The sequence below is a fragment of the Rhinopithecus roxellana genome, chromosome 1 (assembly GCF_007565055.1).
Source record: "Rhinopithecus roxellana isolate Shanxi Qingling chromosome 1, ASM756505v1, whole genome shotgun sequence".
NCBI classification, from domain to species: domain Eukaryota; kingdom Metazoa; phylum Chordata; class Mammalia; order Primates; family Cercopithecidae; genus Rhinopithecus; species Rhinopithecus roxellana.
This window is the reverse complement of record NC_044549.1, coordinates 22,334,825-22,479,003: the sequence shown is the minus strand read 5'-3', so window position 1 is coordinate 22,479,003 and position 144,179 is coordinate 22,334,825. Positions and strand designations below refer to the sequence as shown.

The following is a 144,179-nucleotide window of genomic DNA, read 5'->3' as shown; positions in this document are numbered from 1 at the left end:
GAGATCAGAGTTGAAGACAGGAAGCAGTATGAACCTGTTGAGCCAGGCACCAAAAAGAAAGGTATTTTGGGGGTGGTGAGAAGGTGGGTCCCAGAAGTTGTATGGAAGATTCTCTATGAATTTTTGACTCAGAGCTAAGGTGCATGTGCCCATGTCAAGACTACCTGGATTCTACAGTAAGTATAGAGAATTGTTAGTGCAGAGACAAGTACAGAACAGAAATTGTAGACATTAAACAGTGCTGAAGAACATTGAAGTTTTGGCCAATCCAGAGTGACAAGACCTTGTTATTAATTTATTAACACACCAACCATCTAACTGAGATACCAGAAGAGATTAGAACCATGCTTTAGAGTAAGGTCTACTCCAGGCCCACATTAACAAAAATAAAAACCAAGCCTCATTTTTTTTTTTTTTTTTTTTTTTTTTTTTGTGATGGAGTCTCACTCTTTTGCCCAGGTTGGAATGCAATGGCGCTATCTTGGCTCACTGCAACCTCCGCCACCTGGGTTCAAGCAATTCTCCTGCCTCAGCCTCCCGAGTAGCTGGGATTACAGGCACCCACCACCACACCTGGCTAATTTTTGTATTTTTAGTAGAGAGGGGGTTTCACCATGTTGACCAGGCTAATCATGAACTCCTGACCTCAGGTGATCCACCCACCTCAGCCTCCCAAAGTGCTGGGATTACAGGCATGAGCTACTGTGCCCAGCCAAAACCAAACCTTTAAAATATCTGCAGAATTGGAGGTTGAAATGTGCCAAGATAGAAGAACTTGGGAAATATATTGAGTTTTCTGGAGATGTACCCTAGCAAAGCATGAAAACTAGCCCACAGAAGTGCAAGGTAATCTGCAGGTAATGAAACTGCCTAATAGAAGACAGGGTAACACTTCTCACAAGAAAAAAAAAACAAAATCCAGAGCCTAAAGTCTACACAATGTATCACCAACAATGTCCAGTGTACAACTTAAAAATTGGTAGACATTTAAAAAAAAAAAAAAAAAGGCAAACATGATCCACATTACCCACAGTCAAAGAGAAAATACCAGTCTCAACATTACTGAGATCTTGGGTTTAGAAGAAAAAAAAGGACTTTAATTTTTTATTTTTTTTATTTTATTTTATTTATTTATTTTTGAGACGGAGTTTCACTCTTGTTGCCTAGGCTGGAGTACAATGGCGCAAACTCTGCTCACCACAACCTCCGCCTCCAGGGTTCAAGAGATTCTCCTGCCTCAGCTTCCCGAGTAGCTGGAATTACAGGCATGTGCCACCACACCAGGCTAATTTTGTATTTTTAGTAGAGTCGGGGTTTCTCCATGTTGCTTAGGCTGGTCTCGAACTCCTGACCTCAGGTGATCCGCCTGCCCCGGCCTCCCAAAGTGCTGGGATTATAGGCCTGAGACACAAGGAAAGACTTTAAAAGCAGCACCTATAAATGTGGCTCAAAGAATTAAATGATACATGTTCAAAGAATCAAAGTATTGGTTTAATGAGTGAAAAGACAGAAAATCTCAGCACAGAAATGAAACCTATAAAAAAGAACTACATAGAAATACTGAAACTGAAAAGTTTAATGACAAAAAGACATCACAGTACATCAGAGATGGTAGAAGAAACACAGTGAAGTTGAACACAGGAAAACAGGCCAATAGAAAATATTCAGGCTAATAGATGGAGAGAAAATAGATTCAAGAAAAATAAACAGATCCTCAGAGACCTTCAGGACAATAGAAAATGGTATAAATAAGTATAATTAGAGACCCAGAAGAAGAAAATGAAAATGGGGCAAAACAATTTTTTAGGAAGTGATAAAAAGGCAAGCCACGGACTGGGAAAAATTCTTACAATACATATATCTGAAATACATTTATATCTAGAATATATATTTTAAAAAACAGTTACAACTCAATAATAATACAATCTAATTCTTTTAATGGATGAAAACTTGAACAGATGCTTCACTAACAAGATATGTGAATGGTAAGTAAGCACAAGAAGAGATGCTTAACGTCATTAGTCACCCTGGAAATTAAATCTATAAGATAATACTATGCATCATAAAAAGATTGGCAATACCAAGTTTGAGGGAAGATTGAAAAATCTCTTCTGCATTACCATTTGAAGAGAAAAATGACACAACCACTTTAAAAAAGAGTTTGACCATTTCTTTTAAGGCTAAACATACACTTATATGAACCAGGTTCTTCACTCCTAGGAATTTAAAATGAAATGAGAACATATGTCCACACAAATACTATTCATATCAACTTTATTCAATAATAGTCCCAAACTGCAAAGAACCCAAATAGGTGAATGGCTAACAAACTGTGTTATGAGTGCAATGGAATTCTAGTCAGCAATAGAAATATACTTTAGTGATCAACGCACCAATCCGGATGAATCTCAAAAATATCATGCTGAATGAAAGAAACCCAGAAAGTAGTACAGACTGTATGATTCTATTTCAATGAGGTTCTTGAAGAGGCAAAAACTAATCTACAATGATACAATAGAAATCAGATCAATAGCTGTGTAGAAGGAGAGATTGACAGCAAAGGGGCATGAAGGAAATTTCTGGGATGTCAAAAATGTTCTGTATCTTGATTGGGTGGTGGTTACATTGGTGTTTACATTTGTTAAACTGTACACTTAAAATTTATGCATTAATTACACCTCGCAAAGTTGATTTTTAAAAGAACACTTGCATAACCCTTTAAATTAGGAGCCTTATTATTTTCATCATCATTCTTTAATGAGTCATTCAGCAATAAATTTTATAAGGAACGAGTTATTTACGAATCACACAAAGGCACCCCAAATGAATGTCTAATCATTCGTTCATTTCTGTGTGCACGGCTGGAGAAATAGATGCTGGTTAAACCAAGAAAGCCCCTGCTCGTCATCTGTGATCCCAGGCTGCAGAAAAAACTGTAATGTAAGTTCTCATCTTAGTTCCAAGAGCTCTTGACAACTGTTTGTTGACCAGTCTCTGAAGTGAGTGTGTCTATTTATTTTAAACAAGTTGTACCATCTGAAATCTTGGCTGCTACAGAGCTAAGGGGTTCTTTCCCTACAACAGGGTTCCCCAACTCCCGGGCCATGAACTGGTACTAGAGATGGGTGAGCCAGCATTACCACCTGAGCTCCGCCTCTTGTCAGATCAGCCTCCGGCATTAGATTCTCACAGAAGCGTGAACCCTATTGTGAACTGTGCATGTAAGGAATCTAGGTTGCGTCCTCCTTATGTGAATCTAATGCCTGATGATCTGAGGTGGAACGGTTTCATTCCAAAATCATCTGCTCACCCACATCCCATCAATGGAAAAATTGTCTTCCATGAAACTGGTCCCTGGTGCCAAAAAGGTTGGAGACCGCTGCCCTACAAAACATGCCCCACTCTTACAGTAGAGGTAAATGGCTAGAGTATGGCAACACAGTAAGCTGATGCTACTACTGGTCAGATATGCTGTCCTAATCACCTTCCCCTGCTCCAGGACCGTTTTATTGATTCTTTTGAAAACACTGGCAATTGGGAAGCTAAACTTTCCTTGAAATTTTCCAGGCTGGGCACGGTGGCTCATGCCTGTAATCCCAGCACTTTGGGAGGCCAAGGCAGGTGGATCATGAGGTCAGGAGTTCAAGATCAGCCTGGCCAACATGGTGAAACCCCATCTCTACTAAAAACCACAAAAATTAGCCGGGCATGGTGGCACGCACCTGTGGTTCCAGCTACTTGGGAGGCTGAGGCAGAAGACTCGCTTGAATCCGGGGGTGGAGGTTGCAGCGAGCCATGATCACGTCACTGCACTCCAGGCTGGGCAATAGGGCGAGACTCCATCTCAAAAAAAAAAAAAAAGAAAAGAAAAGAAAGAAATTTTCCTATCTGGAATGGGGAAGTGATGGACAAAAGTGAGGTATCATAAACTAAAGACACTGCTAGCCTGTGTAATGACCACACATCCTAAGACAAGTGCCCCCATTTATTGGAAAACTTCTCTTGCTGATTTGCAGCCTTAATTAAAATAGCAGGAAATGTATAAAATTGCACTATAAGCTCAAACCCTATGTTATATATTGTATTCACTTTCTATTGCTGTGTAACAAATTACCCCTAAATTTAGCAGCTCAGAACTCCACCCATGTGTTATCTCACAGTTCGGCAGGTCAGAGTCTGGGCGGGGTTGGCTTGACTCTCTGCATGGAGTAACACAATGCCAAACTCAAACACCTGTCACCAGGGCTGGGCTCTTATCTGGAGGCTCTGAGCAAGAATCTGCTTCTAAGCTTAATCAGGTTGTTGGCAGAAGTCAATTCCTTGTGGATGTAGGACTGATATTCCATTTTCTGTTTTCATATTTAAAAACTACCTGCATTCCTTGGTTCATTGCTCCCTTGCTCCATCCTCAAAGCCAGTAATTGTGGGTTGAGTCCTTCTCAGGCTTGGAATCTCTAGGATTTCCTCTTCCGCCTCCAGCCAAAGAAAACGCTCCGCTTTTAAAGGGCCCGTGTGATTAGATGAGTAGTTTCCCTATCTTAAGCTCAGCTGGTTAATAATTACTTTATTTACATTTGCAAAATCACTTTTGCAATGTAACCTAACAGAATCACAGGAGTAACACCTGGGGCAAAGGACCATCTTAGAATTCTGCCTACGATTCCAACGCTAGAGTCTATCCAGCACCACTCACCTTCTTTGTGTCCTCAAAAATACCACTGACTCAGGCATTTTAAAGTTGTATTTAAAAAGTAAATGCTGCAGTAGCACACACCTGTAATCTCAGCACTTTGGAAGGCTGAGAAGGGAGCATTACTTGAGGCCAGGAGTCTGGCCTGGGAAATATAGTGAGACCCCCATCTTTACAACAAAAATAAATTAGCCGGGCATGGTAGTATGAATCTGTAGTCCCAGCTACTCAGGAAGCTGAGGAGGGAGAATCACTTGACCCCGGTAGGTCAAAGCTGCAGTGAGCTATGATCATGCACTGCACTCCAGCCTGGATGAGAGTGTGAAAAAGAGAGGGGAGAGGAGAGGGAGCGGGGAGCGGGGAGCGGGGAGGGGGCAGAACAAAAGGAAAGAAAGAAAGAGAGAAGGAAGGAAGGAGGAGGGAGAGAGGAAAGGAATGAAGGAAGGAAGGAGGAGGGGGAAAGGAAAGGAAAGGGAAGGGAAGGGAGGGGAGGGGAGGGGAGGGGAAGGGAGGGGAAGGGAGGGGAAGGGAGAGGAAGGGAAGGGGGAGGGAGGGAGGGGGAGGGAGGAAGGGAGGGAGGGAGGGAGAGAGAGAAGGGTAGGAAGGAAGGATAAAGGGAAAATGCTGCTAGTCAGTGATTCATAGCTCACTTTCCTGATTGCAATAATTAAGTCTGGAATATGACAGAAAATACCAGATAATGAAAGTTAGAGGAATTGTGTTTTAATCCCAGGAGTTCAGGGAAGAGAGCAGTCAGTATGAGGTGGAAAAAGTTTAATAGAGAAAGTGGCACCCAAGCAGGGCTCTCTAGGATGCACAGAATTTGGGGAGGTGAGGACATGACAAGAGACAGGAATAAACGGAGCACCAGCTGATACAGTGAAGAGACCCACCTGATAGCCCACTGGGGAAAAATGAGATAAGATTAGACAGGCAGGGTCAAGCTAAAGTCAACATACCTTTGTAAACCAGGACAAAAGTTTGCATCTGATTCAACAGGCAGCACTGAGCCTTTGTAAAACTTTCTATGTTTCTTTAACAGTATGCCAAGTGGTGGAAATTTTTTGATTGGTAAGAAAAGCAGGAAGATTAGAGGAAAAATAATTAGAAAGCTATTTATTGGGGACACAAGTTACTCATCTATTAGCGATTTTTACTGACAATTTATAATGCTTGGAGTGGGCTTTAACTTATTCTAGAAAAAAATGTGGGGGGAAAGAAGAAACAAAAATGGCAAAATGTTTATAATTGATGAAGCTTCATGATAGATATATGTGTTCAATATACTATTCTGCCTACTTGTGTGTTTGAATGTTTCCATAATAAAAAGTCAGGTTTCTAAGTCTATTGTGGTAATCCAAGAATAAAGTCTTGAAAACTTATATGTGGGTGGTGGCAGAGAAGATAGAAAAAAATATTTTAACAGACTTTTTTTAGCTACCCTATTAACTGATTAACAGACATTTTGACCTTGATAACAGATTTGGTATAACTTTAGCTGAGGAAAGAAACAAAATTGATTGATTTATATAGACAGGGAAATAGAATAATGTCATAAAAGAGAAACTTGTCAGCTGTCTATAAATCCTGCACTTTAAATGATGTACCTCATTAGCCTGTATGATTAGAATGTGTATAGAAATTAATAACCTGTGTAAATTAAACTTCTGTCTATACATCTTATTACACCACACTGGCATGATCATGGATGGCTCACTGCAGCCCGGAACTCCTGGGCCCAAAGAGTCCTCCCGCTTCAGCCTCCAAGTGGCAGACACTACAGGCATGTGCCACCACACCTGGCTAAAAATGTATCTTTTAAAAAAATTTTCCAGGAATATTTTGGGTAGAGGCACCATCCAAATGCTTACTTGTTTTCCCAAATCATATATTTTGAATTTTCCTTATGTATGTGTAAGAAGTTACACCAGACAAAATTGCTATCCTGAAGACGACCAATTCTTCCATATCTGTGAGAGCCTAAAAAGGAGAACTTTTTGAAATTTTGAAAGTATTCTGGAAGGAATACTTCTTGGGAGCAAAAGAAAAGGATACCTTTTTTAAAGACAAAAGAAAAGTGACATCTAATGTGAAAAAAAATAAATAAATAAAACAACTCTGGCACCAATTCAGAAAAGCAGACTCGCAGTGGACACACTCCCACTGAGGCAAACACCAAAACTAACCCTGGAGTGCTGGAATAAAAGAGCAGTTCGCCTCCAGAGCAGTCCACACCTGGGGCTTCCACAAAGGCCAGTCAGGAAGTACCCTACAGTCTTATGCAATCACTCGAAATTAAAGTCCTACCTGAGAGATGTTCGGCTGCAAATAGGGAGAGCAGGCCATGTGAATTAAGATACCATGAATTGATAAAAATAAATAGTAATTTGAAACGTAAGCCCCAGATCAATTAAGCTAAGGAATCTAGCGTTGTTTCACAATCTGAAATGTGTCCCGATTGTCAAGCCTACAGGAACTACGCTGATCCAACAGGTAAACACACGCTGGATCCAGCTACCAAGTTCCCAGAGCTGCTGAAATCTTTATTTCTGGAGCAAGAGCCAGAATCCTATCATTTAAAAAGATAATATCTAGACTTAAAACAGTCTATTTCAATTGAGTTTTAGCAAAGTGGAATCAACTGTTATTGTATGAAACTGGATTTGACCCTTGATTTTTAAACATTTGCAGTTTTCAGTGACTAACTACTCTACTGTTACCATTATGAGATCAGATGCTGTAAAGCATAGGACTTTAATTTGACTTGGGATCGTGTTGCTTCTCACACGGGCAGCTCTAGGTAGTGTGATCCAAGGTGAAGAGCAGCAGATTCATTCACATGTGTACCAGAGAGCAAAATGACAAGCAATAATCATAAAAGCTTTGCTGGAAGTTTAAGATACTTAAAGCTCTTTTAATCATTATCATAATTTTTGAGTTACAGCTCAATAAATATTTTTGTTTCCCTTAAAGTTTATCAATAGTAAATGAGTTGCCTGGTCAGTGTTTAGTATTATAGCTAATAAATGAAATGGAGATATTTCACCATACATTAGATGAATAATAATATGTAAAAGGTACTCACAGATTCTGAAGACAGGCTATAGGATTGCTCAAAAAGAAATATTCATCTTATAAGTTCTAGAGATCTGTTGTACAACGTTGTCCCTATTATTGTACACTTTACAATTTCTTAGGAAAATAGAATGAATGTTCTTACCATGATAAAATAATTTTTTAAAAAAGGAAATATTAATCTTACTCTTTTTTAAGAGAAATAATGGTAACAGAAATTATTATAAATCCTCTTTCCTGGCGTAGTAAGTTTTTTGTTTTTTTTTTTTTTTTTTGAGGCGGAGTCTCGCTCTGTCGCCCGGACTGGAGTGCAGTGGCCGGATCTCAGCTCACTGCAAGCTCCGCCTCCCGGGTTTACGCCATTCTCCTGCCTCAGCCTCCCGAGTAGCTGGGACTACAGGCGCCCGCCACCTAGCCCGGCTAGTTTTTGTATTTTTAGTAGAGACGGGGTTTCACCGTGTTAGCCAGGATGGTCTCGATCTCCTGACCTCGTGATCCGCCCGTCTCGGCCTCCCAAAGTGCTGGGATTACAGGCTTGAGCCACCGCGCCCGGCCAGTAAGTTTTAAGTTAAGGCCGCCCAAAAGATATATCCACATCCTAATCCTCAGAACCTGTGAATGTGACCTCATTTGGAAAAAGGGTCTTTGTACAATTAAGAATATTGAGGCTGGGCATGGTGGCTCATGCCTATAATCCCAGCACTTTGGGAGGCCAAGGCGGGCAGATCACTTGAGGTCAGGAGTTCAAGAGCGCCGTGGCCAAAATGGTGAAACCTTGTCTTTACTAAAAATACAAAAATTAGCTGAACATGGTGGAGCACGCTTGTAATCCTAGCAACTTGGGAGGCTGAGGCTAGAGGATTGCTTGAACCCGGGAGGCAGAGGTTGCAGTGAATTGAGATTGTGCCACTGCACTCCAGCCTGGGTGACAGAGAGAGACTCTGTCTCAAAAAAAAAAAAAAAAAAAAGGCCGAGCGCTGTGGCTCACGCCTGTAATCCCAATACTTTGGGAGGCCGAGGCGGGCGGATCATCTGAGGCCAGGAGTTCAAGACCAGCCTGACCAACATGGTGAAACCCCATCTCTACTAAAATAGAAAATTAGCCAGGTGTGGTGGTGCATGCCCATAATCCCAGCTACTCAGGAGGCTGAGGAAGGAGAATCGCTTGAATCCAGGAGGTGGAGGTTGTAGTGAGTTAAGATGGCACCATTGCACTCCAGCCTGGGCAAGAAGAGTGAAACTATTCCTCAAAAAAATAAAATAAAATAAAATTAAGATGAGGTCATCCTGGATTACTCAGGTGGCCCCTAAATTCAGTGGTAAGAGTCCTTGTAAGAGATATACAGAGAGGAGGCACAGGGAGAAGAGGAGAAGGCCATGTGGAGATGGAGCAGACACTGGAGTTACATTACCACAAGGCAAGGAACACCTGGAGTCACTAGAAGCTGGACTAGAAGGCATGAATTCCACCTAGAGCCTTTGGAAGGCACATGTTTCTGCCAACACCTTGGTTTCAGAATTCTGGCATCCAGAACTGTGACAAAATGAATTTCTCTTAGTTAAGCCACCAAGTCTGTGGTTGTTATAGAGTCCTGGGAAACTAACATACTTGAGAAACTTACACTAGAATCACCTTAGAAAAGTGATTTCTGAAATCAGGAAAAAAAAAATAAGGCGACTCATGATTGTATCTTCAAAGCTAGTTTCTATACCATAGGATCCAACGTGCCTGGCACACAGCACACCATCAATTGCTACTTCATCCCCATATGCATTCCAGCAACCCATTCTGTTACCGCCATATGGCTACTGCCCAACCCCAGCTACTCTCCAAAGTCTGCATTTCCTAATTAATTTAGACTAAAACTGCACTAGAATCACCACATATAACCTGCCAGAAACCTGAAAACCCTAGAGGTTCTGATTCAGGAAGTCTGGGGTGGGGCCTAGGTATCTGCATGTTTAACAAGCTTCACATAAGATACTAATGTCCACCAAAGACTGAAACCTCGAACCCAGGGCACTCAGCAGCTGTACTATCTCATCCCCAAACCCTCTTGGGCTGATAAGCAAGGGGAATGGTGTGATGGAGAGAGCAGGGACCACAGGCCAGAGGACAAGGAGTACAAAGAAGAAAGCAAGACACATTTTGAGAGGAATCTACAATCAGTCAGGCATGATGGCTCATGCCTGTAATCCCAGCAGTTTGGGAGGCTGAGGTGGGCAGATCACTTGAGGCCAGGAGTTCGAGATCAGCCTGGCCAACATGGTGAAACCCCATCTCTATTAAAAATACAAAGACATTAGCCAGGTGTGGTGGTGCGTGCCTGTAATTTCAGCTACTCAGGAGGCTGAGGCACAAGAATTGCTTGAACCTGGGAGGTGGAGACTGAGTGAGCCAAGATCTTGCCACTGACTCCAGCCTAGGCAACAGAGCAAGACTCCATCTCAAAAAAGCAAACACACAAACGAACAAAAACAACCAATCTTACTCCTCCTAGAAATGTGCCACCCATGCAATGTTTCTGGGTCTGCACAGACTCCAAAGGCTTGAAGCATAAAAGTACTGGATTAAGTCATAAACTGTATGTGAAAAATAAAAATATTTGTAGACTGAAGAATAAATATGCCAAGAAAAAAAATTTTTACGAAGTCTTGAAATTCAATTTAGGAACTATTTATTGAATGTCTACAATGTGTCAGATACTGGGCTAGGTGCAGGGCCTCTGATGACTAATAAGGCAGTGTCTCCCCTTCTCTCAAGGATTAATCCAGGGCACCAGCAGGTATAGCCAAAACCTAGTAGCATGGTTACAAGTAACCTCAAACCTTGTACCCAGGCCTGATCTCAGAGGAACCATCACAAACTTAGCCAGTGACTGAAGCTGATTTCTCTCTGAGGTCATATTCAATACAGAATAACTGAGGTTATCAGAAAATGGAAGTTAGTGGCCGTACGTTTAAGTTGACATTTGTTAAAAGTCACAGACATTTGAGGAAATTTTCCTGTCCTGATTAAGCAAAAATATAGAAAGGATATTAAATGTTACTGATTTGACTAACAAATCGAGCTAGAAGATTTGATCTCTGACTCTTGTAGGGTGTTCTTAGTCAATATCAAACTATATTAGTCCTAACATTAGTCCTTTGTGTTTTTGTTTGTTTGTTTGTTTTTGAGATGGAGTCTCGCTTTGTCGCCCAGGCTGGAGTGCAGTGGCGCGATCTCGGCTCACTGCAAGCTCTGCCTCCTGGGTTCACGCCATTCTCCTGCCTCAGCCTCCGAGTAGCTGGGACTACAGGCACCTGCCACCACGCCCGGCTAATTTTTTGTATTTTTAGTAGAGGCAGGGTTTCACCGTGTTAGCCAGGATGGTCTCGATCTCCTGACCTCATGATCCGCCCGCCTCAGCCTCCCAAAGTGCTGGGATTAAAGGCGTGAGCCACCACACCCGGCATTAGCCTTTTGTAAAGACAGACTGCCTGATTTATTTTCTTTAATGAGTCCAACTATGCCCATGCCCATTTTCATTAACATATCATCCATGTCACTGTGAAATCATGTGGCAGAATTAAATTCAGAACCATGATAGTCAATAATTCATTAGTAATTAATAGTATAACTCTGGCTCAAAACATCACCTCCCCCAACACAATCAGTGACTCTAAGTAGGACTGGCATACATTGGTTCACTCATTTAACCAATATTTTATGAACCATTTCCATGTGCCAGGCACTGAAGTTGCAGCAATGAGCACACAGACTTGGCTTCTGTGAGGCTTTAAGATATATTCAATCAAGAGCCATTTCCCATATTCCTGTGGCAGATATCACGAATCAATCACAGTGACCTCTCCTGACAAGCCCCTACGAGCCCAAGGATCTTTCTCAACTTGATACTCGAGAATATTACCAGAGGTGGAACACAAGATGAGTTTTATTGACCACTCCAGAGTCTAACTAACTGTATCAAAATCACCTGCTATTCCCACAGACGACTATGCTTTGGTTCATACTGTTTGTTTCTTTTACCTGCCTCTCCTCCCTTTATATGAACATCCAAATCAACTATTCGGAAGATACAGTTCAAATGCTCTACCTTGAATCCTCCCCAGTCAGAAAGAAATATCCCTCCTAAATCTCTGTACTTCCTTTTTTAATGCTATTTAACATAGTCTGCATAGTAAAATAAATGCCATGTCTCTCACGTAAATATCTTAAGGCTAAGAAATGTCGTCTTAGCCTCAAATTATTTACATCTTTGCGTGCGTGCGCGCGCGCACACACACACATACTTGCTAGATACTGGTTCAACTATGAGAGAATTTGAGATTAAGAGAGAACATAGAAGCTCACTTGGGTAAAGCTCACTGGAGAGCTATATTCAGTGGGAGTACATCATTTCTGCTATTCTGGTTAACAGGTTGCATTTGCAAAGCAAATTATTCTTAAGATTTTGTTATATGAAAGAAAAATATTTGATGTGCAGAAATGAAACTAGAGTGGATTCTTGCGAGTCATGGTCTTCTGAAGGTTGTAAAGCCCCAAATATTGTACATAGCATTTGTGTGTATACATATATTTGCATTTTTCCAGGGAAAGGATTCATAGCTTTCACCAGATTCTCAAAACAGGCTATAAGAACTAGAATATATGTGCAGTAATTGTAATGACATACTGACAGACATTGATGTGTTTGTTCTCACACATGTCAAAATGGCTTGCTGGCAAAGGGAAGAACCTTTCCCAGGTTTACATTTCTCTAAGGATAACCCTGGTAATCTCCAAACTGTTTTTCCTATGATTCACTGCTCCCACTTAGCTTTTTTTTTTTTTTTTTAGCATCTAAACATCTGAATGATTGGCAGCATCTATTAAACGTCCATGATAATTTCAAAACCTAACACACTTCTACTAGTAAACTTAGCAAATAGATTTCGATGTTAAATCTTGTATACTTCCAGGAAACATGTTATCCAAAAAACCCAAATTAACACATACTAACTAACTCAAAGGTATTTAAAATCATCAATAGTACTTTTTCCTATCTAGGGAAATATAAGTAAGACACTAGGAAAAGAAAATGCATGTAAGACAAATAATATTAGTGAATTAGTTTATTTAAAACCATCAGTTTTTCCAACGTGAATGGACTGGTTCATATCACACCATATTTAGAGATACAAGGTGATTATAACTAATGTGTCTACAAGACATACTGGGTCAAACAATGTGATCAATCCAAAGGGTATCTTTTAAAAAGAATTTAAGTACTCAGCTGCAAACATAAGTTAGTCACAAATGAGATTTTAAAAACAAAAAAGTTTTTAATGAGTCAAATTTATTATAAAAACTTAGCGTGTAATCACAGCCAAATGCATTCCTCAGGCATGCCAGTGGCAAGCAAAATAATGTTAATAGAATGTTATTAAAAAATAAAACTTTTTCTGAATGATATATGTAAAACATCATGGCACATTATCATCATTTGACAACAGAAAACAGGACAGGAAGACATGTTTCAATATTGACTTTTTGTTTCTATAAAGGTAAAAAAAACAAAAATTTCAACAGAACACGTAAATCAGAAATTCTAAAGAGTAAGCCATAAAGAGGTGTTCTCTTCCATGCAATTGCCAGCCGGGCATGGTGGCTCACTCCTGTAATCCCAGCATTTTGGGAGGCTAAGGCAGGCAGATGGCATAAGCTCAGGAGTTCAAGACCAACCTGGGCAAGGTGGCAAGATCCTGCCTCTACAAAAAATAAAATTAGCCAGGTGTGGTGGTGCACACCTGTAGTCACAGCTACTCAGGAGGCTGAGGTGGGAGGATCACTTGAGTCCAGGTCAAGCCTGAAGTGAGTCAAGATCATGCCACTGCACTCCAACCTGGGTGCCAGAGCAAGACCCTGTCTCAGGAAGGTAAAAAAGCATGCAATTCCCTACAAATAATGTCTAATTTCAATGCATGAGAAAAAGCATCTTTACAATTCAAATATATCTTTCAGCCAATAGAGGAACAACTCCATAACTCCCCATCTGCTTTATCTACAAAGACTTAGTGATTACACAATAAAAACTCCTTGGAATTGTAAAAAAATTTTAAATAGCAACAATTCACTTGTTCTTTTCTATTTTATTGACTTATACATTTTCAAATATGACCATGTTAATGACCAAGTATGTACAATATTTTTAAGGACAAAATAACAATTATATACAGTTTGCAAAGATCAAATTCTAACCATGGACACCTTTCTTCTAGTCCAATGACTGAAGCCTGTCCAGTGCCAGTAACTCCCAGGGACTGCATAAGGCCAAATGAAGCCTCAATGCTGTATTTACCTTTTTCCTTTCACACGCTTTCATTTTTCTTAAAGAAACATTTACAATGTACCTGCTTTGAAAATATTAACAATGTTTTGTGCCACAGATCAAAGTCCTTGCCTACTCACAAGCTACTGTTAATTGAAGGCAATGTTACCACTCAGATCAAATTCATATGTCTAGATCCCAGATACCTGGGTATGAAATATGCAAATCTGCCAAGAGAAATTAGATATTTTTCTTTTCTTTTAATATAACCCACTATATAATAGTGAACTAAATATGTTTGTTTCATAGAAACAACTTACATTTGCCAATATGAGGCAAATGGTCTATGTACAGATATATCAGGACTGCCTAACTGACAGTGAGTGTTGCTAGCCAGGCTCCAAGCAAATGGAGCTAATACGGTGGAGCTCTCTGCTGAATGGACTTCCCCTTCAGGATACGTCGGATCTGGAAGAGAAACAAATAAAATTTGTGAGGTTTATTTCTTATGGCCAATGCAGTGTATTTCCTTCTGAGTTTCATTCCTTTCTTATACAATCTACACTACTCCTATTAACTTGTAAGTATGTGAAGAAATACATACAATACTTCTCAAGATTTTGAGGTGACTCTTAAAAATACTAAACTCCTTTTAAAGCTTATTTCAGATCTCCTATAATAATCTTTGGGTCCAAGAAAGTAAAACATCTCCATTGAAAATTATCTGAAGTTGAAAATCTCCATAAACTTAAGTAACACCTATATTCTTTTCCTAATTTTTACTCTTGCTATTCGTGAGAACATTTAATATAAGGCAGTAATTAAGGCAAATTATAATATCTCACTTATCTTGAAGTCAGCCTCAACTAACAAGAACACAAAACCCACATTTTATGATACACACACACAAGTAAATCCTTAATACCATTCGAGTCAAAACAGCTATCATGATATCCATTAAAGCATCTACACATAACTTCATGGATCACAGAAAAGACCCCGGCTCATTCAGAGTAATTCATTTTATACCCCAGTCTGACAAATTTTATTTTCTATCTCTCAGCCTCCAGCAGATAAGAAGCAACAATTTAGAAGAAAGGAGATTGAGGTAGGAGATACAACCGATAGCTGCTAGAAGGAAACACACGATCACAGTATCACGATAAAAGCCAGGAAAAAGACCCTCTACCTGCCCAACACACACAAAATACCAAAGCAAAAAGGAGATAATCTGAGAACATCTAATGAAGAGCTAAATGGCTTAGTACGTCAATAATCCCTGAGAGCATAGTTATATGACTGCATACCACAAACAGTGAAGCAGAGGCAAATACTGGGCTTAGGACTCTGCCTTTTTAAAAGTTAATGATGGTTCTGGTCCTTGGAACCTCTCTGAATATCAATTTTCTCAGCTGAAACTTGGAAGTTGCAAAGTTCTTCTAACTATTAAATGATATACATGAAAACTCTTTACAAACTATCGAAAGATTCTTTCTAAATTACACAGAGCTCTCTACATAAAGGCTACTATCACACTATGGTCATAGTGACAGCTCAGAATCAAAGAAAAAGCTAAACTGCATTCCACATATTTTATTTTGTGATTAGTAAAGTATGTAATGACCTACCCACAGCCACAATCCCCCTCATTCCCCCCAGGAAAAGAGTTCTATCAAAAACATTTTAAGTTCTTAAAAGAATAAGTTCTTATTATCTAAAAAGTTTACTCATGAACCTATTCAATCCTCAATGATAACATATAACCATATTTGATGAATAAAGCATTAATTCTGTTTAAAGTATAAAGTATTATTTCTAGGCTGGAAATTATGTAATTTTTCCATTTTTGGTTCAGTATCACTTTGTAGATAGAAATAATTCTAACTATTGATGTTCACTGAGCTCTTCTTACTCTGTACCTGGGACTATTGTCAGCACTCCACATATAACAACTCATTTAATATCTACAATATTTGAAGGCTCATACCTTACAAGACTAAGATTCTCTTTCCTTGGTATCTGCAGGAACCTTGGTACCTTCTCTTTCCGCACCTTAAACCATTCTGACTTACTCTAACCCTAAGTCTGTGTCACAGAATACTACCTGACCTCTAACCATTTTGAGTCTATGGATAAACCCTCAGATTTCTTAACTGCTCTGTTTCCAAAGGAAGAGGAACACCAAAATGCTATGATGGCTACTGTGAGACACAGACACTGATAGAGCCCACCTAAAAGAGCAACAGCTGGCCTCTGCCCTGCACAGCCTCATCTCCCTCTATGTTTCAGACTGGAGTGCCAAAAAGTACTTCCTCTCCCGCCTGTGCCTCTCACCTGTTCTCCCACAGGGCCATCGGGAACCAAATGCACTGGCTGTTCGTTCTCCAAGTTCCGAGTACTTGGGTCGGCTCCCTTCCTCATCAACAGGCGGACAGCATCTAATTGTGTCAGCCGGTACTGCAGGCTGGCAGCAACATGGAGGGCAGTGTTGCCGTTGTAAGCCTGAAGATAAAACGAAAGACCAGACATCAGGAAGGGGGAAATTTCATGAAAGGAGCTCAAAAACTTTGAAAAGGTGTACAGAAGGCCATTCCCACTCTGGTGTGGTTATTAAAGCTTTCTAAAAGTACCTTTGCATTCACAAAAGACAGGCAACTGGGCAGCTCCAAAAAGAGGCGAATGAGTTCCAGATTTGCTTCTTCAGCTGCTAAATGCAGGGCTGTGCGGCCACTTTTGCGATCCTTGTCAAAGGCAAGAGGGAGAAAAAAAAAGAAAAGAAAATCCAGATACCATGCCTTGGAATACACTTTTCACCCAGTCTCTTGAATATCTGATTCGGCTTCAGAGACTCACTTTGAATGCTCCCTTCTCCACAATGCCTTGCTTAATCCCAAGCTAAAGGGAATCTTATTTCTCTTAAATTTCCTATTCATTTGCCTATATGCCTCTTGTCACAATGTACCTTTTTATACAGAGTGGCTATAAAATGTAGAAAAATAAATGATATTTTTAAATCCTATGTCGTAACATATCAGTAAACTATGTATTATGTATTCACCTGCATTTCCAGACTTGGTAGCCTCCCTGTAGAGCCATATTTAGCTATATCTCTCACCTCTTTTACTAGACAGTAAGCCTCAAGGGTCCAAACGGTTTATGACTTAGGCAATTTTCCCCCACATATTCAGTGAATAAAACCAAATTTTAAAAGAATATTTTCCAGCTTAAAAAACAGAAGATGAATTTCACATCCCACAACAATGAAGAAACCCTTACAAAAAGCACTACCTTTATTCTCAGTGTATGAAAATGGAAGCCAAAACGACAATCTCAATTTTAGGTATTTTCTTTTCCTTTCAAAGACTAATTTATTTTACACCTAAATGACCTTTTGGATAATAATCCACAGATTCAAAGCAAATCAAAAAAACACATGAAACCATCTGTTAAAATCTGAGCTTCTTAACCACCCCATACATTGCTACTCACACCATTAATTTCAAAAAAAAAAAAGGGGGGAAGTTTGAATCTATACTTGAAAGCAAGGTCTTTTGCTCTTCTGCTATAACCAGCTTCTCCCCTACCCCATCTTAAACCTTTTCTTTAAATTTACCTTCGCTTCCACCGCTGCTCCCATTTGAATTAGGCACTTAATGGTATCAACCAGACTCTTATTCTTCAGTAAAAGCTCCTGAACTTCAGGTGAATGAGGCTGTTGATTTCTCTGGAGTTCATGGACCACAGCATTGTGGGCTATGACTGCACAATGAAGGGGAGTCAGGCCTAGAAGAAAAGTATAATCAAGCAGTGGTCGAGCATCCCATCAGGTCTTTTGGTCCTTCTATAACGACAAAAGTTGAGGATGGCCTCTAACTTAACCTACAAATGGGCTTCGCAAGAACTAGTAAAGCAATCTGAATATAGTCCCTTTGTTGGGTCTCAGTGCTAATTTTATCTACAGAGTATTTTAGCTTTAATTACCTTCCTTCTTAGTATGATACTTAGTACCCTTAGACCTTATGGGTCCCCCCCTCTAAGTGGCTCTCAATCTAATAAAGTTTCAGTTGCTTACCATCATAGTTAGTTGCCTCAAGATCCACAAACTGATTACTTCCCACTGCTCCCTTCTGAATCGCCTGCAGGTTTTAAAAACAGACATCTGTTAGCAACACAAGCTGTGCATATACGTAACTATTAGAATCCCCAAGAAATGAGTAAGTTAACTCAAAATAAATTATTGCAATAGGCAACCTATATCCAACTTCTAATATCCAACTGTATCTCTCTGGCCTTGCAATGATGGAAGCCTGGTCTGCTGCCTCTTACCTGAAGCACCTGGGAGTGGCCCTTCTCAGCACAGACATGCAGAGGTGTTCTCCCCCAGCAGTCTGTGGTGTTCACCTGCGCCCCCAGGTTCACCAGATCCTGCACAATGAGATGCTGATTGGCAGCCACTGCCACCTGAAAGGCACTCTGTGGATATCCAGAGGAAAAAAGATATTTTAAACATACAATGTTATCATAACAAGGAATATGAAACTAAACTATGACTGAGGGAAAAACCCACATAGAGAAAATAAATCCTTTGAATAAGCAATCAAATACTGTAAGACAAGGAAACTAAAGTAAGCCGAGGGTGTGGCTTTATTACACTCAGTGTTTGGTCAAATAGCTACAAAGTTAATGTTAATAACTTCAAGGTTAATGATAGCAAAAAGTCAACATCTCAAAGTTAATATTAACTAAACTCTCTTGACGTTGAGCTCTAAGATGATCTACACATAAGGCTGGTCATCATTCACTTCACCATGACCCCCTCTTTGCCATTTCAGACTCTGTCAAGGTCCTCACCTGTCCATTGTGCTCTTTAATATCCAGCATGTGAAGTGCATTCATCTTTCTTGCTAGAACATAGGAAAGTGCCCTTCTCCCTTGGGCAACAGCAATATGAAGGAACCTGGGGAACATAGAAAGGAAAAGGGGTGAATTATTTCTGATTTCACTAAGTTGTTCTTTTGAAAAAAAAAAATCTTCCTTTAGCCCCCTTTTTATATATTGGTACACTCAAATGCAACATTACAAAGCAAATAATTTGTCTTTTCTGCTACATTGATAATACACCCCAGTTGAAACAGGATGGGTTAGGCTATCAGAAATAAGAAAAAGAAGAATGTCAAGCACCATGCTGATCACCTTACGTCTATTAATACTCATAAAATCCCTATACAAGAAGTATTATCATTTTACATCTCCAGGAACTGAGACATAAAGAGGTTAAATAACTTGCCCAAGACCACAAAGGCATCAGGACAGATTAAGATCAATCTGCAAACCAACTCACAGTTTATCCCTACTCGTGATCTAATTGTTTCTGTTCTACAGTCTACGCTGGTCTTCCAAACCCAATTATTCAAGATGACACAGATATTTTTACGATTTAGAACAGGTTATTTGTTCAGCCAAAAAATTTCTTTGAAGGAAAACCCTTTCTTGACATATTAGCTATCACTGCGTGGCGGTTTCTATCTATACTAGTCATCTTGGTAAGCCAACCACTAAGGTATACCTTGGTATACCCTAGAAAAATTCTATGCTTACTAGTCCAACAAGTGTGGCTTACCTAACTAAGAACACGAGATAAAAGGATACTCACGTGTCACCATCTGCATCCTTTGAAAGAAACTGGTCTTGGGAAACATTTGCCAATTTGCTTTCTTCCTGCTCCACTTGCCACTGAAAAAATGATTTCCCTAACTGTATGGTATTCATTGGATTTCCAGGGATGTTTGGGAATGGCAGTGAAGTGTTTGAAGCATCAGAGGCCATCTCGTGCCCCGCCATGGCCTCACAGGGGCTGTTGGACATCATGCTGAAGCTGTGCAAGTGAGCATCATTTTGCTGCTGAACACTGGAGGAAGTCAGAACGGGATGAGCAATATTCTCAGATTCGCTGTCATTATTAAGAAAGGAAACTAAGCTTTGGTTCGGGCAAAACTGTGATTCTTGACCATCAAAGAGGTTTGGTTCGTAAGTGGGGGACTGGGAAGGTCTGGAGAAAGGACTGTATTCCAGAGTTGGTTTGTGGGTGTAGTGCGGCTGCTGCTCTACATGCTGGCTCTGTGGAGAATACTGGTACAGGGAAGCCTGGTCTATCACTTGTGGGGAGCTGCTGACTTGGAATGGTTGGTATTTCTGAGGTGGAGAAAAGACCTGCCCTCCATGGAAGTCTTGACACTGCTCTGCAGAGGAGCTCTGAGGGACCACCACGGGGTTCAACCAGCTAACTTGAACTGTGTTCAGGGAAACGGGGCTGCATTCATTCTTAATGTTGATAATGTTCTGAAGCAGATCAGCACTGCTGTCCTGTTTGGCTTCATTGTGATGAACATCTTCCATGCTCTCCCCAGGCGTTGGTGTTTGAGGTGGTGTCTGGAAAGAAGTAAAATGCAATTTGCACACTCACTTCCTTCTAAAATTATCCCAGGAATAATTTCCAAAGGATAGTCACAGGACAATGGTAAGATACTTACCAAAAATTGGGAATGCAACAGAGTTGGCCTTTTGCAAGCTGGTCCATCAGACAACGAATCGGGCCCTTTCCTTTTCCCACCATGTGATACTGTGTTCTTCCATTCTGTACCCAAAGGAAGACAGCCTCTGTGATCATCTTACTTGATAAATGTTACCCATAATTACACTCTATGATTTTACTCTAAAGCCCCGAAAAAATTATGAATACAAGTAACTCTTACCTCTGAACTGTTCTATGTTCACACCTTGTGTCTATAAAGAAAAAAGTTTCCAATTTAGTGTATACAAAATGACTTCCTCTTAATATAACATCAATAAGTAAGCTTATCTCTAACACCCTTTATAGCTTACCATAAATCTCTGATACGGTTTTTCTATCAATATTTATTTTCTATGTCAATTTTTATTCTATCTTGCAACTTCCTCATTTTCACTTTCACCTTAGCTCAACGCAGGTCAAGATGAAATTAATAAGAGCATTTGATTTTTCCTCTTCTAGTTAAAATGTTCCATTTCGGTTGAGTCCCTGAACTTGCCTTCCTTTATTCATTCATTAAGTTTCTCTTGCCCGCCTACCAGGTGTCTGGCACTGGACTCAGTAGGATACAACAGACCAAATATGGTCTCTGTCCTATGGACTCTGTCATCTATGAAAAATTTCAAGTAACTTACTTGATGACTGGACCTAGGCCATCATAACAACCCTGGCAGACTAACCCCTCCCCACCACTCTACACTCAAAACAGAAAAACAGATGTCACCTTAAAATCATCCACAGCTTGGCCAGAGCCCTTCTGTTTATGACTTCGGATGTGCAACAGGAGTTCCTTCACCGAGTTCTTCACCCGAACACCTTGAAAAGGGCCTCTCTGCTGCCTGCCAACCCCCATATGGGGCTCAACTGTTCAAAAGAAAACAAAACATATTCCTGGTTAAATATCTTCACAGACATAAACGTTACTAATCCCAAAAGTATAGGTGTTGCCTAATGTATAAAGTCCCCAAGCAACAGATTGCAAAACATTTCCAACTTGCTCTGGTCAATCAATGGCCTTGTGAGTCCCGAGCTCTGCTCAAGGGTCCTAAGTTGCCTGATACCTTTCTCTACTGGGTACCCTAAGAAATTAAAGCTCATACAAATGTGGTCAAGGATCCTCAGAACCAAGAGGTAAACCCAAATTAAGCCTATCTTTCAGCTCTAACCACCCATAGGAATGGATCACAGATTTTACCATCCTGACTCTCATAGATCTATAATTATTCTTGACTTTGGAAAAACCTTGGGGAGCAAGTGATAAATTATGCACTTTTCGCTTTTTAAACCAATGGTTTTATGTTCACATAGAAATTTTAAAGTCTATCAATTCCGCTTACCCAAGAAGGCACAAAACAACTTCTTTCAAAGATCTCAATGTACCAAAACCTGACAATTAACAATGTCTTAGATTTATGTCTTATTATTTCCTTCAATTCAACCATGCCAAAAAAAAAGCTGCTTAAATTAACTGAGCTTAAACACATTTCTACATATGCAAACAGGATTTCCCCTCACTGACTGTTTTTGGAATTACTTACACAGGTCTCCTGAGTAAAAAGGAAATATGCTTGTTTCACTTTTAAATTCTGAAATACACTTTAGCATTTAGTATAGAAGTACAGTACACCACTTTTGATCACTATTATGTCACAACCTCTTAATATGTGTGTTGAACATAAATTCACAAAAAGTCAGGAAATGAATAATTCAGCCACTCCATCAAGTGTAGAAAAAATAAGGTGGGGCAAGAAACAACGCATAATTTGAACATATGTATCTATCATAAATATATGAGATAAATAGTTCAATGATAGGGTAAGTGAAACATTAGTTGGCTTTAAGTTTAGCGATTTCAAAAGATACCAGAATTGCCAGAATCTAACACAGCATTTTTCTGGAATGAGAGCAGTTAATAATCCAACGTCACAGAGATTAAAAAAAAAAAAAAATGCAGTTTCAGAAATCCCCTGTGGCTGTGTGGTAAACCAAGGGACTAGCAAAAGTTTCAACCAGATGAAGGCCAAATGGGGAAGAAAAGGTCCTAAACACACATTCTTTCTGGATCTGCTACACAGTGGTTTAAATCACTTTTCACATGATTTTAAATGACTTAAAATGAAAATGAGAAGTCACTTTTTAAAATAAATGACAACCAAAACAGGAGTGGCTAAGAGCGGGAAACACCGGAAAGAGATGTTCTTTAAAATCATGCTGATTAGACTCTCAACGGTTCAATTATGGAGGCGTTTTTCTAGCCTACCCACAGGGGCATCCTGTTTTCCCCCAAATTATGCAACTCGGTTCACTAAGAAAGGAAACCAATTCGCAGCCAACGAAAGATAACATTACGTCTTTCTCTGCTAGATATGGCTTATCCGTTGTTTTTTTTTAAGGCATACAGAACAAAAATAAGATCTTAGAAATTCTGGACAGACTTCCGAAACTCGCCAAACTAAAGGCATAACTTGAGTTGGTTTTCAGCCCTGCTTCACCTTAATAACCGCAGTTTTCTTTTCTTTGACGGTCAAGTATTTTTACTTAAAACTTCCACAAATACTGACGAAGAAATAAGTCATGACCTTTAACGCAATCCCCAAACCCTTATCCTCTGCTACAGCTTTTCACTAAAATAGTCACAAGAAGAAAATTACACCTACATCAGACCCCAAATCTCATCATAGTATATTAATTATAACTCAACAAAGCTGCTTCTTAGAGAGTGAGAGATCTGGTCACTCGCCCGGCAGTCAGAGCTGGGCTGAGAGCGGTTTCCGAAGCCCCGAGGCCCGCAAAAGGGCGCCGGTACAGCGGGCCGCCGAAGGGCGTGTAGATCTGGCAGGCGTCCGGCCCGGGCAAGGCGGGGAGGGGTAATTGATGGCTAACGTGCGTACGTCCTAGCTCTAAGGAGGGCGCAGGAGCCACCCTCCATCTGGGGAGTCTTCCAACCTCCCAGGGCGTGCGCGCCCCGAGAACGCAGCGGTGCGGGGCCGGCTGGTACCTGGCTGGCGCTCGGCGCGGGCGCCGCCTCTCGGCCGGGACTCCACGGCGCCGCAGGAGGACACAGACGAGGCGGAGGAGAAGTCCGAGGAGTCGGAGCCGGGAGATCCGGGCGCCGAGGGGCCCGAGGCCGAGCAGCTGGCGTCGCAGGCGCCCGGGGCGGCGGCGGGCGGCGACGCGCCGTAGAAGTAGCCCAGGTTGAGTGGGCTGGTCATGAGGCCGCAGCCGCCCGCCGCGTCCCGCAGCCCCTCTCCGCCGCGGCTGTCGTCCAGCAGCTTGTCCACAATCATGCTCCCAGGCAGCGCGCTCGGGACCCCGACACCTGCGCCACCGGCTCGCTGCGCGCGGCTGCCTCCCGGGCGGGCTCAGAGAGCTGTCGGCTGGCGGATGGCGCGGGCGGGTACGGGCGCGGCGCGGGGCTGCCAGGGTATTTAACCGGCCGCTGGGCTCGCCGACCTTCCCGGCGCCCGGCCCGGCCATTGGCGGTGCCCGGGCCGCCTCCCAGCCCCTCCTCCGGATGCGTCCGATTTCCAGTAAAATGTACAGGATGAGGCAATGCGCCCTCCGCCCTCCGCCCTCGCCCCGCCCGCCCGGCTCCGCCCAGACCGACCGGTTGTTTTCCTGCCCTTCACCTGGAAACCCCGACAACGCGCGGCCTCCCGCCTCCTGCCTCTCGCCTCCCGCCTCCCGCCTTCCACCTTCCACCTCCCGCCTGCGGGACCCCGACCCTCGCCCGGGCCAGTCCTGCCCTCTAGGCTCCCGCCGGGCCTGGGAGCCCGGGGAGAGGGCGCGCGGCGCAGGGCTGGGCCTGCAGAGGGAGGCGGGAGTCAGCGGTGGGAACCGGTCGGCCTGGTTCTTGGGGACTGGCAAGTCCGGAAGGAGCGCGGCCCTCACCCCTCTGCCTGCCCTGGCGCGGCGAGCTGTTAGCCCAGTTAACGCATCTCTGGAAGGTTCTTAAGGGCCTGTCTCCTTGGGCGCCCCAGCGTAGCCTCCCTTCTCAAACAGCTTTTGTCGACGTTTTTAGGCAACATCCCGAATTGAAAGAGATGTTGGAGCATTTTTATGTTCTCAAATTATCTTCTGGGACGCAAATAATTTTTTAGGTGCAGCCATGAATAAAAAGTAATGCCACACTTCTGTATCCTTCAGTACTAGAACAAAGGCATCTTAGCAAAATAATTAATACACAAACATAGATGTCTGTATTATACATAGATGTAATTTTTTTAAATTCTGCATAGCTTTACATTGCATCTGATAAACTAACACAGTAATTTTGACCTTTCCTATCTTGAATACTTTTTTCCAATGGATTTATACAACTATTTGTTCAAGTCCAACTAGCAAAAAATGCAGGAATGATAAGGTTAAGTACACACATGCTATGTTAAAAGAAACCGATTATGATTAAATAACACGAGGGATACAAAGTTCAGTGAGCCACCTAAAAAGAGAAACAACGGGTCTGGTAGAGGAAAAAGGAGGTCAGAAGGAAAATCTTTGCAGGGGTGGTGGCATTTAAGATAGTTCTTAAAGGATGGGGGGGGGGGGGGGCATGGGGCCCACAGCATTTACAGAAAGAACAAGAGCAAAGAATTAAGGAGAGGGTTCATATTAGAGTGTACAGTCCCTTTTTACGATTGTCAAGAGAAGACGATGACATTAAACATAAAAGGTAACTTGGTGCCTTTGGGTGGAGCACCTCCAGCAGCTGAGACAGTGGAATTTTATTTAATAAACATTGAGGAAACATGAATTTTAGGTAGGCAAAATTAATCTGCAAGCAGTTGAGAGAAGATGAGCCCAGAGGCCATTAGGATCCACTGCAGCAGCCCAGGAAATGACTGGGCACTGGGGCAGATACAGTGGGAAAGGAGAAAGTAAATGGAAAGAAAGCAGAGCTGGGCAGCATTGCTAGGGCAGAACCCACAGGTCTGGCTCTTTTGGAGGTGGGGAGCAATGAAAGGGTCCCCGGTCAGGCCATAGCTTGCAGCCATGACCAGGTGAACAGGGCCACCAGCTCCAGATCACAAGGAAAACACCAGAGCAGAATGTTAGGGTTTTAGGAGGAAGGGAGGGACACCATGAGTTTGGATTGTTACTCAGTATTGGTAGGTGGTATAAGACCCTGGTGGGGACAGGTCCAAAGTAAATACAGCCATGCCCCACAAAATGATGTTTAAGTCAACAATGAACTCCATGTACAATGCTGGTCCTGTAAGATTGTAATACCATATTTTTTACTGTGTCTATGTTTAGATATGTTTAGATAGATAAATACCTCTGTTATAGTTGCCTACAGTGTTCAGTACAGTAACATGCTGTGCACGTTTATAGCCCAGGAGCAACAGACTACACCATAGAGCCTAGGTGACTAGTAGGCTAGACTATCTAGGTTTGTGCAAGTACATTCCATAATGTTCAAACAACGACAAAATCACTTAACGACACATTTCTCAGAATGTATCTCCATCGTTAAGCAATGCATGACTGTATTTCCTTGTTTCTCACAAGTGTATTTCCCTAAAACTTCTTGCTGTCTCTCCCTCTTTTTGATAACTTTAAAAAATAAATAAATAAATAACAAAACAAATTCCTTGGTGTATCTGTGGAAAATACAAGACTTCAGTAACTGCAATTCCTTGGAAACCAAAATCATTTAAAAGATGCTCCAAATAAGATGTTGAGTGTGATGGTTAATTCGATGTGTCAATTTGACTGGATTAAGGCATGCCCAGGCAGCTAGTAAAACATCATTTTGGGGTATGTCTGTGAGAGTGTTTCTGGAAGATATTTGCATTTGAATCAGTAGACAGAGTGAAGAAGATCCCCCCTCGCCAATGTGGGCAGGCATCCTGCAATCCACTGAGGGCCAGAACAGAACAAAAAGGCTGAAGCTCTCTTCTTGAGCTGGGGCATCCATCTTTTCCTACCCTTAGACATCAGCACTCCTGGTTCTTGGGCCTTCAGACTCTGACTAGGACTTACACCACCAGCTCGCCTGGTTCTCAGGCCTTCAGGCTTGACCTAGAACTGCATCACCAGCTCTTCTGGTTCTTCAGCTTACGGATGGCAGATGGTGGGACTTCTTGGCCTCCATAATTGTGTGAGCCAATCCTTCAAAATAAATCTGTTTCTACATATGTATATGTACCCTATTGGTTCTGTTTCTCTGGAGAACCCTAATACGTTAGAGTTTCTCAATAAAATCTATCTGAATTTTGTTTTCTACCTACTAATATTTTATGTATAATAAAGGATTTAAATGCCCATTCAAATAAATCCATAGAAAGTAATTTTTTACAAAATTAATTATCCTCCTGTTTTAATTATCTTCCCATTTTGCATGAGATACGAAAATTCAAGCCACAAATTCGTGACCTCTGGAGAACTTAATATAGACCAAGATGATCAACAAAAGACTAATGTTTCAACATGAAGTTTTCTGGCAATGCCAAAGCAATAGTACTGTTTGACAAGACCACAACCCCCAATGCCCAGAAGCCCTCCCACACACATCAAAAACAGTTGTTAATATCGCTACCAAAAAAAATTTAAATGTACTTTGCTTTATGTAAATGTCGAAATACAAATTCAGTTTGATCCGTCAGGTCAGATGATAGGATGCTGCCATTGTTCTAATCAAATATGGTTGAACACTCATGCTGTGGGAGACAGCCACCATGTTACGAGGACACTCCCTGGAAAAGTCAACTGAGGCCAACAGCCAGCACCAATATGCCCGCCATGGGAGTGAGCTACTTTGAAAGTAGATTCTGCCGCCGCACATCAGGACTTCAGATGACTGCAGCTCTGGCCGACATCTTGACTGTAGTCTTATGAGAGATTTTGAGCCAGAACTCTCAAAAACACTCAGAGATTCCTAATGCACAAAAACTGTATATGAAATATGGGGCCTTGAGAATTTGTCCAGTTACACTGCTCCATCAAAAGCAAAAAAGAGATTAAAATCCTCATCAAACTGACTCTGGAGCCTCATCTTTTGCTTTAAAAAAAGAGATTAGAGGATTCACTTCCTCCAGACTCAGATGTACCGTCTACACCTAAAGATACAGAAAAAGATGAAATGATCTATCAGAGAGTTCTGTGACAACTCATAGAGGGGAGAAATCTAGTCCAAAGCTACTGGAAGAAACATGTATGAGAATGCTATCTTTCCCCAGGCTTTATAAATGTTAATAATTTACCTTATTGTATCTTATGCAGTAGAACATTTTTGCATAGTTTTATGGTGTCAATTAACATTGTAACACTATCTTGAGACCAATAATTCAGAGTTTCAAAAAAGGAATTGAGGGCTGGGCTGGGTGCAGTGGCTCACTCCTGTAATCCCAGCAATTTGGGAGGTCACGGCAGGAGGTATTGCTTGAGCCCAGTATTGCTTCAAGACCAGCCTGGGCAATATAATGAGACCCCATCTCTACATAAAATAAAAAATTAAAAAATTAGCTGGGCATGGTGGCACATGCTGTGATCCCAGCTCCTTGGGAGGCTGAAGTGGGAGGATAACTTGAGCCCAAGAAGTCAAGGCTGCAAGCAGTAGGCTATGATCATACAACTGCACTCCAGCCTGAGTGACAGAGCAAGACCTTGTCTCAAAAAAAAAAAAAAAAAGGAATTGGATTTTTTTCTTTTCTTTTTTTTTTTTGAGACGGAGTCTTTCTCTGTCACCCAGGCTAGAGTGCAGTGGCATGATGTCAGCTCACTGCAAGCTCCGCCTCCCAGGTTCATGCCATTCTCCTGCCTCAGCCTCCCAAGTAGCTGGGACTACACGTTCCCGCCACCATGCTCAGCTAATTTTTTGTATTTTTAATAGAGATGGCGTTTCACCGTGTTAGCCAGGATGGTCTCAATCTTCTGACCTCATGATCCCCTGCTCCTCGGCCTCCCAAAGTGCTGAGATTATAGGCATGAGCCACTGCACCCGGCCGGAATGGGATTTTTAAGTGTAGATGTAATGAACTTTTGAAAAGCTAAGGACAATTTGGAACAGCTTTTCAAACTTGAGATGAAAAAGCCAGTATCTTACAGGATAAGTTATTATATTACTTTGGCTGAAGAAATGAACACCACAGGTGAGAGACCAGTAAAGCCTGGTAGAGTTTATTTTGCTGAATGCTTTCTAGATGAAAAGTCAGCAAAAGAAATCACAGCACTGCCACTTTGCAATGATACAGTAGCTCACTGAATTAAAGACTTAACTGCAAACTGGTTTTGTCTGCAGAATTGCACTCTTGCCTTAGAAATGGATAGGTTTATGGACCGTCTGGACTTGCTATTTCAGTTATATTCACTTACAGCACCAGCCAGTCATCAGAGGTCTTTTATTTGAATGCATGACAACAAACACAAGGAATGCGGAAACATTCAAAATGTACAATAACTTTTCAAACCTCATCATTTATCCTGAAACAGTTGTGTTTACATTTGAAATGATGGTACAAATGCAATGGGTAAAACGACTGGTGCCTTAAAACAAATCAAGGCAGTGGCAACAAAATGAACTAGTAATCACTGTATTCTTCACCACTGTCTACTTGCAGAAAGAAAAAGAAAAAAAGCCAGTTTCACCTAAAAAGTCCTGGACGAAACAGTAACAGTCTTAATTGACTCTTGTATACATCATTTTAATATTTTATGTGGCAAAATGGGAAATATGCATAGAAGTTTGTGCTGCATCCTGAAATATGGCAATTGTCTCAAGGAAATGCACTTGTCTATTAGCTTGAACAATATGACATTGCCATTTGTTCTAATCAAATACTGTTTTGAGTTGTGAGTTGAACTGCCCTCTGTTTTTCATGGAATACCAATTATACTTGACTGACAAACTGTGTTTCAGATTCAGGTATTTGTCAGTTTTTGGTTTTGTTTTGTTTTTTAATGAACAAAGTGAGCCTGTCATGTCAAGGAAAATAACTAACAGTATTTACTGCCAATAATAAAATTCAAGTTTTTGAATAAAAATTACAATTTTGGGAAACTTCTGTTGGACACCTTGAGCTTGATAACTTCCTAGTTCTAGAAGACTTTTTTGATAAGCCCAATGGTGATGTGCTATTAACAAATGTGATTTTTTTAATATTATATAATGAAATGTGGCAACATTTAGAAAATTTGCAAAACTTAATAATTTCCAAATGAACAATGCAAGACATTGTAAAATCATACATGAGTGGAAGAGCCACTCAAAGTGTGAGAGTGGCCAATGGATTTTAATGTATCAGAATATAAAAAGTTCATTGACATGGTTTCAGGTTCCATCTTGTATCTCTCCTTTAAGGAACTACCACTTGTTTTGGTATAATATTAAATTAGAATATCCAAATTACCTGAAAAGACTATTAAGCTGTTTCTTCCTTTTCCAACTACATATGTGTATGAGACCAAATTTTCTTTATATTTTCACCAACATAACATATTGTGACACGTTTCTTTTTTAAGAGACAGGGTTTCACTCTGTCACTCAGGCTGGAGTGCAATGGCATGATTATTGCTCATTGTAACCTCTAACTCCTAGGCTCAAGCTCTCCTCCCACCTCAGTCTCCCCAGTAGCTAGGACTACAGGCATGCTCCACCAGGCCTGGCTAATTTTTTTTATTTTTCATGTTTTGTAGAGACGGGGTCTGGCTGTGTTGCCTAGGCTTGTCTGGAACTCCTGGCTTCAAGAGATCCTCCCACCTCAGCCTCCCAAGTCACTAGGATTACAGACATAAACCCCTGCACCTGGCCAACTGCAACAAAAGAAATGCAGAAGCAAATATGAAAATCTGTCTTCTGTAAAACCGGACGTTAAGAAATTTGCAAAGATGTGAAACAATACTGTTTGCATGAAGTTTTTTTTTTTTAGAAAATACAGTTTTTAAAAATAAATTAGTAAGTAAAGATTTAAATAAATTTTAGGGATCGAATGTAGGCAATGTCCTATCAGTCAACTCAATAGTTCCAGATTGGACTCATCATTGTTGAACACCTGGTTCTGAAACTCTCCTCTCTTCTCCATCTCTAATTTCCACTATCCAAGACAGGCCTTGATCTCTTACCTGATGCAAATGATCACCCATCCAGCCCTGCCCACTTAAAACCCATCCTCCAGACTGCCATCAGCATGCCAATGGGATGCTGGAATGCCAGGAATTCTTCGGCCAGGTCTAAGAATTCCTCCACACCAGTGGTGTTCAATCTTTGGGCTTCCCTGAGCCACAGTGGAAGAAGAATTGTCTTGGGTCACACATAAAATACACTAACACTAATGGCAGCTGATGAGCTAAAACAAAAAAGAAAAAAGAGAAAAAAATCACGAAAGAATCTCATAACGTTTTAAGAGAGTTTATGAATTTGTGTTGGGCCACATTCAAAACCATCCTGGGCCACATGCAGTCCATGGGCCACAGGTTGGACAAGCTTGCTCTATGCTGTTAAAAAATCCTTCAGTTACAAATCTGCACGTTGTGCACATGTACCTTAGAACTTAAAGTATAATAAAAAATAAAAAAATCCTTCTGTGGCTCTCTACTGCTTTTAGCATGGAGTCCAATCTTCTTAGAATGACAGATGTCCAAGCCCTGCCTTCCTCACAAGCTTCATCTTCCTCGTTACCTTCAGTAATACGAAACTGAATATAGTTTCCCACAGCTCTGAGACTTTGCTCTTGCTGTTCTTCTCTCCTCTTCCTCACCCAAAAACTCATGCTCACTTAATACCCAACACTCAAGACTCACTTAATAGCCAACACTTCTGGAGCCTTCCCTGACCCTCCCTTCCTCCCCTGACCCCAACTGTCACCCCTACTTCTGGGCTAAGGGTCTTCCTCTCAGTCTCCACATAGACTTCTATCATAGCTCTTAGGATGTGCTAAAATTAACCATTTATGAGTCTGTGTCCTCTATTCCACTATAAGCTCCCGAGACATGTATCCCTTGTCAATAGCCAAGTACCTGTTACTTAGTAGGTAGTTACTTGGTACATATTTAACTGGATGGTAGAAACAAGTGGAAATGCTTCCAAAATTATTTTATGTCACTACTGTACAGACATCAAAACAAATACTTTGGCCCCTTGAATTAGAATCTCCTCATTCTCTGCACTTGGATTATCATAAAACTATTTTCATCTATCTTGTAAATATAAAAACCCAGCTGTCTTTTGCCCAGAATTCTTTGTAAAGAACATAAAATCTTTCAGGAGCTTTCAAAACAGGTATCATCTCATGTGTTGACTTGTTGAATGCTTTCCCTTAAAAATAATAATTTGTTATTATCCCCATAGCAATGCAATGTAAAACATCTCAAGAAACATTTAAACTTCAGGGTATTCTAACAGACTTTTCTAACTCAGATGAGTAAATCAGACCACATATTTTCAAATTCTAGTTATTCTTCAATATGGTAGTGCTTTATAAATGTCAGGTACTCTTCTAAGTACTGGGACACAGTGGTACATCAGACAAACACTCATCTCTGTCTTTATGGAGCTTATACCTGGCTGTGTGAACATTCTGGTCCATATAGTATCCATATAATAGAAACAATTACTATTGCTGAGATATATGAACTCAGTTCTACTGGTACTCATATACTTCCCAATAGGCCACCTGACCAACCAGGCTATGGCACAGACAGCTGTAGTTAGTAAGTTCTATAAGCTGTTTCCTTACAATGGTGTAACCTATTATTTTGTATGTTTTAATCTGGAAAGATCAAAAGGTTGTCTTTAAAAGTAATTCTCTAGGTCCCGTTTGCAGTAAATTATTAGCACCTGATGTCAAAGCATAGTACACCATATTGAGGAAATTTCTCCAACCAGTAACCTGATCATCATACAGATGAATCAGCAAAAGGTTTGCACATCTCAGAACATCCTGCTCAGTGCTAAGAGAATAAACTTGATATGCCGTTAAGTACTGTATGTATAGTATGTACAATGTTGCATATTATGGACTGATTGTGTGAAGACAAAATTAATAGTGTCCCTGGAGTCATCTCTCTGCAACTTCCTTTTATATGAAAGTATCAGAGGAGATGCCATATACCACTTTGTCCTCCTCACAAATATTTTCCGAGCACCCACAATGTGTGAGTGAGTCATCCACCATGTAAAGTAACTCCACTGCTTCCCAGCAGGTACAAAAGTTCTGTCTTCTGATGGGCGGCCAGAGAGGCACCTTGCACAAAGTCAGGTCACACAGCTGAACATCCCAATAAACAGATGCCTTATAAACAGACCCTGAATCACAGCAATGCTACAATACCCTGAAATACTTTTTCAGCATCCCATCCTTCTAGCCCAGCAGGAATCCAAGTGTATAAACTGAAAACAAAACAAATTTTTCTTCCCCTTTAACGTTTCATTTCTAAAGAAATGAAAATTATTCTTCCATTTGATTTCAGAACGTATCTACATGCTATAAAATGCATATGTTTCATGCAAAATCATATATATGATGGAGTGGTGTTTGGTGTTAGTCTGAAGGGCTATCTGTGTACCACACTCTCTCTCTAATAGTAATAACCAAAACTCACACAGAACATCCATATGAAACAAGTACACTTTCTTAACTTTCACCCTGTAAGCGGTTCTTAGCTCATGAGGGTGTTTTCTGGTTTCTATTTATAATGATGAACTTTATCCACTATAGACACTTACAGATAAAAATGAGGTAGGTGAGCTTTGTCCAAAAAGGCAGAGAGCATTACAAGTTCCACGGCTGCTTCTGCTTTCTCTGACTTGTTGACAACTCCAGAAGTTTCATTTCCACACATATGAATGAAAGCATCCTCCTAAACGCTGAATGTGGGAATACTGTCAACTCTTGCCTGCTTTTTTAAGGACACTAAAATCTGAACTGCCTTAAAACAGAATGGTGAAGGACCAAAAAGTATCTTCTAATCCCAACTCCCCTTTCTCCCTCCTTTTTTCCTCTCCATTCTTCTTTGTGACACTCTTTCCTACATAAATCCACAGATTCTAGACAGTAATACATAGTGCAAAATTACCCAACCCTGTACCCTTCTACTGTAAAAAATGTACATGCTCTGGGAAAGGATCTCAGTTTTCAGGAAGAGAACTAATGAGCTAATTTACATTGTACTATAAATACATAACATTGTTACTTTTCCTAATAATATTTACTTTTTAAGGAGAAAAATCTGAAGGCAATTAACCCCAAAGAACTGAATATTTTAGAGTCGAATTTTAGGATCTACAGAAATTAAGTAAAGAAAATTTCTGACCGAAAGACGCTTCACCATTCCTTTGTATGAGGCTTTGGCCTACATGGACCTGCAAAGGCCTAAAGCTAAGAAACTTCTAACCATTATACTTTTCCTTTATATTTTGACTTAAACCTTCTGTTTTCCCCTAAAGAAAAGGCTAAATTTGGAAGGTTAAATTGAGCTTAAACTGAGCTCATTAATATAGGAAAGGAGTACAGTACTTATAAATGTTCAGTACATAGTTGCTTCATAAACATGTTGATTAGAATTTATGTTTTTCAAAACTTTCATATCCAAAATCTTCTTCCCCCTTCCCTTTGTAACACAGATAACACACATTTGTCAAACTAAACGAGGGATAAGAATATAATGTTATGTCTTATTTAAAGGCATGAATGCCTTATATGCCACATTTTTTCAAGAAGAATTTCAATTCTGGAACTTTTAATTCAGAATTTAAAACTTGAAGTTTTTTGTTTTGGGGGATTTTAGGAAATTTTGTTTGTTTTTATAAGTCTCTAGGGATTTATACTGAATTTCTGTAAACAAGGACAATAGTGTGTGCCAGACAGAAAGACTAATTATAAAAATGTTTAAGATCTGAGAAGGAGAAATCAGCTTACATCACGTGTAACATATATTAATACCAACAAAATAGTAATAAATCATAGATCCATAATATAATAATACTTTGGAACACTGATAATGTTTATAATAACTACCACTATTTAATATCTACCATATGCGGAATACTATGTACTTTATATACATACATTATCTCTAATGTATATAACAACTGGGAGAATGGTGAAAGATGTAAAATACGCAGTTATGAAATCTTGCCAAACACAATGAATACGAACAGACAAAATACATCAAACATGCATAGCTATCAACAGGAATAATTTTATGAAGGAATAATTTAATACTGGAATTAGTGAGGAAATCTGAATTCTCAGTTACTAAAAGACTACGCAAATGTAATACAAAGTTGATGACAATTATTTATTCAAACAATCACCTTACCTCCCCCAAATTGCTTTTGCTTACATTTTCTGGATACTTTAGGCCAGGAGTTGGCAACTACGGCCTGCAGGCCAAATCCAACCTATTGCACAGCTGTCACCTAAAAATGGTTTTTACATTTTAAAATGATAATATTTTAAATGTTTGTGTAAGTGCCTGCATAATATCCTCCATCTTGTCTCTTGGCCCACAAAACCTAAATTTTTACTATATGGCCCATTACAGAAAAAGCCTGCCAACCCTTGTTTAAGCAAAGTGCTTAGAGGCACTGCAGTGTCATGGCTTTGAAGCCTGCATACCCATCTGTGCCTTTTACCAGCTACGTGACCTTGGGCAAATCTCTTAATCTCTGAGCCTCAGTTTACTTGCCTATACATTGATCTACAAGTATCTAAATCAAATTTCTAATATGGCATGAGATAATGTGCAATGTATGTCAAGTACTTGACACATCCTAGACACTTAATAAGTGTTAGTTCCCTTCCTGTTCCCATAAATTATTATGACCATTGAGTAAATCTCCCTCTTATTTGTGTACATATGGCTACAGGGAGTGGAAAATGATTGATTACAGATTGGACAAAACCTGTTAGTCATACCTCGCATCTGCATTGAATTTTTCTCCCAGAGCACTTTCACACGTATGCAATCAAACTGATTACAAAGGAGTATAATCATAAAAATATCATAATTGTAGAATTTGTAAGTCAGACAACTATTAGAGTGAACAGTTCCTAAAGATGCACTAAACTGGCCATAGGTTCAGTAAACAGGTTCGACGTCCTTCTCTTTTTCTCTCTTTCCAACAAGCGTGCTCAGAATTTCATCTCCTAATCTGATTCTGGATTTTATAGACTTGTCCTGTTGCCCTGCAGAGTGTCCTCTTCCCATCAGCCTACCGTGTTAAAGTTCCATAAAATTCTAGCAAACAAGGGTCTGGGGGAGCAAAAGTTAATTCGGCAGTAAAGAGGAGAGGATGGAAACCAACAAAGTCCCCCTTTAGTTTTACATGTTCTGTTCAGCTTAACTCTCAGATCTTCGATCTGTGATTCTCACCCCTGTGTTTTCCACCTGACAGGTATGGCGTGCCCCATCAGAAAGGTGCTCTGTGGCCTGTACGATTTTTCTTTTCTTTTTTTTTTTTTTTTTTTTTTTTGAGACAGGATCTCACTCTATTGTTCAAGCTAAGTGCTGTGGCTCAATCACCCACTATGATTTTCAAAAAGGGGATGTGTGGCCCTTGAAAACATTTCCTCAGTGACTTTTTAATAGTCCTTCAAGGAAGAATTCCCCATCTGCTGAAGAACCGCTTTAAATGACTTAACACAATAATTCTAGTGCCAGGTATACCACTCAGACTAGTGAAAAAGAAAAGCTAGATTTACTGAGAGTCTTCACCTGTATGAAATACACGTAGATTCACATTTAACTTTGATTATGATCCCTTAGAAAAAGGAAAGAGTAGACTTGGTTTAAATCCCTATCCTACCTAAGGTTATATCTTATGACTTCATGACACCTTCCCATAATTGGCAGTACTCCTCGAGAAAAGAATGGAGAATGGTGTAAACAAATTTCTTATGTTCGTATCATCTGGCACCCATATAGGTACAATGAGATGGGAATCTTTAAATACAGGTATGGTGAGCAAAGGGAAAAGAGACCTCACAGAAACCAAGGACTCCACAAATAACCTATGAAAGTTACAAAAAATATAAAAGTAGATACGAATAGATAATCTGATCAAAGTAACCAGAGTGCTGAAATGCCTGGCTTTTTAAAGGCAGTCATAACTACTTTCTCATAAAGAAATGATGGTAGCAGAGAAGGAACCAGGTGATCTTAGTTTGGGGAAAGTACAAATTAAGGGAAAACACAGAAACAAACCCAAGTTTTTAGGCTGGATATTTAGAGATTCTCAAATACATGTGTCTATACGTTCATTTATTAAAAGACATTTGTTAAAGAACAAATTTTTCCTTTAATAAAAGATAAAAGGGAAATATCGAGCAATCTAATTATCAAATTAAATGATACTGATTGTAGAAATTCACCTATTCATGGATTCACTCAGTAAATATTTATTGAGTACCTACAATGTTCCGGACACACTTCTAGATACTATGAATACAGTATTGAACAGAAAGGCCATCGATGCCCTTACAGAGCTTGTGTTCTACTGGGAAAGACAGACAATAATCAAAAAGCTATATAATATAATGCAGGCAGCCATGATGTGCTATAAAGAAAAGCAAAGCAAGGTCAAGGAAGAAAGCCAGAAGTGCTATTTTACCTAGAGAGTTCCTGGAGTGCCTCCCTACTATCCTCCAAACCAATGTGACAACAAAGCAGTTTCATATCTGAGCATTCTTGTCTCTTGTCCTTTTTGAAGTCTGAGCAATCTTATCCACTTCCACAGGTTCAATTCTGACCTGTGTAGAGGTGATTCCTATTACTAGCTCTGACCTTTTCTCTGAGTTCTAATTCCATGTTGCCAAGAGTATAATCAAGTCTAAAATGAAACTTGCCATATCCCCCACTCTGTCCCTCTACCCTCACCAAAAGATTATCTTCATTTTTCCAGAAACCTCTAGAGGAATTAAAGATTTGACTATTTCAGGCTGGGTACGGTGGCTCAAGCCTGTAATCCCAGCACTTTGGGAGGCCGAGACGGGCAGATCACGAGGTCAGGAAATCGAGACCATCCTGGTGAATACGGTGAAACCCCATCTCTACTAAAAAATACAAAAAACTAGCCGGGCGAGGTGGCGGGCACCTGTAGTCCCAGCTACTCAGGAGGCTGAGCCAGGAGAATGGTGTGAACCTGGGAGGCGCAGCTTGCAGTGAGCTGAGATCGGGCCACTGCACTCCAGCCTGGGCGACAGAGCCAGACTCCGTCTCAAAAAAAAAAAAAAGATTTGACTATTTCAATTCCTTTATTCCACTATAGAAAAGTGTTAATAGTTCCCTCTCTAAAATGGTTCCCATTCACCCCTCAGTACTCTACTCAGTCTAACTACCTTTATGTTTAAGAGTAGCTGGAAGTCTGCTTGAGAAAGCAATGACATTCATGTCTTCCCCTGCTGAACCACAACTCTACCCTGTGAACTTCCATATCAGAACTAAATGTCTGTGCCTGGTTTTCACATCCTCTAAAATCAAGCTACATCAAACCTATCTGTTATGGACTGAATGGTGTCCCCCCAAAATTCACATGTTGAAGTCCTAACCCCCAGTACCGCAGAATGTGGCTATGTTTGGAGACGGCGCCTTTAAAGAGTGTAAGTTAAAATGGGCTGTTGGGGTGAGTCCTCATCTAATCTGACTGGCATCCTTACAAGAGGGAAGAAACACCAGGGATGTCCATGCACAGAGAAAATGCCATATGTGAGGACGTAGTGAGAAGGCAGCCATGTACAAGTCAGGAGAGAGGCCTCAGGAGAAACCAAAACTGCCAAGACCTTATCTTGAACTTCCAATCTCCCAGAACAGTGAGAAACAGATTTCTGTTGTTTAAGCCACCCAGCCTGTGGTATTGCATTACGGCAGCCCTAGCCAACTAAAACATTATCCCATCATACTTCTATCTCTATTCTTCAACATGCAGTCCTTATGAGTATCTTCTAAAATAGCACACTAATTCTTGCCCCCAAATTTTTACCCAAGCTAGAATTCTTGCCTGTAATATTCTTCTCCCCTTGATTAAAAGCATGGGGTTCTGAAGTCAAACAAACCTGGGTTCAAATCCAAGCTCCATTCACTTAATAACCATCCAGCTTTCATTAACTTCTCTAAGACTGTTTTCTCATCCATAAAATGGGTATATTAACTGAATTCAGCCAGTAAGTAGGTTAGATGTGGTAGTGTCACAATATGCCTAGCACAACTCCTCGTATATAATATACACTCAATGATGGTAGTTATAATTATTATTCAGTTTTCAAAGTTCTAATTAATACTTTATTGTTAAGCATTTTGGCCTCTTTGGACTATCGGCCCAACTTGAAGAGAACATAGGAGAAGAGGAGGACTACAGGGTCAAGTCTGGAACCCTTCAGGGCCTTGATGTTGCCTGCAAACAGTGGACAGCTGATGTGATGGGGAGCCATTCAGGGGTTTCGAACAAGGTAAAAGCACGATCACAGTGGCAGCTGTGTGCAAGTGATCAGGAAAGACTCTGCAACAGTCAATGTGACAGGTACTGGAGGTCTGAACTGAAGTGGTGCTCCTGGGCATGGAAAGAGGGGAACTGTTTAGAGATTTCACACATTTAATCTATAGGACCGGCAAGAGACTGAACACAGAAAGAGAGGGGAGGGGCCGGGTGTGGTGGCTCACGCCTGTAATCCCAGCACTTTGGGAGGCTGAGGCGGGTGAATCACCTGAGGTCAGGAGTTCGAGGCCAGCCTGGCCAACATGGTGAAACCCCATCTCTTCTAAAAATACAAAAATTAGCCAGGCGTGGTGGTGGGTGCCTGTAGTCCCAGCTACTCCAGAGGCTGAGGCAGGAGAATTGCTTGAACCCCGGAGGCAGAGACTGTAGGGAGCCAAGATAGCACCACTGCACTCCAGCCTCGGCAACAGAGTGAGACTCTGTCTCAAAAAGAAGAGAGAGGAGAGGAGAGGAGAGGAGAGGGGAGGGGAGGGGAGGGGAGGGGAGGGGAGGGGAGGAAGAGAGATGAGGGTCAGAGGTTACTCCAAGGCCTTGAGGATTATAGTGGTGGCACCAAGAACAGAAACAGGAAAGCCAACTGAAGGAGAGTGGGGGAGGCACCAAGTCTGATTTTAACCTTCACATTCGGTTCACTGCACTGCTCCTGCCACTCTACTTCACCCCTTATCTGCACTCTGATTGGGGAAGTCTCTGTGCCCTTCTCATCCAGTAAAATTTCAAGAAAGAATCTAAAAATTAATTCACACAAAGGCATCAACAGTAACCCTTCTTAAAGGTTATTTGCATTTTAAGAGAGGCTCCCAAAAATGAACAACCATGAAGTCTGGAGAGCCGACAAACCTAAGTGAGGTGTGGGGTGGAGAAAGCATGTCCTTTAACATTATTATCACTACCCAGCCCACCTCCTGCCTGCTACAATTTGGCTGCAATCTGTCACTCTGCCCTAGATTTTGACATTAGTGTTGGGTTTAACAATCCCTTTCTTATCTAAATGCTGGATACTGTTCAATACTAGAGGTAAACATACACAACTGTTTTCATTGGCTGTTTACAAGATATGAAACCTTACCACAGAAAAGCAGGGTTGGGAAGGTCCATGATATATCAGCCTCTGCCATCTTTCAGACTGTTCGTCTCTCATGATACTAGAAATTCCAAGGGTAAATTTGGCAGTCTTGCCCAGTGATCACTTTCAGTTTCTTCAAACTCTTACCTTCCACCTCAAATTAAATGCACCTCCTTTCCCCATAGCAGAGATACAACATAGAAAGTTCTTATGGCCTTCAGAACAACTTTTCACAACTGTTATGATTAAAAAATAAATCATCCTTTCATTTTTTTTCCATCCTGGGTTATTTGTTCAACCAAAATTTAGGAAGTCACCCTGTGCTATGCTGCAGAGGTAAGGGAATGGGTGTGGAAGGGGAGGAGAAGGGCAACAATCAGAACTGACACAATTCCTATCTTCAAAGTGTCCTCAGTTCATCTTCATTCACAAGACCTAATCCCCACATCTGTGGATCATCTTTGTAGCTCTGGCCCTTTTAAACCTCCAGCAAGCCTCCCTAGGTTTAAGATGTGGAACTCTACTGCCAGTGGTCCAAATTTCCAAAAAGATCTGACCCACATGGAATCTAAGTGCATTGCCTCAATGATTCTCATAGGAGTTATTCCCAACCACGCACATCTTCGTAAGTGTGTGCACTGTAGTATGTGGCCATGCAAGGGTGAATAAATAGGAGACGTTGTTTTAATAGTGGTGCTGAATCATTCAGCAGATTTACTCAGAACTTCGTGTCATTTTCTGTCACATATTCATGGTGTACACACTTATTCACTGCACTCTGCCAAATACTGCACAAAATGAATTAAAAAGAAATTCATCATGGTGCAGCCACTGTGTAAAACAGTATGGCAGTTCCTGAAACAATTAAACATAGAATGACTTGATATATCCCCAAAAGTAATGAAAGCAAGGATTCCAACAGATACTTGTACACCCACGTTCACAGCAGCATTGTTCACGACAGTCAAAAGATAGAAACAATCCAAGCGTCCATGGACAGATGAATGGGTAAACCAAGTGTGGCAGGCACACTTACACACACGCCGGAATAGTATTCAGCCTTAAAAAGGAAGGACATTCTGACATTTATACAACATGAATGAACCTTGAAAATATTACGCTACATGAAATAAACCAGTCATAAAAAGATAGGTATTATATGATTCTACTTATATAAGGTATGTAGAGTCATCAAATTCATAGAGACAAAAAGTAGAATGGTGGTTGCCAGGGACTTGGGGGAGGGAGGAATGCAGAACTATTGTTTAATGGATATGAAGTTTCAGTTTGGGATGATGAATAAGTTCTGGAAATGGCTGGCGGCAAAAGTTGTAATATGAAAAGTACTTAGTGGCACTGAACTGTATGGATAAGATGGCAACTTATGTATCTTTTATCACAATTTTAAAAAATATATTTAAAGCATTTAAGGATATAATAGAATAAAACTTTCCTGAAATAAAGAAATATAAAGTCAGGCATGGGGGCTCACACCTGTATCCCAGCACTTCGGGAGTCCAAGGTGGGAAGATCCCTTGAGACCAGGAGTTTGAGACCAGTCTGGGTAACATAGCAAGACCCCATTTCTACAATAAAAAAGAACAAAGAAGCTTGGCATGGTGGCATGCACCTGTAGTAGTCCCAGCTACTGATGAGGCTGAGGCAGGAGGATCACTTGAGCCCAGAAGGCAGAGGACACAGTGAGCTATGATCATGCCACTGCACTCTAGCCTGGGTGACAGAGGCTCAAAAACTCTGTCTCACAAAAAAAAGCAAATCTTTGTGTGACTGAGGCAGGTGGCTCACTTGAGGTCAGGAGTTCAAGACCAGCCTGGCAAACATGGTGAAACCCCATCTCTACTAAAAATACAAAAATTAGTCGGGCGTGGTGGCATGTGCCTATAGTCCCAGCTACTCAGGAGGTTGAGGCATGAGAATCCCTTGAACCCGGGAGGCGGAGTTTGCAGTGAGCTGAGATGAGGCTACTGCACTCCAACCATGGGTGACAGAGGGAGATTCTGTATCAAAAAAAAAAAAAAAGAAAGAAAGAAAGGAGAGAGAGAGAGGAAAAAGAAGAGGAGGAGAAGGAGAAGAAGGAGAAGGAGAAAAAGGAGGAGGAGAAGAAAAGAGAAAAGAAAAGAAACTAAAAATGTTGTTCCTCCTCTGGAAACCAGTACTTTTAAAATTCATGAAAAATGAGGATGTAGACACAAAGCAAGACACAAAAAGACAACAAACCACAGAAAAATATTTTAACCTCAGTTGAATAAGTACATGCAGAGCATTTATAACGGAATGTCTCAACCTTTCTTTCAGTATTAGACCCACTACGGAGTCTTTTTAGACATCTTTTTCCTAATCATCCCCCGATGAAAGTTTAATACCACAGATATACTGTATATCTGTTATGTACTATGCTCCCTTTCGGGGTCACAAACCATTGTAATAGCTAAGATTTTTCCCTGAAGAACCAATTTTTGCCCTCTTGTAGATCATATCAGCCTCTCTGAGAATGCATGATTTACAGTATCAGACCCTCCACAGATTCACAGTAGTAGGCTGTCTAGCAAACTTGACTGAAACAGTCAGAGGACTGGGGATGCACATAAACTACTCAACGCTAAAATGTATCCAAAAGTCTTCTACCAATATTCAAAGTGCCTGCATGTTGCTAAATAGCTGAACAAACAGTGAAAAAATCATTTTTAATGTCTTCAAATATCTGGAGGTTGGCATTTTATAGATATAACATCTAGGTAATTAACAGTATTTTGATGTTTAATTCAGATATTTGGTATCATGTATACAGAACGTAGCATTGTGATTATTGTTTAATATAACCATGACAGAATTCACCATTTGTCGTGGTGAAGTCTATCAAAAAGACATATGCACCTGTGTGTACATTGCAGCACTTATTCACAATAGCAAAGACATGGAATCAACCTAGACGCCCATCAAGAGTGGACTAGATAAAGGAAATGTGGTACATATACACTGTGGAAATCTACACAGCCATAAAAAAGAATAGAATCTTGTCCTTCGCAGCAACATGGATGCAGCTGGAGGCCATTATCCCAAGTGAATTAACACAGGAACAGAAAACCAAATACCACATGTTCTCATTTGTAAGTGGGAGCTAAACATTGGATACTCAAGGACATAAAGACGGCAGCAAAGACACTGAGGACTGCTAGAGGCGGGAGGGAGGGAGGGAGGCAAGCAAGGGCTGAAAAATCACTATGATCAGGGCCTGGGTGATGGGATCAGTTGTACCCCAAACCTCAACATCACGCAATATACCCAGGTAACAAACCTACACATGCACCTCCTGAATCTAAAATAAAAGCTGAAGTTATGAAAATAAATAAATAAAATAAAACTAATTACAGCTACCTAAAATGCTGTAGGGCTAAATGAGATCTTGCTGGTAAGCTCCCAAAACAAGTGTTTAATACGTGTTCATTCCCAATCCACTAACTCCATCAGTGGCAGTAAATATTTTCATTCACTACGTTCGAAAGGAAGGTATTTTACTTCACAGACAATCCCAAATTAAAGGAACAGAAAGTGCTTTAATCAGAAACCACATATGCTAGCTTTAAGGAGCCTCTTCACCAAAACTATGAGGGGGCATGATGCTCTCCAAGCCTGTTAAAGATTACTTAACCCTGAAACTGTCAGTAATCAGAGAGCTGACTTCCCCTCTTAGATGTATTCATATGTCCTCCTGCTATGGAAAATAGCGGAAATTCAACAAATTGGTTTAAAAAAATACTAAGACACACACACACACACAAACTTAGTTCTCATGAAATCACAGTAAAATGCCTATAAGTAAAATTCATAGCAATTTTACAGCAACTTCAAAAAAACAGCTAATTTAAGAAAAGAATCTTAGAAAAATCCCATCACCCTCTTTGACATCAGCCAGGGGCTAGGTAACACCTGGATGCTACTCCTTTAGAAATATCAGCCCTTCTCACCCTCGGGAGTTCAGCATCAGGCCAAGAAAGCCAAAAGGTGAAGTTCAGCCAGGGCCCTCGAGATCTTCCTGTTAACCTGGGAGAAAAAATTAAGAGGCCTCCAGTTCAGTGTCAGCTATGAGTCAAAAGAAAATGGCGTTCTCAGAAGCAATTCATTGTTGGTCTCAGAACAATTAGAAATTCTTTCCCCTCAGTAATGCTTCCCATGGCTTTGTAGCTTCTGAAAGGGTTTCTTTTGCCCTCTGAGAGTAGGGTCTGTTTCAAGGCAAGAAAAGAGAAGGGTTTGCTTCCTTTTCCTCAGTGAGGAAAAGTCTGTATCTGAACAGCTGGATTATGCTGACCTTGGTCATCACCTCCACACTGGAAAGGATGCTGCCAAACGTTTCCCGTCATCTGCGCTGTGCACTGATGTCATGTGCTAACTCCTCTCAGACTGACTCCTCTGCCACCGCAGTGCTCCACGCCTGTACCCTCCCCAACTGTGTCTTTGACCTCAGCAGGATGATGTTAGAAAGATGGTGGGGAGGGGTGGTGGACTATACATTGTATTTTGAAGCCAAATAAAAAGACTGCAGGGTTATCTGCATGTTTAGATTATCTGTGTGGCTGATGCCCTGCTCCATCTGGGATTATGTGGGGTGGTGAATGAGACTTGGAAACTTTTCTCTCCTTTTATTGTTTAAACAACCCACTGTCTAACAGAAGCAAAAAAATATTCCACCCAGCCAAATATTTATTTAGATGTCAGATTTAAATAGAGGGAATATATATTACCAAATGCTTAAAATTTATATAACTGTCATCCTCTTTGGACAGCACCTTCAGCCACTACAGCAAATTCACTAATCCCAATGAAAAGAATCTCTAATCCATTCTATTTAGAAACATGCTTTTATTCAAACAAACCCCTTAACATATACAGATTATCATGTATCTGGGGGTCCAGTCAAATCATCAAATTTCAGGTTTTCCTCATTCATAAAATTGCTATTCATACATTTTAATTTTACAGAAGTAATGTAAGAATGAATGAGGGCATGCTATAAAGTACTTCAATTTACTCTGATATATTTTCCCATATAGTTTCATGTCTATGCTTGGTGGGAAAGTACACCTCTAAATCCACACATCACATCTCCTGGAAGGCTTCTGCCTCGGGATATCATAGTTCTAGGTCACTGACAGAAGATACAGTGTTACATTAGATTTATGATACTTCATCACGCATTCTATCGATCTCCTCCATTAGTATCTTAGTCCTTCCCGGGCCTTTAAAGCAAACAGACATGATTCTTGCTATTACTAAACTACAAAAACGTCCGAGATGTTCTTTCTCCAAAAAACTATCCCCCAATATTTTGCCCCAAAGCAAGTATGGCTACTCAAACACAAGAGAGTGACTCCAAAGTTAAGAATCTGACTATGGGAATAGGAAAGAAAAAGAAAAAAAAAAATCTTAGCATTTATTTTAATAAAACATCAAATAATAAAAATATACCTTTGTGTTTGAAGAGTCAAGTCAAACAAATACGTAAGAGGAAATCAATTGTTTCCAGCTCTAATCAGCGATAATAACCCAAGTACGTGACAGCATGAGAAAGACGATCAGTTTCCTTTTGAGGTTACATGATAAGCAGCAGCTAACAGCCTTTTTCTCTAAGAACTCGCCATCTGACCTCGTGGCAAGAGGAAGCTCGCCCCTCGCACTGGCGCCCTTTATAGCATTCGCTTTCAGTTCACCACTCGAGTGAGGAAGGGGGCGGGGGAAGCTAAGAGCCTGTTTTCTAAAATACAGAATACGGTCATCCTCTCGTTCGAACTGGGTTGCGTGGGCACTGAGAACGGCCAGAGGAGGCAGGGAGGGGGTAGCGAGGACTAGGTTTGTGGATTTTTTTCTGCACACTGGAAATTCCCAGGCCAAAAAGGTACCGACCCAAGTCCCGGACATTCCCCTCGAGGGCCGGCTCCAAGACCTGGACTGGAGCCGCAGGAAGGAATCAGACGCAACATCTCCAGACAAAACTTTTTCCTTAAAGATGTCCTTTTAAAATGTCCTAGTGAATCTCCTGATGGGCGTTAGAGTTGCCTCTCATCAGATGCACTTCATCTTATTTCACTTTTTCTGTGTGGCCCCTAACCGTGGGGGTGCAGTGGGCGGGTGGAGGGAGTTACAATACAGCTTTTACAATATGGCAATCAAAAAGTAGTATCGCTATCATGTGCCTTCATTGACTAATTAAAGGACAAGGAATCTGTGGCATAAATAAAGCAATGGTCCTGTAACATGAAGATCACTTTATTTTCAAGGGGTAAGGGGAATGGTAATGGGGTAGATTATTTAACAGTAAATGAACCACTGCAGAACACCGAAAGGGTTTCTCCTATGACATTTAGTTTCACTTCTTTTCCATTTAGGACACCAGCTGCTGTAATCTCAGTACTACTTTTTTTTAAGTTATCTTCCCCAAGCAGTGTTACAATCCAGTTGGAATGGGCATTAGATGTACACATTATTAGACTCTTAAAACTAAAAGAGGACCAATAGCCCCTCAGTTAACCAGAAGATTAAAAAAGAAAATATATGTACACACATATAAATATATTTAAATTCACACTTTTTTATTTTTTGTTTATTTATGTATTTATTTATTTATTGAGACAGTTTCACTCTTGTTGCCCAGGCTAGAGTGCAATGGCATGATCTCGGCTCACTGCAACCTCCACCTCCCAGGTTCAAGCAATTATCCTGCCTCAGCCTCCTGAGTAGCTGGGATGACAGGCATGTGCCACCATGCCCAGCTAATTTTGTATTTTTAGTAGAGACGGGGTTTCACCATATTGGTCAGGCTGATCTTGAACTCTTGACCTCAGGTGATCCACCCACCTCGGCCTCCCAAAGTGCTGGGATTACAGGCATGAGCCACCGTGCCTGGACCACACTTTTTAAAAAAGTTAAAATATAAAAGCACTTTTAAGAGACAAGTTAGACTGAAGTTGGTGGAGTACAGTGCTCTCCTAGCTTCTGTGTCCTTTAAACTCCTGCCCTCAATCATCCTCTTATCTTCCACCACCTCCACTCCCCTAGGATTCCCAGGTCCCCTTAGCACTCAAGGGGCTATGGTCTCACCTTCAAATGAAAAACAACTTCAAAATTTTATTTATTTGCACACTGAGGTGTCAAGAATCCTAAGTACACTAATACTACATTGTAGACATAAACCAGGTTGAATAATGCTTAACACAAGAAAATAAATACACTTAAAGTGGAATTTCTGGCATTAGTGACTAGCTGAGGTTAAAAAGCTGAATTTACCCAGAACCCACAGAGATAATGCTGAGCAGTTTTTTAGAAAGTTGGGGAGGCTTATTTCTGTCATTTCCCTTGGGTGTTTATTTCCCTGTACCTCTCTCGGTGATCACTATTTCCCTGAACAGGGTCCAGAAACAGACTCATTTCTGGCATGTAACACATGAATATGTAAAGACTTACCATATTTATTCTTGTCAAGCACCCTGATTTACCAATCTGCAAACTAAGTTTTCAGATTGATAAATGTGACACTGGATTCAGTTATTAAACTGGATCAACTTTCAATCTGAAACTTAATAATTGAATCCAGGAAGTGTCAGTTAAGTGGTCTTAATTAAAATGATAGTTATTCAGAATGGCAAAATGAATCATACTGGAACACCAAAGGTCAGTTTTACATTCACTAAAGAAAGGTGACTTTTGGTAGAATAATTCTATAAAATGTAGTTTGCATAGAAAGGCTTTATCATGAGTTCTATCACAAATAGCATCAAATCAATCATCTCAGTTCTGAAACATGAGATTCACTACAATTAAATTCTGTCATTCCAAAATAGAAATTCATATTTTAACCCACTGAAATTGATATAAACCACTGCTTTTTATTTTATTTTATTTTATTTGAGACAGAGTCTCGCTCTGTCGCCCAGGCTGGAGTGCAGTGGTGCGATCTCGGCTCACTGCAACCTCCGCCCCTCCAGGTTTAAGCAATTCTCTGCCTCAGCCTCCAGAGTAGCTGGGATTACAGGTGCCTGCCACCACGCCTGGCTAATTTTTTTGTATTTTTTGTAGAGACAGGGTTTCACCATCTTGGCCAGACTGGTCTTGAACTCCTGACCTCATGATCCACCCGCCTCGGCCTCCCAAAGTGCTGGGATTACAGGCGTGAGCCACCATGCCCGGCCCACTGCTTTAATATTGTAAACCTAAATGTCCAACCATAATGATCAACTTATCTAATAATGAAAACTACAGTAGCAGTACTATTAAGTAGATCTTTATAATTAACTTATGAAGACTATTTAACATAGAAAAATATTTATATGTAAAAAACAGACTCAAATTACATATTCTCTATAACTATATGGTTAAAAAACCTGCAAGAAAATATACCTAAATGCTAATGTTCATTGCATTCAGATGATAGAATTATGGATTTTATCCATATATTTTTCTTCTAGATTTTATAGTTTTTAAAAATTATGATGTCTCTTATATTTATACTGGGAAATATATATTTAAAACAAACTATTATTTGGCTACCATGCTAATATTCACAACCATATGGCACTAGCCTGAAATAAACTTTTCAGAAGAAACTATTCTATCTAAATATTCTGGGAAATGTTTAAGTGGTATAGGAATCTCTATCAAAATTTCCACACCAGAGTGAAGAAAGACAAATCAGATGTGGGATGAAAGTTGTTCTCACTGATAAGTGAGAGCTAAATGATGAGAACACATGGTCACATAAAGGGGAACAACACAAACTGGAGTCTATTGGAGAGTGGAGGGTAGGAGGAGGGAGAAGATCAGGAAAAATTACTAATGGGTACTAGGCTTAACACCTGGGTGATGAAATCATCTGTACAACAAACCCCCATGACATAAGTTTACCTTGAAACAAACTGGCACATGTACCCCTGAACTTAAAAGTTGTTTAAAAAAAATTTTTTTTTAAAGAGAGATGAAAGTGACTGAGAATACCTCAAGAAGCTGTGTCACCAAATCTTTTTTTTTTTTTTTTTTTTAACTATCACTGTAAAGCTGCTGTAAACCAGAATCCAAATCTTTAAGAGCTATGTCACCAAATCAAAAAATAACAGAAACTAGACAAGATCATAAGAAAGCATTTGCACAATCAAGTGGCAGCGTTCCAAACCACTGGAGAAGCAATGCTCTCTTTCTTTTTAAAATTCTCCTGGGAAAATTACCGCTCAGCCTCCTTTACAAATCCTTGAGGAAATGTCTAGAAGTTCTTTCATGAAAATAAAAACTCTCAGCTGGGCACAGTGGCTCACATCTGTAATCCCAGCACTTTGGGAAGCCGAGGTGGGCAGATGGCTTAAGCTCAGGAGTTTAAGACCAACCTGGACAACATGGCAAAACCTAGTCTCTACAAAAAGATACAAAAATTAGCTGGGCATGGTGGTACATCTCTGTAGTCCCAGCTACTCAGGAGGCTGAGGTAGAAGGATCGCTTGACCCCAGGAAGTCAAGGCTGCAGTGAGCCCTATCATGCCACTGCACTCCAACCTGGGCAAAAGAGCAAGACTCCGTCTCAAAAACAAATAAATAAATACAAACCCTTCTTTATGAAAGTCTCACAATTTTAGCTGAAAAGGGATATGGACTTTTTTCAAGTACCTTATTTCAAATCTAAACTTGAGTTCCTCATCTATAAAATGGAGCTAATATCACCTATACTACTGGATCATGAACAGAATTAAACCAGTTATTGGTAAATCCCCTGAAATAATAAACAAGCCATGTTTATTCCCTCATTCTAGCTTACCTCTTCTCTTAGTGTTTCTTCAAGTGTGGAATACCACCATTGCATCAGAATCACTAAGCAGTTGCCACAAAGGTTGGTTCCATAAATCCCAGAGGCATCATGGTCCCTCTTTTTTTTTTTTTTTTTTTTTTTCTTTTTTTCTAGAGACAGGGTCTTGCCCTGTTGCCCAGACTGGAGTACAGTGGCATAATCAAGGCTCACTGCAATCTCTGCAACCTTCTGCCTCCTGGGCTCAGGTGATCCTCCCACCTCAGCCTCCTAAGTAGCTGGGACTACAGGTGAGTGCCATCACACCTGGCTAGTTTTTATATTTTTTGGTAGAGATGGGGTTTCACCATGGCACCCAGGCTCAAGCCCCTTCCGGGCTCAAGCAACCTGCCCACTTCAGCCGCCCAAGACTGTAATCCCTGCTGGGATTACAGGTGGGAGCCACCACGCCTGGCCTTAATTCTTTTTTTAACAAAATTTGTTAGAGATAAGATCTCTTGTCCATTGCCCAGGCGGGAGTGTAGTGGCACAATCATAACACACTGCAGCCTTGAACCACTGGGCTCAATCAATCACCCTGCCTCAGCCTCCCTAGTAGCTGGGACTGTCGGCCCATGCCTGGATCATTTTTTATTTTTTGTAGAGACGAGATCTTACCATGTTGCCCAGGCTGGTCTCAAACTCCAGGCCTCAAGCAATCCTCCTGCCTGGCCTCCCAAAGTGCTGGGATTACAGGCTTGAGCTACCACACCCTGCCATGACTCTTAATTCTTCATTTTTGTCAGATATTACAAGTGATCCTTAGGTACTGTAAAGCGTAAGGACCATTAAAATTAAACTATTTTAATATATTTTATTGCCTCATTAGACTCAGAAACAATTAAAAATCTTCTTTCCCCATAAAATACTTTAAAAACTTGAAGGTGTTCCTCAAGGATAGGAAAGTAAGATCTGGGGCCCTCCTATTTTAAATTAAAAATGCAAATTATTTGACCCATTCTTCTAAAGGTATGTATCGTTCATACTTCAAGCATCTGTCTTCCTCTCTAAGGCCTCCCTAGCTTCTTCATCTGTCTACTTAGGAGCAACTTAAACTAGACTATAATCTATCATAGCTCAAAAAGAAAAGAGTACTTACTAAATGATCCCAAATTAACTAAACTCATTTAAAATTAATAAGTCAAATAAAATTAATAATTCCATTCTTCTTAGATAGCCAGTAGGAAGAGCAGCTTCTTCCAAGCATGAGAGAATGGGTGTGCCTTTTATGCCCAAATCAAGAAATACCAGAAAAAAAAAAAAAACCTGTCATGAATTTTAATAGCTTATTAATTTCTAATTAGATTTTAACTTCTAATTGTGGTAAGTAGTTCAAAATAACAACAACAACAACAACAAAAAAAAAAAAAAAAAAAAAAAAAACACCTGAAACTGGTGGGAAAAACTTCCACAGCTTTATAATACAATAGCATTCTTTACACAAAAGTCAATTCTTAAAACCCTCAAATTTCAGAACATAAAAATAAATTTCCATTTACAGATTTCCCCCTTCCAGTTCCAAAAGTAGTTATTCTAGAGTAAGTATTCCACACATAAAATTTAGCTGAATCAAATAAAAAATCACCAAATGCAAATATCGATTCCAAAGCACAGATTTTATATATACTGCTTTCATAGTTCCCTTCTGCTCTTTTCTAGATAAAAGCAAGAAATTGTAAATATTCCCACTAAAAAACTCGAATCAAGCACATTGGCCTTTTCAAGTAATCCAGAAAAGGTAGATCATCAAGAGAAACTCCTGAGACACAGCAGTCTTCAGTGCACTCACAAGAGCCTCTGACTGTAAGCTTTCTCTAGTTAACTGCCAGAAGAGCGACTACTTGTGCTATGCATGCAGATGCACTCAATTTCCTTTACCAGATAAGCTACAAACACCAACCAAACTTGTCCCTTCCATCAGAATATTTTTCACACTCTTTAGCAAAGTAATCAACCCTCCCAGGAGAAGCTAATTCAAATACACTCAGCATCTTTGGTTATAAGAGCAATACAGTGTGTAGATGCTGTTAAGAGTTCTACCATGGCTAAGCCAAGATTGGATAAAATCCTATAGGTAGATATAAATGTAACCTGCATTTTCTAAGCTCCTTGTAAGTCATCATATAAAGTTCAGATCTTTTTGAAATTTTATGCTTATTAATGGCAGTCATCTCTCACTGGGGCCACTTTCTGTAACTCAGGTCAATTGAGAAGGTCATTGAATATGATTCCTCCAGTCCCTTCCAAGACAGGCTAGGTCTCCAAGGGGCACACAAAGGACAAGAACATGTCCAGCTGGTTCTTCACAATAACTTCATCTGGATGCAGCTTGTGCGGTAGATAATGGGCCAGGGTCATCTCCCAGGCATCGACGAGATATACTCCAACCCCTGAGAACATCCTCCGAAGGATGGTGTCCAGCTGAAAGTTGTACCAGTCGCTGTTGAAAAGGCTCACCTCGGGTCCCAGCTCCTGGGCATTGGCCGTCCGGATGACCACCACGGTCTTTGGGCTTCGATCGAGGAGCCGAACCACTGCTCGACGGATGTTCCTGAGCCGCCGGATGTACACTTCCAAAGGGAAGGTGCTGAAGTGAGACCATACAGCTATGGCAACCACTGTGTTCTTCCCTCCCACAATGCCATTCAGCTCATTCGCCACATAATGGAGCTCACTGCTAAAGACGGTTGTGAAGCGGATGGGTGGACCATGGCAGCGGTATTTGAGCAGGATGCTGTGCTTCTGGTCCACTGCAAGGAAAGGACCCACATTCTTGGGACTACCCAAGTTAAACTCCACTAAATCTGAAACAAGGAAAACTCAAGTTCATAAAAGCCTTCAAACCAAGCACATATATTTTGATTATACCTTATTAAGTGGCTTCAAATAACAAGTTTTTTTTAAGTACAACAAAAAGGTACAATATAAATGTAAAGGGAATACCTATTTCACTGAACCCTGCCCCCTTTTGTGTCAATGGGCCTTTATTCTAACATGTTTATTATTTAAATTATTACATAAACATAACATTCATTATAAATAACACCATCAATGATAGACTCTACACTAAGCCTGTCTATGCCTGAAAAACAAAATAACCCATTTTTCTCTAATTATTAGGCCAAGAAATGTTGCTATTTCCACTGATCATTACAATTTTTTTAATCTATGTCTAAAAAGTTTCTGTTAACTTTTATTTTAGGTTTGGGGGTGTATGTAAAGGTTTGTTACATAGGAAAATCTGTCATATATTATTTCATCACCCAGATTTTAAGCCCAGTACCCAATAGTTATCTTTTCTGCTCCTCTCCTTCCTCCCAACTCCCTGACTCAAGTAGACCCCAGTGTCTGTTGTTTCCTTCTGTGTGTTCATAAGTTCTTATCATTTAGCTCCCACTTATAAGTGAGAACATGCAGTATTTGGTTTTCTGTTCCTGTGTTAGTTTGATAAAGATAATAGTCTCCAGCTCCATCCATGTTCCCACAAAAGACATGATCTTGTTTTTATTGCTGCATAGTATTCCACAGTATATATGTACCACATTTTCTTTATCCAGTCTGTCATTGATGGGCATTTAGGTTGATTCCATGTCTTTGTTACTGCGAACAGTGCTGCAATGAACATTTGCTTGCATGTGTCTTTATGGCAGAATGATTTATATTCCTCTGGGTATATACCTGGTAATGGGATTGCTGGGTCGAATGGTAGTTGTGCTTTTAGCTCTTTAAGGAATCGCCATACTGCTTTCCACAATGGTCGAACTAATTTACACTTCCACCAACAGTGTGAAAGTGTTACTTTTGCTCTGCAACCTCGCCAGGATCTGTTATTTTTTGGCTTTTTAATAATAGCCATTCTGATTGGTGTGAGAACCACAATTTCATTGTGGTTTTGATTTGCATTTCTCTCATGATGAGTGATACTGAGCTTTTTCTTCACACATTTGTTGGCTGTACGTATGTCTTCTTTTGAGAAGTGACTATTTATGATCATTTAATTTATAAAAATCGACTTGGCGTTTACATTTTATTCTCCTAACAGATAAATATTATATCTTTCAAGACAAGAGCTTTAACTTCTGTTTTATGAGCACATATTAGTAACCAAAGACTTCTTTTGGGAAATTCTGTCATTTGTAACAACATGGATGAAACTAGAGGACATTATGCTAAGTGAAATAAGCCACATACAGATGTCTTTGATGTAGAACTTCATGCAGTATTTGCCTTATACTGACTTATATGTGGACTTAAAAAAGTTGAAGTAGAGAGTAGAATAGTGGTTACTAGGGGCTGTTAGTGGGGTAGGTGCAATGGGGAAATGTTAATCAAGGTCTCAGAAGGAAAATGTTTTAGAGATCTATTGCACAACATGGTAACCATAATAAATAATAATGTACCATATATTTCAAAACTGCTAAGAGATTTTAAATGTTCTCACTATAAAAAAGTAAGTATGTGAGGTGATGGATATGTTAATTTACTTGATATAATAATTCCAGTATATATATATATCACATTGTACCCCATAAATATACCTATTTGCTGATTAAAAATGAATGTTTTAAAAAATAAAATTAAAGCAAGTTCAAATAATTCTGAAAAGTGAAAACAAACACCTCTTTATGCAATAAGCAAAAGAAAGAAGCAACCCTGTTTCTTTTGACTTTCAATTTTACCCTGTAGATGAAAAATCATGTTAATGTCCTATTGAAAAACTTCCATCTCTATCATGAGAATAACACAGATAGCATCGCTTTTCTCCCTCTAAGTTGTATTTCAAGGTCCAGTTGCCTGGAGACATTCTGAAGGTCCCAGGAATCAGTGGGACTCCTTGTTATTCCTAAAAAACTCTGTATAATTCATCACTTAGTGTGTGTACCCATGAGGAAAGAAGATGTGTCTCATATCACTAAATATTCCCTTAAGTGCCTTAAGTAAATGTTGACAATCCAATTCAACTGATATTTTCTAAGCACCTACTTAGTGCCCACTGCTATAGGTGCTACAAGCCAGCAATGCTCAGATGGATAAGCTATAGTCCTTGCCCTCAGGAAGTTCACAGTCAATTTTGAAGAAGTAACATCAGAACAGAATTGTCCTACAGGATGGACAAGGTGGCTCATGCTTGTAATCCCAGTACTTTGGGAGGTCAAGGCAGGCAGATCACTTGAGGTCAGGAGTTTGAGACCAGCCTGGCCAACATGGTGAAACCCCGTCTCCATTAAAAATACAAAAATTAGCCAGCCGTGGTGGCGGGTGCCTGTAATCTCAGCTACTTGGGAGGCTGAGGCAGGAGAATCACATGAACCTGGGAGGCAGAGGTTTAGTGAGTAGAGATCACACCACTGCACTCCAGCCTGGGCGAGAGTGAGACTCCGTCTCAAAAAAAAAAAAAAAAAAAAAAAAAAAAAAAATATATATATATATATATATATAGAGAGAGAGAGAGAGAGAGAGAGAGAGAGAGAGAGAGAGAGATTAGATACATACATACATATATATATATATATATATATATATATATATATATATATATATATATATAATTGTCATATATTCTTCTTAACGGTTAAAGTAGGTTTCACTTTTTTCTCCTTGCATTTCCAGGCTTCTCTTCTAGATTTTCCTACCTAACTACTACTTAGCATTCAGCCCCATTTTAACTGAACAAAAAGCTCAAGCTACCACTTTCTTTTGATGAAAATCAAGCATTGACATAAGGCTTTATTTTTATCAGGTGAAGATATGTCTGTAAAGTATATGGTGGGAAGTGATCAAAATAGTCAGTGTGATCCTTACTATCAAAGGAAATACCAAGCTACATCATTAGAATTTAAGAAGCAAGCAACTACAGACACATAGAAAGGCCCCCACTGGTCAGCATCACATCAAACCTTGTCTAGCATCATGCCATACAAAGTATTTCCCTTCTCCTAATGTATAACTTATACTTTATCAAACAAAGCTTAGTTATATCTGTTTCAATTTAAAAAACAAGCAAAACAAAAAGTGGAATTGACTTTACACTGTTGGGGACAATATCTACTTCCTCCTTTCCTTCTAAAAATTAAATTTAAAACTAAGTTGAGGCCAGGTGTGAGCCATCAGCACTTCAGGAGGTGGAGGTGGGCGGACTGCTTGAGTATGAGAATTCGAGACTAGCCTGAGCAACTCAGTGAGACCTCGTCTCTACAAAAAATACAAAAAATTAGTCGAGTGCAGTGGCTTATGCCTGTGGTCCCAAACGCCTGGGAGGCTGAGCTGGGAGGATCACTTGAGCCCAGGAGGTCGAGGCTGCAGTGAGCCACGATCACACCATTGCACTCCAGTCTGAGTGAGAGAGTGAGACCTCGATCAATCAATCAATCAATAAAACTAAGTTGACCTAATAAATAAAAGCTGATAAAAAGAAACACAAACAACTCACAACAAACCATCAGGCTTTACTTTATTAAAAGCCTTGCCCACACGGCCGGGCGCGGTGGCTCAAGCCTGTAATCCCAGCACTTTGGGAGGCCGAGATGGGCGGATCACGAGGTCAGGAGATCAAGACCATCCTGGCTAACACGGTGAAACCTCGTCTCTACTAAAAATACAAAAACCTAGCCGGGCGTGGTGGCGGGCACCTGTAGTCCCAGCTACTCCGGAGGCTGAGGCAGGAGAATGGCATAAACCCGGGAGGCGGAGCTTGCAGTGAGCTGAGATCCGGCCACTGCACTCCAGCCCGGGCGACAGAGCAAGACTCCGTCTCAAAAAAAAAAAAAAAAAAAAAGCCTTGCCCACACATAGCCATTAAAAACAGTTCCCACAAAACCATTCATCAGCTCTCTAAATTGTAAGCAGGGTTTTTATTTCTGCTCCTTCAGGATCCCTCCTTCCTTACCTCATCCACAACCCTTCCAGAAGGAGAAGAATGCCATTGTGAAGAAGGGGTGGGCCTCCAACCACTGGGGTTTGTTCTGAGTGTGGAGAATAGCCCCAGAGTCAAGCAGAGAAATCAAGAAGTTAAGAACGCTGGAACTTACCCAGACTCCCTCAGTAGGAGCCAACTCCATTTTAGAGTCACACCAATGGTAGGCCCAATGGATGACACAAGGATGGCTTTGCTGCAAGGATGCAATATGGACCACTATAGGTCTGGCTGCTTCCTTCTACTTAAAGCTACTATAAACTTGGAGCTGGATGAGACAGAACTAGGGGAGAAACAACTGGAAATGCCCACCTCTATTTACAACCCAGAATATTAGAAGTGAAAGACACCTGTGAAGTGACATGGTCCAGCTGTCTCATCTCACACATGGAGAAATGAAGCCCTAAAAAGTAAATGACTTGTCCAAAGTCATACAGCTCATCAGTGCCATAAACCTCCATGAGAACCCAGTGCCTCCATGAGTACAACAGAACACAGCTATTGATCAGAAGCTGTCACACATCTCTCCAGGGTATGAGTACCTCTTTAGTCCTACAGAGAAATAAATGTTTCCTCACCTGATAACCTTTCTTCAGGCACCTGAGTGAGCCTGCTGATTTCAAAGCCGATGTGGGAAAGGGTTATGAAACAAAAGGCAAAGTACCAACCTGGAACAAATGTTGTAAGGTATTCAAACCATTGCCTGATTGTTGAGTCACCAAACAAATGCACCACTTTTCTTTGTAAGCACTCTGTAATGTTGTCAGGGTCATTAAACTGACGCATCTTAAACTTTCTGGGCCTCCACTGGTCTTTATAGTAATACCCAGAAGGAAAAGTTCCTGAGCCTTGAGATAGTTCTAGATTGTTAGTTTCTGTAAAGAAAAACGAAAAACAAATATTTTAATATTCTCGTCCAACAATAGATGAAAAATGTCCCAAGAAACAATTATGCCCACGTATTTGTTAGCCTGATGGCACGTGGGAAACATTTCCTGCTGTCAGATCTCAAATCCCAGACTTCTCTCCTCATTAAAAAAAAGGTTTTCTACAGCCATAAAAAAGAATGAGTTCATGTCCTTTGCAGGGACATGGATGAAGCTGGAAGTCATCATTCTCAGCAAACTAACACAGGAACAGAAAACCAAACAACGCATGTTCTCACTCATAAGCAGGAGTTGAACACCAAGAACACATGGACACAAGGAGGGGAACATCACATACTGGGGCCTGTTCGGGGGGTGGGGGGCAAGGGGAGGGAGAGCATTAGGACAAATACAAGGCTTAAAACCTAGATGATGGGTTGACAGGTGCAGCAAACCACATGTATACCTATGTAACAAATCTGCACATTCTGCACATGTATCCCAGAACTTAAAGTAGAATTTAAAAAAAAAAAAAAGTTTTTCCTTTGTACAAAAATGGGAAGATCTGAAATGGGCATGAGCGTGTTGGTGGACAGAAAGGAAAGGAGGGACTTTCAGCATTGCCTCTACTTACATTTTTTTTGAGATGGAGTCTCACTCTTTTTGCCCAGGCTGGAGTGCAGTGGCACAATCTTGGCTCACTGCAACCTCCACCTCCTGGGTTCAAGCGATTCTCCTGCCTCAGCCTCCCAAGTAGCTGGGATTACAGGCATGCACTACTATGCCTGGCTAACTTTTGCTTTTTTTTTTTTTTTTTTTAGACAGAGTCTCACTCTGTCGCCAGGCTGGAGTGCAGTGGCGCAATCTCAGCTCACTGCAACCTCCACCTCCCGGGTTCAAGCAATTCTCCTGCCTCACCCTTCCAAGTAGCTGGGACTACAGGCGCGCACCCAGCTAATTTTTGTATTTTTAGTAGAGACAAACCAAAGCATCAAGACATCATTGGCCATATCTCCTAAACATGGTTAAGGGGCAGTAGGGAAAATGCTAGATGAAGAGTCACAGGACCTAGTCTAAGTCTGACTCCACATCTCCAACTCTGAGACTTCAGAAATCATTTAAACTTTCATCTTATTCCCTAACTATACCCTCAACGTCTAGCCTAACAGAGAAGGAATCAAAATGATGACACAATAAGTGAAATCTCTGGACTCTGGTTACATCATCCATAAAATGGGTCAACTACTAGTTATTTTGAAGGGTTACTGTGAAAATTCAATACTGTAATAGTGTGAATAGTAAAGCGCATGCTAGAGTCCTGGAAACATCCTGTATGTTCTAAACGTTCAATAACTTGGTCTAGATGGTAGTTATTTTATTAGTTTTCTATTGCTGTGTAACACATCACCACAAACTTAGTGGCTTAAAAACAAGGGACACTTACTAACCTGCAGATCTGCAGGTCAGGAGTTTGAGACACAGCATAACTATATTCCCTCCTCAGTCTCACGGGCTGAAATCAGGATGTTATCAGGGCTGTGTTCTCTGGAGAAGAGCCTTCAAAAAGGTCATTCAAGGCCAGACACGTGGCTCACGCCTGTAATCCCAGCACTTTGGGAGGCCGAGGCGGGCAGATTGCTTAAGCTCAGGAGATCGAGACCAGCCTGGCCAACATAGTGAAACCCCATCTCTACTCAAAATAGAAATATTAGCTGGGTGTGGTGACACACACCTGTAATCCCAGGTACTTGGGAGGCTGAGGCACAAGAATCGCTTGAACACAGGAGGCGGAGATGTTCAGTGAGCCAGGATTGCACCACTGCACTCCAGCCTAGGCGACAGAGCGAGACTCTGTCTCAAAAACAAACAAAAAATAAACAAACAAACAAACAAAGTTCATTGAAGTTACTGGCAGAACTCAGTTACTTGTGGTTGTAAGACCCATTTCCTTGATGGTTATCAGCCAGGAGATGCCCTCCAGCTCCTAGAAGTTGCCTATATTCCTAGCCATGTGGCCCCCTTCATCTTTAAAATCAGCAACAAATAATCTCCCTCACATGGAATCCTTCTTTCTTAAGCAAGAACATGGTCCCTGTTAAGGGCTTATCTGATCTAAGGTCAGGTCTACCTAGGATAATGTCACTCTCTTAAAGTCAACTTTGTCATGTAACATAATCAAATCACAGGAATGATATACCATCATATTTACACGTCCCTCCCACACTTAAGGGGAAGGAGATTATGTAAGAGCATAGATCACTGGAAGTCATCTTAGTATTCAACCTACCACAGCTACAAAGATAAACACAAATGTAAAATTTCATTGTTCTTATCTATACTGTTGCTATTAGATCGAGTCTTATCCTAAACTCTCAGTAAGTTCCCCCCAAAAATATAACCTCAAGTTGTTGATGAGGTTAGAATCTGTCAAGGTTCCTGAGCCACTTAGCTGTGATAATCTGGGGACCACATTACAGGTACTAATGAAAACTCAGCAGTAATTCTGGCACTAGGAAAACCTGACATAAACCAGATGCTTGCCCTTAATAAGGTAGTCAACTAGAATTACAAACTGTTTTCCCTTGCTTTTGACTGGAATTATGACCACGAGTAGCAGTAGCACTGGCAATCTCAAGCAATCTAAATATGAACCTTAACAATAATTTTACCTTGTAAGAATATTAATTAGCTAATACATAAATACAATTTCATAGGGGAAAAAACTTCAAAATATAGAATTCATAAGTGAAATGAAAGTACAAATACTATAAACTCCTTCTAAGGCTAAAGCAAAGAAAATACAACGCAAACATCAAATACCTTGTGGTGCCAGAAAGTAAGGAAGCGCCCAAAACAAACAAAAGGGTGAGAGCGCACAGGGTGACAAAAGGGCATAAGGAAGCCAAACTGAAAGCGTTCCCAACTGCCAAAACTGGAACAATTTGAGCAAAAACAAAAGAAAATAAAATAATGATGGAATTGGATTGGATTATAACCCAAAGAATGAAATTATCATGAGTCTACACTGATATAAACACTTAAAATGAAGAAGGGACAACTCTTCTTTGCAGAATTCCAACTAATAAATGTTGAAAGAATGAGAGACATTAAAAGTCACAATTAGAATGCCACCAAAATCACTGCCACAGGCGACATCTGATGAACCTTGATGAATGCTACAATTAGTTGGTAAAAGTTTAAGCAGAAACAGAACGTTTGCATAGAATGAAGCAACAGAAGGAAAAATACCAGCCCTTTATTTAGGGTCTTTGAGTGCCCCCTGCTGGTCAATAGAGTGAAATTCAATGAAGTTCTACCAAGCTGGGTTCCTTCTACATTCCATAAAGCAATTGCCCTTTTTCTTTCCAATTATATACCTGTTACAAGAAGATGGCTTTCCTATTAAAAACCAGGATATTCTGCTCCTACTAATTCATACTTTCTTCCTCTAAAAGTATATCAAAAGGCTCACTAATTACCAAATCTATCTTCCCTCTAACCAGAAGAGTAAATCATAAAACCACAGCCACTTCCTGGTTGATCCTCAAGACTTGTCAGGTACAGGTAAACTTTCCAAAGTTCCTTCCACTGACCATCCCTGGGACACCTAGGGACATCACAATAAGGGCAAGCCAGTCGAAGACTGTGAGAAAGAAGGACAGATCCAGTAGTGGGAGAGAGGGCCTCCTGAGGATGTCAGACATGGAGAGTGTTTAGAGCGCAGTACTACTGAAGGACACCATGTCTACTGACATCTTGACAATCTAAGCAATCTAAGGCCCAAACAGATAAAAGATAAATATTTCCATTACTGATGTCTCATATACAGAGCCTCTAAAATTAGTAATTCATTTGGTTCAAGTAAATCAAAAACAGCTCTTCGTCAGGAAAAGACTGGGAATTCTTGTGGCATACGATAGTAGAGACAAGAGATATAAACTGGCAGTACCCTGGCTGCATATGGGCCAAACAGATTTCATTTAGCCCATACAATATTTTCAAAGTCTTGAATTAGATGTCAATGTTCTAAAATCTGGAGATATCACATTTAAAAAATCAAAGTTTCTGGTTTCTCTTGGAAAAAACAAATCTATGGATCTGGCCATATAGGGTTTGTTTCTACATGGTAACAAAGCAGCCGAAACTGAAAAGAGGCTGCGCCTTGAGATGGTCCTTGCTTTTCAGTTCCTTCCCACCACTCAAACAAGGCATGTGGCTAATATCCACTCTGCCTGTCCACATGTATTAAATATTGAGCCCCTGAAGCAAAAGGGTTTGCAACATCTACAGAGTGGAGTACTATCAGTTAATCCACTTTTAAAAGCTAGAAGGACCTTGCCCGCCATCTGTATAAGCTTCATTAGTGACATTCATCCCTTCTTTCTAACAATCACGATAGCTAATTATATCTGTTCTGCAAGAACATAACATAAACATTTGCTGCTCTGAATTTTGTTCTTTTACTATTAATATTCTACAGCAATAAATCAGAGTCACCCAAAACGTTTGTTAAAACATGAACTGCTGGGCCCCACCAGCTAGGGTTTCTGTTTCAGTCGTCTGAGATGGGACTTGAGAATCTGCAATTCTATCAGGTCTCCTGGTAATGCTGATGCCATTGATCCACAGATCACACTTTGAGAACAGCTGCTATTCTCCAACCCAATGTTTTTTATTTTAAACATTTCCATTATAATTTTACCCATATTTCTCAAGTATCTCTAGAAAAGCAATGTCCTACACAACTTTTTGTGATGATGGATAAATTCTACATAAAACGCTGTCTACATATAGTTATTCGGCATGTGTGATTAAATAACTAGATTTTGAATTTTATTTAATCTTAGTTAATTTAAATTTGAATCACTACATGTGACTAGTTGCTATCATATTGGACAACATTGTTCAAAGACTCAAGGAACCAAACAGAAGAGGGCTGGCAAGAGAAGAAGATTTTTACATGAGCATAAATAGCAAAACTCGGCCATGCACATGTCTGTAATCCCAGCACTTTGGGAGGCCAAGGTGGGAGGACTGCTTGAGCTCAGGAGCTTAAGATCATCCTGGGCAACACGGCAAAAATTTGTCTCTGCAAAAAAAATACAAAAATCAGCCAGGTGTGGTGGTGTATGCCTGTAGTCCCAGCTACTTGGGAGGCTGAGGTGGGAGGATCACTTGAGCCCAGGAGGGCAAGGCTGCAGTGAGTCAAGATTGTGCCACTGCACTCCAGCCTAGGTAACAGAGCAAGATCCTGTCTCAAAAAAATAAAATAAAATAAAATAAAATAACAATAAATATCAAAACTCAGAATTACGCACATAAGATCTGATTTTTTAAATCAAACAGTACTTTTAATATTTTCAATTGTGCCCAGAAGTAACTATGGCATATAAGTTTTTGCAGCATAAATGAAATAACAGAGCCTCAACCCACTTAGTAAGAAAAACAGTAAATCATCAAGCTTATTCTTTTTTTGTTTTTTTTTTTTTTGTTTTGTTTTGTTTTTTTACCTTTTATTCTCCTGGGAATCACAGTTACCCAATCAGGTCCACTGGAGTTGATTGGCATTTTGATATTGACACCACTTTAAGAGGAATAAAAAAGCACAAGCTCAGGTTCAGGAACATTTATTTTCAGATATATGTCTTTACTTACAAATGATAAAATGACTAATTTCACAGAGCCTTATTATGATGAAACATACTTATGAATGTTAACCAACATAAATAATAAACTGGGTCTCTTGTAATAAGCAGGTTATATGTATATAAAAACTGAAAAAAAATAAATTGATTCTTAAAATTTCACTCCACTGTATACTGCTAAGAGTACAAACTCCAAAATGACCAATTCTGGTTTGAATGATGTATTCCCCTTGGACTCAGAGAATGGCTCACACTGACAAGAATGTCTACTTTGTCATTATCTAGTTTTCAGGCTGCAAGTTCATGCTGCATTAAGTCATGTATCTGATTCCTTAGGCCTTTTCCAGATCTCAGAGGAGTCCTACGTGGGACACTTAACCCCCAGATATTTACTTATGCAGTACTTTGCTCATCATTACCAGGACTCTTTAGTGTCTGTTCCCCTTACTAAAACATGTACTACTCGAGGGAGGCAGCAGGGGAAAAAAGTAAAATAAAATAAAACATATACTACTCGAAGACAAGGGTGATGCCTCATTCATCTTTGTATCCTAGCACAGGCCCTGGTCTAGAGTCCACACTCAGTAAATATTTTTGGAGGGCTGCATTAAAACGTGGCGGAGGGTGGAGGTAAGGAGAAAAGCACTGAAAATTCAAGGCAACTATTCCAAAAACTGAGTCACAATAAAACTAGGCCTCACGTACTTAGACCAAAAACAAAAAAATAAAATGTTAACTCCCCAAACTCTTGATATGGGAATGTGCAGTCATTTTTTATTATTTCATCAATTTCAGAAAAAACTGTTTATTCAACAAATAATTCTTAAGCTTCTGAAGCCAGGTACTGTCCTAGAATCCAGGGCTACTAAAGTAAGCAAAACACAGCATCTCCTTCTTCATGGAGCTGACACAGAGGAGACAGACAAAAAACAAGTAATGAAGGAAGTATACAGGCCTGGCCACATTAGAGCATAATCGAATTTCATAGCTTAAATAAAGTGATTTTTAAGACAGCACATATAAACTACTTTCATGAGTTTAGAGTTTTATGGTAAGAAAAATATATACAATTTACTTGTCTATAGTTATAAGAATTATATAATTATTATTGTACAATAATTTTCTTGCAAAAACATAATTTCCTCTGTAATTTTCCTGCCAAAATATTTAGCCTCAGTCTAATCACATGGAAAGTGAAAACTATAAAGCAAATCCAAAGTAGACTGGGCATGGTGGCTCACGCCTGTAATCCCAGCACTTTGGAAGGCCAAGACGGGCGGATCTCCTTAAGGCCAGGAGTTTGAGACCAGCCCGGCCAACACGGCAAAACTCCATCTCTACTAAAAATACAAAAGTTAGCCAGGTGTGGTGGTGCACGCCTAGTAGTCCCAGCTACTCGGGAGGGCGAGGCACAAGAATCACTTGATCCCAGGAAGTAAAGTGAGCCAAAGGTTACAGTGAGCTGAGATCACTGCATTGCACCCCAGCCTGGGTGACAGAGCGACACTGTCTCGAGAAGAAAAAAAAAAAAAGAAGTAAAGGACATTCTACAAAACAGCAACATCAAAATTGCCAATGTCATACAAAACAAAATAGGCTAAAGAATTCTTTTGGATTAAAGAGATAACCAAACATACTGTGTAAGCATAGATTAAATTAGTTAAAATTAAAAAGATAGCTATAGAAGTCATTATTTGAACAACTGAAGAAACTTGAATATCTAACATGAACTGCATATTAAATAATAGTACTATAACAATGATAAATGTCCCAAATGTGATCATTATGGTTACATGTTAGAGAAAGTCCACTTTCTTAGAAGAGGCATATTTATGGAGTGCAGAGCCATGATGTCTGCACCATACTCTTAGATGGTTCAGAGGAAAAAATTATACACAGATACATATAAACACAGAGAAAGAAAAGCAGAATGTGGCAAAACATTAATAATAGTGAATCTAAGTTAAAGGTATATGAGTTCATTGTTATTATTCCTGCAATGTTTCTAAAGATTCAATATTTTTAATACAAAGTTAGAAAGAAAAAAGCAGCAATCATGCTAAAATAAAAGGGAAATGTTGTAGGTGATAAGCCCATTCTTTCAAAAGGCCTTCCCTTATATTAATAGGATCTTTAAGGAAACCCCTGTTGCCCTTTCCAAAACTAACACTTTTGTTCCCTTATAGATAAAGAACAAAGATGACATTCCTCTAATTGTTCAACTGTCATTTAGGGAACCAAATACCAAGGCTAAGATTCTTAATTCTTTCTGGTTTAAGTAAGGTTATGAGTTACCAAGAAAGAGAAGTAAAAAAGGTTACCAGCTCAACATATTTGGGCCATGAGCTCAAAACAGTACACCCAAAGATCCCCCCAAAAATCAATTTAAATCTTTTTCTTTTTCTTTTCAGATGGTCTTATGCAATATTTCAGAACCTAAAGAGAATAAATGGAAAATGAAAACCAATTATAAGGACTCTGTCAAATGTTTGCTTTCCAAAAACTTACACCACCTCAAACATTGTTTTCTCAGCAAACTTCCAGGTAAATAGAATTCTGCAATTATTCTACAACACTGTACCATCAACCAGCCTCACCCAGGATATGCAAGTAAGGGCAGGGACAAACACATTATTTTATCTTTGTGGGTTCACGGGTGTTTTTTGTTTTTAATGGTAGAATTTACAGTCAGAAATACTTTTAAGTTTTACACTAAGTCAGCTCTCTAAACTTTCTCTGTTTTCCACATGGAATTTGAGTAAATTACTATGCTTCTTCCTCTTTGCTAGACCACTAACTAGACTGACAACATAACTCTATAGGGCAATTATAGTTAGCAATCATTTACTATAGATTTCAAAACAATTATGACACTGGAATTGGAATGTTCCCAACACAAAGATGATAAATGCTTCAAGCAATGGATACTCCAATTACCCTGATTTGATCATTACATATTATATGCTTGTATCAAAATATCATATCTACCTCAAAAATATGTACAACTAGTATGTATCCATAATAATTTAAAAATCTAAAAACACAACTCTAACGGAGCATGGTGGCTCACATCTGTAATTCCAGCCCTTTGGGAGGCCAAGGCAGGAGGACTACTTAAGCCCAAAGGTTCAAGACCAGCCTGGGCAACATAGTGAAACCACATTTCTACAAAACATACAAAAATTAGCTGGGTGTGGTGGTGCACACCTGTAGTCTGACACGGGAGGTGGCGCACACTCGGGAGGCTGAGGTGGGAGAATCGCTCGAACCCGGGATGTCAAGGCTGCAGTGAGCTGCAATCATGGCACCGCACTCCAGCCTGGATGACAAAGTGAGACCCTGTTGCAAAACAAACCAACCAACCAATCCTCTAAAATAGGGTAACTGAGTAGTCTTCATACATAGGCAAAAAAGTACACAGAAATAAAATAATCTGCTCAGTCACTAATAAACAGCATGTCTGAAACCTGAACCCAGGAATAAAATGAAAAAACTTGTTTTGGTTTTGTTTGGAGGAGTTGTGAAATTTAATTTTGTTTTCATTTTGTACTGAACCATAGAAAATACCAGTCTTCTCAGCAGTACAGTAAACACTGTACATTGAGTAGCGCTCCCTCTGCTGGCCTTCCAAAGGTATGGCATGAATCCACTAGACCTGTACATAATCCGGTATGACCAAAAGCTGACTTCAGGGTGGAAAACTGAAGGGTTTTATTTTAGGAGCTCCTACAAACCACATACTTTATGGTAGCACCTTTTCTCCCATCCGGTAATGAGTGAACATAAACTATGAAATTTTTTAGGGTGCCCAGATGTACTTAACAAAAATACCTCCCTTTCATCCAAGAAAAAAATTCTCTCTACCAAGGACTGTTTAAAAACAATATACTCCATTAAAAAGTAAAAAACATGTATACATTCTTTCAAACAACTGTACTTTTTTGTTGAGGCAGGGTCTCAATCTGTTGCCCAGGCTGTAGTGCAACTGTGATTACAGCTCACTGCAACCTCAAACTCCTGGGCTCCAGCCTTCTTCCCACCTCAGCCTCCCAAAGTGCTGGGACTACAGTCATGAGCCACCACACTTGGCCAAAATGGTACTTTTTAACCATGTAGCTTTTTATAATTTTTTATTTCTTAGTAATGTTATGAAATGTTGAAGAAAACACAAATTGTAATTCATATTGGTTCCATATTCCTTTCTGCACATTATTCTATGTATTTATCATCATGCTGAAAATATTTTATGCTTATATTTGAAATAGAAATTTGAACACAATACTGTAATAATTTCAACAACTATATAGCTTTAAAAATATAGTTTTCTGTGGCATTCCTGACTTCCTATGCTTATTAAGTAAACCCAGCAATGTTGCCATATTCATAGTTTTTTAATCAGTATGTTCAAATGATTTTAAAAACCGTTATTATGTTACTTTTTAAAGTTTCAGTTCATTAGATACAAAGATAAAACACCAGCCTGACTACTAGGCCTACCAGCCTGTTCTTGGATTATATTTTTTCTTCACATAAAATAGATGAGGTCTTGCTATGTTGCCCAGGCTGGTCTCAAACTCCTGGGCTCAAGCGATCCTCCCATTTCATCCTCCCAAAGTGCTGGGATTACAAGCATGAGTCACGACCACACCTGGCCCTTGGATAACTTTTATCTGTTCTGTGAATAAGGGATTTTACTTACACAGCTACTGTGCAAACACGCTTTGTGGTTCTAAAGTAACAGATATGAGGGTAAAGAAAAAAATTCAAGGGTAAAAGGTCTTTAATTTGGACTTAGATAAGCACTAAGCTTCACTTGTAAAACACTAACGAAAAATACAAATCTCTGTTTAATTTTTTATTCACTACCTCTTCTGAATTGGGCCACGTTGAGAGAGAGATAAGAAACACATACCCAATACCAGAAAGTCTCCTCAACGGGACAAGGACAGTGGAAAAGAACTCTTCAAATTATCCCCAAGAAAAAGCAGCACGTACCTCTGGAAGAAAGCACTCTCTGCAGCAGTTAGGAGACCCTTCAGGTATCCACCTTTGAAATGGGTAATTCTGCTGCTGCAAGGGAGCTTCTTTGGTTTGAAGCAGAACCAGGGCTCCCCAGTGTAGAGGTCTGTAAAGTTACACAGGGGCAGATTCCCAGGAAGACACACGTTGCACTCAGTAGTTTCAGAAATTCTTCCCGAACGGAAGAGACTCTTGAAATAGACCCTGTCTGGTTTATCTTCCTGTAAGCGCTGAAGAACTCTGATCCCTTCACTGGGGTGGACCAGAAATATGGACACTTTAACTTTGCCTGGCCATAACAAAGTAAAGAAAACCTTGTAAAACCCATTCTGGTAGTCCACCACCCTGCCCACAGCCCCAGCCTGCAGCTTGGGGGAGTGAATTCTGGCCTGCAGGTAGTCTCCACCATACTTCTTGGGCTTTCTTTGAAAATCCTGTACATGAACCAGCACCTCCAGCTGGCTTCCCACCTGAAAGAAGGCAGCAGAGTTCAAGATGACAAAGTAGCTGGAAGAAGGGTCAGTGCTTTTCACAAAGGGAACTGGGCCCACATCAGGAACCTGTCGGTGCAAGGCAGCCAGCAAGGAGTCCTCCTCCATACGTTCCTGGCTGGACAGGGTCTGCTGATCATAGCCGCAGTATGGATTTCGGCTAATTCCTATCACCTGGGAGGAAATAAACTGTCCACTGCTGTCGATGAATGTGGCTGAAACAGTCTCATGGTCCAAGTACTAAAGAAGAAGACACAAACAACAGAAATTACCACTATAATAGGTCTCTGTATTTTCGGCATAAATTCAGAGGGCTCCCCACACTTCTGCGAGTTTTAGCTCCAGGAGCTCACACAGTGAGTTTGAGCTCCAGGATTCTCACAGTGAATATCAAAGAAAAAATCCCCTTGGGCTTCCAGGAAGGGAAAGGGAAAAGGACCCATTTTGAAGTAGGCAGAGCACTGTGTTGTTCTGAACAAAGCTGCCCCTCAAGAGAAACCACTTTATCAGAACCTAGCCTACTGGAGTTTTGTCAGAGTCTAACCAACCTGAGAGAAGGGAAATACCCAACTCCAGCCCACTTTAGCCACCCAGTCCAACCTAAGATGGTGAAACACCAAGAAAAAAGGAAAGGAAAGGAATAGAGAAAGATATACTATGCTAACACTAACCCAAAGAAACCAGTAGCAGCTGTATTAATTTCAGAGCAGATTTCAAAGCAAGGAAAGTTATCAAAGATAAAGGGGGTCATTACATAATAATAAAGGAGTCAATTCTCAAAAAATAAATAAATAAATAACAACCCTTAACATGTAAGTACCTAACCAATGAGTATCAAAACATGTGAAGCAAAAACTAACGGAGAAATAGATGAATCTACATTATAGTCTAAGACTTCAACACTCCTCTATCAGAAATACACAGATCCAGTAGGCAGAAAATCGGTAAGGACATAGTTGAATTCAACAGCACCATCAATAAACTGGATATAGTTGACATCTGTAAACTACTTCATATCAAGCTCTCATGGAACATTCACCAAAACGGACCACATTCTGGGCCATAAAATGCACCTTAAAAATTTTTTAAAAATAAAAATCATACAATGTCTTCTCTTAAATTAAACTAGAAATCAGTATAGAAAGATAGCTGGAAAAATCCCAAAATGGTATACAAATGGGTAACATACAAAATCTCACGAGCAATTTTTAAATATTTTAACTAGGTGAAGGTGAAAATATAATTTATTAAACACTATAGGATGAAGCAAGAGAAGTGCTTAGAGGGAAATTCATAGTACTATACATATTTTAGGAAAGAAAAATGACCTAAAAGGAATAATTTAACCTTACATCTTAGCAAACTAGAAAAAGAAGAGCAAACAATATCCAAAATAAGCAGAAGAAAAATAATAAATATGATAGCAGAAATCAATGAAGTTGAAAACAGGAAATTAATAAAGAAAAATCAATGAAACCCAAAGCTGGTTTTTTAAAAGATTGATAAAACTGATAAGCCTCTAGCTAGGCTAAGAAAAAAAAGGGAGGACACAAATTATTAATATCAGAAATGAAAAGGAGACCATCACTACAGATCCCATGGACATTAAAGGAATAAAGGACTATTATGAACAATTCTATGACCACAAATTTGATAACCCAGATGAAATGGACCAATTCCTTGAAGGACACAGTCAATAAAGAATCCACCTAATGATGCAAAAGTAATATTATAACTAGTGGAAATCAAATATAAAAGAATGAAGTAGGCCGGGTGCAGTGGCTCACATCTGTAATGCCAGCACTTTGGGAGGCTAAGGCAGGTGGATCACGAGATCAGAAGTTCAAGACCAGCCTGGCCAACATGCTGAACCCCACGTCTCTACTAAAAACAGAAAAATTAGCCAAGCATGATGGAGGTTGCCTGCAATCCCAGCTACTCAGAAGGCTGAGGCAGAGAACTGTTTGAACCTGGGAGGCGGAGGTTGCAGTGAACCAACATTGCACCACTGCACTCCAGGCTGGGCGATAGAGTGAGACTCCATCTCAAAAAAATAGTAATAAATAAGTAAATAAGTAAGAATGAGTAGTGCTTTCTTCATCACTTAGAGTAGGAAGTTAAGATATATTATCTTAGGCTGTTGGGGAAATAAAAGGTCTAAATACATTATTTAATGTTATATATAGAAATAAAATTAATTTTACAAATTGTGGAAGGAGAATGAAGTAAGCAGAGGCCTTATTTTTCTTTTTTTTTTTAGACGGAGTCTCGCTCTGTCCCCTGGGCTGGAGTGCAGTGGCCGGATCTCAGCTCACTGCAAGCTCCGCCTCCCAGGTTTACACCATTCTCCTGCCTCAGCCTCCCCGAGTAGCTGGGACTACAGGCGCCTGCCACCTCGCCCGGCTAGTTTTTTGTATTTTTTTTAGTAGAGACAGGGTTTCACTGTGTTAGCCAGGATGGTCTCGATCTCCTGACCTCGTGATCTGCCCGTCTCGGCCTCCCAAAGTGCTGGGATTACAGGCTTGAGCCACCGCGCCCGGCCCTTATTTTTCATTAACAGTAGTAGGTCGGGTGCAGTGGCTCATGCCTGTAATTCCAACACTTTGGGAGGCTGAGGCAGAAGAACTGCTTAAGGCCAGGAGTTCAAGACCAGCCTGGGCAACATAGCAAGACCCGATCTCTACAAGAAATTTTTTTTAAAAGTTAGCCAAGCGTGGTGGCACATGCCTGTAGTCCTAAGCTACATGAAAGGCTGAGCTGGGAGGATCACTGAACCCAGGAGCTCCAGGTAGTAGTGAGCTATAATCACACCATAGAACTCCAGCCTGAGCAACAGAGCAAGACCTTGTCTCTAACAAATACATAAATAAATATAAATTAAAACTAGGCTGGGCACAGTGGCTCACACCTGTAATCCCAGCACTTTGGGAAGCAGAGGTGGGCAGACCGGGATCGCTTGAGCTCAAGAGTTCAAGACTAGCCTGGGCAACATAGTGAAACTCCATCTCTACTAAAAATACAAAAATTAAGCTGGGTGTGGTGGTGCACACCTGTAATTTCAGCTATTCAGGAGGCTGAAGCACAAGAGTTGCTTGAACGCAGGAGGCAGAGGTTGTAGTGTGCTGAGATCGTGCCACTGCGCTCCAGCCTGGACAACAGAACAAGACCCAGTCTCAAAAACTTTAAAAGAAAAAAAAATAGATATATAGATATAGATATACACACATACATATATATGTGCATATATATGTGTGTGTATATGTGTGTGTGTACATATATGTGTGTATACATATTATGGGGATTGCTTGAGCCCAGGAGTTAGAGGTTACAGTGAACAACGACTGTGCCACTGCACTCTAGCCTGGGCAACAGAGTGAGACCCTGTGCTTAAAAAAAAGAAAAAGAAAAAGAAAAAAACAGCAGTAGCAGAAACACCCAGCATTTATTGTGAGCACTTATGTGCTGGATACTCTTGTAAACAGTTTACATGAATCTTTAAATTCAATGTTGAAATTATCACATGTGGTAAGTCCTGTTATCATGTCCATTTTGTAGAAGAGGAAACTGAGGCAAAGAATAGCTTAATAATTTGCTCAAGGCCATGTAGGTTAGAAGCAGCACAGGGTTAGAAGCCAAGCTGTCTGAATTGACACCTGTGTTCTTAACCACCATGCTCCACTGCCTCATATGAGCAAGTCAGGAGATAATTCGTAAAGTTCACAAATCAAGACATAAGTATGTAATGTATAATTAGTGCTAACTACCCAAATAATTAAAAATAAGCAATTATATTCACTCAGAGTAAAGAATGGGGAGGGAATCCAATTGTGTACTTAATACCATCTCCATTCTTGGAAATTTCCATGCATTCCATGAACTACTTTATTAGTAAACAGGATACAGGAACAAATGGGCAGGAAAAAAGTTATATACCTAACCTGAGGCATATAACTAACCTACCTAAGATGTAGAAAACTACACCTTACGTTATGCAATTAGTTAAACTGCAGGGGAATAAACACAACAAAGTAAAACCAAAAATTTCTCTCCTCAATAGCTATAGCGTTTCCTTGTTTCTAGCAAAACACTTAAACAAGGCCTCAGGCTCCCCACCTACGGCAAACCACTGCAAAATCCTACATAAGGTAAAAATAATCTCAGGATACAAGAATGTTTAACGCTCTTCTTAGATTCTGCATTTTTCCCCTCTCATTTTATACTAACATACACACATTTTCATTTTAAAGAATCCCATCTAGGAGACTTCATTTTGAAGGGTACATGGCAGTATTTGTTTATTTCAAAAATGGCATGGCGAAAACAAAACTGACTTTGAAAAATTCCCTTTATCACCTTACTGATTACCTTTCAGGAAATGTTCCAGCCACCCTCTCCTTTTTAGTTGTTGTAAGTCTGTGACACACCATTAAGGACCAAATCATGCACCATGTGATTACAGCATAGCTCTTCTTCCTAACCTTTTCCTCTCTTCCTCACCCAACTGACTGACACATGCAACCCAATCCAGAAATCACCATACATTTGGTGGTAACTCCCCTGAATTTTACTTGCAAATGACAGAAATGCAAAAATGTCAATCTGCTTAACTTTCCTAAAGACAACGGTAACTTCACGCCTGCCATCTTTTTAGGTTCAGAGCTAACAGGAAACACCAAACAGATGGCTCACTCCTCGAGTCATCATAACCTATGGGCTGGAGTGAACATGGTGACTGCCTGTCCCACATCCATTTCACTCCTGGCCTACTGAACCACAGCAATGCTGTTTGCTGACCTGTCAGCTCAGGGGTGGGCCTAACTGATGGAGGGGTAATCCCAGGTAAATGGCTGGTTCAGGAATGGGTATGTGACCCAATTCTGGACTATGAGAACCAGAAGAGGTTGCTGGAGGCTTATGCTTGCATGCAGCCAAATTCAGGCACCACTAATTCCCCCTGCTAACAGCTATTTGAATTTTACTTGCGAATTAAAAAACACAGTATTTTGAGATCGTTTCAAGAGAATAACTGCTTCTTTAGGTGGACATGTACACGAAAGCAAAAACGCCATTACTCCGGCAGCCATCCTACAATCAACCGTGAAGGAGGATGCCATAGATAAAAGGCAACACACAAAAGAAGGCACAGTTAAGAGGCTTTCAGACAGAGGCTGATTCCCAAAAGAACTATGCCCAACCTATCCACTGACTTCTATTCAAATGAGTAATATGTATTACCATTAGCTTGAAACAGGTGTCTTTACTTGAAGCCCAAAGTCCTAATACACAGGTGTTATAAAACATATCTAAAATATCAATGAATAAGGCAAAAGAAAAAAAATGCAGAACTTTCTCAATGAGAGCTTATCAGAGAAATAAAACGCTGCAATTCTCCCTCCAACCTTTTGTTAGATATTCCTACAAATACCCCCTTCTCATATTATGGGCTGTTTTTTGAATTTTTCTGTTTGTTTGTTTGTTTTAGACGAGTCTCACTTTGTTGCCCAGGGTGAAGTGCAGTGTTGCAATCTCGGCTCAGTGCAACCTCTGACACCTGGATTCAAGTAATTCTCATGTCTCAGCCTCCCGAATAGCTAGGATTATAGGCACCCGCTACTAGGCCCAGCTTTTTTGTATTTTTAGTAGAGATGGGGGTTTCACCATGTTGGCCAGGCTGGTCTCAAACTCCTGACCTCGGATGATCCACCCACCTGGGCCTCCCAATGTGCTAGGAATCCAGGTATGAGCCATTGCGCCATCTTATGTAATATTTTTAATTAAAATTGAGTCTGCTTTTTAGAAACTGATAAGATACTCCAATCACAAGAGTACAGTAAGTGTCAGAAGCATAGTATATTCTATATCTAGAAAGAAGATTCTATATCTAGAAAAACCCACAATCTCAGCCCAAAAGCTTGTCCAATTAACAACTTCAGCAAAGTTTCAGAATACAAAAACAACATACAAAAATCACTAGCATTCCTATACATCAACAACAGCCAAACTGAGAGCCAAATCAGAAAGGCAATCCCATTCACAGTTGTCACAAAAAGAATAAAATACTCATGAATACAGCTAACAAAGGAGGTGAAAGAGTTCTAAAATGAGGATTACAAAACACTATTCAAAGAAATCAGAGAAGACACAAACAAACGGAAGAACATTCCATGCTCATGAATAAGAAGAATCAATATAATTAAAATGGCCATACTGCCCAAAGCAATTTACAGATTCAATGCTATTCCTATCAAACTACCAACAACATTCTTCATAAAACCAGAAAAAACTATTTTAAAATTCATATGGAACCAAAAAGAGCCCGAATAGCCAAGGATTAGGGAGTGAGAGACTGCCAAATTTCAGAGCCATTGCTTTTTCCCCATTTACTCCAAGCTTCTTTATCAATTATCATCACAGTAATAAGCAGCTTAAAATTCATGACAACAGTATCATGCTGGACAAGATGACCTCTTCAGACAGGTGAAAATGCTTATAGCTCCCTCCACTAAAAGATGCATCTGATTTGCAATATCACAACTGTTTATTCAACATTGATACCTCCCTTCTCCATTCGGTAGAAAAAGAGTTGGTTCGTTCAAATAATTAGAGCTTTTAGCCGGCATTAAGTACGGAAGTTTCCAAGAACTAAAGTGGAACAAAAGAATAATTTTCTAACATTTCCTCTTGACTGTTATAACATTACTGATGTGGGACTGTGGCCTACCTCTCAAGTCTCTCTGTCTCTCCCTTTGCCTTCCTCCTTCTCTACCCAAGAACTACACAACTATCTTTTTTCTCTATTATAATATTTAGTGTGTTGCATATGATAAAATTAGCACACACATTCACAGAACTAATGCAGGTAAGTGCCATGCACACTTAAGGTCTTGAAATTTATTGTCCCTCTGCCATCCTACTCCATCTAGAAATCCATCATTTCAAACTCCATCTAGAAAACTGTGGGGAAAAGAGAGGTCAGCTTGTTACTGTGTTTATATAGAAATATAGAAATAAGTAAATTTAAGAGACTCCATTTGGCTGTGTTTATATAGAAAGAAGTAAATTTAAGAGACTCCATATTTGAGATGCTGTTAATCTGTGACTCTACCCCCAATCTTGTCCTTGCTGGAGACATCGCTGTGGTAATTAAAGTTGAAATGATTTTGGGCTGTTTAAGGAATGTGCTTTGTTAGACAAATGCTTAAAGCCTGCTTGTGGTTGAAGGTCAGTACCATTCTCTTAAATCTCAGTAAAATAAAAACATCTGTCTCCTGCCCGTCCCTGGGTAAATGGAACATCTCCGTGTATCTGTATGTCTTACTGCTGATTTACTCCCTTATCTTTTGAGCAATAAATACTGAGGGAACTCAGGGGCTGGTGCCAGAGTGGGTCCTCTGTAAGCACAGCACCGGTCCCCTAGGCCCCGCTTTTCTTTCTCTATACTTTGTCTCTGTGTATTATTCTTTTTCTCAAGTCTCTCGTTCCACCTAACGAGAAGCACCCACAGGTGTGGAGGGGCAGTCCACCCCTTCAGAAAACCATTATTTCAAACCCCTGGACACAAACCTCCTGGGCTCTACCCTCCTCCTACCTTCCATCTCCTTCACAGCCAGAAACTCCCTGAATGTCCTACTCTCTGGCAGCAAATGTATCTGCATTACCAACCATCATGATATATTTCCCTCTTAGGTCAGAGAAAGGAACGTGGCTCCTCCTATAAAATTAATAAAATAAGAATACTCACAATACACTGATGTTCCTTGTCCTATAAAAGGTTATGTGCTCCGTCTGTGCTCTAGATCTCATCCTCTCCTCCCCCTTTTCAGCTTCTCTATAATCTCTTTCCCCACAAATTCAAGTCCCTCAAACTTCCACTTCCGGCCAAGATAGAGAAATAGTAATGCACTTTAGCCTCCCACATGAAACAACCGAAAACAAAAGCCAAAATATATGAAACAATGGTTTTCCAGACACTAGGCATCAGACAATAAAACACAGTGATGCCTAACAGACAGTAAACAAATGAGGTGAGCCCTAGGACTGTCCTTTGCTTAGCGTCTTGAGAGAGTTTCCAGGTCGCAGCACAGGAAGAGGAGCCCAGGTAAAGCATGGCAAACAACCCAAGGCAAGGAGATGAGGCTGAGAGTCTTAAAGACCATGGTGATTTTAATTCACAGGAAAGCAGACCAACTGTGAAGAAAAATAACTCAGGAGATCTACAGAGAGTCCCACTCAAGTATTCAACAGAGCAATTATGAGCATACGTGTGTAAGGCAACTATATGGAACTATTGGAGGCTGGGGAAAGAACTACCTGAAAGCAAAAATTAAAAAAATAAAAAAAAAAAACAGTAACCTGAGTTTATACAGGAATAGTACTTCCTACCAGGCAGACTGGAAAAGCACAGATTAAAAAACAAAAACAAAAACAAAAAAACATATACACACAAAAATACCTTGTCAATTAATACCCAAAAAAAGGCAGAATAAAAGGAAGAAGGGAATAAAGAAGAGGTGGGACAAATATAAAACAAACAGCAAAATGGTAGATGTAACCATAATGCTTTCAAAAAATATATTAAAGGTAAATAGGCTAAGCACCCCAACTAAAAGGCAGAGATTATCAGACTATATTAAAAAACAAGATCCAATTACATGCTAGCTAGAAGAAACTTGCTTTAAATATAAAAACACCACAGACAACATCAATATGAATGGGCAAAAACTGGAAGCATTCCCCGTGAAAACCAGCACAAGAAAAGGATGTCACCTCTCACCACTTATATCCAACATTGGAAATCCTAGCCAAAGGATCAGGCAAGAGAAAGAAATAAAGGGCATCCAAATAAGAAGAGAGGAAATCAAACTATCTCTGCTTGCAGACAATAAGATTCTATATCTAGAAAAACCCACAATCTCAGCCCAAAAGCTTGTCCAATTAACAACTTCAGCAAAGTTTCAGAATACAAAAACAACGTACAAAAATCACTAGCATTCCTATACATCAACAACAGCCAAACTGAGAGCCAAATCAGAAAGGCAATCCCATTCACAGTTGTCACAAAAAGAATAAAATACTCATGAATACAGCTAACAAAGGAGGTGAAAGAGTTCTAAAATGAGGATTACAAAACACTATTCAAAGAAATCAGAGAAGACACAAACAAATGGAAGAACATTCCATGCTCATGAATAAGAAGAACCAATATAATTAAAATGGCTATACCGCCCAAAGCAATTTACAGATTCAATGCTATTCCTATCAAACTACCAACAACATTCTTCATAAAACCAGAAAAAACTATTTTAAAATTCATATGGAACCAAAAAGAGCCCGAATAGCCAAGGCAATCCTAAGCAAAAAGAACAAAGCTGGAGTCATCATGTTACCTGACTTCAAACTATACTACAAGGGTACAGTAACCAAAACAGCATAGTACTGGTACAAAAACACGCACAGAGACCAACAAAACAGAATAGAGAATACAGAAACAAGGCCACACATTTACGATCAATCTGACCTTCAACAAAGCTGACAAAAACAAGCAATGAGGAAGACTCCCTATTCAATAAACGGTGCTGGAATAACTGGCTAGCCATATGCAAAAAATTGAAACTGGACCCATTCCTTACACTATATACAAAAATCAACTCAAGATAGATTAAAGATTTAAATGTAAAATCCAAAACTGTAAAAACCCTAGAAGACAACCTAGGCAATACCATCCCAGACACAGGAATGGGCAAAGATTTCATGACAAAAACACCAAAAGCAATTCCAACAAAAGCAGAAATTGACAACTGGGATCTAATTAAACTTAAGAGCTTCTGCACAGCAAAAGAAACTACCAACAGAGTAAACAGACAACCTGCAGAACAGGAGAAAATATTTGCAAACTATGCATCTGACAAAGGTCTAATAGCCAGCATCTATAAGGAACTTAAACAAATTTACAAGAGAGAAACAACCCCATTAAAAAGTGGGGAAAGGACATGAACAGAAACTTCTTAAAAGAAGACACACATGTGGCCAAAGAGCATATTTAAAAAAATCTCAATATCACTGATCATTAGAGAAATGCAAATCAAAACCACAGTGAGATCTCACACCAGTCAGAATAGCTATTATTAAAAAATTAAAAAAAAAAAAACAGATGCTGGCAAGGTTGAAGAGGAAAGGGAACAGTGTTGGTATTTCAACAGAGTTGAAAATTAGTTCAACGATTGTGGAAAGCATTATGGCAATTCCTCAAAGGCCTAAAAGCAGAACTACCATTCCACCCAGCAATCTTATTGTGGGGTATATACCCAGAGGAATAGAAATCATTCTACCATAAAGACACATGCATGCAAATGTTCACTGCAGCACTATTCACAATGGCAAAGACATGGAATCAACCTAAATGCCCATCAATAACAGATTGGATAAGGCCGGGCGCGGTGGCTCACGCCTGTAATCTCAGCCAACATAGTGAAACCTCGTCTCTACTAAAAACACAAAAATTAGCCGGGCATGGTGGCGGGCGCCTGTAATCCCAGTTACTCGGGAGGCTGAGGCAGCAGAATCACTTGAACTCGGGAGGCGGAGGATGCAGTGAGCAGAGATCACACCATTGCACTCCAGCCCAGGTGACAGTGCAAGACTCTGACTCAAAAATAAATAAATAACAGATTGGGTAAAGAAAATCTATGTTCCATAAGAAATATAAGAAAATGTAAGAAAATCTTGTATTACATATACAGCATGGAATACTATGCAGCCATAAGAACGGACAAGATCATGTCTTCTGTGGGAACATGGATGGAGCTGGAGGTTATTGTCCTTAGCAAACTAACACAGGAACAGAAACCCAAATACAGCATGTATTCACTTATAAGTGGGAACTAAATAATAAGAACTTATGAACACAAAGAAGGAAACAATATACACTGGGGTTTACTTGAGTGGGGAGAGTGGGAGGAGGGAGAGAAGCAGAGAGGGTACTGGGCTTAATAACTGGGTGATGAAATAATATGTACACAAACCCCCATGACATATGCTTTCCTATGTAACAAACCTTCACATGTACCCCCAAACCTAAAATAATAGTTTAAAAAGAAATATAATTCAATAAATAAATAAATAAACACAAATAGGTTTAAAAAATAACAACTGGCTGGGTGTGGTGATGACTCACACCTGTAATCTCAGCACTTTGGAAGGCCAAGGCAGCAGTATCACTTGAGCCCAGGAGTTCAAGACCAACCTGGGCAACATGGCAAAACCCTGTATCTAAAAGAAAATACAAAAAATTAGCCAGACGTGGTGACGTACACCCATTGTCCCAGCTACTCAGGGGGCTGAGAGGGAAGGATTGCTTGAGCCCAGGAGACAGAGGTTGTGGTGAGCTGCGGTCGTGCCACTGCACTCCAGCCTCGGCAACAGGGCATGACCCTGTCTCAAAAAAAAAAATAAAAAATAATAAAATTATGGGAAAAGATATACTTGCTAACTGTAAACAAAGGAAAGCTAGAGTGGTTATATAACACCATATAGAGTACATTTCGGAGCAAAGAATTTTACCAAGCATGAAGAAAGTCAACTCATGATGATAAAGCAACTAAATTCATCAAGAGGACACAATTCTAAACATTTATGTACCTAAGAACAGAACTTTACAACACATGAAGTGAAAACTGACAGAAATGCAAGGTGAAATAGACAAATTCACAATTATAATGAAAGATTTCAATAGTCTCCTTTCAATAACTGATAGAGCATGTAGACAGAAAATAGTAAGGATATACAGAAGATGACCAACACCATGAACCACGTTGATCTAACTGACATTTAAAGAATACTCCACGCAATAAAAGCAGAATGCATTCCTTTCCAGTACACATAGAATATATACCAAAATAGACCACATTCTGTGCCATAAACAAATCTCAATAATGTTTTAAAAGAATTCAAGTCATACAAAGTATGTTCACAGGGGAATTAAATTAGGACTCAATAACAGAAAAGTATTTGCAAAATATCCAAATGTTTGAAAATTAAATAACACTTCTAAATAACATACGAGGCTGGATGCAGTGGCTCACACCTGTAATCGCAGCACTTTGGGAGGCTTAGGCAGGAGGATTGCTTGAGCCCAGAAGTTTGAGAAAAGCCTGGACAACATGGTGAGACCCCATCTCTGCAAAAAGGTAAAAAATTAGCTGGGCATGGTGGCAGACACCTGTAGTCCGAGTTACTTGGGAGGGGGAGGTGGGAGGATCACTTGAGCCCAAAGGTTGTGGCTGCAGTGAGCCATGAGCATGCCACTGCACTCCAGCCTAGGTGACAGAGTGAAAACCTGTCATAAAAAAAAAAAAAACCTAAATAACACATGGGTTAAAGAAAAGAAAAACAGAAATTAGAATGTAGTTCAGCTTCATGAAAATGAAAATGAGAACAATATCTAAATGTGTGGTATACACTAGAGCAGTATATAGAAATACATTTTTTATTATTTTTATTTTTATTTTTTTTAGAGACAGGGTCTCACTTTGTTGCCCAAGCTGAAGTGCAGTGACATGATCATAGCTCACCATAACATCAAACTCTTGGGCTCAAGGGATTCTTTCGTCTCAGCTTCCCAAGTAGCTAGGACTACAGGTGCACACCACTACACTCAGCTAATTTTTCAAAAATTTTTGTAAAGATGAGGTCTCACTATGTTGCCCAGGCTGGTCTCAAACTTCTGGCCTCAAGTAATTCTCCTGTCTCACCCTCCCAAAGTGCTGGGATTACAGGCCTAAGCCACCACACCTAGTCTTGTAGAAGAAAATTTATAGAATTAAACATTTAATTAGAAAAGAAAAATCTCAAAACAATGACTTTAGCTACCACTTTAAGAAACTAGGAAGAGACAATTAAATCCAAAGTAAACAGAAAACTGGAAATAATAAAGATCAGAATGGAAACTGACCAAACAAAAACAACAGAAAAAATACAGAAAATGAAATCCAAAGCTGGTTCTTCAAAAAGATCAATAAAACACAAACCTCTGGTCAGAGTGATCAGGAGCAATAAGATAAACACAATTCTACAGATATTAAAAGGATAAAAGGGGTTTGAGAGATCTATTTCAAGACAATGTAAATAAGACTTAATGCTACTGAGACCAGGCATGGTGGCTCACGCCTGTAATCCCAGCACTTTGGGAGGCTGAGGTGGGTGGATCGCCTGAGGTCAGGAGTTCAAGACCAGCCTGGCCAACATGGCAAAACCCCAACTTTACTGAAAATACAAAAATTAGCTGGGCACGGTGTCAGACGCCTGTAATCCCAGCTACTCGGGAGGCTGAAGAAAGAGAATCACTTGAACCTGCGAGGGGGAGGTTGCAGTGAGCCAAGATCGCACCCCTGCACTCCAACCCCGGCAAAAGGTCAAGACTCCATCTCAAAAAAAAAGACTTAATGCTACTGAGCTGTACACCTAAAAATAACTAAGATTAGCAAATTTTATGTTTTTATCACAATTTTTTTAAAGGATAACAAAGTAGATCAAAGACCTAAACATAAGAGCTAAAACTATAAAACTCTTAGAAGAAAACACAGAGGAAAGGTCTCACAACATTGAATTTGGCGATGATTTCTTGGATATGACACCAAATACACAGGCAACAGAAGTCAAAATAGATAAACTGGACTACATCCCAAGTAAAACTTTTTGTGTATCAGAGGACAAAATCAGAGTGAAAAAGCAACCTACGGAAAGGGAGAAAATATTTGCAAATCATATGTCTGATAAGGAGTGAATATCCAGAATATATTAAAAACTCCTACAACTCAACAACAGCAAAAAACAAACAAACAACTCCATTAAACAATGAGTACAGGAATTGGGTATTTCTCCAAAAGCACATGATAGAAAGATGCTCAACATCATTAATAATTACGGCAATGCAAATTAAAACTACTGTTATACATTACCTCACACCCACAAAGAAGGCTACTATCAAAAACAAAACAAAATAACAAGTACTGGCGAGGATGCAAAGAAATTGGAACCATTGTGTACTACTGATGTGGATAAAAAATGATGCAGCTATAATGGAAAACAATATGGTGGTTCCTCAAAAAATTAAAATTGCCATATGATCCAGTAATTCCATTTGTGGGTACATATTCCAAAGAATGAAAAGCAGAGTCTTGAAGAAATACTTGTTATCCACTATAGCCAAAAGGTAGAAACAACCCAAATGTCAGATGAATGGATAAAATGTGGTATGTATGTACATGCTGTAGCATGTTATCAGAATTTCCTTCCTTTTTAAGGTTGAATAATATTCCTCCATCTATGTGTAGACAGAGAAGTATTACTCAGCCTTAAAAAGAAAAGGAATTCTGATAACATGCTACATGAGTGAACCTTATGCACATTATGCTAACAGAAATAAGCCAATCACAAAAAGACAAATACCAGGCCAGGCTTGATGGATCACACCTATGATCCTAGCACTTCGGAAGGCCAAGGTGGGAGGATCGCTTGAGGTCAGGAGTTCAAGACCAGCCTGGTCAAATGGCATAACCCCATCTCTACTAAAAATACAAAAATTAGCTAAGCGTGGTGGCACACTCCTGTAATCCCAGCTACCTGGAAGGCTGAGGCATGAGAATCACTTGAACCCAGGAGGCAGAGGTTGCAGTGAGCCAAGATCATGCCATTGCACTCCAGCCTGGGCAACAGAGTAAGACTCTGTCTCAAACAAGAAAAAAAAAAAAAAGGACAAATATCATGATTCCACTTGTATAAGGTACTTACAGTTGTCAAGTTCATAGAGACACAAAGTAGAACTGAGTGAATGCCAGGGGAAGCGGGTAGACAAGAATGGGTAATCATTGTTTTTTGGGTTTTTTTTTTTTTTTTGAGACAGTCTCCCCCTGTAGCCCAAGCTGGGGGGCAGTGGCACGATCTCGGCTCACAGCAACCTCTGCCTCCCAGGTCCAAGTGATTATCATGCTTCAGCCTCCGGAATAGCTGGCATTACAGGCGTGCACTGCCATGCTCACCTAATTTTTGTATTTTCAGTAGAGACGGGGTTTCACCACATTGACCAGGTTGGTCTCGAACTCCTGACCTCAAGGGATCCTCCCACCTCAGCCTCCCAAAGTGCTGGGATTACAGGCGTGAGCCACTGCGCCTGACCTAGGTAATCACTGTTTAATGGGTAAAGAGCTGCAGTTTGGGAAGATGAAAAAGTTCTAGACATAGATGGTGGTGGTGATTGCACAACAATGTGAATGTACTTAATGTTACTCAATTGTACACTTAAAAATAGTTAAAATGACAAATTCTATGTTATGTTTATTTACCACAAAAAAAATACTTTAAAAAAAGAGGAGTTTCTAAAATATCTAGACACATCATCAACAGCTTCCAGGTAAAGGAACTATCGGTGTAGGATTGGTAGTGTCTTATATAGTAAAACATGCAAGAACAGTTTAAGCAAAGAAAAAGAAGAAGAAATACCTAGCTTTTATGCCTTAAGCCTATTTCTAACAGGAAATCTTTAACAGACTCTTTGACAGAACTACTTCACATTCTCCAAAGTACCTAACAAATTTTACTCATAGCGCACAGAAAAAGATCTGTAGGACTTTAGTGTGCCCATTTCACAGTGAGATTAGGTGTTCTGCTAAAAACCACAAAGTTGATTCCAGCAGGAGAAATTTTTTTAAAAGCCTATGGCTTGACTTTTAGAGCATCTTATGCTAATAAAACCCAATAAGAAAAGAAATGCCATAATTAAGTTGGATATGTAATCTGAGAAGTACCACAAGCCAACAAAACAAAAGGACAGCATCCTTTATACAGAAACTCCTCCATAAATTTTGGTTATATAAGTTCATATCGGGGCTGGGGCCAGGGAAGAAGGAGCACTACTAAGTACCTTCTTAGTAACAGGCCCTTGTGAGGGGTTCATTAAGACATGGTCGCCGCCCCTTAGTATCATCTAGTAATCTCCACAACAGACTCGTCTGCTCCCTCCCTTGAAATATTCCTTCAGCTTTTTCCCATGGGTCGACTAGAAGTTCCCCTCCTTGAAGAGGTTTTTCCTTTATCACTCTAAAGCTATCCTAGAATAGCTCCCTTTCCTTATTGCACTTTTCACCATCTCCAATTATCATTACTATTATTATGTGATTATGATTACTACTGTTCTTCCATGTACACTTATAATGTGAGCTCTAGAATGAAAGGCCCATAAGCGAAGAAATGTCTTCACTGTACCCTCGGTGACTAGCACAGTATATAACCACTGTGAGCACGCAAATACTTACCAAATAATTGAAAACAAGAACTGTGACTACGATAAGCTTCCAATAACCAACTTTTCCCAGGCTAGCTAGCCCCAAATCCCCAGATTTGGCTCCCTTAGTTATGAGGGATTATACTGGGTACTCACCTCTACCTGAGTAACATTGATGACCAGCACCACCACCATCAACACTGCAAGCAGACAGCAGAAAAGCCGTAGTTTGAAGAAATTGGTCCACATTGTCTGGCTGTGTCTTGTTCACCCATGGCCAACACCATGCTACCTTCACTCTTTAAAATTCCATGTCTTTGTTTTTCTGAGCTGCAGATGAGCTTTCAGGTTCATTTGCTTCTATACTGCTAGTACCCTTAAGAGCTCTTATGTAGAGGAGAGACTGCGGTTGATTCAAGAAGCACATTTTTCTTCAAAGAGGAGAGATGAGAGAACATCACCAATTGCAATGGCCTAGGGTGGGGTGAGAGGAAAAACATCACACTTCCTCTTCCTTAACCTTATCTAAGGCCCAAAGTCACAAGGAGAAAGCAAAGAGACAGAGCACAGTAACGTCTTTTCATTTCCAGACAATCTGAAAGTTTCCTTTTCCAGTGTCAGGCTTCTGTGTAAATACATTATTTCCCCTATTGCCTATTTAGGTTTTAACTTTTAAGATAGCAAGGAAGTATGCCTTCAAACTCAGAAATTGTGAAATAAAAGCAGCTGTTAAATTTCTACAGAGACCTCAGTCAATAAAATCACTTCCCTTCCCCTTCCCTTTAAATTATGTAACACTGCTACATTAACCACACTTAAAGAACATGAAGAGGAAACTGTTTTCATGAAGAGCTCTGGGATACTGTGCAAAGCATCCTGACATTCTCTGGAAAACAGTAAGTGCCACCCCTCTCATACAGACGTATGGTAGGAGATGCGACACACTCTTTACACTCTTTAGGTTTCCAGCTCTCCCCACCGCATATGTGGTCCTGATGCTCCCTCAGCTAAGTAGTAAGGCACAGGAGGACACACACCTGCCTGGAAGATGTGGGAGAGGAAAGTCAAGCTTGAAAAATGGGTAACAGGATCCCAAAATCCTTCATCACACCTGCTAGAGGCAGGGGACTTCAGAGTCAGCCATGCCTAACTGTTCTCCCACGTAACAAATTCAAATGCTCTTTCCACTTGCCATTTCAATACAGGTAAACAGAAAATGTCCTAGTATTCTATCCCCAGGGAGATGTTCCATGAAGGGCAGGACACAGAAATAAAGACAGAAAGGGTACAAAATCGTGGTGCAGAGTATCTTAGAACAGCTCAGCTGCATCAACTCTCCCCTCCACTTTGTGTTGGACCTGGCAAGCCCCCATTCTCTCACTCCTCTGCCTCACCTGTCTGAACCAGTCCCAACCACAGTGACAATGCCCATCAGCTTCACAAAGGAGACAAGGATGAGCCATTCCAACAAGCTCTCCATCCTCAGAGTTCCCATAGTACTTATTATTTTCACTTCTCAGCTGATCTCTATTTGTATTTTTTTCTCCCTCATGCTCCATTTGTATTTCTTATCTCTCAAACTAGACTACACCAATTATGACTATATTTTTTTTAAAAAACCATATATCAGAGAAAACCAACTTAATGATACTGCATCACACTTTTCTGATTTGCTCAAAGTACTTAGTTCTTTACATGGTACACAATGATTCAACAATCTATGCAACAAATAATTATGGAGGCCTACTCTGTACCACACACTGTACTAAGTGCCAGAAATTCCCCTTGAAAAACTTATCCTCATATTAGACAAGATGTCAGTACCTTTTTAAAGAGAAATAAATCCACCAGTCCTGGCCACCTCCACAGGGATGCCAGGAACTGTGAAAGACTGTGCTTCTCCATTTCCTGACCCCTAACCCCTCCTCTCTCCAATATCCAGGCACTCATTCACCTCAAACTGTCTATAACTTCTTGGAAGAAGCTGGCTGTAAAATAGAGGATAACTCTGTCATCAGGGTCCCAACTGTTCTGCTATCGAAATCCTTCTCAAAAAGTTGTCCATAAAAAAAAAAAAAAAATCAGTTTTTCATGATGGCCAGAGAGAGAAAAGACCAAAGATGGTAGTCCACAGGAATTTAGTTGCACCATATGCAGGTGTGGTCATGGGTTGTGTTGACACAAGCCATTTAAAGGACATCAGAGTGGTTCAGCCAGGCAGCAGCAGCACACAGCTGTCAGTGATGCAGAAGGAAGACAAGGGCAGGAGACTCTAAAGCAAAAGAACTACAGGACTAGAGGCAGGAATGCAAGAAGCCCCTCCCAGCTAAAGGCTTCTACTGACAATAATTTAGGAGGATCGTGCCAGGAAAAGACCTGACTTTGTGCTGTAAGTAGGGCACTGACATTTGAGAGACCACATTTGTACACCTAAATAGATGTTGCGTGAGGCACACTAGACGGACCTCTCTTTGAGAAGATATACACTAGGCCGGGTACAGTGGCTCACATCTGTAATCCCAGCACTTTGGGAGGCCGAGGCAGGTGGATCACAAGGTCAGGAGATCGAGACTATCCTAACATGGTGAAACTCTTTCTCTACTAAAAATACAAAAAATTAGCCGGGTGTGGCAGTGTGCACCTGTAGTCCCAGCTACTTGGGAGGCTGAGGCAGGAGAACGGCGTGAACCCGGGAGGCAGAGCTTGCAGTGAGCCAAGATCGCACCATTGCACTCCAGCCTGGGCAACAGAGCGAGACTCCGTCTCAAAAAAAAAAAAAAGAAAAAGAAAAAAGAAAAGATATGCACTAAAATTTTAATAGTTGTCACCTCTAGGCAGTTTTTGTTTTCTCCTTTATCTGTATGTCCTAATTTTTCACTGGGAAATGAAAATCACAAATACAAAGAATAAAGCTGGGCCAGGCATGGTGGCTCACGCCAGTAATCCCAACACTTTGGAAGGCCAAGACAGGAGGATTGCAGAGACCAGGACTTCGAGACTAGCCAAGGCAAGACAGTGAGATCCCAACTCTACAAAAAAAAAATTTTTTTTTAATTAGCTGGGCACGGTAGTACGCACCTATAGTCTCAGTTACTCAGGAGGCTGAGGTAAGAGAATTGTTTCAGCCTGGGAGGTCAAGGCTGCAGTGAACCATGATTACACCAATGTACTCCAGCCTGGGCAATAGAGCAGGACTCTGTCTCAAAAAATAAATAAATAAAATAAAGAATAAAACCAATTTCTAAAAGTAAAAATTAAAGATGAGACATAGGAGAAACAAAGCATTAAATCATATCTGTGAAATCAATTCAACTTAAACTGAAAGATTTCTAAGTAAAAGAAGAAACCTAATTCACGGCATGAGGTGACTGTAGTGTAAACAACAAACTATAACAAGTTTCTGGTATTTTCCTATAAACATAAAACCTACGCATTATAACAAGAAAGCTATTTGCAAGGAGCCTTAAAATCAAGTAAGAACAACAGTGTTGGCAGGGAATGATTCTAGAAAAAAGTTCCTCAGATTAACCAAAAAAATGAAAATATACAATTCCATGTAATTTACCTCTTTTGGAAATTTTCCAAGAAGAGATGTTTACTGGAACTAGAAATTAGAAGTTACATCTAACATTCCTTCCAGCATGAAATTCTGAACTCAGCCAATTTTGATCAGAGGTCCTTATTTTTTTCATGCCACATTTGAAGCACACATCAATATTTTTTTCATTTTTATACAATTCTTCTTGCTGCAACAAAAATATGCATATGATATAAAGGTTAAAGATACTGAAAATGAAGTAAAGAAAAACATTAGAAATTAAGAGTTCAATTTTACAGGCAGAGATAACTATACATGATATAGTGGGAGGAGTGGGGATAGGAACGTTTCCTTTTCCTTACTAATAAAAAATAGTAATTGTCTATTTAAATACATTAACTTCAACCTGGTAAATCACTCTCAGACCTTGGCAGAATGTCAAAACTTTATAAATAGCAATATAAGTGAAAAAACATAAACCAAAGATAAAAGCTCCAAATGTTATTTTTCTTAAAAACTATTATAATTTTGTAGTTCAATGATCCAATGATTTTGTTTTCCCTACAGAAAAAAAGGGGTATCTGTACAGATCTAAAAGTTATTATTCAAGGAATCTAAACTTGAGTGATCCTGTTTTCAAATGTCAGACCACTACTTATTCATGCTTTATTTTTATTAATATGTGCAAAGGACAAGCAAAAAGTTAAACGCATGCTCTGCCTTACATGTGGAACCCAGTATTTGTTGGAAGTGTTCTGCCAAGTTTTTGTTAAGCCTACTTCCATATCCAGGACTCATAGTGGCCCATCTAACTTTTTTATGGCCTGTAACAACAACTCCAGACTGCCATTAGGATTCCTACCCCCATCTCACAAGATAATTACAAAGTAGTCGCTTACATTATTTGGAATTACAATTGTCAGTAACACAAATGAAATTCCTGAGTTCAATACTAAACAAAGAAAATCAGACAGCAACCCTATCCTCTGGGGAGTTAATGTTCTCAGGCAACCATTTCACAAAGATAATATATTAAAGGACAACTGCGGCCGGGCGCGGTGGCTCAAGCCTGTAATCCCAGCACTTTGGGAGGCCGAGACGGGCGGATCACGAGGTCAGGAGATCGAGACCATCCTGGCTAACACGGTGAAACCCCGTCTCTACTAAAGAAATACAAAAACTTAGCCGGGCGATGTGGCGGGCGCCTGTAGTCCCAGCTACTTGGGAGGCTGAGGCGAGAGAATGGCGTAAACCCGGGAGGAGGAACTTGCAGTGAGCTGAGATCCGGCCACTGCACTCCAGCCTGGGAGACAGAGCAAGACTCCGTCTCAAAAAAAAAAAAATAAAAATAAAAAAATAAAGGACAACTGCATAGAAAGTGTCCAGTTTCTGAGGCAGTCCCTATCCTAAATACTCTGACCTGTTAGCCACATAAATGTAATTGTACTAGTCACAGCAAGTCTCTGGAACTTTATTTCAGAATATATAGTTCAGAAGAATAGTAAGAGACAAAAGCAAAGATTTACATGGAAAGTATCTACACTTAAATGCTTATATTTCAAACTTTGCAAAGAGTCGCTGTATTTCATAGGATGCTGAGTAAGACCATGAAACAGGGCAGGATCTAAAGAATGAAGAACTGGAGACCCATCCAGGATCCCAACAATGACGGGTTAACCAAATAGGGTCAATACTTGAAAAAAGATGAAGCAGGGGCACTAGTCTGCAGGACTTGTTTCCACAGATTCCATTCCTCCTCCATGTCCCCCAGCCTCACATGCCCAAAGTGCTGACTCATCTGGACTTTCCCTTGCCCTTCTTCCAAAGCAGGGCCCCATGTATTCATGGAGGTTACATGGCAGGTGGAGAAGTAATAAAATCAGTTATGTAAGTCACATCGTACTAAGTGCTATTTTTAAAATATTGAACACATTGATAGGTTGTGGCCCTCAACCCTGCATGAACATTAATCATCATCGTGGAAGCTTTTTAAAATACAAATAACTGGGCCCCACTCAACCAATTAAATCAGAATCTGTGGGAATAGGCCCAAGAAGCAGCTTTTTTAAAAAAGGTCCCTAGATGATTACAACGTATAGCCAAGGGGGAGAACCACTAGCATAGAGTGGCCAGGGGCTGTTATTCGTTTCAGTTGGTAAAAGGATGGCCTTTTCAAAATGATGTTTGAATTGTAACTTAAATTGTCGGGTCAGGACAACCCAATTCCTGGGCAATGGGGACGGCTAACCCCACTTCAGTGATTTATCCCTTCGTTTCCTTTCTCAGTAACAAATAACAGCACTCTACCAGCCCCAAAGAGATTGTGAGGATAACAGACATGGGGAAAAAAAAAAAAAAAAAACTAAACAAAGTCAAAGAAAAGCTGAACCCAAACACTACAGAGAAATAGTATGCTGCTGCCTCCACTCAGACAATTATCAGGGTCTGGGAGTCCTGCCAGTTTCAAATATACCCTGATGTTCCAAATGATAATTAACCACAGTGAGGAGGGGGGAGGCCCACCAGAGCAGTGCGATTCTTTATCTTTGGGAAATGTGGCAACAATCCCCCTTTAACGTAAATCATGAAAAGCAAATAAAATTTACTATTTTGCACAAATGTTGCATAAATCCTGCCTCGGAACCCCTCTTATCACCACCCTAGTGGCCTTCGATCAGGCAGAAATGGGCAACAGGCCAGGGTCTTCATATCACACCTTGTAAAGTTACACTCGTTTCTCCCCATACGACCTGAATCTGATGTCCCCAAACCGCAGCTCAGTAAGGCCAGAACAGTCCACCGTGTGACAGCAGCGCCAGCCAAGAGCTCAGAGCAGCCAAGGTGCTCAGAGCAGCGATGAGCCGAGAGACATGAAATGGGCAGGGAGGCGTCGCCAAGTGCTCCGCACCGGGTTAGTGAAGGTGCCTGGGGGACAGAAGTCCTTCGCTGAGGCGTGGAGGTCCGAACTGCACCCAGTTGTGCCGTTGCCGCAAGTCGAGGAAACTGAGGATGAAGATGCTCGCTCTCGGCCCCGCCCCGCCCCGCCGGTACTAGCCTCGGCTCCTGCTTCTCAGCTGCGACGCTTTGGCAACCCAGGGCTCCAACTCTGCCTACGCCATCGACCCGGACCTCCCCTCCCTGGCCCCTGCGCCCCTAGCCACGACCCGGGGACTGCACCCCTCAGCACGGGGCTGGGGACTCGGGAGCAGATGCGCGCGGAGGGAGGGGCTTCGCAGTCAAGGAGAGAGCTAGATGAGCCGGGCAATGGGTCGCTCCACCCGCAGCGGCCCCTCCCGACGTCCGCACACAGACCACATCCCGCACTCACCTCCGGGACCCGCCCGCCCTTCGCTCTCCGGGGGCCAGAGATCCTGACGCCCCGGCCGGTCGCCGCTGATCCAGGCCGCTAGCCCCCCTCTTCCTCACCCGGCGACGTCTCCTCACCTCCGACCCCCGGCTACGATTGGTGGAGCTTCGGCGGGGGCGGGCCGAGGGCGTTGACTGACAGCAGCACGCGCCGGGCGGAACCCACCGGCCTGGAAGCGAAGTTGGCACCCTGGCGCTCCACGCCGCCGAGCTCCCGCTTGCGACGCGACACTGCAGCTGTCTCCCCGCGACCCGAGGTCTCGCCCCTCTCGCGACCCAACTCTTCGTGACCTTCGGACATCAGAGTTTCCCGGGAGCATCCACCTACCTCAAGGCTTTTCGCTTGTCAGCGAAAGTGCCCACAACCGCAGTTGACTCTAGTGGGGCAGTCTTTCCTGTGCAGTGATGGAATTTATTGTGCCCTGAACCGGAGAAATGCGATTTGCCAAGTATGATCACGGATATAGCGGATCCTTGAATCTTTTCCTTGCTTTGAAATTAGTCAGCAGCTTCTATTCGCCGGTAAAACAGCCCGTTCCTTTTACTCTCACTGTATATGATGTCGGTCTCTTGGCAAAGCATACTTTCCCCACCCCCCACCATCCCAAATTCTGGGTTATCCTATTTTGGACATTTTTCTAACTGGTGAAACGTCGGTGGCAGTTATGTGAACTTCAGGAACTGAGAGGAGTCCTGAGAAGACACTTGTTCAAGAAACCAGAAGGGATTGCGGTCTGCACCGTGTTTCTCTGTGCTCGGAGCACAGTGGGGTTAACACAGGTCCCAAAAGCAGGCCTGCCCCTGGACTATTATCCCAAGGTTTAAGAAAAATAATTAATATACATGACAACTAAGTATTTTTCCCTTTCTTGACCATAATGGACTCTGCATGCTCATTCAGGTGTTTTCATGGCAGGCCTGCATCGTGGGCAACCAGATCCGTGAATAGGATAAAAGGCAGTTCTGCTCCAGGGTGGAAGATCTCTTCTGTAGTAATGATCTGATACTCCTTCTTCCTCGAGGAAATACAGCACTCTGGTACTTTTTGAGAACATAAAAGGTAGCTTCCTTCCGCTATCGAAGAAGAGCCCCATATACTAGACCTCTGCTCTGATTATGCTTTATCTCCCAGTAGGATCCCCCACCTCATGTACAGTTTGGCTGTCTTACAAGTGGTAAAATACTTAGGACAAGATGACTTCTAGGTCATGGTTTTGGACCTCATTGACCCCATTCTCCCCCAAGCACTCATAACCCTGAGGCATTTGAGTGATCTTACCTATATTTACCTATATTTTACAGTCATAACCACAAATAAGAGCAGCCCTGACCAGAAAAGCCCATCCATCACTACCCGTTTCTTAAAAGATTTCTCACTGCAAAGTTCCCACACTCCCACCTCAGCACATTCAGTGAAGAATACTGTCACGCACGGAGTATGCACTTTGGATCCTAGCCTACCGGGATCTGGACCACAGCTTTGTTTCTTACTAGTAGTGCCATCCTAGGCAAATTACTTAACTTCTCTGCATTCATTTCCTCTACTGTAAATTGGGGGCAACACCACTGAATGTTCATTTATGATCATCTCACAGCCCGTCATGGTGGTTCACACCTGTAATCCCAGCACTTTGGGAGGCCGAGGTGAAACAGGAATTAAAAGAAATTAAAGAATGTGTAAGCGAAAACTCAGTTGTATGTAAGAAAACCCAATTCCCCCTGAGAAAGAGAAAGAGATGGAGTCCTTTAAAAATTAACTGCCTGTTTTTCTGTGGCTAGTGGGCCTTATCTCTCCCTTTACCAGGCATTGTGAAGACTCTGCATCTCTAGCTGTGCAGCTGCAAGGTCTCTAGGCAGATAAACTCAAGTCGTAAAACATGTTGTTCCTTGAAAAGTAAGAAATGATGTAATGCATTGAATAACTGTCTTTGTGTCTTGCTTCTGTAATAAATCTCCCGCCACCCCACAAAATGCTTAAAAGGTAACCGAACTCTTTGTTTGGGGCTCAGTCTTTTCGGCTGTTAATCTGACTGGGCCGGTGCACTTAAATAATAAATAATAAGTTTCCTCCTCAACCCCTCAGTCTCTCTGATTCCTAAATTGTCCCGCTGCAGAGGCAGGCAGATGGCATGAGCTTAGGAGTTTGAGACCAGCCTGGGCAACATAGTGAGACCCCATCTCTACAAAAAATGTAAAAATTAACCAGGGCCAGGCACAGTGGCTCATGCCTGTTATCCCAGCACTTTGGGAGGCCGAGGTGGGAGGATTACCTAAGGTCAGGAGTTTAAGACCAGCCTGGCCAACATGATGAAACCCCATCTCTAATAAAAATACAAAAATTGGCTGGGTGTGGTGGCACACACCTGCAATCCCAGCTATTCAGGAGGCTGAGGCAGGAAAATCACTGGAACCCAGGAGCCAAGATCACGCCACTGCACTCCAGCCTGGGCAAGACTCCATCTCAAAAAGAAAAAAAATTTACCAGGTGTGGTGGTGTATATTTGTAGTCCCAGCGACTCAGGAGGCTGAGGTGGAAGGATAGCTTGAGCCTGGGAGGTTGAGGCTGTAGTAAGCTGTGATCGTGCCACTGTACCAGCCTGGGTGACAGAGCGAGGCCCCGTCTCAAAAAAAAAAAAAAAAAAAAAAGTTTATATGATTATATGAAACCAAAGGAACTGGTCATTTCTGCCCCATCTGCAAAAGTGGTTTAGACACTAGTGTTTATTAATGCTAAACTTGATTATCTAAGCAAAACAAAGCATAGATCTAAGCAAAACAAACAATAGATCTTAAGAGTAGACAAAAGCAAATAAACCTGTCTCTGATGGCAGAAGCTTGAGGCACAAGCACATTAAGTATTTTTATATTTCTTGACCACAGTGGACTCTGCATTCATTCAGATATTTTCACGAAGGCCTACATGCATACTCCTGAGCCCAAGTCAGTTCCTCATTCAGTTCCTTTGCTTCCCCACTTTGAACAAGTCACTGAAATTTGAGCCCCAAGGCCATCTACCTACTGAAAATTAAGTGATCACTGTCACATTAGGTACCAACCACTCTGTTCCAAAACACCATGAACAGTTGGAGGAGGCTGCCAAGGGTAAGAGACTAAAAGGGAGAGAGGCAGTTGATGTCACTATTGCGTTGGTCCATGCTCTCAAATTAATGGACATATTTTCCTTTTAAAAGTCATAATTGGCTGGGCGCGGTGCTCACACCTGTAATCCCAACACTTTGGGAGGCTGAGGCAGGTGGATCTCCAGAGGTCAGGAGTTTGAGACCAGCCTGGCCAACATGGTGAAACCCTGTCTCTACTAAAAATAAAAATAAAAAAAAGCCAGACACCTGTAATCCCAGCTACTCGGGAGGCTGAGGCAGGAGAATTGCTTGAACTCAGGTGGTGGAGGTTGCAGTGAGCCGAGATCATGCCATTGCACTCCAGCCTGGGCAACAAGAGCAAAACTCTGTCTCAAAAAAAAAAGAAAGAAAAAAAAAGTTGTAATTAATGATGGCTAATCTCACATGCAGTTTAGGGAAAAATGAGATCGATTTGTTTCCTCCACTCTTGATTTCTCCAGTTCAGTAGTCCCCAAATCAAATTTCACTGATAATCGAAATAACATCAGTAGCTTTTTTTTTTTTTTTTTTTTTTTGAGATAGAGTCTCGCTCTGTTGCTCAGGCTGGAGTGTGGTGGCACAATCTCGGCTCACTACAACCTCTGCCTCCCGGGTTCAAGCGATTCTTCTGCCTCAGCCTTGACAGTAGCTAAGATTACAGGCGTGTGCCACTACGCCCAGCTAATTTTTTTAATTTTTAGTAGAGATGGGGTTTTTTACCATGTTGACCAGGTTGGTCTTGAACTCCTGGCCTCAAGTGATCCACCTGCCTTGGCCTCTCAAAGTGCTGAGATTACAGGTGTGAGCACTTTGGGAGGCTGAGGCAGGTGGATCATGAGGTCAGGAGTTTGAGAGCAGCCTGGCCAATATGGTAAAAACCCATATCTACTAAAAATACAAAAATTAGTAAGGCGTAGTGGCACACACCTGTAGTCCCAGATACTTGGGAGGCTGAGGCAGGAGAATCGCTTGAACCTGGGAGGTGGAGGTTGCAGTGAGCCCAGATTGCGCCACCGCACTCCAGCCTGGGAGAAAGAGTGAGATTCCGTCTCAAAAAAAAAGAATATTGATCAGGCATTTTGTAGACTATCCTTCAACTTGGATTTGCCTGGTGTTTGTTTACTCATGGTTAGACTTGGGGGAAGAATACCAGAATGAAATGTCTTCACTGCATCAGATTAAGGAACATGCAATGTGATTTATCACTGGTGATGTTAACCTTGATCATTTGATTGAGATGTTATATGCTATGTTTCTCCACAATAGAGTGGCTAATTTTCTTTTTCCATACTCCATCTGTTAGTAACAAGTCACTAGGTCCAGCTCACACTCAGGAGAGGGAAATTAAGTTTTATCTTATGAAGGAAGGAGTATCAAAGAACTTTTGGGTACATGTTTAAACCACCATAATAATCAATATATATTTAAGGGAAGATACTTTGAAGCTACACAAATATTCTATCTCTTCTTATAGTTTTGCCCACTAATTTTGACATTCATCAGTGGATTTCTGTTGTAGCAATTATTATAGTGGTTTTCTAATGGTGATTTTCTTATTTCCTTCATTCTTTCTGGGTTTGTTATTTGGAAGTCTTCTGTAAGAGTTGTCCTTCTGTACCCTCTCTGAAAAGACTAAAAAACTAGAAAAAAAAATGAAAGAGTTGCCCCTTCTTCTCCAGCTATTCATTTATTTAATAGTTTATTTACATCAGGGTGCACTCATGGATATTTATTTTATTCCTTGATTTATAATCTGTTGTTATTTTGCTGCTCAAATTGTTCCAGCTTTTGCCATTGGGACCTCTTTCAGGTTGGTTCACGTGTCTTTTTTACATGCTTGATCATTTGTTTGCTTATCACTTCCTTACTTTCTGGCACTTAAGATGTTCTGGGATCATTTTTTTTCTTTGCCTCACCCCTGGAATCAACCATTTCTCCAAAGAGCCTTGTTCCCTTTTATTGAAGAATGGTAGAGACCAAGACATGGGTGCTAGACGTGCTTGTTGCCACTGAAGGATCATTCTTTCTGGGCCTGTACGGAGCTAAAAATGTACATGTGTATACTAACCCATGTGTAAACATATACACTGTATCTTTATACTTATATAAACACATATATACACAATTATATTTATATAGATATATACGTCTATATTTACTTCCATAACTACCTGTGTAGACATGAGTTCATACTAATATCTCCAACTGCAATCCAGCACCACAGGGTTCATTCCTGCATTTCTCCTTTGCATATTTGTAATTTCTTTTTCTAACAGTGAGATACCTGGCCATCATTATCTATATTTACTTATTTGTTCAAGCCTAGTATAGATGCAGTTACAGAATAGACAACCTGTACCCCTGTAAGAAACATTTACCAACCAGAGTACAGTGTTCCTATACAGTTCTTTTTGTCTCTAGCTCAGTGAGGTTATGTCATAAATTTGTAATACAGTTGGTGTCATTTGTCATAGTCCACATTCCATTCTGAGATCCCCTTGACATCCTCGGTAGAGATTTATTTTTTGGAAAAACTTGAAAAAAGTTCAGACTTTGTAACGTATTGTTCTATGGATTTTGACAAGTCTGTAGACATACGTATCCATCATCACAGTACCATACAAAAAAGTTTCACCCTAAAAATTCCCACATGCAAGCCCTTTATAGTCAATCTCTTCCTCAATCTCTAACAACCACTTATCTATTTTCTCTCCCTATAGTGTTGCTTTTTCCAGAATTTCATATAAATAGGATCATACAATATGTACTCCCCAGATTATGATTACCAGAAAGTTTGGGAACCAATACTCTTGCTAATTCAGATACTATCTGATGAAGTACCAACATCCACTTCATCACCAAACTGGGAATCAGCTTCAATTGTTTGAGGGGCAAAGAGGTTTTTTTCCTTCAAAGATAGATGAAACAATACAAGAAAAGCTTTGCTGTCCTACTCCCTCTCCAGAATATGGACTTCCACTCCCACCAATTTGAGTTGTATTTGTTTGTAAACCAGTTTATTCCAGTTATAATGTGATTATAATCATATAATCTAAGTACTTATTATGTGAACCTTTGAAATCTAGTGTAAAAAGAAAAAATATTCAAGGAAAACAAAGTTGAGTGTTTCGGAAAGACTCAAAAGTGAATTGCTTTAAAAGGTAAAAAAACTGCAATTGAGTTAGGTACGGGCAAGAAATGTGTCAAAAATCAGATGGAGAAATTATGAAAACCTAGAAATATTCTGCATTCCGATGGCTTTATACATGTTTTTAAATTCTTACTCTATTTTAAAGAAACTAAAAATGGAAATTGTGCATTATAGGTAAAAGTTAGACACAGAACTACAGAGCATCTATACTCAAAGAAAACAACAGTAGAAAAAAAAAGGACTCAAACACTACCTGATTTCAAGACTTAGTATAAAGCTATAGTAATGAAGACAATATAGTATTGAAACATAAACAAATAAATCACTGGAACAGAAGACAATCCAGAAATGGATTCATACATATATGACCAGTTGATTTTTTGCAAAGGTGACAAGGCAGTTAAATGGGGGAAAGGACAATCTTTTTCAACAAATGGTGCTGGATACCTGGATAATAATATGTAAAAAATAAAGAAACCATAAACTTTATCTCGTGCTGTATAAAAATTTAACATGAAACAGATCATAGGTTTCAATGTAAGAGCTAGAACTACAAAACCTCTAGAAAAAAACTTAGAATATATTTTTGGCCTTGGGTATGGCAAAGATTTCTTTTTCTTTTTTTTTTTTTTTTCTTTTTTGAGGCGGAGTCTCGCTCTGTCGCCCAGACTGGAGTGCAGTGGCCGGATCTCAGCTCACTGCAAGCTCCGCCTCCCGGGGTTACGCCATTCTCCTGCCTCAGCCTCCCAAGTAGCTGGGACTGCAGGCGCCCGCCACCGCGCCCGGCTAGTTTTTTGTATTTTTTAGTAGAGACGGGGTTTCACCATGTTAGCCAGGATGGTCTCGATCTCCTGACCTCGTGATCCGCCCGTCTTGGCCTTCCAAAGTGCTGGGATTACAGGCTTGAGCCACCGCGCCCGGCCCAAAGATTTGTTAAACACAACACCAAAAGCACAAACTATCTTTAAAAATCAACATATTAGACTTCATCAAAATCTTCACCCTTTCCTCTTCAAAAACCATGACCATGAACATGAAAAGGCAACCCACAGACTGAGACAAAATGTTTTATATTTGTTCAAGGACTTGTGCCTAGACTATATAAAATTTTTTTTTTCATGAGACCAAGTCTCACTCTGTCCTCTGTCGCCCAGGCTGGAATGCAATGGCGTGATCTTGGCTCATTGCAACCTCCACCTTCTGGGTTCAAGCAATTCTCCTGCCTCAGCCTCCCAAGTAGCTGGGACTACAGGCACATGACACCACACCCAGCTCATTTTTTTGTATTTTTAGTAGAGACGGGGTTTCACAGTGTTAAGCAAGGATGGTCTCGATCTCCTGACCTCGTGATCTGCCCACCTTGGCCTCCCAAAGTGCTGGGATTATAAGCATGAGCCACCGTGCCCAGCCTAAATAATTCTTACAACTCAAAATAAGGAGACAGACAACCCAATTTATCTTTTTTTATATTTTTTTTATTTTTATTTATTTTTTATTTATTTATTTTTTTAGATGGAGTCTCACTCTGTTGCCCAGGCTGGAGTACAGTGCTGTGATCTCGGCTCCTTGTAACCTCCACCTCACAGGTTCAGATGATTCTCCTGTCTCTGCCTCTAGAATAGCTGGGATTACAGGTGTGCACCACCACACCCAGCTAATTTTTGTATTTTTAGGAGAGACGGGGTTTCACCATGTTGGCCAAGGTAATCTCAAACTCCTGACCTCAAGTGATCCGCCTGCCTCAGCCTCCCAAAGTGCTGGGATTACAGGTGTGACCCACTGTGCCTGGCCCCCATTTTTTTTAAAATGGGTGAATTTTTTGAATACTTCAAATTTAGGGACACTTAACCAAAGATATACACACAGCAAATAAAAGATGCTGCACATCATTAGTCATTACGGAAATGTAAATTAAGCCACACTAAAATACTACATGTGTCCACTAGAATAGACAAAATTAAAGACTGACCATACCAAATGTTAGTGAGGATGTAGAAAAACTGGAACCATCCTATACTGCTAGTGGGAATGCAAAATGCTACAACCACTTTGGAAAACAAAACTGGTTTGGCAGTTTCTTCAAAAGTTAAGACATATACCTACTGTAAGATTCAATCATTCCACTCTTAGGTATTTACCCAAGATAAATGAAAACACATGTTCATACAACGACTTAGTCACAAATGCTCACACCAGCTTCAGTTCAAATAACCAAAATGTACAAATAACCCAAATATCCATCAGCAGATTAATGGATAAACAAATTTTGGCAAATGCATACAATGAAATACTACTCAGAAAGCAATCAGATGAATCTCAAATAATCATGCTGAGTAAAAGAAACCGGGTAAAATAGGACATGTCATGAAGGAAATAAGGAATCTCTTGGAGATAATAGATATGTTTGTCATATTGATCGTTGTGATGGTATTATGGGCACAATGTGGCAAAATTTATCAAACTGTCCACTTTATTTTTTTTTTTTTTTGAGATGGAGTCTCTTTCTGTCACCCAGGCTGGAGTACAGTGGTGCAATCTTGGTTCACTGCAACTTCTGCCTCCTGGGTTCAAGCGATTCTCCCACCTCAGCCTCCCAAGTAGCTGGGATTACAGGCACCCACCACCAATGCCTGGCTGATTTTTCTGTATTTTTAGTGAAGATGGGGTTTCACCATGTTGGCAAGGCTGGTCTCGAACTCTTGACCTCAAGTAATCCACCCGCTTCAGCTTCCCAAAGTGCTGGGATTACAGGCATGAGCCACCAAGCCCAGCCAAATTGTCTACTTTAAATATGCCTTAAGAATTTGAAAAAGGAAATAAAAATTAAAAATCATTATGTCTTTAAATGTCCACTTTAAATATGCCAATTATATTTCAATAAAAATATTTTAAAGTTTATGGTGTATAGATACATATATATCATATAATCTTTTATGATTCCCTGCTGTAATTTTTTTATTCACCAACCAACTACAGGTTCCAATAGTGTCAAATGAGAGGGCTTCTACTCAACTTAGCCCCCAACACTCACTATCTTCACTAGCCCCGGAAAATGTCATCTATGCTTGTTGAAGGATGTCTGCTCTTCTCTGTCTAGAGAATTCTAGTGAGTAGTATCTAGAGGTAATGAAATCTATACTGAATAAAACTAAATTAGCATTCCTTCCACTTCATATCCATTTTCATAAGGCAAGAGCTGTTTTATTGTAAATTCACTTGTATAATGAGAATCCTCTGGACATTGCTTAGTTGGGTTCTATTTGCAATTTATTCTGAACTTTATCCATTAATTACAAGCACAATGCATAACAATCATTACTACTAATCATCAAAATAAACAGATGAAGCACTCAAATGTATAAACGTTTTATTTAAAATTAGAGACTCAAATACAAATTAAATAAGTACAATATAAAATAGCAAGTCTTCATAAAACAGATCATAACCACTTTAAATCATTTACTATTTCTACAACAAAATTAAAGAGAAATCTAAATACAGTCCAAAATCAAATTATTTTTAAACTCTTATTGTCAACATTAAAATTATTACAAAACATTCAAAGAGATTTAATTAGAAGATGAACAAGGCCAGGTGCAGTGGCTCACGCCTGTAATCCCAGCACTTTGGGAGGCCAAGGTGGGTGGATCACGAGGTCAAGAGATTGAGACCATCTTGGCCAACATGCTGAAACCCCAACTCTACTAAAATATAAAAATTAGCTGGGCATGGTGGTGTGTGCCTGCAGTCTTAGCTACTCGGGAGGATGAGGCAGGAGAATCACTTGAACCAGGAGGTGGAGGTTGCAGTGAGCCGAGATCACGCCACTGCACTCCAGCCTGGCGACAGAGCAAGACTCTGTCTCAAAAAAAAAAAAAGAAAAAGAAAAAGAACAAAACTACAACAGAGTGATTCCTGCTATCCACTAAAATAAATAAGAATTAAAATTCAATGTGATTTCCATTCATCCACAGATAAAAACACCTCATTTTAAGAAGACAATTATCTATTTCTTTCCAAGGTTGTGAGGACTGCTTTGTTTATTTGACTTTTAATTTTAATATGGCACAACAAGCTTGATCAGTAAAAGCAGTATCATTAACAATGTTTAGAATGTTCCTTACAGACCCTTTCTGCTTCACTTCATGAATGAGGGTATCATATATGTAACATTTCAAACATTATGACACAATAAATACCTTTTAAAGGTATGTGGCAAAATAAAAATATACTCTGGTTCAAACTGGTGTTTGGAAAAAATAAAAATATACATCAAAAAAAAAAATGAAGCCTTGGCCAGGCACAGTGGCTCACACCTGTCATCTCAGCACTTTGGGAGGCCGAAGCAGGCGGATCACTTGACATCAGGAGTTCAACACCAGCTTGGCCAACATGGTGAAACCCCATCTCTACTAAAAATACAAAAAAGTTAGCCGAGCCTTGTGGTTGCACACCTGTAATCCCAGCTATGCAGGAAGCTCAGGCAGGAGAATCGCTTGTACCCAAGAAGTGGAGGTTGCAGTAAGCTGAGACCAGCCTGGGTGACAAGAGTGAAACTGCCTCAAAAACAAACAAACAAACAACAACAACAAAAAAAAAAACAATGAAGTCTCTTCTTTCCTTTATGATGGGGAAATGATCTTATTCATTCTATTTTTTCTTTTACTGTCTTAATTCTTGAGAAAAAATGTTTTATATTTTTATTATCAATGTTATAAATCCAATTCTAAGACTTTGCACACACAAAAAAATACCAAGGGAGATAGTACAATATCTTAAGCTTGTATTTTCCTGAAATTATTGGTAAAAAGTAGAACTAGACTTAAGTAGATCACAGGAAAATACAGTATTATGGTGTTTGTATACAAAAAATAATCCAAATAAAAACACATGCTCAAGATGGCACCCACATTATTCCAGAATAAAGTTATTTACATATATACAATTATATGACTAAATAAATGAACATTTTCCTAAAACATGCATATTGTGAAGCCTTTTATAATTAAACTTTTAAAATCAAACTAAATTTCATATTATCAACTATCATGATTAGAGTTTTCTGCACACCAGGAGAGTTGAAATTTTAACATCTGTTCTACAAAACTGAAGATAAAATGTCATCAAACTCAGCATTTCTCTAGAAAATTTTATATACCTCAGCAACCTGTCATACTGCCTGTCATCAAATAAATGGACTCTAAAATGTAGTTATTCTTTTCAGAAAATATTTTTTTTTGTAGAGAGGTGGGTCTTGCTATGTTGTCCAGGCTGGTCTTGAACTCCTGGTCTCAAGTGATCCTTCGGCCTCGGCCTCCCAAAGCGCTGGGATTACAGTCGTCAACCACCACACCTGGTCTCTTTTCTAAAACTTTAATTTCCTCTATTGCTCTTTTGAAACCATTTTAATCAAGTCACATTTCTTGGAGAAAATTCACTCAGGGTTCTGAAGGAATTAATTATTTTCTACAAGCAACTCTGTCATGAGTGATAGAGTTGTAGCTCTCTTAGAAGTTTTTTTCCCTCTTTCAAAGAGAATGAGAAATATGCAGAGATTTCCATACTGACTCACTAAATGTAAAGATTAAAAGGCTGTGCTTTAGTTTCATCTTTGAAACAAAGAGATTCGAACAGAAATTCTTAAGCTTCCTTCCAACTCTTACATAGTATGATTCTGTGCTTCTGCAGGAATTCTTAATTGATAAACTGAGTCTTCCATAAATCAAGAGAACTGATGTGTACTGAAATAGCACAGCTGAACTAAACCTCTCCTTGTTAGGAAAAAAACACAAAGACCATGTTCAAAGCTCAACTTTCCAAACCTTACTAGACCCAGTTCCTCTTCAGCCAGACCAAAGAATAGCCCATAGGGTTAAAACCAAATATCTTAATTATATAAATTACTTTTAAAGTATAACGTAAACCCATTAAAATATATTAAGTCTATGCCAGTTTTCCTACATTCTAATTTACAATATTTTCATTTTATCTACATTCAAGATAATATCTACAGTTAAGGAAGGGGGACTATTTAATATTCTTGCACTTCTAAACACGAGTAAAAGTTAAATAAAACACAGATGAAGAATAGAATATTAATAATTATCATATTCTGCCAAATTGTTAATGAAAGTATGCTGAGTACTATTTATGGGCTAGAGAAACAACGCAAAGGTAAAAAAGGAAATCCTGCTAACAAGTGCTGACGATCAAATGAATTTAGTTATGTTATGCCATTACTTAAAAAAGGAGGGAGAGGATTTTAGCAGAAACCTATTTAGGTAATACTGAATCATGACATTCCAGCAGCTTTTATGAAAAACTAATGTATAAAGTAGTGTTTTGGTACTAGTGCAGTGCAGATTGGTTTTTCTTTATCTAACTATGGACAGCAAGTGAGGCACTTAACTGTAAAATAGAAAAATATATTTTAAAAGACATTCAAAATCATTCAGAAAAGATAATTAGCACTGTTGAAAAAAAGTTAGAAATTCCATTTTTATTTAACATGCATTCAATGTTACACATGTTTCACTAAGGAAAATCCTTCTGAAAGTAAGATTATTGTTTTATTTATAAGAAACAGAAAATATTTCCTTTTCAAGGGATTCTGGATTTCTAAGAATAAAATCCAAGTCGTCTCAACCTGAGTGCTACATATTTATAAACTGAGAAAAATACATCTTACCACACAGGAAAAATGTTATGACTATCAACAAATACCATGAGCTGGGAGCAGCGGCTCCTGCTTATAATCCCAGATACTCAGGAGGCTGAAGTGGGAGGATCACTTGAGCCAGGAGTTCGAGGTTATAGTGAACTATGATCATGGCACTGCACCAACAGAGCCAGACTCCATCTCTTTAAAAAACAACAACAAATACCACGTACCATGTGATCCTCAACTTTATCCTTGAAGGATCAGATGCTTTTATTTTATATAACTTCAAAGAAGGGCACCTAACGACTACAACAGAATAATTAATAGATATTTAGCACCTAAATTTAGAGAACACTTAAGTATTGCCATAGTTTTAAATAGCTGTATATCTGTACGTTGAGGGAAACCAAATACATATTGTTCAATGATATTATCCTTAATTACAAATGCATCTACCTACAATATTCAAACACAATCTTATTTCTCCCTTAAGTTGCAGACATATATATCCCTTTTAACAAGTAAAGGGAGGTTTATTATTTCTTCACCATCATTAAATTGTCTTCCAAATGTGGCACTTTTTCAGGTTAGACAAAAAGCAGTTCCTAAAAAGTCATTCATATTCGACCATTAGTATTACTTTAAATGTTCTTCTCTATGGGACAGAAGTCAAAATTGAAGTGAATGGCTGTAGACCTTCTGTTGAAATACATAATATAAGCAGGAACAGAGGAGATGAACATACATTAATTTCTGACAACATATTGGCACATAAATGCTTATCTATAGGGTGAAAAAGCACTTAACGAAAGGATAAATATTTGCCATGACAGTATTTCAAGTGAATGGAGACTAGTGTTTCCTTTCTTCATATCTAAGTGAAATATTCTTGTGTTGCGTAAGTAAACTTGACTTTAATTCTGGATAGAACACTTTACTTCATATGTTAAAACTGATGCATGACATTAACTGAAGTTTTCCACGAGGCAATTTAATCATTCCCATTGAGAAATCTTATAATCCTACCTTTTCTTAATTTACTTATAGAAAGGCTTTCCTTGACTCTGAAAGGAGGGAAAAAGGCTTTAAAAAAACATTTTACACCAGGGTGACTGGCAAATTTCAATAGTTCACAATCCTCATATTTCTCATTTATATTTGCTTTATCAAATTTCATTCCTTACTATATAATTACTTTTCTCAGACACAGAAGAGCCAAAATTCTCTTATTTATATATTTAAGGTATTTTTTTTATTTTCTTTAATATATGCTAGCTTATTTATGAAAGTAAATGAGTACATGAAAGGAACAGGAACATTGTTGATGCAATTCAGTTAAGAAATAAAGTGCATATATGCTGTCAATATAAATAGTTTGGTACCTTACAGCTAAGTAAAAAGCTAACAAAATCAAAATGAAAACTCAGCTCAATATCTAGAATCTGAAAAACATGAGACATGAATAAAAATTCTATATAAATAGTAACAAAATTAGGGGTATGGAGTACTCCCCTCCAAAAAAAAAAAGGCAACTGAAAGTATTTTTAAGAAAAGTGGGTATCTGCTTCCCAAAAGACCAGAACATGCTACACAGTAACACCAACATGCAATAGCTGAAACGCAGAATCACATTCTGGCTGCTGCCCTTGAACTTCTGCATTTAATTTAGAATTCTCTTGTGTCTGGCTAATTTCACCTTGCAAAGGAGGAGATATGCCATGACTCTCATCTACAGAAGCACCGTCAGACAAGGTATCTAACTGTACTGGGAAACAAGCAATGTGAAGTTTACTATCTCTTGTCTCTCTATCAAAACTGGTCCTCTCATCAGCATCTTCCAGCTGTTGAACTGAAGTTAAATACTGTTCAAGCAGACTATTGTCCTGCTCATTATTTGAGCTTTCCTTATTCCACTCACCATGTTCCTCACTAACATCCCCTAAATCTGATTCTTTGCCATATCTCACTGTGTCAATGGAATTCCCCATTATGGAGCTTTCACTGCCTTCTGTGGAACTTTTCTCAAAATCCAACGAATCCCGCAAAGGATGAACTTGTTCTGTTAGAGAGGAATGAAAACCAGAGTCTGGAAATTCTGGTAATGATTTATCTTGAGGAGCTACATCAGAAGCAATGAACCAATCAGCATTTTGATCAGAAGAGGACTCCTGGCTTTGGGTAAATAATGGAGGTTTCGATGGCACAAGGGTACTTGATATAGGAGGAACATCAGTATGCCAGGAACTTAGACGCTGGTCCACTGTCTGTTGCCAAACCTGTAGAGACCTTACCTATAAACCAGAGAATACAGTTGTATTATAAAATAAAAAGTGTCTTTTTTGTTTGTTTTTGAGACAGAGTCTCACTCTGTCACCCAGGCTGGAGTGCAGTGGCACAATCACAGCTCACTGCAGCATCAACCTCCTGGGCTCAAGTGATCCTCCCACCCCACCTCTGCCTCCTAAGCAGCTAGGACTCCAGGTGCCCACCACCATGTCTGGCTCTTTTTTTTCCTTTCTTTTTTCAGATGGAGTTTCGCTCTTGTTACCCAGGCTGGAGTGCAATGGCGCAATATCGGCTCACTGCAACCTCCGCCTCTCAGGTTCGAGCAATTCTCCTGCCTCAGCTTCCCAAGTAGCTGGGATTACAGGCACCCACCACCACACGTGGCTAATTTTCTATTTTTAGTAGAGACAGGGTTTCCCCATGTTGGTCAGGCTGGTCTCAAACTCCTGACCTCAGGTGGTCCGCCCACCTTGGCCTCCCAAAGTGCTGGGATTATAGGCGTGAGCCACTGTGTCCATTCATCTGGCTAATTTAAAAAAATTTTTTTGTAGAGATGGGGTCTCACTTTGTTGCCCAGGATAGTCTTGAACTCCTGAGCTCAAGCAATCCTCCTGCCTTGGCCTCCCAAGTGCTGGGATTACGGGCACAAGCCACTACACCCCACCTGTCTATTTTACAATTTTCCTTTGAGCTCTTTTCTCCAGCAGTCATGAAGTTGGCAAATGGTAGAATTGGAGCTAGAAACTGCTGACTCCCTTTATCTTTTCCACAGCATCCCAAGCCTAAAACCAGACTGGCACAAATGGTACATGTCCCTGGTAACAAAAGGCCTTCACCAGGAGTGGGGATGGGCCAAAGCAATTCCCTTGCTTCTATTAGAAAAACAGCCAGAAGCACAACAGTATATGTCTAGCTGACTAAGGGGTCAATAATGTATTCAAGATATAATGAGATCTAGTCAATAAGACAGGTTAGAGCCCTTGATATAAGTAGATCCCTGTAAAATAAGCCTCATTTTAGATACCCAGGTAGAGATTAGAGTTTTTAAGTATTATCTAACAATACAGTATATGCAACTTTCTAAAATACCTAAAAATATACCAAATTCTTGATAATATGACCTCTACATTTCTAAAGTATAACAAAAATTCCAAAATTTTACTGCAAATACTGCAAACAAGAACGCAATATGTACAGTTTTTAGTTTTCCTTTGATCCCCCTCCAAGGTAATTACTGACAGCAACTTGATGCATATCCTTCCATACTTTTTTCTAGGTAGTATTTTCAAATACACAGGGAAGCTGAGCACACTGGTCTGTGCCTGTAGTCCCAGCTGCTTGGGAGGCTGCAGCAGAAGGATCACTTGGGGAGTTCAAGGCTGTAATGCACTAATGCTGTTTTTTTTACTAAACAGTATTATTTTGGAGATCTTTCCATATCGGTCAATACTATTACCTTATTCTTTTTAACTGTTCCATGGTATTCCACAGTATTATTGCTCTATAATTTAACCATTCCTCTATTGTTGGTAACTACAAAACCTTACAAATCAATAATTATTTTTTCATTTTATAGGTCAAATCTTATTATAACAAATTTGGCCAGGTGATGTGGCTCACTTTAGGAGGCTGAGGAGGAACATTGCTTGAGCCCAGAAGTCTGAGACCAGCCTGGGCAATATAGCAAGACCCGATTTCTATAAAAGAGAAGAAATGAAAATTGTATTAAAATATTTTCAAGAAATTATCATCAAGAAGTATTTGATGTGATACAATGCTAGTAAAACCAACTGCCTAAATTATCCCTAAAATATGCTATTATAGGATTCAAATACTCTCCTATACAGTTATGAATACTTTTTAGGATGTGCATATTGTAGCCATATACTATCTTAATCACCATGCATTCAAATATTCCCAAAAGACAGATCAACAGCTACATGAAACTTCAAATTGGGGATGTTGTATCTATTGGAAAGCTCTAACAGCCTTCAATTAAGCCACTTTCCTCCTGCTTTATACTATTTTGTTTTTCTTGTCAAAATTGTCAGAGTATTTTTCTTCAGATTAAATAAAATGCAATAAAGTTCACTGTCTTAGTTCAGAGTTAGTGGCAAAGAACACAAGCCATACCCTTAACCTTGAACAAGAGTGCTTAATACACCTGAGTACTCTACAATTATCTCAATGAATATACAAGTTTTATTTGATCACATACGAGCTAAGTCAGAAGGAGGGAGTTTACCTGGTTCCAAAGGAATCTGAAAGCTTCTTCTTGTACAAATTTTTTAATACGTTCTTCATCTCTTTCTTTTCGTAATCTACAATAATTCAAAACACATTATTGACATAAGGAAGGGTGCTTCGACTCATACTTCCTGTTACAACTAATAAACACACGCATTGCAAAGAGATTAATAATCTAATAGTTGTCTTTCCCACTTTCAGAATATCTAAATTAAAACTTTATTTTATTTTTATTTCTTTAAACTCAGAATCAAAATGGAACAGTTTTATAAGTGACATCATAAACCTTAATTTTGAACTGTGACTCAAAGTAGAAGCCAAATGAGATATGACTGAAATACAGGTATTAGTTCTACAAACTATTTCCAATAATAAAATGTTAAATGGCTCTTTGTCTGGCTTCAGTTTCTCAGCCAAACAAACCGAAGCAACAGAAAGTGCAAAAAAGGAGTGATCCAAAGCCTCCAAAACAATTAAGGGTCACACTTAAGTATTCATGATAGCAGCTTGAAACACCCTCTCCTAAAGACTAATCCCATCAAACTTCACTATTCTGTTTGCCCAGGTCTCTGACCTACTCCCTGCTAATAAGAGACCTCCCATCCCTTATTACTCATTCATTAAAGTCTTAGCTCTGGGCTCACTGCTGTTGTCTCCATACTTAGGCCTATCACAAACCTAAGGCTCCTCTTTAGTGATCCATTATCACCCAAACTGTCAACACCATTTTGTTCCACACCTCTGACCCAATTCTCCGCTTTCTCTAGCCCCCCAAGCCTTTCTCCTGTGCCATCTAGAACTTCTGAATTATAATCAGCAAAATCCCTTATATACTCCATCTCTCTCTGAACTTTTCCTTGTCCAAAGCAGACCCACTTCTGAGAGCACTATAGCCCTCTGAAGTAGAAGCTATTTTTCCCTCTCACATATCAGGGTTGAAAGATTGCTTCTCACTGTTGTTTTCAAATGATTCTTCATCTCCCTCCTTTAACTCCTGCCATCCTGCTAAATTTCCCTCTTTGTCAAGTACTGACCTCCTACCATCTGCTCCCGTTCACTGAAGTCTCAGCACCAGGCTTTCTCTTTGCCCCATACCTGTCATAATTTTTGGAGAACTCAACATTCACATGGATGCTCTAACAATAATCCACCCCATGTCAGTCACCCATTCTCATAGGTGACCCTAGACCAAATCATTTTGACTACACCACTTTCAGAAATGGTTCTAAGCACCCAACACCAACCACTACTTCCTATCCTCCCAGTTCACTTGCTATTGTACCTTACTGCAACAATCCAGACCTCCAGTCCACTGATCCTTCCCTCCTGCCTTCAGTTCCCTTTTACTTCATTTAAAATTCCAGCCAGGTTGGGCACAGTGGATCACGCCTGTAATCCCAGCACTTTGGGAGGCCAAGGCACACAGATCACCTGAGGTCAGGAATTTGAGACCAGCCTGGCCTACATAGTGAAACCCTGTCCGCACTAAAAATGAAAAAAAACAAATTAGCTGGGCATGTGGTGGGTTCCTGTAATCCCAGCTACTCGGGAGGCTGAGGCAGGAGGATTACTTGAACCCGGGAGGCAGAGGTTGCAATGAGCCGATATCGCGCCACTGCACTCCAGCCTAGGTGACAAGAGCAAGACTCCATCTAAAAAAAATTTTTTTTAATAAAAATAAAATTCCAGCCAGCAAGGTGACTCACACCTGTAATCCCAGAACTTTAGGAGGCTGAAGCAGGAGGATTGCTTGAGGCCGGGAGTTCAAGACCAGCCTGGGCAACACAGACTTCATTTCTTTAAAAAAAAAATACTTTTAATTAGCTGGGCATGGTGGTGCACGCCTATAGTCCCAGCTACTTGGAAGCCTGAAGTGGGAGAATCCCTTGAACCCGGGAGTTCAAGGTTATAGTGAGCTATGATCATGCCTCTACACTCCAGCCTCAGCGACAGGGTAAGACCCTGTCTCAAAAAAATATAAAATCTAAGATCTACCATTATTACTCCCTCTCAAATATCTTCAGCTCTCTTGCCCTTCCCCCGCTCTCTCTACACTATCACCTAGGAAAAAAATCATTCCTGGCTGAACAAAATTAACCACGCCTGAATCAGAACAGAACAGCTAAGAATTGCCGACGAAAATCATACAACCTGACCTATTATTTTACACTTTTAAGTATTTTCTCACATCGTCCAGCAACCCTCCTCCATTTTCCTCATAAGGTCATCCTTAAGATGACTACCTCACACCTCATACTTCTTTCCTTACACTTCCTTCACCCCCTCCTCATTTTCAGGCGCTGACCACATCTTATACGTTATTGAAAAAGCAGCAGCATCAGACAGGACTTTTTCCCATCTCCCACCATCAAACCTACCACCTTACCTGCTCCCGCTCCCATCTGAGGCCACTTCCTCTACTTCAACACTGCATTTCTTCCTCTCTTACCTTCTTAAGAACTGCAATCCTGGCCGGGTGCAGTGGCTCATGCCTGTAATCCCAGCAGTTTGGGAGGCCGAGGCGGGCGGATCACAAGGTCAGGAGATCAAAACCACCCTGGCTAACACGGTGAAACCCCGTCTCTACTAAAAATACAAAAAATTAGCTGGGCGTGGTAGCAGGCGCCTGTAGTCCCAGCTACTCTGAAGGCTGAGGCAGGAGAATGGCCTGAACCTGGGAGGTGGTGCTTGCAGTGAGCCGAAATGGCGCCACTGCACTCCAGCCTGGGCAACAGAGCAGACTCCCTCTCAAAAAAAAAAAAAAGAACTACAATCCTGCTCTTACTCTTTTTTTTTTTTTCTGCACCATCAGTTTTTCCCTCCTTATTTATTCATTCCATCAACACATGAACACACTCTGTATCTCTCATCTCCAAAAGAGAATGTTCCTTTAGTCTAGATTTCTCCTCCAGATACCACTTAACTCTCTTTTTTTCATGTTTTCCTCAACTCTTTCTGAGAATTGGCTACACTCATCCTTCAAACTTTTTACCTCTTATTCACTATTCAACCCATTCCAAAATGGCCTTCATCCCCCTACACCACTGAAGCTGCTCTTGGGAAGGTCATTGTGCAGTAAAGAGTTAACTCAGCAGGACTGGGATGTTCAAACACTGTACATTGCAAAGATAAGATGACTGGTCCTTGACTGACTCCTGGGAGATAATCTCCAAGCCCTTGGAATATCCTGACTGAAATAGAATATCTTTATACACCTGGGGTCTTGGTCCACATTAGGTAGTTTAGGCAATCAATAATTTCTAGTCAACATCTGTTGTGTTCACCTGGGGTCCTGAGCCATGGAGTATCAGTGTGACCTCTATGTGGCCTGAGGTCTAAATAGTTAAGATCAGTTACATGGGTACTCAATACCTATGTGACTGGCCCACAATAAAAACCCTGGACACCAAAGATGAGGTAACTTTTGCCAGTTGGCAATACTTCATATGTGTTATCATACATCATTGCTGAGAGAATTAAGCCCTGTCTGTACAACACTGGGAGAGAACAACTGGAAGCTTGCACCTCATCTCTCCTGGACTCTGCCCTAGGCACCTTTTTTCTTTACTGATTCTAATCTGTATCCTTTTGCTGTAACGAACCATAATGACAAACAGAATAATATTTTCCCAAGTTCTGTGAGTCCTTTTAGCAAATCACCCAACCTGAGGATAGTCTGGAGAATCACCAACACAGTCACCAATAGTCTCCAACTGCCAAGTCTAATGCCTGTGTCCTCTCTATGGCACCTCCAATCTCTCCTGAAAGTTTCTCCTGTTGAAGGTGGAACTCTCCTAGTTTTCCTACCACTCTGGCTGCCCTTTCTCAGTATCCTTTGCTGCCTCTTCCTCTTCTACCTGATAATACCAATAAATATTACTAGTCGCAATATTAATGAAATCCTAACTTTCCTGGGTTAGCAGTCAGTAAAACATATGAGCCATGGGATTAAGGAATAATCCTGTTGTAATCCTATAGAATTTTAGCCCCTTCTGAATCCCTGCTATTAATTCTTATGTCATGTACCGAATTCCATGTAGACTTCATCATCTTCTCATTTTTATACTTAGCTTTTCAATGTTTTCTATATCTTTCTATGTTTAGAATTACAGATCCCTATAAAGCTCACGTTCATTGAACATTTATCACTATACTGCATCTATGTATCAAGCCCTTTGCTGGGGATGGAGATGCAGCAGACAGAACAGATGGTCTCTGCTCTCCAGATGCTTTCAGTACACTGTGGGAGACAACCAAACCAACAGTGGCTACATGGTATGAAAAGTGTTATAATCACAGACGCACAGTGTTCTGAATCAACTGTAAGACTCTAACACCCTCAAACCAACAAAACAGTGCATCAAAAGGACTTCTGACCCACCTCCTTATTTCATCAGTTAAGCAGACAATGTGCTCTTGCATTCTGCGTAGCCGGATTTCGTAACGCACATCTTTGGCTTGAGGGTTGTAGTTCCTGGCATAAAATCCCCGCCAACAGGCCTGAAGCTTGGTGGCTGCATCATTTAATTTCTGAAGGGCAACTTTGTCTTGTCCCAAAACAACAGATCTCTGGGTTAAAATCATGGGAAGTTTCTCTGAAGTTGCTTGAGATATGGTTTCTTTATTTTCTGGTTGTGTATTTTCTGGTTTCTTTATGTCTGGTTGTTTCTGTCCAGCTGACTCAGGAAAAAATGTAAGACTGTGGTTATCATCCTTCAAGATAGTGCTGATTATTGTTGGCTCAGGACAAGGTAATAGTCCAGCGTTCTCATTTACCTCTGTATTGATTTCACTTCTCATCATTTGAACAGAATTCTCATTTGCAGCCCATAAAGGCTTTTCCTCTTCCTTATCCAACACCTGGCTTTCCAGCCCTTTCACAGATTCATCTGCAACACCATCATCTTCTAGGCCCAAGTTAATGCCCTGCAGTCTCAGCTCAACTGTAGGTGATAGTGGCGATAGTCCTGATGCAACTGGCATAAAAGTAGACTCTGAAGAGAGAAGACTACAGTTTAACTTGTCCTCATCTGTCTGTATGTCTTCCAGATGCAGATCATTTCGAGAATATCTTGTAGTATGTACAGAGGCTGGAAAATTATTCTTAACCGCAAATAACTGATCATCATTACTGCTTATCCCAACCCAAGAATTGACTTGAATGACGGGTTCTAGAAGAATCAACAGAGTATCATTTAAACCACTAAATATTTACATTTTAGTTATGTCCCTTTAATGAAATCTATTCCTTGAAATAGAGTAAAATGCGAAAAAATCCCCTCAGTGATTTCTTGCAATATGCCTAAAACATCAAACCAAACATTTTTAAGAAAATGAATTCTTGTGATAATTAAAATATTCATCAAAGCATCAGGTCTATACAAAAGGTAGCAGTCCTTGAAATGTTTCTTAAAATTAGAAATATAGGAGTTATAATATACATACATATATAGGTGTGTATGTACATAGATATGTATAAGATCTAAATGATTACTGAAGTTAGCAAACTAACAAAAAATTATGAAAATATGCACCTTTTTCTGCTTTATGATGCCAGGAAAATTAAACAACTTGGAGAAAAAGGATCAGAGATAAATTAATTTCTTACCACTTTCCTGGGATATCTGGCAATCTTGAACAGTGCTTGAATGCTCAGGAATAAGGGATGCCCTTGTTTCAACAGGAACAAGAGGAGACAATTCTTCATTTTGGCTTTGGTTCATCAATTGCCTCTGGTGAAACCTAAAAATCAATAACATCTGGTCTGATTTAACACAAACCAAAAAAAGAAAGATTTTCTGCTTCCTAGGTAACAATGTCAAAAAGGTAGAAGTTTACAAGTTCTCAAAGTAGGTACTTTTAATTACTGCCAAATTATAAATCCTCATTTGAAAGCACTGCATAGAGAAGATTAACAAACTTATTTTGTAATTGCAAAGACAGACACCCTCCTATGCACACATATACACATACAAAAACATTTAAAGGCAGGATCTCTGATAAAGAAAGTAAGTATTAAATGCTTCTGGCAATACTTTTTCTCTTTTTTTCACTGTACGCTGTGAAGGCAGATACACCTCTTAAGTATCCAAAAACCTACAAGAAACACCTACATTAAGGAACAAATAGGTCGGGCATGGTGGCGTGCACCTGTAATCCCAGCACTTTGGGAGGCCCAGGCAGGTGAATCACTGGAGCTCAGGAGTTCAAGATCAGCCTGGCCAACATGATGAAACCCCATCTCTACAAAAAATATAAAAAATGAGCCAGGGCATGGTGGTTCATGCCTGTAGTCCCAGCTACTTGGGGGTCTGAAGAGGGCGGCTCATTTGAGCCCAGGAGACTGAAGATGCAGGGAGCTGAGACTGAGGTTGCAGGGAGCTGAGACCACCACTGCACTCCAACCTGGGTGACACAGTGAGCCCCTGCCTCAAAAAAAAAAGCGGGGGGGCAGGGGCGGGCCGAGGGCAGACACAGTAGCTCATGACTGTAATCCCAGCACTTTGGGAGGCCAAGGCGGGCAGATCACCTGAGACTAGGAGTTCAAGACCAGCCTGGCTAACATGGCAAAAACCCATCTCTACTAAAAATAAAAAATTAGCTAGGTGTGGTGGCACATGCCTGTAATCCCAGCTATTCAGAAGGCTGAGACACAAGAATCATTTGAACCGGGAGATGGAGGTTGCAGTGAGCCAAGATCACACCACAGCACTCCAGCCTGGGCAACAGAGCGACACTATGTCTTAAGAAAAAAAAAAAGAAAACAAATATATTTTTGAAAAATTCCATCCTGTTTCCTGGTATAGTAGCTCATACCTGTAATCCTAGCACTTTAGGAAGCTGAAGCAGGAGAACTGCTTGAAGCCAAGAGTTTAAAATCAGCCTGAGGAACAAAGTGAGACCTCATCTCTACAAAAAATTAGCCAAGCACGGTTGCATGTATGTGTAGTTGCAGCTGCAGTGATCTATCATTGCGCTGCTTTACTCACAGCGCAAGAGTAAAAGACCAAGAGACCAAGAGACCAAGACCCTGTCTTTAAAACAAAAAACAAACATAAAAACCCTGTATTCCTCCATGCCAAATTGTTTGGCTGTTTGCAGTGCACGATTCAGCTTCCCTGAAGAAATCGCTGCAGTGACAAGGGGACTGAGTGTCCAGAAATGTGGGCCACAGCACTTGCCTCAGGCTTACTATCACCATAGCAAAGACTCAGAGGTATTTTAACTTGTGAATTCATCAGTTGTTAGAAATAAACGTGTTCACCTCTGTTTGCTCAGAATCTTCTCTAGTTTGGCATCCTCTGCAGTTTGAAGACCTAGTGTAGAAGTGAGGGGGCAGACTGTAGCCAGATATTGGACAAGCTGGATGTGCTGGCCAGGCCGATATGCTCTCCCTTTGCCTTGACTATAGAGCCATTCAGCTTTCAAGCTGGAATTGAGGAACATAAAGAAGAGGAGATGGCATGAGAATTGTCAGTACACATTGTCAGGCAACAATGATCTTCCTTCTTAACTTACCTTTATAACACCACTGGATGTTTTTCATAAATAAAATTCACTTGATTTTTTTTAAATCTACCATTCTGACTCATATTCCTCATTCTAACAATGTTTTAAACCCTTTTTCTTGCTTAGGGGCACTTCCATTGAGCTTGGACTAATGATGCCAAATATTTTTAAATCATTTTCAAGGAAGCAATGAGTATTCTCTCCATTCACTCTGTCACACTGAAATGCCTAAATAGATGAACTGCATTTAAATCCATTAGTTCATAATGACAGTTAAAAGAAAAAAACAACTAGCCGGGCATGGTGGCATGTATAATCTCAGCTACTCAGGAGGTTGGGGTGGGAGGATCACTTAAGGTCAGGTGTCTGAGGCTATAGTGCTCTATAATCATACCTGTCAACAGTCACTGCACTCTAGCCTGGGCAACATAGCAAGACCCTCATCTCTAAAAAAAAACAAAAAGACAAAAAACAAACAAAAATGAACTGGTCACAGTTAGAGGATACTAGTGAACCACCAACTCCTTATTAATTCTATCTTTCCTATACAAACTATGCCAATGCATAACCAGATAGTTACTTCATAGTATTCCAACTAATAAAAAAAAGAATGATAGAATTTCACCATTTTGCAACCCTTAATGAATTAGCAGATTTAGGCATTGATCATTAATAGCTACTAATAACACAAGAGAAAACTAGACCCTGTATGCCTCCCAACAGAACCCATTAAGTAAAAACTCTAATTACTTTTGCAACAACCTTATAGTCCTCCCCTCAAAAAAAAAAAAAAAAAAAAAAAAAACAAACCTGAATCTGAGCAAACATCCATATCCAATTTACAGAAAATACAGAAGAGAGAGGAACATGTCAAAGGACACAGGGATATAGCTGGTAAAATGAGCAGATAATGGGAAACTTTATAGGACAAATACTCCGACTTCTTCAACTACAACCAAAAGAAAAAAAGAAAAGGAAGAGCGAGAGAAAAGAAAGCAGGGAAAATAAAAGAGAAGAGAGACAGATAGATTGAGAGATTTAAGAGAGTCATCTTGGACATCTAGCCAAGTTAAGCCTTCAGATGACTCTAGCCCCATCTGTGATCTGAGTGCAAGCCCAGGAGGCCCCAAGTAAGAACCACTCAGTCAGCACAGCCAACCTACAGAGCATGCCATAATAATATATTGCTGCTTTAAGATGCTAAACAGAGTAAGAAAGAAACTTAAGAAATATATCAACCAATTGCGACATAAGGCCTTATTTGAATTGTTTCTAAACTACAAAATTCATTTATGAGGATTGAAAATGTAAGCACTGAATATCTGATATTAGGGCACTTTGTTAAATTTTTTTTGATGTGATAATAGCATTGTGGTTGTTTCCTTAAGAGTTCTTCTCTTTTAGAGACATATACTGAAATACTAACAGGTGAAATGATATCTAATCTGAGATTGGCTTCAAAATAGTATAGAAGGGAGAGTGAGTGAAGGTATAAGATGAAGCAAGGGCCGGGTGTGGTGGCTTACGCTTGTAATCCCAGCACTTTGTAGGGCTGGTGGAGGACTGCTTGAGCCCAGGAGTTTAAAGGCAGCCTGGACAACAAAGCAAGACTCTGTTTCTGAAAGGAAAAGGAAAAGGAAAAGGAAAAGGAAAAGGAAAAGGGAAGGGAAGGGGAGGGGACGGGAGGGGAGGGGAGGGGAGGGGAGGGGAGGGGAGGGGAGGGGAGTTTATTTAATAAAAATAATTATAAGTATTCCTTCCATGGGCCGGGCGCGGTGGTTCACACCTATAATCCCAGCACTTCGGGAGGCCGAGGTGGATGGATCACAAGGTCAAGAGATTGAGACCATCCTAACTAACACGGTGAAACCCGTCTCTACTAAAAATACAAAAAAAATTTGCTGGGCGTGGTTGCGGGCACCTGTAGTCCCAGTTACTCGGGAGGCTGAGGCAGGAGAATGGCGTGAACCCGGGAGGCGGAGCTTGCAGTAAGCCAAGATCGCGCCACTGCACTCCAGCCTGGGTGACAGAGCAAGACTCCATCTCAAAAAAAAAAAAAAAAAAAAAAGAAGCATTCCTTCCATGGAAACATCCCTGTGGACTAAATCAAAATCATTTAGAATCTTCGTGAAATCCACTCTAAGTTTCCATACATTCTCCTGCCAAACAAATGGCTTGTTGAAAGGTTGTACAAAAATAGGTCCAGAGTAGAAGACAATCACCAACTTTAGTATTTCCCAGCAAGCAATATTTCTAAATTATAGATGATCTGTACCATGGGAAGACAGAAAAGCGAAACTAAGAGGCTAGAGGAAAGGGCTCAAGCTTGAATATTCCAGTTTAAGTTTTTGTGGAAAAAAAAACACAAACTGTAGATCGTCAACTGCTATAAGATGTTTTTCCACTTTGCTTCACATGAATTCATCAATAAAGATATCCCTACACAAATTATATTAAATCCTAGGGGAAAAAACAAAATTAAAAAAAAAAACCTCCCTGTCAATTAAAATACCATTTTCAATTAAAAAACAAAAAACAAAATTAAGACTCATTCAGCTCTAATATATTAATTTTTTTTTTTTTAAATACTCAGAAGTATTTTAACTTGTGAATTCATCAGCTGTTAGAAATAAACGTGTTCACCTCTGTTTGCTCAGAATCTTCTCTAGTTTGGCATCCCCTGCAGTTTGAAGACCTAGTGTAGAAGTGAGGGGGCAGACTGTAGCCAGATATTGGACAAGCTGGATGTGCTGGCCAGACGTTGAGACAAGGTCTCTCTGCCACCCAGGCTGGAATGCAATGGCACTATCATGGTCCACTGCAGCCTCAAACTGTTGGGCCCATTCAATCCTCCCACCTCAGCCTCCCAAGTAGCTGAAACTACAGGTATGCTACCATACCCAGCTAATTTTCTCATGTTTTATTTTTAGAGATGGGACCTCACTATGTTGCCCAGTCTGGTCTTGAACTGCTGACTTCAAGTGATCCTCCTGCATTGACCTTCCCAGGCACTAAGATTACAGGCATAAGCCACCATGCCTGGTCTCTAATATATTAATTTCAAGTCATTGGATTATGATTCCACTCTTGAAAGTGAAGGAACTGTTTACTTAAAATAAGAAGTAACAACTATTAAGAAAGGGAACTTAAAACAACCTGCTCTGTCTCTTTAAAAAAAAAATGTCATCCCAGCTACTAGGGAGGCAGAGGCAGGAAAATTGCTTGAAGCAAGGAGGCAGAGATTGCAGTGAGCCGAGATAGCACCACTGCACTCCAGCCTGGGCAACAAGAGCAAAACTCTGTCTCCAAAAAAAAAAAGGAGTACTGAATAAAAGGATATCTGATATTTGCTTTAAAAATACTCCAACAAAAAACGTGGAATGAAACAAGACCGGTAAAATATTGACAATTGTTGAAGCTGCACGGTGGGTACACTGATGTTCATTATGTTATTCTAACTTCCTATGTATTTGAAATATCCCTTTTAAAAAAGGATATTGGCTAGGTGTAGTGGTTTGTATCTGTAATCCCCGAACTTTGGGAGGCTGAGGCGGGAGGATCCAATGAGCCCAGGAGTTCCAGACCTGATTGGGCAACATAGCAAGAACCCACCTCTACAAAAAAGTTTAAAAAATTAGGCTAATGTTTTTTTGATGGCAGCATCTGTATTCCCAGCTACTCGGGAGGCTGAAGCAGAAGAATCGTTTGAGCCTGGGAGGTAGAGGCTGCAGTAAGCTGTGATCTTGTCGCTGCACTCCAGCCTAGACAACAATGCGAGATCCCATCTCTAAAAATTACGAAGAAAAGTATCTAGCACTAGGAATTTCAACTTAAATAATTTTAAAAAGGAATATTAACTTTCTCCAAGGTTTTGCTCCCGTAAGATCTCCAACTAAGCAACAGAGTTATAGCTTTGTGCAAGGTCCTGTCAATAGTAAAACAGATCTAAACACATTCGGAAAGAACTCCAAACACTGAGGTGCCACACGAAGATGCGCGTCTCTCCACAGGTGTGCTTAACTCTGAGAAACGGCTCAGCCAAAGCACCACAAGGTTTGGTTACTGCTCAAATTACTCTTTTGGGTTACACATACACTCAAATCAAGATCTAGCTACAGGACGTTATCAAAGAATCTAGGATACATTTCAAAACAGAGAACTTTAACCTGGGGGTTCTTAGCAAATAACATCCAAGATGGGCAGACTTTAAGAACTGAAAACTCCGGCCGGGCATGGTGGCTCAATGCCTATAATCCCAGCACTTTGGGAGGTCGAGGCGGGCGGATCACCTGAGGTTGGGAGTTCCAGACCAGCCTGACCAACATGGAGAAACCACGTCTCTACTAAAAATACAAAATTAGCCAGGCGTGGTGGCACATGCCTGTAATCCCAGCTACTAGGGAGGCTGAGGCAGGAGAATCGCTTGAACCTGGGAGGCGGAGGTTGCGATGAGCCAAGATCATGCCATTGCACTCCAGCCTGGGCAACAAGAGCAAAACTCCGTCTCAAAAAAAAAAAACCTGAAAATTCCTTCCTATCCTTCAGGGCAATTCTCAATGTTGACCAGGAAAATATTTTGAACAATGCTCAGGCCAAACACTGATTTTTAAGGCAATAGCCCTCCCTTAGAATAATGTCTCCTTCCCGAACACAGTACTTCCAGAGTTGTTTCAAAACATGGGAGCACTGTTGACAGACTACAACTGCAACAGCATTTTGTCTCTAGTACGGCATCAACCATCTAGCTTCCTAGTTTGAGAGTAACTCTGTACTTTTTTTTTTTTTTTTTTGAGACGGAGTTTTGCTCTTGTTGCCAGGCTGGAGTGCAATGGTGCAATCTCAGCTCACTGCAACCTCCGCCTCCTGGGTTAAAGTGATTCTCCTACCTCAGCCTCCCAAGTAAGCTGGAATTACAGGCATGCACTACCACACCTAGCCAATTTTGTATTTTTAGTAGAGATGGGGTTTCACCATGTTAGTCAGCCTAGTTTTTAGCTCCTGACCTCAGTTGATCCACCCACCTTGGCCTCCCAAAGTGCTAGGATTACAGGCATGAACCAATGTGCCTGGCCCTTTTTTTTTTTTTCCTTTTTTTGAGAACTCTATCCATTCCTGTATAGTCTGGAATGCTATTATGAATAGGGCTGCTGTGAACATGCATGTACATGTCTTTTGGTAGACCTAAATAACTATTTCTATACAGTATACACGTGAAGTAAAATTGCTGGGTAACAGAGTATGTATGTACATTTAGCTTCAGTAGATACTTCTAGTTTTTCAAAGTAGTTGCACCATTTATAGTACCCTAGAGTGGTTTATGAGCATTCCAAATGCACCAAATCCTTAGTATTATCAGTCTTTTTTTTTTTTTTGAGATGGAGTTTCACTCGTTGCCCAGGCTAGAGTGCAATGGCGTGATCTCAGCTCACTGCAACCTCTGCCTCCCAGGTTCAAGCGATTCTCCTGCCTCAGCCTCCCGGGTTCAAGTGATTCTCCTGCCTCAGCCTCCCAAGTACCTGGGATTACAGGCATGTGCCACCACACCCAGCTAAATCTTTTTGTATTTTTAATAGAGACGGGGTTTCTCTGTGTTGGTCAGGCTGGTCTCGAACTCCTGAGCTCAAGTGATTCGCCCATCTCGGCCTCCCAAAGTGCTAGGATTACAGGCATGAGCCACTGCACCTGGCCATCAGTCATTTTAATTCTGGTTATTCTAGCTGGGTGCAGTGGCTCAAATGTATAATCCCAGCATTTTGGGAGGCTGAGGTGGGAGGACTGCTCAAGCCCAGGAATTCAAGACCAGCTGGGGCAACATAGCAAAATCTTATCTGAACTAAACATTTAAAAATGAACTGGGCACAGTGGTGTGTGCCTATAGTCCCAGCTACTTGGAAGGCTGAGACAGGACGGTCCCTTCAGCATAGGAGGCGGAGGTTGCAATGAGCTATGATCTTGCCACTGTACTCTAGCCTGGGAAAGAGAGGGACACTCTGTCTTCAAAAAAAAAAAAATTATTCTAGTGGAAGCTGGTTGAAGATGTCATAATAACCAGGAAAAAAAAATTCTTCTGAATTATTAAAAAGTTACCATAATAGTTAATTCTAGGTAGGAGAGGAGTTACGACCAGAGGGGAACAAAGGGGATCTCTGGATGTTGGTTGTATTTTTTTCTTCCACTTTGTTGCCTAGGCTGGAATGCAGTGGTACAATTTCTTCTTACTGCAACATCCACCTCCCTGGCTCAAGCAATCCTCCCACCTCAGCCTTCTGAGTAGCTGGGACTACAGGCACACAGCACCACGCCCAACAAATTTTTTGTATTTTTTTGTAGAAACAGAGTTTCACCATATTGCCCAGACTGGTCTCAAACTCCTGGGCTCAAGCAATCCACCTACCTTGGCCTCCCAAGTAATGGGACTACAAGTGTGAGCCACCACGTGTGGTCATGCTCTATTCCTATTCTCTGAAGTGATTATAAGGATATTTTTAAATATTATTTTAAATCTATATCTTAATTATATCATACTTTTACAATTCTTAAAAATGTGTCTGAAAAAAAAGTTGCTATTGAGTTACCCTCCCATCTGTTCCTTCTCTTCCGTCTTCCTACACTTTTTTTTTTTTTTTTTTAAATACTTTAAGTTCTGGGATACATGTGCAGAATATGCAGGTTTGTTACATAGGTATACACATGCCATGGTGGTTTGCTGCACCCATCAACTCATCATCTACATTAGGTATTTCTCCTAATGCTATCACTTCCCTAGCCCCACACCCAACAGGCCCCAGTGTATGATGTTCCCCTCCCTGTGTCTATGTGTTCTCACTATTCAACTCCCACTTACGAGTGAGAATGTGCAATGTTTGGTTTTCTGTTCCTGTGTTAGTTTGCTAAGAATGATGGCTTCCAGTTTCATCCATGTTCCTGCAAAGGACATGAACTGATCCATTTTTATGGCTCCATAGTGTTCCATGGTGTACATGTGCCACATTTTCTTTATCCAGTCTATCATTGATGGGCATTTGGGTTGGTTCCAAGTCTTTGCTATGGTGAAAAGTGCTGTAATAAACATACGTGTACATGTGTCTTTATAGTAGAATGATTTATAATCCTTTGGGTATATACTCAGTAATGAGATTGCTGGGTCAAATGATATTTCTGGTTCTAGATCCTTGAGGAATTGCCACACTGTCTTCCACAATAACTGAACTAATTCACATGCCCACCAACAGTGTAAAAGTGTTCCTATTTCTTAACATCTTCTGCAGAATCTGCTGTTGCCTTTTTTTTTTTTTTTTTTTTTTTTTTTTTTTTGAGACAGAGTCTCGCTCTGTCACCCAGGCTGGAGTGCAATAGGACAATCTTGGCTCACTGCAACCTCCACCTCCCGGGCTCAAGCGACTCTCCTGCCTCAACGCCCTGAGTAGCTGGGATTACAGGTGTGTGCCACCACGCCCGGCTAATTTTTTTGTACTTTTAAAGAGACGGGGTTTCACGAACTTCTGACCTCGTGATCCGCCTACCTTGGACTCCCAAAGAGCTGGGATTACAGGTGTGAGCCACCACGCCCAGCCTGTTTCCTGATTTTTTAATGATCACCATTCTAACTGGTGTGAGATGGTATCTCATTGTGGTTTTGATTTGCATTTCTCTAATAACCAGTGATGATGAGCTTTTTTTATATGAGTGTTGGCCGCATAAATGTCTTCTTTTGAGAAATATCTGTTCATATCCTTTGCTCACTTTCTGATGGGGTTTTTTTTTCCTATAAATCTGTTTAAGTTCTTTGTAGATTCTGGATACTGGCCCTTTGACAGACAGATAGACTGCAAACATTTTCTCCCATTCTGTAGGGTGCCTGTTCACTTTGATGATAGTTTCTTTTGCTGTGCAGAACCTCTTTAGTTTAATTAGATCCCATTTGTCAATTTTGGCTTTTGTTGCCATTGCTTTTGATGTTTTAGTCATGAAGTCTTTGCCCATGCCTATGTCCTGAATGGATTTGTCTTGGTTTTCTTTTAGGGTTTTTAGAGTTTTAGGTCTTACATTTAAGTCTTTAATCCATCTTGAGTTAATTTTTGTATAAGGTATAAGGAAGGGATCCAATTTCAGTTTTATGCATATGGCTAGCCAGTTTTCCCAATACCATTTATTAAATAAGGAATCCTTTCCTCATTGCTTATTTTTGTCAGGTTTGTCAAAGATCAGAGGGTTGTAGATGTGTGGTGTTATTTCTGAGGCCTCTGTTCTGTTCCATTGGTCTATATAACTGTTTTGGTACCAGTATCATGCTATTTTGGTTACTGTAGCCTTGTAATGTAGTTTGAAGTCAGGTGGCGTGATACTTCCAGCTTCGTTCTTTTTGCTTAGGATTGTCTTGGCTATACAGTCTCTTTCTTGGTTCCATATGCAATTTCAAGTAGTTTTTCCTAATTCTGTGAAGAAAGTCAATGGGACCAGGTGGGGTGGCTCACGCCTGTAATCCTGAGGTAGGGAGTTCGAGACCAGCCTGACCAACATGGAGAAACCCCATCTCTACTAAAAATACAAAATTAGCCAGGCGTGGTGGTGCATGCCTGTAATCCCAGCTACTAGGGAGGCTGGGGCAGGAGAATCGCTTGAACCCAGGAGGTGGAGGTTGTAGTGAGCCAAGATTGTGCTGTTGCACTCCAGCCTGGGCAATAAGAGTGAAACTCCATCTCAAAAAAATAAATAGTCAATGGTAGCTTCATGGGGATAGCACTGAATCTATATATTACTTTGGGCAGTATGGCCATTTTCACAATATTGATTCTTCCTATCCATGAGCATGGAATGTTTTTCCATTTGTTTGTGCCCTCTCTTATTTCCTTGAGTGCTGGTTTGTAGTTCTCCTTGAAGAAGTCCTTCACATTCCTTGTAAGTTGTATTCCTAGGTATTTTAGTCTCTTTGTAGCAATTGTGAATGGAAGTTCACTCATGATTTGGCTCTTTGTCTATTATTGGTGTATAGGAATGCTTGTGATATTTGCACACCGATTTTGTATCCTGAGACTTTGCTGAAGTTGCTTATCAGCTCAAGGAGATTTTGGGCTGGAACGACGGGGTTTTCCAAATATACAATCATGTCATCTGCAAACACGGACAATTTGACTTCCTCTCTTCCTATCTGAATGCCCTTTGTTTGTTTCTCTTGCCTGATTGCCTCGGCCAAAACTTCCAATACTATGTTGAATAGGAGTGGTAAGAGAGGGCATCCTTGTCTTGTGACAGTTTTATTTATTTCCGCCTTAATTTCATTATGTACCCAGTAGTTATTCAGGAGCAGGTTGTTCAGTTTCCATGTAGTTGTGCGGTTTTGAGTGAGTTTCTTAATCTTGAGTTCTAATTTGATTGCACTGTGGTCTGAGAGACTGTTACGATTTCTGTTCTTTTGCATCTGCTGAGGAGTGTTTTATTTCCAATTATGCAGTCAATTTTACAGTAAGTGTGACGTGGTGTTGAGAAGACTGTATATTCTGTTGATTTGGTGTGGAGAGTTCTGTAGATATCTATTAGGTCTGCTTGGTCTAGAGCTGAGTTCAAGTCCTAAATATCTTTGTTAATTTTCTGTCTTATTGCTCTAATTTTGACAGTGGGGTGTTAAAGTCTCCCACTATTATTGTGTGGGAGTCTAAGTCTCTTTGTAGGTATCCAAGAACTTGCTTTATGAATCTGGGTGCTCCTGTATTGGGTGCAAATAAATTTAGGATAGTTAACTCTTCTTGTTCCATTGATCCCTTTACCATTATGTAATGCCGTTGTCTTTTTGATACTTGTTGGTTTAAAGTTGGTTTTATCGGCCGGGCGCGGTGGCTCAAGCCTGTAATCCCAGCACTTTGGGAGGCCAAGACGGGTGGATCACGAGGTCAGGAGATCGAGACCATCCTGGTCTACACGGTGAAACCCCGTCTCTACTAAAAAATACAAAAAACTAGCTGGGCGAGATGGCGGGTGCCTGTAGTCCCAGCTACTCGGGAGGCTGAGGCAGGAGAATGGCGGGAACCTGGGAGGCGGAGCTTGCAGTGAGCCGAGATCGTGCCACTGCACTCCAGCCTGGGCTACAGAGCGAGACTCCGTCTCAAAAAAAAAAAAAAAAAAAAAAAAAAAAAGTTGGTTTTATCAGAGACTAGGATTGTAACCCCTGCTTTTTTTTTTTTTTTTTTTTTTTTTTTTTTTTTTTTTTTGCTTTCCATTTGTTTGGTAAATATTCCTCCATCTCGTTGAATCTATGTGTGTCTTTACACGTGAGATGCGTCTCCTGAGTGCAGCACACCAATGATTCTTGACTCTTTATCCAATTTGCCAGTTTGTGTCTTTTAATTGGGGCTAATAGCCCATTTACATTTAAGATTAATATTGTGTGTGAATTTGATCCTGTCATTATGATATTTGCTGGTTATTTTGCCCGTTCGTTGATGCAGTTTCTTCGTAGTGTTCATGGTCTTTACAATTTGGTATGTTTTTGCAGTGGCTGGTACCGGTTTTTCCTTTCCATGTTTAGTGCTTCCTTCAGGGGCTCTCGTAAGGCAGGCCTGGTGGTAACAAAATCTCTCAGTATTTGCTTGCTATAAAGGATTTTATTTCTCCTTCACTTATGAAGCTTAGTTTGGCTGGATATGAAATTCTGGGTTGAAAATTCTTCTAAGAATGTTGAATATTGGCCCGCACTCTCTTCTGGCTTGTGGGGTTTCTGCAGAGAGATATGCTGTTAAGTCTGATGGGCTTCCCTTTATAACCCGACTTTACTCACTGGTTGCTCTTAACATTTTTTCCTTCATTTCAACCTTGGCAAACCTGACGATTATGTGTCTTGGGGTTGCTCTTCTCAAGGAGTATCTTTGTGGTGTTCTCTGTATTTCCTGAATGTGAATGTTGACCTGTCTTGCTAGGTTGGGGACGTTCTCCTGGATAATATCCTGAAGAGTGTTTTCTAACTTGGCTCCATTCTCCCTGTCACTTTCAGATATACCAATCAAATATAAGATTGGTCTTTTCATATAATCCCATATTTCTTGGAGGCTTTGTTCATTCCTTTTCATTGTTTTTTCTCTCATCTTGTCTTCACGCTTTATTTCATTAAGTTGATCTTCAATCTCTGATATCCTTTCTTCCTCTTGACCAATTCGACTAATGATACTTGTATATGCTTCACAAAGTTCTCGTGCTGTGTTTTGCAGCTCCATCAGGTCATTTATGCTCTTCTCTAAACTGGTTCTTCTAGTTAGCAATTCCTCTAACCTTTTTTCAAGGTTCTTAGCTTCCTTGCATTGGGTTAGAACATGCTCCTTTAGCTTGGCGAAGTTTGTTATTACCCACCTTCTGAAGCCTACTTCTGTCAATTCGTGAAACTCATTCTCCATCCAGCTTTGTTCTTTTGCTGGCAAGGAGTTGTGATCCTTTGGGGGAGAAGCACCATTCTGGTTTTTGGAATTTTCAGCCTTTTTGCGCTGGTTTTTCCTCATCTTCGTGGATTTATCTACCACTGGTCTTTGATGTTGGTGACCTTCGGATGGGGTTTTGGTGGGGACTTCCTTTTTGTTGATGCTGATGCTATTCCTTTCTGTTTGTTAGTTTTCCTTCTAATAGTCACACCCCTCTGCTGCAGGTCTACTGGAGTTTGCTGGACATCCACTACAGACCCTGTTTTCCTTGCTCTCACCAGCGGAGCCTGCAGAACAGCAAAGACTGCTGCCTGTTCCTTCCTCTGGAAGCTTCATCCTAGAGGGGCACCCACCAAATGCCAGCTGGAGCTCTCCTATATGAGGTGTCTGTCAACCCTTGCTGGGAGATGTCTCCCAGTCAGGAGGCACGGGGATCAGGGACCCACTTGAGGAGGCAGTCTGTCCCTTAGCAGAGCTGAAGTGCTGTGCTGGGAGATCCACTGCTCTCTTCGGAGCCAGGAGGCAGGAACGTTTAAGCCTGCTGAAGCTGCGCCCACAGCTGCCCCTTCCCCCAGGTGCTCTGTCCCTGGGAGATGGGGAGTTTTCTCTATAAGCCCCTGACTGGGCCTACTGCCTTTCTTTCAGAGATGTTCTGCCCAGAGAGGAGGAATCTAAAGAGGCAGTCCAGCTACAGCAGCTTTGCTGAGCTGCAGTGGGCTCTGCCCAGTTTGAACTTGCAGGAGGTTTTGTTTACACTGTGAGGGGAAAACCACCTATTCAAGCCTCAGTAAAGACAGATGCCCCTCGCCCGGCAAGCTCGAGCATCCCAGGCCGACTTCAGACTGCTATACTGGCAGCAAGAATTTCATCCCTGTGTATCTTAGCTTGCTGGGCTCTGTGGGGGTGGGATCCGCTGCACTAGACCACTTGGCTCCCTAGCTTCAGCCCCCTTTCCAGAGGAGTGAATGGTTCTTTCTCACTGGTGTTCCAGGTGCCACTGGGGTATGAAAAAAAAACTCGTACAGCTAGCTCGGTCTCTGCCCAACAGCCGCCCACTTTAGTGCTTGAAACCCAGGGCCCCAGTGGCACAGGCACCTAGTGTGCGGGGTTGCAAAGACCATGGGAAAAGCGTAGTATCTGGGCCAGAGTACACTGTTCCTCCCAGCACAGTCCCTCACAGATTCCCCTGGCTAGGGGCAGGAGTTCCCTGACCCCTTGTGCTTCCCAGGTGAGGCAACGCCACACCCTGCTTCTGCTCACCCTCCGTGGGCTGCACCACTGTCTAGCCAGTCCCAATGAGATGAGCCGGTACCTCAGTTGGAAATGTATAAATCACCCGCCTTCTGCGCTGATCTTGCTGGGAGTTGCAGACCGGAGCTGTTGCTATTCAGCCATCTTGCCAGCTACCCCCTAACACTTCTTTAGTGCTGGACGACCACCAGAGAGAGAGGCTACCCCAGGTGGGAGCCCACTCTTCCCTATCTCCTGAAGTCTCTGAAATTAAATGTTTGCAAAGCATTATGGAGAAAGCTCAAAAAATATTCAAATTCACTTTATTTTTTTTTTTTTTTTTTGAGACGGAGTCTCACTCTGTCACCCAGGTTGGAGTGCAGTGGCCGGATCTCAGCTCACTGCAAGCTCCGCCTCCCGGATTTACGCCATTCTCCAGCCTCCTGAGTAGCTGGGACTACAGGTGTCCGCCACCTCACCTGGCTAGTTTTTTTGTATTTTTTAGTAGAGATGGGGTTTCACCGTGTTAGCCAGAATGGTCTCGATCTCCTGACCTCGTGATCCGCCCGTCTTGGCCTCCCAAAGTGCTGGGATTACAGGCTTGAGCCACTGCGCCCGGCCGATTCAAATTCACTTTAAAGTCACTTGGAATAAAACCATTTCCACAGTATAGAAACACAGACTTTTTTTTATCATTATTTATCCAATCAATAAATATTTTCTGCCTCCTTTAACACTCTCTTTAGTTTCAACAAACTCTTCAACCTTTAGTCTCTATCCTTATAAAATACTACCATTTATTAAGCACCTACTGTATGACCAGTCCTATGTTCTATACATCATCCTTAATCCTAACATCTATGAAAGCTAGGTAGTACTGCTGTTCACATTTTACAGATGAGGAAACTTAGGCTCAGAAAAGCCCTAAGGAACTTGACAAGGCCACACAGCTAATAGATAGCAGAGAAAAAAGTGAAGCTTTCCCCTGTCTCTCGCAACCAGGTCTCACCTCTTTGTGGGTCTCTCTTTACACCAAACCTTTATCTCTGCCCACATCACCATGCTGCCTCTCAGAAATGAAAATGTTGCCAGTACTACTCCCATAGAAAAAGTCAACAACTGTAGAGAGGATTATCCAAGTAAACCCATACTCCAGATCTAGAACTAGTCACAGTTTGAAACAAAATAAGGTTTATTCTCAGAGCAACAATAACAGCAGGAAAAAAAAAAGCCACCCTTTCCAGTAGGCAAACTAGACCTGACATATGTCCCTCACCCTACACCAGCACCACCACTATCTAGCTCTTGGCTGCCATTCCTCACGGCCCCCTGCTTTACTCAGAAACTATGCAAAACAGCAGACAGACAGAGAAGGAAGACACACTCTGTAATCTACCACCCATCCTCCCATCAGGAAACTCCTGAAATAACTACTGTCTGTAGTAGAGAAGAACAAAAAAAGGTGATGGAGAATGTTATGTGTTGAGTCCATAATGCATGTGTATATGTACTGAGAGGAAAAAGTGAAATGAAGCATAGTAGAGAGAATAAAGTCATCTCAACTCTCACTGTCCCAATTCCACTCCCTCCTTCCCATATCCTAGTTCCTTACCTCCCCTAAAGCTCTCATTCCACCGATCATGTACCAGGGTCCAGAAGACTCCATTCTGCAGGGATCCCAGCTCCAAGCCACAGAAACTATTAATGATCTACAGATGGGGGAAATCTTGCTTCTGCTGCCTCACAGGTATAAGAAGGGGAGGACCTGGCCAGGCGCGGTGGCTCATACCTGTAATCCCAACACTTCAGGAGGCTGAGGTGGGTGGATCACCTGAGGTCAGGAGTTCGAGACCAGCTTAAACAACATGGAGAAACTCTGTCTCTACTAAAAATACAAAAGTAGCTGGGCGTGGTGACACATGCCTGTAATTCCAGCTTCTTAGGAGGCTGAGGCAGAAGAATCACTTGAACCCAGGAGGTGGAGGTTGCAATGAGCGGAGATCGTGCCATTGCACTCCAGCCTGGGCAACAAGAGTGAAACTCTGTCTCAAAAAAGAGAAAAAAGGAGAAGAGGACCAATCACCATGTCTGCTACTAGTTCCAAATTAAAACTCTGCATTTTCCCAGAGTTATCATTATAATGGGTATTTGGAGAATTCTACGATGTTACTAATACTGCCCTTACATGACATTTGGGGCTGGAAGATAAATAGAAAATAAAATGAAAAAAAAATACAGCCCCTATATATGTGAAAGATTCATATATTACAAGCTTTTGCGAGACGGATCTGAGATCCTACACAGGATCTATAACACGATGGTTTTAAGCAAAAGTGCTCCAAGCTCCAAACAACTGATTAACAAAAAAATTTTTAGAAATCAAATTGTTTTTTTTTTTTTTTTTTTTTTTTTTTTTTTTTTTTTTTTTTTTTTTTTTGAGACAGAGTCTTGCTCTGTCACCCAGGCTGGAGTGCAGTGGCCGGATCTCAGCTCACTGCAAGCTCCGCCTCCCGGGTTCCCGCCATTCTCCTGCCTCAGCCTCCCGAGTAGCTGGGACTACAGGCGCCACCACCTCGCCCGGCTAGTTTTTTGTATTTTTTAGTAGAGACGGGGTTTCACCGTGTTAGCCAGGATGGTCTCGATCTCCTGACCTCGTGATCCGCCCGTCTCGGCCTCCCAAAGTGCTGGGATTACAGGCTTGAGCCACCGCGCCCGGCCGAAATCAAATTGTTGTATGTAGGGCACTAAGACTACTAGCTCCAACCTCTGGGGCTGAGATTTCTTTTTTTTTTTTTCAGAGACAGGGTCTCACTCTGTCACCCAAGGTAGAGTGCAATGATACAACCATAGCTAACTGTTAACATTAAATTCCTGGGCTCAAGCAACCCTCCCACCTCAGCTTCCTAAGCAGCTAGGACTATAGGTGTGTACCACCATGCCCAGCTACTTTTTCTTTTTTTTTAGAGATGTGTTCTCCCTATGTTGCCCAGGCTGGTCTCAAACTCCTGGGCTCAAGCGATCCTCCTGCCTTGGCTTTCCAAAGTGCAAGGATTACTGGCATTAGCCACTGCACCAGGCCAATATTTATCTCTTACCCTTTTTTGGAAATGACAAAAAAATCCTAAATGACCAGCAGATAGTCTGCTATATGACTGCACTAATACTCCTGATTTCTAAATGCACATTTTAAGAAATACTCTATTAATCTGTAGTAAACTAGAAATGGTCTTTCAGTAACATTTGTGATGTTAAAGAGGGCATGTTCACCTTTCCTTCTGAGAAATCACATATCCATCTAGGACTCTGAGGTTTAAGCACCAGCTGACGATGTACGGCCGATAGTCAAATCCTGGGATGGATGGTGTTGCCATCACACAAGGATTGTTCATAATCGACAACTGTTCCAATTCAGTTAAGGATGCCAAAAAAGAGATCTGGAACAAAAAATATTTTTGTTGAACAAAAGGACTATTCAGTGTCAAGCACAAGGTTTCCACTGATTACACATCTTTGGCAGCATTTGAGAATGTGATAATTTCCCTCTTGTTCTGAAAAGTGACAAGTGTCCATTGACTTCCAAAGTTTCAACAATATAGCCATCTGTCCCTGCTGCACAAAATCCCTTGGCAAGTATCAGCACTGTTTCCTAGCAGAAATAACCATATTTTAAAAACATCACAGCAGCCAGGAAATGCGGACAGGGAGTCTTATAAACCCTTATAACGTAGATGTCCCTCTACCATCAGTTGCCTCCCAGTGGAATGATAATTACAGCTTTACAAAGGAAATTAGACCTTAATGACCCACTGACACTAAGGAAAAGTGGAAAGAAAAATAACGATCATCTAGAGTCAAGCGTTTCATCTGAATGGCAGTTTCTTCCAAGATGCTCACAGTCTAAAAGTAAGCTCACAACTCTTTCCTGTGTCTTTCCTAGGCTTTCCAACTTCCTGAATCTCACAAAATACCCTCAAATTTTACCTCATTTAAGTCTCGGATTTCATTTTCTGCCAAAGAAAGTATAGCAAGACTTCTGGGTAGGTAAGCAGGTGCCATTCTAAGAGAGGTGATGATGTTTCCATGTAAAAGCAGGGTCTTGAAAGTAAAAACAGTATGAATTACAAATGAAAAGATTACAAATAAATTGGCCTATTGTGACAACACCAAAGTGGTACATATAAGAATAAAGGAATCTACTTTATTTTATTTCTCATCACACACAAATCAAAGACTGTTAATGCTACAAGTGTCCTTGATGATCTTCTGGTCCAACTCTGCTTTCATATCAACATCCTAATGATATTTTAAAGACTTGTCCAAAAACACATGCTTGGCATAGCAACTAGGCATGCTGTGAGATTTAAGTTATGAGCAATTTCTAACACATTTGTTCATTTTCTTTTAAAATATCAAAATAGAGGCCACAAGTGGTGGCTTATGCCACCACTTGCATTGTAATCCTAGCATTTTGCGAGGCCAAGGAGGGAGGACTGCTTGAGCCCAGGAGTTTGAGACTGGTCTGGACAACATAGTGAGACCTGGTCTCTACTAAAAATCAAAAAATTAGCCAGGCATGATGGGGTGCACCTGTAGTTCCAGCTACTGGGGGTGCTGAGGTAGGAGGATCACTTGAGCCCAAGAGGTCGAGGCTACAGTAAGCCATGACTGCACCACTGCACTTCAGCCTGGGTGACAGCAAGACTCTGGTGTCTCAAATTAAAAAAAAAAAAAAAAAAGTCATTAAAACCACATATAAAGCAAATTTTCCAAAAAAGAGAGTGATAACCTACAACCATAATTGCAACTGTATTCTCCAGGTAACTAAAAACGAGGGGAAGGTAGAATGTGTTACTTGCAGACAAAGCTGACTCATTAAGTCAGCAACAACCGGCCAGGCACGGTGGCTCAAGCCTGTAATCCCAGCACTTTGGGAGGCTGAGACGGGCGGATCACGAGGTCAGGAGATCGAGACCATCATGGCTAACATGGTGAAACCCCGTCTCTACTAAAAATACAAAAACTAGCCGGGCGAGGTGGCGGGCGCCTGTAGTCCCAGCTACTCGGGAGGCTGAGGCAGGAGAATGGTGTAAACCCGGGAGGCGGAGCTTGCAGTGAGCTGAGATCCGGCCACTGCACTCCAGTCCAAAAAAAAAAAAAAAAAAGTCAGCAACAACCAAGAATAAACCCAAAACTGAACACTCAGGATTCTGATCAGATAAACAGGCTTCTATTCCAGCAAAAAAAAAAAAAAAAAAAAAAAAATTCAATCATCTTTGGTTCATTTGAATTCCCTTAGCATCTATCAGAACAGTATCTGGCTACATCAAACTGTTTAGAATAATTATTGCTAAAAATGATTTCTGCTAAAGTCTGGGAAAAACTGAACTAAGATACTGCTTCTAGGGCTTAATAAATATATCTGATGCTATCTGATGCTAATAATATACAGTGAGGCAACTATATTTAAAACGTCCTACATATGTTTTTCAAGACTGTGATTTCAACTATTACTTATTTGACTTCATGATACATTCCCCTCCATAAAAAGTGCTATATGCTACATGTTTTTTTTTAAGTGAAATTAATTTTGACAATTAACTAACACCTATTACTTTAAAAACAGCAATCCTGAATGCAAAAAAAAAAAAAAAAAACAGGCTTGGGACTGAGCACCGTGGCTCAAGCCTGTAATCCCAACATCTTAGGAGGCCAAGGCAGGTGGATAACAAGGTCAGGAGTTCAAGACCACCCTAGCCAACATGGTGAAATGCCATCTCTACTAAAAATACAAAAATTAGCTGGGCGTGGTGATGTGCACCTGTAGCCCCAGCTACTCAGGAAGCTGAGGCAGGAGAATCGCTTGAACCTGAGAGGCAGAGGTTGCAGTGAGCCGAGATTGCACCACTGCACTCCAGTCTGGGTGACAGAGCAAGACTCTGTCTCAAAAACAAAAAAAAACAAAAAAACAGACTTGGTCAGCTCAATGGCTCACGCCTGTAATCCTAGCACTTTGAGAGGCTGAGGCAGAAGGACTGCTTGATTCCACATGTTTGAGACCAGTCTAGACAACATAGTAAGATCTCATCTCTGGCCAGGTGCAGTGGCTCAGGCTTCTAATCAAAACACTTTGGGAGGCCAAGGCAGGAGGATCATGTGAGGTCAGGAGTTCAAGATCAGCCTGGTCAATGTGGTGAACCCTGCCTCTACTAAAAATACAAAAAATTAGCCAGTTGTGGTGGTTGGCGCCTATAATCCCAGCTACTCAGGAGGCTGAGGCAGAAGTATCACTTGAACACAGGAGGCAGAGGCTGCAGCGAGCCAAGATTGTACCACTGCCCTCCAGCTCGGGTGACAGAGCAGAACTCCATCTAAAAAAAAAAAAAAAAAGATTTCATCTCTACAAACACTCAAAAAATTAGCTGGGTGTGGTGATGTACACATGCCTATGGTCCTAGCTACTTGGGAGGCTGAGGTGAAAGGATCACTTGAGCCTGGGAGGTCGAGTGAGATTCTACTACTACACTCCAGCCTGGGTGACAGAGCAAGACTGTTTGTTTCAAAAAAAAATAAAGACAGACTCAAATTCAGGAATGATTAATCTCAACCTCACCAAACATTATGTATATATAGTAATTAAAGCTACTAGCATTGGTTGGTTGGGCATAGAGGGAATTCCACCATTCATTGTTCAGAGAATGGTAAATAAAATTAACCTTAACTACAATGACCAGTTTCACATAAAATTAATCAGTTATAGAACTAACAACAAAAAGTTTCATACTTAATTTCTGGTATTCTAACATAATTCCTTTTTTTTTTTTTTTTCTGAGACTGAGTCTCACTCTGTTGCCCAGGCTAGAGTGCTATGACCCAATCTCGGGTCACCACAACCTCCACCTCCTGGGCTCATCCAATCCCACTTCAGCTGAGTAGCTGGGACTACAGGCTAACACCACTATGCCCCACTAATTTTTTGTATTTTTAGTAGAGATGGGGCTTTGCCATCTTGCTCAGGCTGGTCTTGAACTTCTGAGCTCAAGCCATCCACTCACCTCAGCCTCCCAAAGTGCTGGGATTACAGGCATGACCCACCGTGCCCAGCCCATAATTCTTAGCATAAAGAAAGCAATCTGCTCATACACGGCAGGCTAATTTTAGGTCAATGAGATTACTTTCTCTTGGTATTTTGCTATAAAACTTCACAAATGACATAGAAAACATACTTACTTTCAGGGATACCAATTTAGATAGATCACCTATCTGGGATATGTTATTGTCTGATAAATCGAGATGCTGTAGAGCTGTGCAGCTATTGATCTGTTCCATGGCCTATCACAAGAAAAGCATCACATTATTTAATGAAAACAAAATCAAAAAATAAAATTATTCCCTAGTTCTTTGCAACTGAAAGAGTGTCTTACCTCCTCTTATTACTAGAAGCAGAGTAGAACAACTTAGCAAGAGAAAAGGGGCAGTACTAACAGAATTTAGTAGATTGTCAGGTTATAAACTTATACTTTCATTATCTATGAGTAGACGGCTACCAAGTAGTTCATATCATCTAAGATCTTCACAGCTTGAAGAAACCAAAGTAATGGCCAGGCGCTATGGCTCATGCCTGTAATCCCAGCACTTTGGGAGGCCGAGGTGGGTGGATAGCCTGAGGTCAGGAGTTCGAGACCAGCCTGGCCAACATGGTGAAACTCTGTCTCTACTAAAAAAATACAAAAAATTAGCCAGGCGTGGTGGGCGGGTGCCTGTAATCCCAGCTACTCAGGAGGCTGAGGCAGGAGAATCGCTTAAACCCAGGAGGCGGAGGTTGCAGTGAACTGAGATCGTGCCACTGCACTCCAGCCTGGGCAATAAGAGCAAAACTCCGTCTCAAAAAAAAAAAAAAGAAAGAAAGAAACCATAGTAATAATATATGACAGTTGGTGGTATAGAACAGAGTTTACAAGTTTAGATTAAAAGCAAACAGCCTGGATTTACATTCTGGCCCTGAGACTTCCTAGCTATGTGACCTTGAGCAAGTTACTTAACTTCTCTGTGCTTCAGTTTCTTCACCTTTATAATATGCATAATGTCTATATCTACTTCATAGGCTGTCACGAGATTGAATAAGTTAATACAGATAAATGCTTAGAACAGTAGCTCATATACATTAATGGTTTAATAAAAGGCAGCTATTGGTATCATTTAATCTAGTCCTCTCAGCTAGCATGCCAAAAAATAAGACACAGAAATATGTATTGATTTACCCAAAATTACACAGTTACTAAGCAGTGGAAGTAGGTCTAGAATTCAGATCTTCTGACTTTTAAAACTGTATATTCTCCCTTATAGCATTAAACATTTACTTAAAGCTTAATTCAGCATGATATAGTCTCCCTCCTGAACACTCTGGTTTGATCTACTTTTTTCTAAGTACAATATAGATTCTTTGTTCACATTTAAAAGAACATTATGCCATATTATATGTTTCAAAATGAGATTTATTTTTAGTTTATTTTAACAGAGATTAAAGCTGGAGAGTAGGAATGGGTACTTTCACTTTTTAATTTGACTTATTTCTACACTGCTTGAATTTTGTTTTATGCAGAACAGTTTTGTAAACAAAAAAGAAACCATTCACCTTAAGATTATTTCCTGCCAAATTCAGCCATTCCAGATGAACTAGTTCCTTTAGCCCTTCCACACAGCCAATGCTATTATGAGGCAAATTTAATACACGAAGCAATGTCAGCTTGGCCACACCCATCATCCGAACCAGCCGATTATTAGCCACTGATAACTGTAAAAAGGAAACATATTGTTATTTTTAGGAATCACATACATAAAATATTTCACATTAAAGTGATTTAAAAGGTTTTAGACGGCCAAACACTCTCAAACTCCTTTTGTACATTTCACACATATTGTCTAAATATTCTACAGTATGACTATCAGTTTTTTGTTATTCTTCCTGGGCAACAGAAAATACAGACAAAGCTGAGCAATCAGACCTCCTCCAACTAAGACATTTTTAACACAGCAACAACTTGAGAATGTAAGTTCCATGAGAATAGTGTTCTTAAACTCTCAGTCAAAACTTAATACAGTGCCAGACATATAAGAGGGACTCAGTAGTCATTTCTTGAATGAAGGAATGAATGAACTCTTTACCCCCATCATGAGGTAAAAGGTTACCTTAGTAACACAGTATTTTGCCAAAGTAAAATGCTTCGTTTTCTTAACAATGCTTCTTTTTCTAATTTACTCTCAATGTAGTACATGTATGTTCATCTTCAGAAGAAACTGTCATGTAAAAATTTAAGGCAACAATCAGTGCTTTCTAGGCCTGCACAGTTACTTTTCTCAGGTTATTTTATTGTTTTGTTTAATAATAAATTGATCTTATGTCACCATTTCCCAGATTGCAATACCTACCTGTATTAATCGTTTGCATTTCTCCAGATTTTCCAATTTAATAATCTGATTTTTATCCAGAATCAAAGTGTGAATATCAGCTTCACAGGGCAAATTTGGACCTAATTTCTGTAGTCCCTGCCCTGACCAATTGACCACTGATCCTTGAAAAGAAACGGAAATGTTAGAAAACACAAACAAAATAAAACATGTACAACAGCTGAGCATAGGGGTGGAATTATAAAATATGTATGCCATTTCAAGTTAAAAAAAACAGTAGAGCATAATATCAACTTTATAAAATTAAAGCAATCTTGAGTTCTAAATGACCAGATTGAATTACTCATTTTTCTTCAGAAATATCAAATTAAAACTACATTTGTGATATTCTCCTCAAGTTTCTATACTTTGGAAATCATATACATTTAAATATGAACGATTACTTCCATTTGTTGTGCCTAAGTAATGATACTATTGTTTAAATATTACAAAACGTTTGACTGCGATCCACCAGCTTACAGCCTAACTACCAACATACTCTACAGTGCCTAAACTGTGATTTTGAAAATCAAAGTATAGTTCAACTAATTCTCCCATAAAATAGGATAATACACCCATTTTGCTAGCTTGATCCATGAGAATTAAAAGAGAAACCATATGAATAGTACTTAGCCCTGTTCCTGCCACAGGGCACTCAATAAAGCACTTTAGGATAACATAGACGTTCAAACCCTGGTTCCACCAGTTAACCATTGTGGTATATTCGGCAAAATTATTGATTTCTTTTGGGCTCACTTTTCTACTCTGTAAAGTGGGGATAATACCTGCCTTATAAATGTAGTTCTACAGAGAAAATGAGATAATTTAAAACAAAATAAAATTTAAAAAGCACTGAGAACATCGTCTGGGTCATACAAAGTGCTCTGTAAATGTTAACTGTTATTAATAGTTAAGTAGACCTGGTGGGCTTGAGAGGTGTGGTTTAAGAAAAGCCGATCTCCAAAGAAGGCGGGACCAGAGAAACGGCCAATTTCAAATTTACACCCAGATCAGGACTACTGCAGGAAATAATTATGCTTGATTGCTCTCGTGGAGGATTTCAACGTTTTCCCATTGTCTAATGGCTCTTAGCATGTGAGGAGTTGTGAGCCCCTCTGAAAATCTGATGAAAGCGGTGTGCTGTCTCAGAAGGGTGCACAGCCTTTGTACACAATTCCAAGGGGTCGACAGAGAGGTCTGAGAACCATCCACCAACTCTTCCCCCAAGAATTTACGGCTCCCAGAAGATGCACTCCTGGTCTAAGCCATGAAAACGGGCCTCGACCCCTGGGCCCGTTTTTAGGTCCCGGATTTAGGACTGACCGCTGCCAAGCCTCGGAGTTGTAACCAAAACAAAAGGAGCTCGCGTCCGGCGCCCCAAAGAGGCAGGTATCTTCAGGCCACAGAAGCACCCACACACTCCTGTGCTCCACTGGGCAACGACCAAACTCAATCCTAGGACCCGTGTGTACAACAAGGAGTACAGAACTGTGGGCTCTGGATCATCCCCTAGATTTTATCACAGCCACTGGCCACCTGCGAGAAAGGGTTCAAAGCCAGTCTAGTCAGTGGTCTCTGAGGGAAGGTTTTCCTGAACGTTCCAGGAACCAAGAAGAGAGGGGAATGTGTGAAGCGAAAGAGGGAGATCCCAAACATTTCGCTTAGGCACCCAGGACTCAAAGTAAATGGCCAAGAAAGGTCATCGCAGCCCGAAATCCACCGCCTCCTCAGCATCGGGAGCGCGAGTGCCAAGGCGCCGGGCCGCGCGAAGGCTTCTGGGGGCTGTAGTCCCCCGCTCGGCCCTCACCGCGACACCGGAGAGCTGGGCACTGCAGGCGAACTACAACTCCCAGAGGGTAGCGCGCCTCCGCGACGACCACAGATCCGCATCAAAAGAACTGGTCCAGAGCTGCACCTCTAAACCTAGGCTTTCTCCTCTTCACCGTTTAATTCAGTTCCATGGAGTAAACCTTAGGACTCGGGTAGTGATCGCCTTACCTTCTCCGGGAGGCAAAGCCGCGTCCACGCGCGCCACCGCCATACTTGCTGCTTGCTAATAATGCCAGGCAACCGTCCTCCCGCGGCTCTGTGGAGCTTGTAGTCTGAAGGAGAGAGCCGGAAACTATAACTCCCAGGATGCACGGCTCCCAGATGGCCCAATTGGCTGCTTACGCCTAATGATGTGAAGCTGGGGTTAGAATCTGAGGGTAGTGAGCTAGGGGTTAGAATCTGAGGGTAGTGAGCTCAGGGACGCTGGCCCCCTCGCTGATTTGACAGATGAGTTAACTGCGTTATTAGATGATCATTTCACTTCCTTGTCCAGGTGTTTGCGAAATTTGACACTTTTACCGTCGGGATGATTGTAAGGAAGCTACTTAATGCAGACTGAATTTGACAACTCATTGCTGGAAGTCTCTGTGGGAGCTGCTCCATTCTTTTGATAATTGTGAATAAGTTGAAAGTTTTCAACTCCGCTATAGGAATGACCGATCTTGTTGAGATCATAAAAGTGGATACATTTTATTTGAAAAATTAGTTAAGTAAAAGTAAAGTATGCCGAAATAGAAACTTTTATACAGTATTTTTAAGTGATCGTTCTTGAATATTTGACAAATCTTTTGACTTAGGGGTATAAATATGAACCAAGAACTTTTCCAGGGAGTATTCAAAATAACTTTAAAATACAATCTCCAGGCCGAGCGCGGTGGCTCACGCATGTAATCCTAGCACTTTGGGAGGTCGAGGCACGCTGATCACCTGAGGTCGGGAGTTCGAGACCAGCCTGGCCAACATGGAGAAACCCCGTCTATAGTAAAAATACAAAAAAATTAGCCTGGCGTGGTGGCGCATGCCTGTAATCCCAGGCGCTCGGGAGGCTGAGGCAGGAGAATCGCTTGAACCCGGCAGGCAGAGGTTGCGGTGAACCGATATCGTGCCATTGCACTCCAGCCTGGGCAACAAGAGTGAAACTATGTCTCCAAATATATATACATATAATTATATATTAAATAATATAAATATATATTATTTATATAAGTATATTTTTATATAGTCTCCAAATTCAAGAATTACATTGCCTAGTTGGAAGGAAGCAGGCTCACACTTTTTTTTTTTTAATAGAGACAATTTTTTTTTTTTTTTTTTTTTTTTTTTTTTGCCCAGGCTGGCCTTGAACTCCTGAGCTCAAGTAATCCTTCTGCCTCAGACCTGCAAAATGCTGGGATTACAGACTTGAGCGACTGCACCAAGCCTTCTTTTGATACAACTGTTATATGCTAAATGGTGTGATTGTGACTGAACTTAGTAAGATTTCAAGGAATGGAGAAAAATGGAATCTGAAATCTTCAGTGAAGACTTGATGGAAGAAGTGAAATGTACCCATCTTTTGATGGGTAGACTCTGAACAGTTCAAAAGTAAAAGGTGAAAAGATTAGCACAGGCTGCAGGTGGTAACAAAGTTGTGCTCACAGGAAGTGAGAAACTAAACAGAGTATACAAAAAGCGTCTGCTTTCTACTACCAGCTCTCCGAGTTCCTCTTGCAACCTTTATTCTGAACTCCTCTGCTTCTGAAACAGCAGTCTCCGAAGTCTGATCATTTTTGCTTGGGAAAATCTAGTAACTCATGCTTCTAGATTTCCAGGCACTGCATTCTCTGAGCATTCCCTCTTTCCTGGGTTCTCCTATCTCTCTACACTTGTTTTAACTCCTTTCGATTCTTGTTTCCTGCTGTTTTGGTCTAAAGACAAATTTCCTAGTTCTGAAGGGGTAATTAAGACTAGGATTGTTTTCCTTTTAACCAAGAAACTCCTTACCTAGAAAACGCAATCTTACTATATGTGTAAGAACAAAGCAAGGACTGATTTGTCCACTGTTGTATCCTTGCAAGTTGGCACAGGTTGGCAGGTAAAAATGGCCTACTTTCTGTAGAAGTAGAAGCCTATTCTTCACATATAAGCTGTGATTACTATTTTATCACATTTTTTTTTTTTTTTTTTTTGAGACGGAGTCTCGCTCTGTCGCCCGGGCTGGAGTGCAGTGGCCGGATCTCAGCTCATTGCAAGCTCTGCCTCCCGGGTTCACGCCATTCACCTGCCTCAGCCTCCTGAGTAGCTGGGACTACAGGCGCCCGCCACCTCGCCCGGCTAGTTTTTTGTATTTTTTAGTAGAGACGGGGTTTCACCATGTTAGCCATGATGGTCTCGATCACCTGACCTCGTGATCCACCCGTCTCGGCCTCCCAAAGTGCTGGGATTACAGGCTTGAGCCACCGCGCCCGGCCACTATTTTATCACATCTTAAATATGTAAATCTCCGGCTGCGCATGGTGACTCACGCTTGTAATCCCAGCACTTTGGGAGGCCGAGGCGGGAGGATCACCTGAGGTCAGGGGTTCGAAACCAGCCTGGCCAACATGGCAAAACCCCATCTCTACTAAAAATACAAAATTGGCCGGGCATGGCTGCACATGCCTGTAATCCCAGCTACTTGGGAGGCTGAGGCAGGAGAATCGCTTGAACCTAGGAGGCGGAGGTTGCAGTGAGCCGAGATCATGCCACTGCACTCCAGCCTGGACAGTAAGAGCAAAACTCCGTCTCAAAAAAAAAAAAGAGGGGAAGGGGAAGAGAAGGGGGAGGGAGGAAGGAAGGGAAGGGAAGGCAAGGAAAGAGAAGGAAAAGGAAGGGAAGGGAAAAAGCAAGCCTGAATACTGCCTCTGCTAACCCTTATTCCCTGGAATAGGCCATAGGGATCTGGGAGAAAGGGTTTACAGTTCTTTCCAATTAAGCAAGGTAATTACTTGGTAGGGAGGTCCTGGAAGCTTAAAAGGTACTTAAGAAGCATAGGTTCCTGCAAGTTCATAGCAATAGCAGAAACATTGTTTGCCTGGTTCATCTGCCCTGGAATCCAGAGGAAAGGGCCAAAGGACTCTTTTTATGCAGCTAAGTATAGTCACGGCTTTTAAAGTGAGTAGCCAGATGTTCCTGGGCAAGGTATCTCATGCCCAAGTGACTCAGCAACCCTTTAAAATTACTGCAT

The 144,179-nt window shown here is 40.6% G+C and overlaps 3 protein-coding genes across 12 annotated transcripts; all 3 read right to left on the bottom strand.

The window, feature by feature from the left end:
- Positions 1-12,865: 12,865 nt before the first annotated feature.
- On the bottom strand, positions 12,866-24,176 carry NFKBIZ (NFKB inhibitor zeta). Its single transcript, XM_010353332.2, has 12 exons — positions 23,643-24,176; positions 21,369-21,508; positions 20,829-20,859; positions 20,607-20,710; positions 19,730-20,505; positions 18,928-19,033; positions 18,403-18,549; positions 18,149-18,212; positions 17,690-17,859; positions 16,707-16,817; positions 16,411-16,578; positions 12,866-14,544 (listed from the first exon to the last, which is right to left on the bottom strand). The coding sequence occupies exons 1-12, from the start codon at positions 23,929-23,931 to the stop codon at positions 14,491-14,493; spliced, it is 2,160 nt and encodes a 719-aa protein (XP_010351634.1). The 5' UTR covers positions 23,932-24,176; the 3' UTR covers positions 12,866-14,490.
- A 27,072-nt stretch (positions 24,177-51,248) lies between these two features.
- NXPE3 (neurexophilin and PC-esterase domain family member 3) lies at positions 51,249-92,194 on the bottom strand. 8 transcript variants are annotated; one of them, XM_030940393.1, is made up of 8 exons: positions 92,058-92,194; positions 91,480-91,654; positions 88,757-88,937; positions 85,348-85,665; positions 68,401-69,155; positions 63,271-63,344; positions 57,563-57,769; positions 51,249-52,785 (listed from the first exon to the last, which is right to left on the bottom strand). In XM_030940393.1, exons 4-8 carry the CDS (start codon positions 85,438-85,440, stop codon positions 52,235-52,237), a joined length of 1,680 nt encoding a protein of 559 aa, XP_030796253.1. In that variant the 5' UTR covers positions 85,441-85,665; positions 88,757-88,937; positions 91,480-91,654; positions 92,058-92,194; the 3' UTR covers positions 51,249-52,234. The 8 variants fall into 8 exon arrangements, with proteins under 8 accessions (XP_030796253.1, XP_030796245.1, XP_030796265.1 ...); XM_030940385.1 differs by having other exon boundaries at positions 91,446-91,654; positions 92,058-92,162; XM_030940405.1 differs by having other exon boundaries at positions 85,348-85,622; positions 91,446-91,654; positions 92,058-92,162.
- A 12,266-nt stretch (positions 92,195-104,460) lies between these two features.
- On the bottom strand, positions 104,461-141,270 carry CEP97 (centrosomal protein 97). 3 transcript variants are annotated; one of them, XM_010353329.2, is made up of 11 exons: positions 141,143-141,270; positions 139,127-139,269; positions 138,333-138,491; positions 136,928-137,029; positions 133,682-133,795; positions 132,968-133,134; positions 116,824-116,988; positions 115,168-115,301; positions 113,941-114,730; positions 109,558-109,633; positions 104,461-107,317 (listed from the first exon to the last, which is right to left on the bottom strand). In XM_010353329.2, exons 1-11 carry the CDS (start codon positions 141,183-141,185, stop codon positions 106,613-106,615), a joined length of 2,598 nt encoding a protein of 865 aa, XP_010351631.1. In that variant the 5' UTR covers positions 141,186-141,270; the 3' UTR covers positions 104,461-106,612. The 3 variants fall into 3 exon arrangements, with proteins under 3 accessions (XP_010351631.1, XP_010351632.1, XP_030796235.1); XM_010353330.2 differs by having other exon boundaries at positions 113,941-114,553; XM_030940375.1 differs by lacking the exons at positions 139,127-139,269; positions 141,143-141,270 and adding an exon at positions 138,887-138,914.
- Between the last annotated feature and the right edge of the window lie 2,909 nt (positions 141,271-144,179).

What these genes read in the sequence shown, in the direction of transcription:
- NFKBIZ (XM_010353332.2), bottom strand. Translation starts at nt 23,931, where the DNA reads ATGATTGTGGACAAGCTGCTGGACGACAGCCGCGGCGGAGAGGGGCTG. An exon ending in GAACATAGAACAGTTCAGAG is followed by an intron (nt 20,711 to 20,828) that starts GTAAGAGTTACT and finishes CTTTGGGTACAG; the next exon opens with AATGGAAGAACACAGTATCA. An exon ending in GAGCAGCGGTGGAAGCGAAG is followed by an intron (nt 16,818 to 17,689) that starts GTAAATTTAAAG and finishes GCCTTTGACAAG; the next exon opens with GATCGCAAAAGTGGCCGCAC.
- NXPE3 (XM_030940393.1), bottom strand. Translation starts at nt 85,440, where the DNA reads ATGTGGACCAATTTCTTCAAACTACGGCTTTTCTGCTGTCTGCTTGCA. An exon ending in GAGAGTGCTTTCTTCCAGAG is followed by an intron (nt 63,345 to 68,400) that starts GTACGTGCTGCT and finishes TTCCTCTTAAAG; the next exon opens with TGGTGTCAATATCAAAATGC. An exon ending in GATTCCCAGGAGAATAAAAG is followed by an intron (nt 57,770 to 63,270) that starts GTAAAAAAACAA and finishes TTTTCTTTACAG; the next exon opens with AAACTAACAATCTAGAACTA.
- CEP97 (XM_010353329.2), bottom strand. Translation starts at nt 141,185, where the DNA reads ATGGCGGTGGCGCGCGTGGACGCGGCTTTGCCTCCCGGAGAAG. An exon ending in AAATCCGAGACTTAAATGAG is followed by an intron (nt 133,135 to 133,681) that starts GTAAAATTTGAG and finishes TTTTTGTTCCAG; the next exon opens with ATCTCTTTTTTGGCATCCTT. An exon ending in GTGATTTCTCAGAAGGAAAG is followed by an intron (nt 116,989 to 132,967) that starts GTGAACATGCCC and finishes CCTCAATTCCAG; the next exon opens with CTTGAAAGCTGAATGGCTCT.